General features: G+C 40.8%; 1 protein-coding gene across 1 annotated transcript; it reads left to right on the plus strand.

Annotated features, from left to right (window-relative positions):
* The first annotated feature begins 23,819 nt into the window (after positions 1-23,819).
* On the plus strand, positions 23,820-99,832 carry LOC150088521 (vitamin D 25-hydroxylase-like). Its single transcript, XM_090370212.1, has 6 exons — positions 23,820-23,858; positions 24,291-24,592; positions 46,683-46,789; positions 51,593-51,848; positions 72,429-72,616; positions 99,648-99,832. Exons 1-6 carry the CDS (start codon positions 23,820-23,822, stop codon positions 99,830-99,832), a joined length of 1,077 nt encoding a protein of 358 aa, XP_090226338.1.
* Positions 99,833-144,179: the final 44,347 nt, after the last annotated feature.

Raw genomic sequence — 144,179 nt, forward strand, 5'->3', positions numbered from 1 at the left:
TTTTTTTTTTTTTTTTTTTTTCCATGCAGACCCCAAACCCGAGAGGTACTAGAACCGATAATACTTAGTACTATGCTTGGGTTGGATCTTGGGGAAGACGAAAGAAGGTATTTGTTGACATTGGACTTGGAACTTCTGTAAATTGTAATTTTCAGGAAATACGTATGAAGCAAGGTTGTTCCAGAAAACGGCAGTTGAATGAACAAACGAGAAAGATGAAAAGTTGGTTCTGTGAATTTTTAGTTGCACGGTTAATGGATGTTGGCTGGTGGCTCCATGTTTTCGGACTGTTTTGAAAGAGAGAGCGGGAATTATAGAAGCCAATTCAGAAGAACAGTATCCATGGAAGTATCTGTAGAAAAGGCATGCAGCAGAAACAGAACGTCTATGAGACAGCGAGTGGAGAGAAGAATCAAGAAGCCTGAGAAAGGTTTTGGGGGTACCACCCCAGTCGTGGGAACAATATTCCATGATAGGGCAGCAAAGAGTGAACAGCTGTTTGGAAGAAAGGTAACGCCGAGAGTAAAAGAGCAAACCAAGTTTTTTAGATGCAGAGGAAGCAATATTTGTAATGTTGCTTCCTCTGCAATATTTGGGGATTACCCAGACTTCTAATCTCTCTTGGCAAGAGAGATTGCCAAGAGAGATTAGAAGTCTGGGTAATCCCCAAAAGAGATATATCATTTTGCCTAGAAATCGGAGTGTCACCAAAGATAAGAATAGGAGCAGAAGAATTCTTTTTGCGAGATATAAGACAAGACTGAGTTTTAGAAGGGTTGAAATCAACTAAGTTGCCTTTGCCCCACTGGAGAAGTTGAAGCTTATTGAGCTGGGCAAGGTTTCGCAAAATGGAATGTAGAATGCAATGTGCTATCATCTACAAAACTATGGATAGGATTTCCAGTCAATGGAAAAAGGTCATTAACATACAAGAGGAAAAGTGTGCGGGAAAGAACTGAACCTTGGGGGTCATCGACAATAGTGGAGAAGTTAGAAGACAGAGAGCCATTTACCATCACCCTCAGTGAGCCATCAGAGAGAAAACTGGATAACCAATTACAAAAAACAGTTGGCAAACCATAAGTTCGGAACTTCTTTAGAAGACCACGCAAACCACGATCGAAAGCCTTTGAGATGTCTAGAGCAACTAATTGTATTTCACAGAACCTTTCCATTGAATAAGTCCATAAATGAATAACATAAGCAGAGTATCACCAGTAGATCGACACTGACGGAATCCATACTGCCATCGTTGATCAAACGGAGGTTTTCTAGCTAGTTTAAGAATTGGCATTTAATTGATTTCTCCATTACTTTAGAAAGAGTAGAGGTAATTGCAATGGGGCGATAATTGGATGGGAGGAATTTGTCACCCTTTTTAGGAACTGGCTGGATATGGGCAAATTTCCAAGCAGAAGGAAAAACACCTTTGAAATAAGAAAGGGAAAAAGTTCAGGAGCACAGGTTTTGAGAACAAGTGAAGAAATACCATTGGGGCCTGGAGCTTTCTTAGCATCAAGATTCGTCAAACATCCTTCTGGAATCCTTTTAACGAAAGACCACAGGACGCATTGAATGGAGCGTGTTGTGAATGGTGGGAGGTGTTTTACCAAGCTCATTAATACATGAGTTGGAAGAAAAATGGGATGCTAGCAGGTCAGCTTTATCCTGGGCAGAAGTGACAACAGAACCATCTAGTTTGGGTAGAGGTGGGAATAGAGATCACAAACTTTGCGGCAAATAGCTTTGGCATGAGACCAGAATGCTCGGCTACCATTAGGGCAAGAAGCAAGTTTTCTACTCTTAGCCTGTTCAAACTCTAGTTTGGACTGATTAATAACTGCTTAACAATTGTTGTAGGCAGAAAATGAAACTGATGAATTAGAAATTAGCCAATTAAGATATGCAACGTTCTTCTCTTGAAGAGCATTAGCACATTTATTGGAAAACCAAGGTTTAGACAAAGGACGAGATTTTAAAGTGGAGTGTGGGATAAAGGATTCCATTCCTGCAAGAATAATTTCGCTGACACTATCTGAGCAAACGTTGACATCAGAAGTTTTGAATCAGTAATCCGACCAAGGAAAAGAAGAAAATAAAACTCGCACGTCATCCAATTTTGCTTTCTTGTAATGCCAAGCAACACCCAGTTGGGAATAGACATGATATAAAGGCTCCATTGGAGAAGAAACAATCACCAAGTTGTGATCTGAGGTGCTTAAAGGACCTACCACTGCGACCATGTACTTAGAAGGGTTGTTTGTGAGAAAAAGTTCAAGCGTGTCGGCTGTATGGTTAGGATTGCCCGGTATTGTTGTAGTTAAATGAACAATCTGTTCAAGGTCATTAGTAATTGCAAAAGCCTCAGCATCTCGAACAGCTGGGTTGGTGTGACTAGAAAATGGAAGCCAGCTGGAGTTGGGAACATTAAAATCATTAAGGAAATTTGCCTCACTGTTAGGAAAGTTGGACTGGAGAAAGTCAAAGAGATCCAAGTAATTAGTGGAGTTGGGAGAATGGTAGAGACAACAGATGAATTTTACACAATGAAGTAGAGAGATGTTAAGCCAATGAAGATTGAAAAGAGGAGATTCCAAATTACCAAGTCTTTGACAGGGAATATCAGAATGGACATATGCACAGATACCACCAATGAGGCGAAAGAATCATACAGCGAATAATTTAGGCAACTGAGATGAGCAGGAGGTGAATCGACCGATAACTGAAATTCTGTTAGAAAAAGTACGCGGGGTTTGGCAGACTGCAATTGGAAATGGACATAGTTGAGATTAGAATTGAGACCACGTATATTTGTGAAATGAATTAGGAAGTGTTCAGGAGGTTTAGATCTTTTCACAAATAAGCTTGCTCTATTAGTTTGATAATTCATGGTGTATTCAATAGTAAGAAAAAATGAGGGTGGGACTTACTGTATGAAATAATGAAATTTTTGGATATGGCGTACACATGGTAAGAATAAGAATATACCCAGATCCTTGACATAACGTGGCCTCGACAATGCTACCCGCATACACAGTACTCGGACTCCCTCCAGTGACTATCTGGAAGAGTACAGGTAGCAAGATTATACACCAACTGATCCGGAACCTCCTAGAGAGTTGTCAATAGGTTTGGTCCGGTGTACTAACTAGCGACCGGCCTGCAAACACCGTTTTAGACCTGTACCCTTGAAATGTAAGGAAGATTGGATATCGCTATGATCAAAAGTCATCAATCATACTGCATGATGGAAGAGATTAGGGAAGGGTTGACCGGTACTTAGCTCTGGAGACTAAACATGGGTTCCACCACTTCAAGCCTCCAATAAGCAAAGTGGTGGTGTTGCACCTGTTGATGAAAGTGATCTTCCACCTAGTACTGCCGGGTAACACAGAGGGGCAGCATTCCTCCATGTGGTGTGGGCGCCACACCTCGACCTCTGCTTACGTTGGTTCACACCTGGGTGGTCACCCACCATATACTTCTGCGTGGAGGTTATACCCAGGATTACTAAGAGTCCCTCCATCGTGAAGGTGCACGCAGAGGATTAGTCTGTCACAGACCGTCCGGACTTCGCCGAAATTGGGTCCACTTGGCTTGAATGTCACTCGAAATCAGTTCCATACGCGTTTTAGACCCTTGTCTGGTATATCTGAGAATGTCTGTGACAAATGCAGCTTGTCTGGTATATCTGAGAATGTGGAACAACCTCAACGACCAAATTATAGTTATTTATGATCTTCAATTTTCAACAGCAAATTCCTGATATGGTTTAAAATTGGGTGATCCTTTGAGAAGGGTTCTGCATTGCTCTAATTGAGCTGAGAATGTCGGTATAAACTAAATATTTTGCTGATGGGTGTAGAGTTAAATTTTCTAGGGCTAATTGTATTGCATACAGTTCCACTGAAAATTTTCTGTACTCAGCTGAAAGAGAAGCTGATATGATAAAAGCAGAGGGAAACGCTGCTGCTGCACCAACAGTTGCATAAGATTTGGAACCATAGCTTGGAGTATGGCTATCTTGCAGTTGTTGTACATTCAGTCTGTATACAGTTCTTTCCCCATTGGAGAAAATAAGTATCACAGGTCATTTGAGGAAAGGGAGTCCATGGTGGTTGAAAATAATTCTTCATCTGCTGCTTATTGTGGATAGGAACATTCCAATTCTGTAATATTTCAAGGAGCTGTAGGCCTGCTAGTCGTATTTTACTTGGTTTATTTAAATAGAGATTGTGAAATGGTGGATTAAAACGATACCGCTGAATGGAATGCGGAGAACAACTTTGTATTTTGGCTGCATATTTAAGTAGTAACATTCTTCTGCGGAGATACAGAGGGGGGCTCATAAGCTACAATGTATAGACTATGAGTTGGTGATGTGCTATATGCACCAAAAGCAATCTGCAGCACGTTGCGTTGTACAGGGTCGAGCCAGCGTGATACACTCTTTCGGGCAGAATCATAAACTGGGGCACCATAATCCAAACAGGATCTAATCATTGCTCTATATAAGAGCAGCAAAGTTATATGATCTTCTCCCCAAGACTGGGAAGATAGGGCATGTTCAGCTTTTTCAGGCAGGTATTAGTATTACTTTAATGCACTCAATCCTAAGAATCAAATATTGTTCGCAATCAGGATGGTGGAATTTGATATCCGAAGTTCAGTGTCTATATGCAATTTATGTTGATTGCAAAAGTGAATTGTAACTGTTTTCTGATGGGAAAGATGATATCCATTGAACTCAGCACACTTTTATACTTTATTGAGGGACATCTGCAATTGCCGCTCAAACGATCTCATGTTCTGAGAATGGCAAGAAACAGAGAGATCATCAGCATAAAGATAGGCTTTTACAGGATTGGGAAGTTCTTTTGTAAAGGAATCAATTCTAAGGGCAAATAGGGTTGCGCTCAATACCAACACCTGTGCACTCCTTCCTGCGAGAATATAGAAGAAAAGGAGTTTTGATACAAAACCTGGAAAGAGCGGCTCTGAAGAAAGTTCCTGATAAATATAGGCAGGTTGCCTCGTAGACCAAAATTAAGTAGGTCACTGAGAATGCCATACTGCCAAGTAGTATCAAACGCCTTCTCTATATCGATGGACACCATGGAGGTTTTCGTTTTCACAAAGATATTGCGAATTTCAGATTCAGCCTTGATCATCAGATCAAAGGAGGACCTGTTTTTGCGAAGGCCATGTTGACAATTATTCAGTATATTATTCAGTAGATTCAGACAGAAACACCGTGCTGGTGTTTCTGTGCCCACAGGAGGCATGATCTCGTGTTCTTCATTGATACAAGTGTACGTGTCCATCGGCTGTTGTAGCCCATTGGCGGCAAAGTGCGACTAGTGGTCTGTTGCGATATTTTGTTCTGCCCACCAAAGTTGTATTCTGACGTAATGTGCGACATTGTAGCCCATCTGTTTGATTGCACAATTCTAGCTATCCTCCTCTGCCCACTCTCATGAACAAGCGATTTTCTTCCAAAGGAGTGCTATTCAGATGTTTTCTGTTCATTGCACCTTTCTCAATACACCCTTGAGACTGTAAAGTTCAGGAGAACTGCCGTTTCAGAGATGCTTTGTCCAGCACGTCTTGCACCTACTACCATGCCACGTCCGTTAGATCAAGATTACTCCTTTTCCCTATTCTTCCTACGGTTTTTACGCTTAAGTAATACTAGAAAGGTTGTTCTGCTGCATTTATTCCCCAAATGTGATCATGTGACTTGCAACGTTGTGGCGCAAACCATTTGTGTGTAGAGCAGGGGTGTACCTAATTAAGTGGCAGCACAGTGTAATGTATTATTTTAATTTAGAAGAAGCTGTACCTGACGTGGTTGTTTAATGGCGTTCTCGCTTTGGTTTGTCTCTTTTTGGAAAGGTAGGGCGACCTGTGTCCATACCTTCTTCTTTTTCTTCAAATATTTCCAGAATCGGATCTTCCTGTTTGGATGAGTACTCTGCATCCATCGATGTGTTCTGATAATCTAGATTTTTTTTTTTTTTTTTAAGTGGAACAAGTATTATTTGAAGTAGTAGCAATCGCTGATGGGGGAGGATATTTTCCTGGAATCGTAAGAAACGTATTACTTGCTTGGTCTGAATGTTTCAGGGCATTGAACTGTTGCTGAGAGAGGACAGCTCGAGCCCAGTCAGCGATTGATGTGTTAGATGGAACGGTAACATCACTTTGCGTGGCTATTGTTTGATATATATATATATATTTTTTTTTTTTATTACTGGAATAGATACAGTTAGGTATATTGGGTGCAATTCATTTTCTTACTTCCAGATAACTAACTTTGTTTTCAACTTCATATTTTAAAATATTTTCCTCAATTTTACACCTCTCACGTGTCTTAGAGTATGCACGATGGTTACCTTTGTAGTTGGGACAGATCATTTCTTTCGCTGAACAATCATTTTGCCTGTGATCGGATGATCCACAGTTGGATCCACAAGCTGGGTTCACTGTGCATGCCGTTTGAGAGTGGCCATACTTTTGGCATTTATAGCATTTCAACGGATTAGGAATATAAGGAGGAATGCGACAAAGTAGATATCCTGCTTTTACTGATGAATGTAGATTTGGACTGTAAAAGGGAAGAATGATATTTCCGGTGGGTGAGAGTATATTGTCCCTTTTGGTCATAATTCTTTTGACAGCAATTACGTTTTGTTCCTGAAGCTCTTCTTTAATTTCTTCCTCTGTCACGTTCAAAAGGTCCCAACTAGATATAACACCCTTAGATTTATTTAGGGTTGCATGGGGAGTTAGCAAATCTTAGCAAAGTTTGTCATTTGTAAGAGTTTTTCAGAATGCCTGCGGGTGACAGTTTCTACAAGTAAGTCCCCTGATTCCAGTCTCCTAACCGTCTTCGAAGACCATGCAATACTTTCCAAGTGTCTTTGGATTAGAAAGGGGAATAGCTTACTAAGAGGCTGTTATGAAAATGAGTGCATTATTAAGAATGCAGGAAACTCGGTCGCAGAGGAAATGGTTTTAACATCTTTGACAGAAAATGAGTCATGCTCATTTTCTGTCTCTCCCCGACAACTTGTGGGTTCTAAAGAGGGAAACATATTGAGTTCCAAATTGGCTCCTTTTAGCCCTTGATAGACAAACTTTTCTGCCAAGGTTACCTGCCCTGCCATGGGAAGGTAGGAGCAGTGCCTAGTGTGAACAAGCGAAATCAGGAGTTAGTCTATTAAATAAGAAAAATAAAGAAAGGTTACTTTCCTTCCTTGCTCTCTACCAGTACTTTTGACACAAAGGCTACTATAAAATAAAAGTATTTCTTAAAGAGAGGAAAATAAAAGAGAACTAGAATTCACCTATCAGAAAGTCGCAGTAAAAGCACTCAGTCACAATCGCTTAGCACCCGAGGCCTTATTTTTTTGTATCCAGTTCCTTTTGACTATAGTAGTTAATCAGAATGGTCAGACTTTCCTTAACAAATCCATGAGGCGGTTTCGTTATAACTCCATTCCTCGAAATATGTTCCTGCAATAATTAATAAGTACTAATTCCATTATTTTCTTTGGAAGAGAGGTGAAGCTTTATACTTACTCACTTCACCCTTTGATTTGTAAATGGGAGAGAGATAATTGCACATCTCCAGTCTACGGGAACCTCCCTTGAGTCCAATGAATCTCTAATAATTATGAATAAAAATTTACTTAACTATTTTGCTGCTTCTATTAATATAACTGGATAGGTCCCATCAGGCTCAAGTATTTTCAACAATTTGTCTTCCACTTTCTTTTCTGTTAGGCTCCTTGCACACAAAGGACTTTTCTTCGCTCGACTCTTTAGTTATACAGAAGAAATACATTGCATTCTATGGTGATGCGCTGACATATTCCATAGTCGTGAGACAGGGCGGCCGACCGGGCTAGCCGAGTGGGTAAAGTACCTGCCCGGCAACCCAAAGGTCGCGGGTTCGATTCTCGCCTCGGGCTTGGATCAAATTACTGCAAAAACCTTGGGAGGTGCAATATGGCCACAGAAGCCGATGCGCCAACAACTACCAAATCAAAAAAAAAAAAAAAAAGAGACAGGGCAAAAATGCTGCAACCAGTCCCAAATTCCAGACGACTGAACAGTCATAAGACAACAGTTAGGTACCGAGTTTCCAATGACAGTTTGCTCACAGACAACAGAATTATCGTTGGATTAACCCCCTCTGATTCCTCTTTATTCGCCTTAACACAATGCTGTTAGTGTTATATCGTGTTATTTAGTTCGAATATCATGTGTATACAGAAGCAGACATGAGTTTGTCCGCGCATTAAGCATAAAAACTGCCCCTCTATTTACCGACACAAAAGTTCTTATTGAATTATACTGTAAAAATTCGGTTGTTGTTGTTGAGTTTAACGACGCATAGGTTGCTGGGGCCATATTGTGCCTTTCTAATAGTGAATATGAAATAATAACTATATTTTATGATATATTCCTATACGATTTAGGCAAGTAAACAATTCTCTTTTATGAGGATCATCTTTAAGAATCTGCAATAAATTTATTGATGGCTGTGTATTAGCAATTGATTTAAAGGTGTTTAACCGGATATTTTGAAAGTGGGGACAATCCACTAACAAATGGCGAAAGGTCAGTTGTACGTGACATGATGTAAATTGGGGTGCACTGTCATTCGTGCCGACCGGGCTAACCGGGTGGGTAAAGTGCCTACCTGGCAACTCAAAGGTCGCGGGTTCGAATCCCGCCTCGGGCTTGGATCAAAGTACTGCAAAAACCTTGGGAGGTTCATTATGGCCACAGAAGCTCATGCGCCAACAACTACCAAAAAAAAAAAAAAAAAAAAAAAACTGTCACTCGTTAATAGATACAAGTGAGTGAAATGCAAATACGCAATTCTATGCCTTCCTAAAATGGTTTCTTCTCGTCTATTGTACCGAACGCTGGAGAGCCACATCTTTAGTTCTGATTTTATTTTGTATAGTTTGTTTCCTGGATAACCCCTCCAGCTATTGTTTGTTTGTTTGTTATTTGGTTTTTAGGAGCATTAGCAACTAAGGCCATATTGCTCCGGGGATATGCAGTGGTCATTCCCTGATCTTTCTGCATCCTCCGTATTTGGTGGTCACAGGCTCGAACCTCGGTCTAATCAAGAAGCGTGTGCTACGCACTGCTGCTCCTGTTCACCTGGCTACGGAGGCACCCCAGCTATTGTAACATGCTTTACAGATAACATGTTTATAATTGGTATATGGAGTTTGAAAAGTCTGCAAAAGAGGTTGACTGCAAGATCTGCTCTGTCATTTCTTGATATTCCACAATGTCCTGGAATCCAGCAGAATATCAGTTTGGTTTGAATCATTACGAGCAAGTAATTTAGAGTGTATTTGTTTTATTACAGGGTGAGATGTGTTCGTATTACTATTTATAGCAGCGACAGCACTGAGTGAGTCACTGTATATCAAGACTGACGAAATTAGTAGTTCAGTAATATGAACTAGAACCAAATTTATAGTATAAAGCTAAGCAGTGAAGATACTGCATTCGGCTGGTAATGAGACAGAAGTGGTGAATGACGGGAAGACTGCCGCAGCATCCTACTTGGGTATCAGTTTTTGATCCATCTGTACAGACGTCACATGCCTTTGAGTTAAAAAGAGAGTAACTTACATGTAACTGTGCGTTATTGGAAGGAGATAAGGTCTTCCTTACTCATTGTTGAAAATAATCATTATAAATTGAAGAGATATTTCTCCAAGGTGGATGTGATTGTGTCATGTCCTGAAATATATTACCAACTTCTATATTCCATGATTCAGCTAGTTCTTTAAGTTTAAGGGGAGTAGGTCTGTTTTCATTTGGTTTGCTATTGTAAAATGACTCCCATTCGGTATTGGCGTCTTCAATTAGGGCAAGAAGGAAGACTGCGAATTTTGCAGCATACAGGAGAAATAATGTTTTCCTGGAGAGATGTAATGGAGGTTCGTGGGCTTCGATGTAAAGACTCTGAACTGGGGAGGTTCTGAAAGCCCCTAGAGAAATTCATAGAACACTATGCTGGATGTTGTTTAACCACTCTAAAGTACTTTTCCTCACAGAGTCACACTTCACAGCCATAATCGAGGCGAGACCTGATAAAGATGGGTCAAGGTATGTCGATCAGCGGCCCATGACATGGATGACACAAACTGGAGAATATTCAACTCCTTAAAACAGTTGGTTCAAAAGATAGGCCACATGTGCTTGAAAGTTCAATTTTCTATCTAGTACCAGGTCGAGAAAACGGATAGTGTGAGCAAGGGGAATTGAAACATTGGTCATCTTTAGCTCAGGATCAGGATGAAGTGACCATAATTTGCAGAAGTGGTTAGTGGTAGATTTATGCTCAGCAAGACAATATCCATTACGTAAGGACTAATATTCTATTCTGGATATGGATAGAGCAATTTGTAGCCGTCTTTCCACAGTATTCCTATTTTATGAGTGACAAGATATGGTAAGGTCATCCGCAAACATGTATGTTTGAACGATTTTTGGAAGATCTTCCAATATGTTGTTTACCAGATTCGCCAATAGGGTAGCACTCAATATGGAACCCTCTGGGAAACCCTCTTCTTGAATGTGAGATGCTGACAACATGTTTCGCTATCGGACCTGAAAGATGCGTAATCTTAAAAAGTTCTGAATGATTTGAGGAAGATAGCCTCTCAGCCCCAACCGATGCATATCTTTAATAATACCATGACGCCATGTGGTATCAAATGCTTTCTGAATATTTAGGTTCATCATCACTAAATGTTGCCTCATGACGAAGGCATTACGAATGTTCGATTCAATTTTGATAAGTAAATCTAGGGTACATCTGTTTTTACATATTGGTGATCAGAAAGAAGGTTTCGGGAGTCCAGAAACCAGGTGAGTCTCTTATGCACCATCCTTTCACAGATTTTGTCCAAACAGCTTGTCAATGATATTGGTCTGTAATTCTGAAATAGAGAAATCTTTGATTGGTTTTGGGATAACGCAAATATAGGAATAACGCCATGACAGAAGACATGTATTTTCTGGGAAGATCTGATTATAAAAGAGTAATGGTATGTAGAGATCGGCTTCACATAGATGTGTTAGCATACTATAGTGAATGCCATCTGGTCCGCCTGCACTGTTTGAGGATTTGCTTAAGGAGTCTCTGAGTTCAGATAAACTAAAGGACTGGTTATATAGCAGGACTGGAAAGACAAGGCATAGATACCCCACATATTATGATTTTGAAGAAAATATATGAGAATGCTACTATCTTTATTAGACTAGACAAAGACAGTAGCAAATTTAAAATCGAGAAAGGAGTTCGACAAGGGGAAACAATATCTCCGAAGCTGCTGCCCTTGAGGAAGCTTTCAGAAGATTAGACTGGTCGCAGAAAGGAGTCAATGTGAATAGAGTGTACCTAAGCCATTTACGATTTGCAGATGACATTGTGGTCATAAGCCACGATCCCAAAGAATTAGAGGAAAATCGTAATCAGTTATGCACAGTTAGTAAGGATTTTGGACTAAAGATGAATATGGCTAAAACAAAAGTAATGATGAACAAGTATGCCACAGAAAGGGAAATAATGATTGAAAGAGCAGTAATTAAAAATGTGGAGTCATATACTTATCTGGGACAAGTTATTAGCTGTAATAATGATAAATGGCTGGAAGTCAAGAGAAGAATAAATTTTGGATGGATAGCATTCAGAAAATAGGGACATACTGAAGAGCAATATCCCAGTTTGCCTGAAACGTAAAATAATGAACCAATGTATACTCCCCACCATTATTTATGGAAATATAGTCACATATTGAAGAGCAATATCCCAGTTAGTTTGAAACGTAAAATAATGAACCAATGTATACTCCCTACCATGATTTATGGAAGTGAAACTTAGGCACTCACCAAAAGAATGAAAGAGAAGCTGAGAACTACACAGCGTAGAATGGAATGAATTATATTGGGAATCAGACTAATAGATAAGAAGAGAAAGACATGGATCAGGCAGCAAACTCAAGTAAAGGACATTCTTATCAAAACTAAACAACTAAAATGGTCTTGGGCAGGACACACAGCTCGAAGACATGATGAGAGATGGACTAAGAAAATAACAGAATGGTATCCAAGAGGAGCTAGAAGAAAACCTGGAAGACAAAGGCGGAGATGGATAGATGAAATTCATCAGTTTGTGGATAGTAAATGGATGGACAGTGCTCAAAACAGAAGGAGCTGGAGAGAACTTCATCCTGCAGTGGATTGAAAATGGCTGATGATGATATGGAAGTGAGAGTCTAGTTGAAAATTCAATTTATGGCGTTGTTAATCAGTTTTAATGCGTTGAAAGGAGGTCACATAAGAGGAGGAGGCAGAAATGTTATGAAAGGATTCTGCTAAAGCATTTGCAATATCCGTTGGGGAGGAACAAATCATGCCCATTCCATTGTATTATCGGAGACTCTAGCGGTAGAAATTTCCCATTGAGAGCTTGTATTTTTTCCCTGATAATTCGAGTATCAGTATTTTTGTTGATAGTTGAAGCGAAGTTAATCCAGGAGTGAGTCACGTTTTGCATTCATCCTAATTTGTCTTGCTATTGTTCTGAGTTATCTGTAAACAATTGGGTTAGTGGTAGTTGGGAATTTGCGAAACTGGTTCCAAGCACAGTTTTTTTCTTGTTTTTCTTTGGAGCATTCTTCATTCCACCAAGGATTTTGGTGTACACGATGCGCAAGTCAGATTTTGGAATGTAAGTTTCTGCTGCAGATAATATATGGCTGGTAATGTGATCAATTACGTCATCGATATGCTGTTTTCTGTACATAGAGTTTTTCAAGTAGGACACAAGTGGAATAGTTTTTCCAGTCTGCTTTATGAAATTCCAAGATGTACGGCATTTAGAACATGACATGACCTGTGTTTGAATTTAACTGATGATTGGAAAATGATCACTGTGAATTGGATCACTCAGCACTGACCATTCCATGCTTGGATAAAGAGATGCTGAACAGATGGATATGTCTATGGCTGATGTAGCACCTATAAGTAGTTGAATTTGGGTTGGAGAGCCAGAATTTAACAGAGTCAGGTTATGGTTATCCAGGAATGTTTCAATTAATTGGCCGCTCGTATCCATGCTGGAAGATCCCCACAATGGGTAGTGACAGTTGAAATCACAGAGTAAACAGAGGTGCTGGTTGTGTGATAAGATTATCAAGTTCAGTCTGTGAAAGGATAATTCGGTGGGATATAAATGGATGTAAGGGTTAACGATATTCCCATTGTCATCCGAACTGTCATAACTTCTATGGGGGTTTGTAGTTGGAGATGTCTTGATGGTATGACATTTTTGACAAGGATAGCTACCCCATCACAAGCAGGAGCGCCAGAATTACTGTCTCGCCTAAACATAGTATAGTTTTTGAGAGAAACTTTTATTGATAAAAGTTTTTCCTGTAAGCATGCACCTACTGCATTAGTTTTGTATGAGTAAATCATTCAGGTCATCTCCATTACTACGACATCCTCTGCAATTCCATTGTAGGGATTTGTTCATTGATTGGGCTTGTTTGAGGAAGATTGTTCTGACTGTTTTTTTTTTTTTTTTTTCTGAGACGGTTTCTGTCTGTTTACTTTTGATTTTTCATTTCTGGGAAAAATTGGGCATCCTGTATCCATGGTATCATTAGCATATAACTCTAGTACTGTGTCCTCATCTTCTGATTGAACCTACATTTCCGTGTTAATATTTCGTGGTTTCACTTTTTTATGATTTTCAACTACAGCTGATTTTGTTGTTTCTGGTTGATATAGCATCAGTTGAGATACTGATTGGCGTGTTACTGGTTTCATTGACTGTATCTTTCTTATTGCATGTTAGTATAGTTTTGGCCCAGATGGCAAAAAATATATTCTGTTCTATGGAGACATCTGTTTGAGTTGCAGCTGAGCGGCTGTTTTGGTGACCGAATCTTATGATCGGCTAGGCACGGTTGCATTATTTGCTTTCTTGCTTCAAGGAATGTGACTTTATACTTCTGGATTTCGATTTTTTTCCTGTTTTCCAAAGGTCACAAACTTTATAAAATGCAGAATGGCTTCCTTTACAGTTTGGGCAAATGGGAGTGGATGCTGTACAGTCTCCTTGGAGCCACAAATAGGACACAGCATCGCCTCGTCACGTCGTCTGAGAATGCCCGAAATAACCGAAATTCCCGAAATGTCTGAAATAACCTGTCTTAACAGAAGATTGAAGTGTCGGAGTATTGAACGTTAAAATGATGGACCTGGTTGGTAGTATGTTCCCATCCCGCGTAGTCATTATTTTCCGTGCATGTGTTACCTTTTGATCGCTAAGCTCTTGTACTAAGCTCTTGACGTTGGCATTCGAGGTGAGCGGACGCGCTTAGACAGGGCTCCTCAGTTAAGTGGTTTACTTTTGGATAGTGCTTTTAAATATTTGATTTATTTAGATATTGTTGGATTATTTTGTTATAGGTTTTCCTGTAACTGTTTGATTTTAATAATATTATAGATATAATTTTTTAAAGTTACTTTCATTGATATTTATTTAATTTTATAATGGTAGTTACGAGATCTGCCTTAAACACGTCACAGGGTATCGTGACTCACACGGAAATAGCAGATGGCGATTTACGGGTGAGTCATGATTTAATCCGTTGTGGAACCTGTGGAATGTTTTCCAAGATCGACCTGGTGACTAATCCTACCTCACCTGGGGATTCTTTTCTTTGTGATCGATGTAAGGAGTGCACCGATCTTAAATTACAATTTGGTGCACTGATGGAACAATTTGAGTCCCTGAAAAAACGAGTGCTTGCCCTCGAAAATAATGCTTCTGGGAGCTCGTCAGGTACTCAAAACTCCAGCAATCTACCAAGTGATGCACACCCGATTCGAGCCTCAAAACAGAAAAACCAAGTGCAAACTACTCTGGTTAAAAAGGACATTGTTTTATTAGGAGACTCCATTGTCAGGGAAACGGGAATATTTTTTGTAATAAAGATAGGTGGAGAAGAACCAGGGTATGTCTGCCGGGAGCAACTATTGATGATGTCACCAACAGACTGTCAGATTTTAAAGGGGGTAAAGAAAATATTATTATTCATGTGGGGACAAACGATATTAAACGTACACGATCTGACGATTTGTTGGAAAAATACAGGACCATGCTGAGGAAATGTCGCGAACTAGGCCATAATGTCTATGTGTCTGCAATTCTGCCCAGACACGATAGGAGGGATTATATGTTAAGAGCCTTGTGGATTAACTCAAGACTTGAAGGAATCTGCAAGGCTTTAGGGGGTAAATTTTTATCAGCATGGCCCACACTTGTAGGTAGAAGGAATTTGTTTTGTAGAGACGGGATACACTTAAACAAAGGTGGTGCAAAAGTTTTGCCAGTATTATTGAGGATACCTTAAAGGCTCAGGGAAACTGCTAGTTAGAGGGGATGTGGGTAATACTGACACGCGTTTATCTGATAATATTGGTCAATGTAACTCTTGCACATACCTTAAGAGTTCTTATCTGTTACCCCAACTGGACGTATTATCTAGATGTTCTGGGGCCAAAGACGTTTCACGTGAGCGGGTAGCTAATATCAGGGAAGAGAGCCTAAAAAACTTCAAGGGTTGTGTTAGGGTTGTTAAATATACAAGAACAGTAAATCTTAATTGTTTATACAGTAACGTTAGAAGTGTCGTCAATAAAATGAGCGAATTTGAACTGCTGGTTAAAACAAGTAACGCGGACATAATAGGGCTTACAGAGACGTGGTGCCACCCGGAAATTGGGGATGATGAGTTTCAGTACGGCTTGTATAAGGTATTTAGGAAGGATAGAGTAGATAGAAGGGGTGGTGGGGTAATGCTTCTTATCAGAAGCACCCTGAGTGCGACGATAGCTTTCCCGGATTCAGACGTTTCACATGCTAGTATAGAGTCTGTATGGTGTGAGATAGTTGGAAACAAAGGTACAATGCGAGTAGGAGTAATCTACAGACAAGGTGATTGTGAAGACTATGACAAAAGCCTCTACATGCAAATGGAATGGGTAAGTAAGCGTCAATGCCTTATTATGGGTGATTTCAATTTGCCTCTAATTGATTGGAGTAAATGGGAAGGAAACTCGACATGGGGAACAAAATTTTTAAATCAACTAGATGACTGTTATTTGTATCAACATGTCAGGAAAAGTACTAGAGAAAAGAATATCCTAGACCTCATCATCACACATGAATCAGATGACATAACAGGGCTGACAGTAGAGGAACCAGTAGCAGGAAGTGATCACGGAGTTCTACGGTGGATGATGACGAGAGAGGTAGCAGAAGTAAAAGGCAAAGGAATGGGTTTTAATTTCAGAAAAGGAAATTACGATGCCTTAAGGTACTACATGGCCTCTATTAACTGGGTAGATATCGCGCAGAGAATGAATACAATTGAACTGTGGTACGCTTTTAAAACATTAATCACAGATGCCTTGAATGCGTATATACCATTAAAAAAATACTCCAGGAGAAGGGTTCCAAGTTGGATGAATAGTGAAGTTGCCACATTACTTGAGCAGAAAAAGGTGGCATGGAAAGGTTACAGAGCAATAAAAAGTACTGAAGCTTATAACAGCTACAAGGTGATGTGTAATAGAGCCACAGAAAAGGTTCGACAGGCAAAGGCAGTTTATGAGAAATCACTAGCAAACAGAGCAAAGATGGGGGATAAAGAATTCTTCACATATATAAATGCCAAGAAGAGCAGGACAAACCAGATCGGACCTTTACGTAAGGGAAAGGGGATAGTAATAAATACACCAGCTGCCGTTGCAGATGAACTCAACAGTTATTTTGCATCGATATTTACAAATGAAAAGCCTTTTGTGGCAATGGGAAATTGTGGAAGCGAAGTTAAAAAATATGTAATTAATGATATTGAAATTTCGCAAGATTATTTAATGAAAAAACTTTCAAGCCTACAGACCAGTAAGGCTCCTGGAGTTGATGGAATATACCCTATAATCTTAAGAGAGGCGGCAAGCGAGTGCATTGAACCACTGAGGCTAATTATGCGAGCATCACTAGACTCTGGGGAGATTCCCTTGGATTGGAAAATTGCAAATGTATCTCCCATACATAAGGGTGGCTCTAAAAGTGAAGTGGGAAATTATCGACCTGTCAGTCTGACTTCAGTAGTAGGGAAAATCATGGAGGCAATGATCAAGGGTGGAATTCAGGATCATTTGGATCGAATTGAAATTCTCAAGGATACTCAGCATGGTTTTGTAAAGGGAAAATCATGTTTAACAAACCTGGTTCGCTATTTCGAAAGGGTCACTCACGAGCTGGATTTAGGGAATAATTTCGACATTGTTTATTTAGATTTCAGCAAAGCTTTTGACTCAGTCCCACATGAGCGGTTGCTTTATAAGCTGGAACAGGTTGGAATCACTGGGAAAATCCTTAGATGGATAGAAGGATGGCTTCAGGGCAGGAGGCAGACGGTTGTGATAAATGGCTGTTCCTCAGATTGGGTTGATGTAAGAAGTGGGGTTCCCCAAGGATCAGTATTAGGACCACTGTTGTTTTTAATTTTCATAAACGACATTGATGGAGGGATAGAGGGTGTGATGTCTAAATTTGCAGATGATGTTAAAATTGGTAGAGTAGTTAATGATCACTGTCAAGCTGAGCTTCTTCAGAGAGACCTAGATAGACTTCAAGAATGGTCAGAAAAATGGCAGCTGTGCTTTAATCCAACAAAGTGTAAGGTATTACACCTGGGAAACAGTAATCCCAAAATAACTTATTCACTTGGTGGAGTTCAACTAAACCCAGTACTGGAGGAAAGGGACTTGGGTGTTACGATACGGTCAGACATGAAATTCTCTGAGCATTGTAAACAGGTTGCAAGAAAGGCCCATGGTGTCCTATCGATGATTTATCGAACTTTTGCAAGTAGAGATAGGGACGTGATAATCCCATTATATAAGGCTTATGTTAGACCACACTTGGAATACTGTGTTCAAGTATGGAGACCGCACCAAAAGAAAGACATCGAGCTTCTTGAAAGGGTGCAAAGAAGAGTAACTCGCCTGGTGAGATCGGCAAAAGGGCGTCCTTATGAAGAAAGACTTCGAATATGTGGGTTGCAGAGTTTGGAAACTAGACACCTTAGAGGAGATTTGATTGAGGTGTTTAAGGCTCTGAGAGGCATCAGTAAAATGAATGAGGACAAAATTTTCAAGATTATAAATGATGCTAGAACTAGGGGACATAAATTCAAGTTACGGGGGGAAATGTTTAGATTGGACTGCAGGAAGTTTTATTTTAGCCAGCAAGTTATAAATTACTGGAATAGGTTGCCTTCATGGGTGGTAGAGGCCGACAGTTTGGGGAAATTCAAAGGTCATCTGGATAGTACTTTCGGGTAAGGGAAGCGCATAGGATGATAGGATTAATTTCCTTTTTGTTTTTTTTTTTTATTTCATTTTATTATTTTTATTTATTTATTAATTATTATTATTTATTTAATTTTTGTTTTTATCATTGTTTTGTTCGGATTTTTTTTTTTTTTTTTTTTGGCTGGTGCAGCATAAGCTTTCTTGCACCATACGGCCGTTACTAATACTAATACTAGTTATTCATCAGAAAGAGTTAGTAAGTTCCATTAGCTGATAACACCTCTAGAGGTGTCCAGTATGTTATGGGCCATAACTGACACTGCAATATTGTTAAAGGCCGTACATTTTAACAATTTTTCTGAATGGGATGTATTTGTTTCGATTAGGTCTCCAGACTGGAGACCCTTAACCATTTTAGGGGATCCAACAACCGATTCTAAACATTTTTGTATTAGAAAAGGCGATAGCTTGCCGATAGGTTGTGTGGACAGTGAGTGCATTAAAAGGAAATGCTGGCGTATCTGAATTCTGTTTATCCGTCCGTAGTCTCTTCGGACGATTCGACTCATAGTCTCAGACAGAGTTAATAGCTTTGCTAACTGTGGGCTCCAGTGATGGATAATTCATTACAATTCATCGTTGCTCCTTTTAGACCTAGGAGAGGGAATTCCTTCTCCCAGGTTAACTGCCCCGCCACATGGAGGCAGGAGTGGTGCCAACCAGTGACTAAGTGATTAGAAAAGTAGGAGAGCAGTACACTGCTAGCGATAGAAGTAACATTGGAAGCGGGGCTAGCAGTAACGTTGCTAGCGTTTAAGCAGTGACGTTTCTCAGCGAGGGGAGCAGTGGAAGGTTTATGAAAGTACTAGTTCTCGCCTTAGGAAAAACGCAAGACAAATGCACTACAAAGATCGCTTGGAAACTATAGTTTGGCACTCGGGGCCAAAAATTCTGTCTCATCAATCATCCGATGTGGAAATATCTTCACAAGCCAGTGTGGGAAACTATATAGTCACAAACTAGCAGGTATATGTTTGAAAAACCTGCTTCTGCAGGGAAAATTAATCTCTGAAAGAGTTGTCTTTTAAAAGACAATTTTTGTCAATAACACTATTTGCAACTTCAAAAAGTTCTCTTCCTCTTTTAAAATGTTCACAAGAGAGGCAAAAGTTTGTTAGGTAAGCAGCAAATTGCAGGTTATTGTCACATCTATGGCAATGACACCAAATGAAATTCGCCGTTTGGCATGGTTGTTATTCATGTATATGCCGTTATTTATTTTGCAATCTAGTGTGTATATCGAAGAATTGATTGCAAATCGAAAAGCATTAAAATGGATCGTTCAGCACTCCTCCTTGAAAAGCATTATCATATCTTCACACCTCGCAGCATCACTGATCTACTACAACGAACCTGCTTTACACGCTGTTTCAGATTCAGAATACCATCAGTAACAGCTCTCAAATAGACAATCTTCTTTGACATAAAATCAGCTTTCGACAATTCCAATTCAATTGAAAAACTGCTCCATATATTAAAGAATTATTTTAAGGCAACCGACACAGTAATCTATCCTTCGCAACCTACTTAACGAAAGGATACTGATAATGTCCCATACTCATTACCAGACTATGGAAACTATAAGAAGAGAAGTACCACAAGATGGCATATTATCTACCACGCTATTTGCGCTTATCTTATAATCAACAAATTTCTAGCGAAGTTTACAAACTTCAGATCTTAACGCTGATGATTTGAATTTGTTCGTCATCACGGATGACATAAGAAATAAATCCAAATACTGCAGCGCAAATTAACCAAAATGTTGACTACTGAGGCTCCAACTAAATCAGAAAAAGTTCTCCCAAATATCTATCACTGAGAAGCAAAAAAAAAAAAATTAATACTCAAGCTCTAATAAATGGCAATAAAGTCACAAAGGTTTCTTCCCGCACGAATCCTGATCTCACCTGGAACAAAACCCTTGCATTCCAGGACCATTTCATATATGCACAAAAGAAAACATATGCAACCTATGGGCCGTCCGACAGGAGCTTGTTGACTGCCAAAATACATCCCTGATATATAAATATATTCAAAGGTCCCTCACACCCATCGCATTATACACGTCGGAGCTATGGAGCTCAGCCCCATCAAGTATTGTAAAGAAATTCCTCGCAATTGAATACTGGGTTCTGAGGTGGTTCAACAGGATCCATGGAAACCCGCTCACCATCTACATTCTACATGCAAACATGAACATGACATCATGGAAATCAAAATAATTCGAAAAGAACCGCATTAATTTTGCCAGACTATTAATTAATAGAATTGATTCTCCCAATATGCAACGTATCATCTTACCCTCAAGTACTCATTAAAAACAGTGCCATAAACAATGTTACAGGTTGACACTTACCAACCTCGTCAGCCTTACATATACACTGTGCTGCCACTTTATTAGGTACGCCCTGCTGTGCACACAAATGGTTGTCCCACAATGTTGCAAGTCACATAACCACAGTTGTGGATATAAATGCAGCAGAACAACCTTTCTAGTATCAGTTAAGCGTACAAACCGTAGCAAGAATGGGGGAAAGGAATGATCTAACGGATTACGAACGTGGCATGGTAGTGGGTGCAAGACGAGTTGGACAAAGCATCTGTGAAACGGCAGTTCTCCTGAACTTTTCACGCACCACAGTTCAATGATGTATCGAGAATGGTGTAACGAACATAAAACATCATCTCAACGGCACTCCTGTGGAAGAAAATCGCTTGTCGGTGAGAGAGGTCACAGGAGGATGGCTAGAATTGTGCAAGCAAACAGACGGGCCACAATGTCATACATCACGTCAGAATACAACCTTTGTGCGCAGAACAATATATCGCACTTCGCAGCGAATGGCTACAACAGCCAGCTGCCACATCGCGTACTTTTGTTATCAATGAAGAACAAGAGAGCAGGGCTCCTGTGGGCACAGCAACACCTGCACTGGGTTATCGAGGATTGGAAAACAGTTGCTGGTCTGCCAAGTCGAAGTTCCCGGTGCATCGTTTTGATGGAAGGCTCAGAATGTGGCGAAAATAACATGAATCAATGGACCCATCATGTCTGAGGGCTACTATGCAAGGTGGTGGGGGCAGTCTTATGGTGTGGGGAATGTTTTCTTGGCACACGTTGGATCCATTGATACCCACAGATTCATGTCTGAATGCCACATTCTTGCTGACCAAGAGCATCCGTTTATGTTGACAGTTTATCCTCAATCAGATGGTTACTTCCAGCAGGATAATGCGCCGTGCACAAAGTCGAAATCACTATGGAATGGTTCCAGGAACATGCAACGACCTTTCTTTGTTGCAGTGGCCAGCTCAGTCCACGGATCTCAATCCTATTAAATATCTTTGGGATAAGCTTGAAAGGGCTGTTCACTGCAGCCGAACAACCCATTGAAGCTCATCCCAAACCTCCATAGAATCTCAAAGAACTGTGTGACACACTCATGTCTGCATGGTACTCCATTCCTGCACAACGTTTTCAGCATCTTATTCAATCCATGCCTAGACGAATTCAGGCTGTTTTGAAGGCTAAAGTTCAACATGCTGCTAGGTAGGTGTACTTAATAAAGTGTCAGCACAGTGTATGTTTCCAGCAAACATTATGGAAAATTAACAATCTGCAAATTTACCCCAACAACCTACTGGATGATAAGAAATAGAGGAAGAATATCCTGGAAGACTTGCATCGAAGCACCGACCTGCAGTGAGTCGTGACTAACGAGCAATCACTGCATCTATCAGTCGATCACATGCCATCGATAGATGCATAAAGTTCTCTGTATTTCAAGGCTGGCTTTTTGTTAGATTCTAAAACTGAATTTATATTGTACACTTCATTCTCTTGTGTATGCATGTTTTATCCATCAAGGTTATTATTAGACAAATGTATTGTCAAACATTATCTATTCTCATTTTAATGTATCTATTTTTCACTTCTATGTACACCCTTGTAGCTGACCAGTTATACATAGGGTGAAATCAAGCTTAATAATAAATACTGTAGTTTTCGACTAAGTGCAATCTAGGTAATCCAGCAACGGATAATTTTAACCATCTGCAAATCAATCAAATTCATATCTCGTAAGTTTATCTTAGGAGAAAGAAATTGACAGAATAGCTACGTGGATACCTGGGCTTGCACAAATTTTAAACAATGAAAGAGTAAACATGGATAATATATCAGGGCCCTTGTAGTGATTATATAACCCTGTCATTGAAAAAGCCTGGCGAGAAAGATCGTCACATATCTGGAAATATCGACAGGTAATTTAAATATTACAAATGACACTGACAGAAGAATCCTGGAAATCAAGTTTCAAGGAGGACAAAATTTTCTATTAGATACACAAACACACATGGATATTTACTTAAAAAAGAAGATCCGTCAAGTTCACCTCACGACCCAGTAATCTGCTATCGGGTTGTCCACTGAACAAAACTTAATACAACTATCTTCTATAATACCCAACTTACTGCTGGATATTCTCGTAGACGATGCAAATCCTTATAAACTCTTTACTTTCTTAAAAGCTGATAAATTTCAATCATCAAACATATACTGTATAGCATTTGAAGTTTAAAAATCAAAAAATAAACATTCGGAAGCATTCGGGAGGTATGGCCAACCAAGCTGCTGTAATGCGATAAGTAATGCAGGTATGGAGGTGATTGGTGCATCCAGACGCCTTATATGCCTTTGCATAGTGTCCCACAAGTGCTCTATGGGATTGAAATCAGAGGATGCTCGGGGGTCAGTTGATATTCTGGAAGTCTGGATGTTTGAAGAACTGTGTTCTTCAAACCATTCCTGCACAAGTGCCAATGGCTCTGTGCATTGTCATCTTGGTAGACACCATCGCCATTCGGGAAACGTGTATGGTAGTATAGTGGAGTGTATACAGTCAGCAAGCAGTTGACGATAGAGGAGACCACTAATAATAACTTGTTCTATATGCACGAAGGGTCCAAGTTCCCGCCAGTGAAACATGCCCCACACCATAAAACCACCTTCACCAGCCTGCACTTTTGATACCATGGATGATGGATCAAGAGCTTCATGTTGTTGACGCCAAATCCATACACGCCATCTACAGTGTGTTTAGTAAATAACGTGAATAATCCGACCGGCACGCCTTCTTGTCTTCTAACGTCCAACTTGCATGCTCTTTGCAGCAGACAAGTCTTTTATGCCGATGAACGTTAGGAGAGGATGCTGTACGGGTCGTCTGCCGGTATAGCCCATACTTGCGAGCCTGCGACGCATGGTCATGCCAGATATTGTTCCGGGTTGGCCAAAGTTGTACACTTTAACTATGGCGGCTATCGAATACCCCACAAGTTCAGCCATTTGGGTAAATCGAGGCACCAGCTCGTTGAGCACCCACAATCTGTTCTTTTTCAAAGTCCGATAAATCCTTCCTTTTACCCATCACGCTCGGAATTTTACTACCTACTGAACCACTGACACCTTATCAATGCTATGCAGGTCGACTACCTCCGCACTCTCGTACCTCACGTGGTAAACGGGTCGCATTCGGTTTTCATAGGGGTGCTTATAATTCAGTGATCACTCAGTGTCTATTGCTAATGACGTGCTCATCGTTTTTTCTCTTACTTTCTCGGGTGAGGTTTTCCCCCTCCTCAATGTAATGTTTGAAGGACAGCTATTTTCATTAAGTGTATTTAGTTTCCGAAAGTAGCCTTCCTGTTTTGAAAGGTTCATTGTTCTTTATATTTGAATCTTCCAGATATAGTTATCTGAGTTAATCCAATTTTTTTTGCAGGAGGAAATACAACTATTCCTGAAGCCAATCGATGATACTAATGGTAAGCCAATTGATTTTGAGGAATCTCTTCATAAAGCCATAGTTAATATTGTTTGGTATGCAATCTGTGCAGAAAGATGGAGTTATACTGATCCCAAAAGGATACTACTAGATGAGACTCTTACTGCATTTAGTAAACTGGCTTTTCAGGGAGGCGCCTATGTTCTTATACCAGGCATATTCAAGCTTTCAAAGTTGTTCAAATTCGGAATATTTCACAAATATAGTCCCATTGTGGAACAATTCAATGAAAAACTTAGGTAAGTAAATAAGTTTATTTATATCACTTTTGCCACTAAAGTTTTCATACCTAAACATCCACATCAACAGAAATGTACATTATTTAATTTTCTTCTCTACATTGTGATACTCAATCTTCTGTCCTTGCCTGAAGGGCACAGTGTAACTCAATGAGAATTCTCAGCATGGAATTTCTTCCAAACATCCTCTACCTTCCTGTTGTGCTAGAATGCTTGCTAATCAGGAGAGAATTACCTGCAGATGACGCCTCCACCATCATCTTGGGATTTACAATCGACAAAGCTTGGTGTCTTACCAACGCCATGCTTTCCCAGAGTTGGATTATTGTCTCCACTGTGGCGTTTTTTCTTAACAGAGACTGCTCTACCTTCTGCTGGCTTGGCTGCTTTGCAGACGGGGTCTTCCTATTTTCCTCAGCTGTTATGATCCTTAGAGATGCTTCCCTATTTTGTTTACTCATTTTTCACCGAATCCTCCTAATTCAGAATCTGGTTTGCCACTTCAAAAGATCTTTCACGTTGACTAACTTGACCATTTGCTTGACAAAATGTTCCCTGTAAATTTATCTCTCTCATTCCCATCTTCCTTTAAGTTTCCTCCTAATTTTAGGATTCCTGTATTCTAGCACACCATGCGGATATCTCTCCTAATATCTCTCTTTGCCTTCACTTTTCTTTCACTCCTCTGGTGTCTATCTTCGCCTCCACACGGGCCGCCTATAGTCTTCCTGTGCAAGAGCATCAATGACCCGAAAATAGATCTTACCACTGATCCTTCCTTCTCTGGGATCCTTTGCCATGAACGAATGTTGGGCCTGGTGATCATGTCTCCCAGAAACTAAGAAATAAGTTGAACAACATAACAATTCTGTCACCGTATAGCTCACAGTGTGCACATAGATTTCAACATCACATGACTACTCTCTGCGGATTTGTAGGAAACAACTAGAAACAAAATAGAGATATACATGTCTACCTGCAACTCAATTCAACACACCGAGCTAAACATTGACTTTTACCAGTTTTCTCAGATGGCTTGAAGTCGGACTAAAGTGAAGTCAGAATCATGTATACGATCTACTTCAATATCTTTCAAGACGCTATTACTCCCTACAACCGTTAGCCTTCCTGGCAACCTCGAAAATAGTTCAACCCTGTTTTTGGGGCAGTTTTTGTACCCAACGATCTAATTCATCCCACAGATTCTCTGTAGGATGATTGAAGTTAGAATTCTAGGCGGGCCAGTCAAACTTTTCGATATTCATATCCTCAAATCTAGATAAAAAATTATTGCCCAGGGCTTCTAGACAGACCTCGCCATTCATAGTTTTGTACAAAACAATTAATGGTCCATGAAAAGAACCAATACTATCATGCTACTCCACCAAATTCCATTGTGGCGATCTGCCACACCCAGTCACGACTGTAGGAGTTGCAGATCATGTACGTGACTTAAATTACTGAAACTCGAAAACACAGTTTTCGATTGTTCCGACGACGGCGAGCCTTATGCCATGCTAGACGGCGTCTTCCATTAGTCGAATGACTAATGGAAGACGCCGATTATTGACTCGTAGACGGTTGCTTGATCATCCGAAACAATGGCATACAAAGACATTGTGCAGTTTGCTTCTGAAACATCATTAGGCGATCTGAACTTGGAACTCAGTTCACTTTCTTTCCCTTCCCTTGGCAGAGGATGGTTACTCTGTACCCACCCCCCCTGCAATCCCCTATCTTCACCTGGTGAGGCATGGGCCTGCTGCACCGACTTTTGGGGTATCTTCAGTATTGACCATATATTTCTGTCTTTCACCCTCCAGTCTTCAGTCTCCCTTCCCTCTCTAGCCAACTTGCGACTAGCGTTTCCCCCTTGCCAAAACTAAACAAGCCTCACACTAAAATAAAAATAAATAAATAAATAAATAAAATAAAGAAATGAACTCAACCCGCATAACTTATATCACTTTCGGCCTGACCCAATTTCTAGCGTTTCTTTCCTCCCCTCCACTTTTTTTTTTTTTAGGTCCCAGCCACTGAAACCTCAGGAAATTAGGTGGCAGGACCTGCCAGAGTAAATAATAAATTTCTAAAATACTGGTGTACCTGGTCTGCCTCCACGGGGTATAGTATGGGCAACGGTGGGTCTCATTTGAGACCCAAAGGCTAAAAGACCAGAAGAACAACGGTACAAAACATTACACACCACAATATCCACACACTTTTAAACCTCTGGCCTCTACAGTGTTCTGTATCACACCACAATGTATATTACGTGGAGATGGGGGAAACCCCTGGTGCCGTTATACCCTAAAAACACTATACACTATACTATACGAACTTGTCCTACTGGTGTGTATAGACACTAGAGCGTTCTTGGAAACTATTGCAAATGGAGCGCTAGTGAAACTCCAGAACTTTGCAGCCTTTCAAAACCTTACCCATCTCGGGGGAAAAAACAAAATCCATTATCCTCAAATGCAAACTACAAATTATAAGACCATTTACAATGAAATTAAACTTCACTCCCATCCGACTGTACACAGAGGTTAAGTACTTAGGTATTTACATTGACTTGAGTCTTACTTTCCATAACCACCTGAAATATCTAGCCACCAAAATCCAGCAGTATGCCGCCATGATCAGGAGGGTGAGCAGAGCCGACTGGGGCCTGAAGTACAAAGCTCTAACCCTCATATACAAAGCAGTCTATGTGTGTGTACCTCCACCTGATACGGACAAGCTACACTAGCAAGAAACAAATGGAAACTGAATACAATTCAGAAGTTCATGCTACTATCAATTAGCAGGGCGTGCCGCACTGTTAGCACGGCCCCTTTGAATGTCTTACCGAATGTCAGCCACTATCTAGAAGTAGTCAGGCGAGGCCTATTCTACCACCTTAGGAAAGGAACACCAGCCGAAACAGTAAATCTCCAGTTGGATCTTGCAAATGACCACAAGACAGGTTGGTGGTGTAGATGTTTATCGGCATAAGGGCAACTTGGGCCAAAATGTGCCTATTCTAGTATTTGGATAGATGCTGGAGAATTATTTATTTTATATTAGAAATATTCATATAGTCTGGTTTGTTTAATATAAGCAAAGAGCTCGTCCAGATTATGCGTATTAAGGCTGGGACCCTCAACCACCAGTATACCACTTTCCGAGTTTCCACAGTTTGCAGCACATGAGTGCACACGACGGATTCCAACGATGTAACCCTGGTACCAAGGTATGGCCGTTATATCCCAGTGATGCTAATCTGGAAGGCCAGCAGCATCACTGGGAGGTCCCTTCACCACGTACCGGTGCCCACGTAGAGGTGACTCTGACAGAAACCAGACATTACACTTTTTCTGGCTTTTACAGAGATTCTGTACTTCTTCACAAAGTACCATGGGGCAAATGTGGGAAAGCGCAGGTGGCGCCTTTCACAAAACACTATGCCACAATGCAGCATCCTGCTCACTCTACTGGTGCTGATGTTGTTGTTGTTATTTGGTTTTTAGGAGCATTAGCAACTAAGGCTATATTGCACCGGGGATATGCGGTGGTCATTCCCTGACCTTTCCGCATCCTCCGTATTTGGTGGTGACGGGCTCGAACCCCGGTCTAATCAAGAAGCGTACGCACTGCTGCTCCTTCCCACCTGGCTACGGAGGCGCCACTGGTGCTGATATCTATCTTAATCCTCTCACAGAAGGCGTGTCTGTTCTGCGACTATATTAACCTGTGTTCCAAGCTGGCGACATTTTACAGGGCTCTCCTCTCATGTTCCATCAGCTTCGGAGGTTTTCTGAGTAGTTTCTTAACGATTTCACCATAGGTCCACTTTCATTGGAAGATGAAAGTGGACCTAGTGGAAAAAAGGACCTACATCCTAACGGGTCACGGGGCTTTCAATGGAAAGCTTACAGCATTAGGAATAGTGGAGGATCCGCGTTGTACTTGCGGGGAACAAGAAAGCTGGGTGCACATTATGTTTGAGTGTGCCCAATACGAAGACCTTAGATGCAGACTAATAACTAGAGTTCACTGTCTACCGAGGGATCTTGAGTCACATCTACTAGATGCACAAGAGGAATATTTTGCCTTAACTGATTTTTCCCAGGGATTATTTACCAGGCGCCAAACACTAACCGCCATATACAGAAGACCTTAAAGAAATGAGACAAAACAAACCTGCAAATAGCAGCGAGATGAAACAGAGGAGCCGACTATACAGACCTTGGACTGAGTACAAAATGAACTGGGAAAAGACAAGTGACAATATATTGTCTAACCACAAGAGTCATGATTACCGCCAATGAAAGCGAAAAAAAAAAAAAAAAAAAAAAACACCTTTAAATAGTTGTGACATCAGAACAAAGGGACACTGCCCCCAGACCTTGCAGCATAGACCCACTATATATTGACAAAAGGTAGTGTGAGGACTATCAAACATCACGGAAGGGATAAAACCCCATAATGACAGCCAGTAGACTTGATTATGACCCCAAGATAATGCCAGAAAATAGGACCCAGACCACATGCAGTCTGGAAGGATGACATCCCAGATTTAACCCCCTATTGGTGTCCCACCTAGGTGAGACTCAACGGCCAGCTTTTTAGGGCCTGCAAACTGATGGAGACGACATACGGTGGCACCCTCCCGCCGGAACAGCCTATTGGCGACCCAAATCCGCACTCTCTTGAGCGGATCTTTCTTTCCAAACTGCTGGGGAGGAGAGGCTTGCCTCCCCAATTTTCTCACTCTGGTGGGGCACGGGCATGCCTCACTACCTGCAGGGGCTATCTACTCTGTCGGCCCCTTATTTCCAACTTCTTCCCCCCAGTCTTCATCCTTCCCCCAAACTTTTGTCTTGCGCAGCGTTTAGCCCTACATTTCAAAATCAAAAGAGAACATCAAAATTCTTGCCCGAACCTATTTGGTTTTTAAAACTCACTCACCGGACAGCCCCACGTCGCGCACTTATTAATACTAACTTGCTAAATATCACTAATATCAACCTCGATTTATTTATTTATTATAATTATTATTATTTATTTATTATTATTTTTTTTTATCCTAGCCACTGAAATCCCAGGCAAGTAAGTAGCAACACTAGCCAGAGTACAAATATTGGTAACACCCGGCCGGCCTCCCTGTGGCGGGTATTGGTAACGTCGGGTCTCACTAGGGGCCCGGCGGCTAACAGGCCGGATGAACAATGGGCACAACAAACTACACAGTACATCTCCCACACACTTTTAAATTTCTGGCTTGTCCGATACAGAGAACATACGCGGAGATGGGAGAAATCCCAGGTGCCGTCAGACCCCGAACATACCTAATACCTAATAATTTCATTGGAAGATGCACGAATATGTGGTTACAGTGCCTACTAGTTTATGAAAAATGTACTCATTAGAAGAACTACTACAGCGGATCTTAGGGTGAGAAAAATTTGCTTATTTACTGGGAACTTTTTTTTTGCAGGTTATTTACGTTTTCTATCTAACGGTATATTCTTTTTTGCCAGACCGTACTAGTCACCACGTGGCTGATAGCAGGGCTATAAAGAGGCGCCCATTATACTGTGCCAACTACCAAAAAGTCACAAGATCTGTACACAGGGGCTGCCCACAGGTGTTACTCCTTTGCAACATGGTGCCTCGACGAGCTCCTAAACCTGGACCTGGGGGCTGATCGGAGCCCAGGCCTTTGTGGACGACCTTATTCTTACCATTGAGGCTCACTCAAGAGCCCAACTGGAAACCACCACAAACCAAGCTCTACAGAAACTACAACACTGGGCTACAAGAAACCAGTTAAAAATTTCATTGACGAAAACCACATCCATTCTACTAAAAGGAACAATGCAAATACGGCGTCCAACCCAAATTAAAATCGAAGGTGTAACCATTAAACTTGCCAAATAAATGGAATATTTAGCAGTTATCCTAGACAAAAACTTATCCTTTCTACATCACCTAACAATATATAAGGACGAAGATAAAACGTTACTCGGCGAGGGTTAGGAGGAAAGACTGGGGATTAAAAAACCAACATTAATGTTGTATTATAAGGCAACCTTCTTCCCTGTGATAACTTATGTTGCGGCAGCGTGGTATAGAAAAACGACGCTTGCAGTCAATATGAGAACTCTGGATATGATACAAAGCACCATTTTATTAACAACCACATGAGCATGCAGAACAGTAAGCACAATGGGCTTGCAGGTGCTTGCTTGAGCGCTCCCTCTCGATTTTGAGGATATAAAAGTTGGCTTGATCTTCCTGCACGCCAGTAGGGTCGCTGCCACCTTCCAGGATTTCGTGACTCACCCAGCGAGTAGTACAAAAACAGAAAAGGTCCGATTACAGGCCTACCTTCTCCGAGAGTGGCAACAAAGATAAGACGGACCGATACCATAGCCGCTAGGGGGATGATTGTGTCCGGCTGTCTGTATGATATGCTCCGTAAACTTTTCTTGTTTTGTGTGTTTTTTATTTAAAGTATTAAGTTCCTATTAGTGCCACCACATAAGGATAGGCCCTTGGATTGCCAGGTGCAAGTACTTTATTATTTGAACGGACAACAGATAAGTATTAAATGAATTTCTGCATGTTCATTCCGCTACTCCATACAAGCGCTTTCAGCCATTATCTTGTAGTTCAACTTATAGATGTGTCCAACAGACACTTGACCTTGACCAGGCATTAGAGTTTTGCCTAGCCGCTCTGTTCTTCCCTCCCTACTTAGTCCCCTGCTCCCTGTGGATTTCAATGCAGGGCAACTAAGGCGACCGGCTGGTCACAGTGCCTATTGCTTGCTAAACCACAACTGTGGTGATATTAAATTATCTAGTAAAACTACAGTAACTGAATTCAATATGACAAATACTACCTCCTGTCAAAATTCTAACGTCTGCACCATCTGTGGGACCAGCTCTGACCCCATTGTCCAATGTATTGAGTGCAAACAATTAATATGCAATGACTGTACCCATTCTGACCTGAAAAAATTAAATAAAAGTCGGCGGAAATCATTCTGTTGTGATAGATGTCGACTCAGAAATTCTCAGAAAAGCCCTATAACTGTTGCAACGCCAAACAGCACGGAACCTGAGTCACTTTCCTCCTCTTCGGCTAACAAAGTTGAAATGCCGTACTCTAGTACATTTGAGACAAATATCATGCCAATAACTAGAAATACCGACTCTGAATCGTACATGGATGAAGCCTCTAATCCTTCTTTGTTGTCGCATCAAATCTCAGATGCATCAACTCAAACACATATATCTGTGCTGTCAGAAGATCTCAGCGCTAACTCCTTCCCTACGGAAACTCTGAATCCAACCTTTGGTATTCTGCAATCAACTGAATTCCAGGAACTACTCTTTAACACTATGCAGAAAATCCTCATTCAAACTCATCTAATCAGCGCACCTCATACTGCAAACTCTGAAATTCTCCTGGATTCTAATACACTCAATGAAGGAAACAGCGAGCTATACACGGAGATTTGTGGTATAAAAACAATATTAGCTAATCAACAGGCTGAAATTTCTGACATTAACGCCCAAATTAAAAATCTCACATCAGTTATGTCTTGCCACTTAAGGGAAGCTAGGAAGAATTCTGAACCTACTCTCGACACCAATGGGCTCAAAGTGAATACGAATTCTTCATTAACTGACGATGCCCTCAGTACTGAGACCAGATCTTCACCTTCCACCGGCCTCAATAGTTATACTGCTGCAAATATTAATTTGCCCAAGCCTGCTAACATTCATGATTCAAGTCATTCAACTGAGCAATTTATTGCCAAACAGACTCTGTTAGATGATTCTTCTGATGTAAACAGAACCACTCCTCCCACCTACTCTCCTCTGCGGAACAGTTCTGTCTGTACTTCTATTTCACAAGCTCAGAGTCACCAAGCGGAATCCTCTTCAACATCAGTTAAGGCAACATATGCAAAAATAACTGCTGCCACATCTAATGAGGTCTGCAAACCTGTCTGTAGATCTGCCGCCACAGTGAGTAAACCTGTTTCTGATTGCCAGTCTCAAATATCGCACCAAAAATCAAAACAGAACAAACCGTCAGAAAATATTAAAGCATCTATATCTCAAGGTACTTTCTCCAAGCTTCCAGCCATAACTCATCAAACACAGAATGTAACTACTGCAGAAAAATCTCAGTTACTCAAACACAAGTATAATATCACAATTATTCCCACAAAAGACCGAATTTTTCTTTCTAGACTTGGACCCTCCACTAAATCTGAAGATCTTATCAACCTAATTAAAGAAGAATATGGTTTCGGAGTAGATGTCCGTTCTCTGAAGACACGATGTCCCGCCTACTCATCTTTTATAATAACATGCCATCCATCACAAACAGAAAAAGTGTTGAATCTAAGATCCCTTTTATCAGGGGCTCTAGTAAAACGCTTCACGGACAGACCATCAAGGGAGTCCAAAATCTCCTCTCCACCGGCACAGCAATCAGATACCCTGCTATCTACACATACTACGTTCTCCTCTCGTCATAGAATCCCCAGATCCCAACTGTTCAGTGTTTACCTTCAGAATTGCAGGAGTATAATTAGCAACCTAAACCACTTCAGAGCAATCCAAGGCTCACATATTTACGACATTTACCTGCTCACTGAAACCTGGCTCTCCATTGATATTGATGATCAGGAGATTATAGATGGACAATATACAATCCATAAAAAGGACAGAGGATCTCGTGGAGGCGGAGTAGCTATTATACATTCTAACCATGTACTCTGTGAAACTGCATCAAATTTCACAAATATTGAATCAGTATACTACCTTCTTCATCTTGGCAAGTTAAAGGTTTTAATAGTATTGCTTTATTTTCCACCTCCCTTAACTAATATAGACCTCCAGTACTTAGAAAGCTCGCTGGAATCAATCTTCCCACTAATTCAATCTGCCGACATAGCAATGGTTTTGGGTGACTTTAACTGTCAAATGGCCAATTTAGAATCTTCTTCTCCATCACTGCAGACTAGGGCTCTCTTTAATATGCTTCACAGCTATGGTCTGGAACAAATTTGCAACTTTCCAACCAGAGAAAATGCCTACCTCGACCTAATATTTTCCTCTACTCATATAGATGTTCACACCGACAACCCCATATTTCACTCGGATCATTCACCAATTACTTTTGACATCACAGTGACTTCTCATAACTTCAAATGCAACTCCCGTACTCCTCGATTCAATTTCAGAAAGGCTGACTGGCCTCTGCTCAACCTAGCTCTAAGAAACGTAGACAAGCAGCTCGCTGACGCTATGGATGACATCGATGTGCTCACCAACAACCTGATTAACTGTGTCCATTCAGTTATATCTGACATTGTTCCTCAATCCCATCTTACCGCACGCTCTACCTACCCGCACTGGTATAATAGTGAACTAATACGTAAAATTAAATCCAAAGAATTCTACAGAAACAAATATAAGCAAACAGGTGACAGTCAATACTATGAAATATTCAGTCAACTCCGCAAAGAAGTGAAAACTCTCATATTAAACTCCTACAACATGTATACAGAGTCAGTTCAGGATAGTCTGCTTACTCACAGAGATATCAAACCATTCTGGAATTTCATGAAGCATAAGAACATAACCAGTAGAAAGTTACAACTCCGAAACGCAGATGGAATTCTCTTATCTGACGAATTCAGTATTGCTCAAGAGTTTGCCAAACACTTTTCTAGAATTCAAACAAATGATACATTGAGACCTGCCTCATTTCCTGACTTCACACCTGTTAAAGATGATATCCTCATTAATCTCTTTATCACTGATGAAGATTTAAACTCGGCATTAAAAAGCATGAAAAATGACTATACTAGAGGCCCAGATGACATTCCAGGCCTATTTTGGAAAAGGACTGTCACTACATTGAAACCCCTCATACTGCGGATCTTCAACCTGTCTCTCAGGCTGGGGAAGTATCCTAAGCACTTTAAGCAGGTCAATATAGTTCCTATTTTCAAAAAAGGTGATAAAAATGACGTATGCGATTACAGACCCATAACCTTGCAAAACAGCCTGGCTAAACTCTTCGACACAGCAGTGCACAAACATCTCTTCGAATTCTTCAAGCCTTTTATCGATCAGAATCAACATGGTTTCTGCAGTGGCAAGTCAGTAGTCACAAATTTACTTCCTTTCTGGCAATACACCTCTGAAGCTCTTGATAACCACCTACAAGTTGATGCAGTCTGCACAGACATATCTAAGGCATTTGATAAAGTCCCGCACGAACAACTTCTGGAAAAACTTAAGCTATATGGCATCCGTGACCCTTTGCTCTCATGGCTACGCAGCTATATTACGCATCGTTCCTTGAGCGTTATCATCGATCAAGTGAACTCAGACTGTTTTATACCACTAAGCGGAGTACCACAAGGCTCTCCCTTAGGTCCTCTTCTCTTCATTGTTTTCGTAAATGATCTTCCTTCTTTCATCTACACCTCCAATGTTCAAGTTGCTCTCTATGCAGATGATCTTAAGATCTACTCAGCAGTGAAGGAGACTACCGATTCTCAACAACTTCAATGTGCTCTCAATAAATTCTCTCTGTTGCTATCTCTGAATGGCTTGTCTGCTAACCCCTCGAAGTGCAAAGTTATCTCTTTCTCATCTTGCAGATCTCCACAACTAATGAATACGGAGTATAGTATTAACTCTGTGATCATCGAAAGGTGTGACCAAGTTAACGACTTAGGGATTCTCTTTTCCAGCAGTGCTAAATTCGATGCCCATGTCCTTAAAATCACCAGCAAAGCATTCAAAACACTGGGATTCATCAAACGGAACACATACAAGTTCAAAAACTACAGATATGCGGTTATCCTTTATAAAACTATTGTTCTGCCAATCCTTGAATTCAGTTCACCCATCTGGAATCCTCACACAAAGACTTTAACTAACAAAATTGAAGCAGTCCAAAAAAACTTTATCCGTTACCTTACGTACCGCAATCCTCTATTCTATCACTCAGTGTATTATGAATCGCTGTGTGATTACTTTCATCTGAGGCCTCTGTGCACTAGAAGAGTTACTGCTGACATCGCCCTCCTAGCCAAAGTAATCACTGGAATTTATGAAGCATCTGATATCCTGAGTAAAATAAACTTCAATGCTCCCTGTAGACAAGTCAGGAACCTTACACCGTTTCGCCTTGACTCTGCCAACACGGACTTAATGAAGTTCAGTCCACTGAACAGAATCAGCAAATCAGCAAATGACTCTCGCATTGACTTCTTTGACAACTCCCAATCACTGATGAACTCCATCCACAAGTTTGCCTCTTCACTTAAACTGCAAAGTGACTAGCTCACATCTAATTATTGTAGCTTTTTATTTGTTATATTATTTTTCTATTCTCTAACGGATTAATTATTACTTGTTTTACCGGTAACTTAACTTAATACAATCCACTTTTGTACATATGCTTTTATTGTTTGAATCTATATCAATGTTTATCGTCCTGTAGGATTTCACATTATTGTTATTATGTTTATTGATCTGATCTCAGATACACTGTTAATGGTTACCTGTTGTGTATCTTTTTATTAATAAAATAAAAAATAAAAATAAAAAATAAAATACAACAAAAGTAGAAATCACACCAAAATTCCTCCCCGATGTCAACAAAATATACCCCAAGCAACCGGCCTGGTACTTTCCGGGGAAGCACTTTTCGCTACTTACTCGTCAGGCCCCTTTAAGGAGAAGCTGCTCGGGTTCGGCTTTGTTTAGGACCCCAACTGCACGTGTGAGGAAGTCGAGAACTGGAACCACTTGGTCATCGAGTGCCAGAATACGAAGATCTCAGAGGCATCCTGATCACAAAGATACCCTACCTTCCGAAAGGACTAGAACCCTCCTTCATTGACATAGAAGAGTTATACAGAGCACTTTCTCAATATGCACAGGACCTCTTCGAGAGGAGAAGACTGATAATTACTATAAATCGTGTCTGATGAAAGACCACCACAAGTTAAACTGTACAAGACTATAAAATACCATCCTATGGAGTTACTACAGGAAAAACCCTTAGACCAGAAATCAAAAAACACAAGGATGGAGCTTACCCCATGAGCGACTGTAGTGAAATCGACTCGACACTGAAGAAAAGAGATTTAACGCAGCGCAGCTGCGAAACGCTATTTGGCGACTTGAAGATTTCATTTCATTTCAATTATTTACACGCACAAAGTTTATGTACAATTCCAAGCTAAATATACAATTAATTAGGTCTCGCGCTAGGTGGCGGTGAACAGTGAGTTATTGAATTCAGTGCTCCGTTAAAATATTCAAATATCAAAGTAAACCTAAAAGGATTATACACGAATTACATATTGACAGAGAGCTTATGATGATCTGAATCTGGATATAGAGTCCGCTAAAGGAATCCTGGACAGGTAATATGTTAATATTTAATTTTTAGGCATATGTGCTTCGGTGTTTTGTTGTAATGAGCAGTCAGTCTATAGTTGACTCAGCAGCGGAATGCAGCAATAGTCGCTTAAGACAATACGGTGCTTACAAGGTCAAGGACTACGTCACGTGGCGACAAAGTTAGGGATTAAACCCTCCCCACCCCGACTGAACTTTTCTTCTATTATTCTCACAGGCAATAAGTTGCTTTGCTGTGAGATATTTTAGGAATCTGTGGCCTTTTGTGTGCCTTAAGGGACAAACTTTAGCTGGAAGACATCTGAAGCGGATATAATTAAACTGCATTTAGTTCGTGTGTTTTCTTTAACCCGCTTAAACCTACACATGGATGACAAACAACTTCCTAATACTGAGGAGTTTCTTCCGCCAGTATCTACGGCTGAAAGTTCTGGGTTATTAAATCCACAAGTTGCCCTCGAGGGAGCGGATGATTCTGAGTCTTCGCAAGATGAAACTTTTCGTCGGAAATCTCTTTCCACTGAGCAGATGGAATTGGATGGCTCATTGCAGGACTCTGCAACACAAAAAACACTGGCTAAAAATATACAGTCAGAGTTGGATAGTGATATCGCAAAGGGGGAGCCAACGAATGACAAGTTGGATACAGGCTCCGAAGATGAATTGAACTTACAAACAAAGCTAAATGAAATGGACGCACCTGTCATTCTGGGTACCATATCGAAACTGCATAATGATTTTTCTGGGTTTTTCTCCCAAGAGGGAAACAAGATTACTAAAACAGCTGGTAACATCCTAAGAGAAAAGTGGCATAATTTGGAAACCGTGACAATGTCACTTCTCATTGAAAACGAAAAACTAAAGGCGCTTAATCAGGAGGTACAAAACAGAACAGATCTCCTTGATAGAATTATAAATACCTGCCCGGCATTCGTGATGAATTCAGATACGGCCAGACAAGAGAAATCAAAGGATCTGATGGGATCCGAGGTTATCGATTCTCAGCGGATAAGGGAGCCACACCTATCATGTCCAGAACCTAATCATTCTGAGTTACTACCTGCTTCTCCTGTTCCTAGATCATATGCAGACACTGTTCGAATATCGGTACAAAAGACTGGACAACCGAAAGTTAAAACTGATAATGTTATTATTCTTCGAGCTTCAGACACCAGTGGGTGCAAAACAAGTGGCGATGTTAAAAATCTCATTACTAAGACCCTCAAGTCTGATCTTAAGACTGTTAAAATTAAGTCCCTACGCATGATACGAAATAAAGGAGTTATTGTAGAAACTGCTACCAAGACAGACTTAGAAAATTTATCTGCCTCTGTGTCTCTTACTTCGGCTGGCACCTCTCTCGGTCGCCCTCGCATGGGATGTGTCTCTTACTTCGGCTGGCACCTCTCTCGGTCGCCCTCGCATGGAAAACCCCTCTTTGCTTCTTTACGACATTCCAAAAGATTTAACTAAAGAAGAAATAATCGAAAATCTTCATGTGAAAAACTTGGCTAACTATGGATTTTCCTTAGAGGAATGTAAACAGGAAATTGCTCTCAGATTTAATACACGTGCAAGATCGGCGTCACTTGTGAATTGGGTAATAAGCTTCCCGCCAAGAATGTACAAACGCCTTCTGTCCCAAGAAAGGATTTTCTTATCTTGGAGTTCTCACAAATTCCGTCGGTTTACAATTGTAACCAAGTGTTACCTCTGCTTAGGATATGGGCACACTACACAGTTTTGTTCCCACGAATCCCCTTCGTGCGGTCACTGTGCCCGCAGTGGTCATGTTTTCTCTGAGTGCCCTCATAAGGAAGAGGCGGCTTGCTGCGTAAACTGCAAGCGACGTAAACGGGAGTACAGCCATTCTGTAAAGGACAGTGAATGTCCTGAATATAAAAGAGCATTAGAAACCGCAAGAATAAGGACCGCTTATGAGTAATTTGACTCATTACTCTGTACATAATGTAAACAACACTACCTCTCTAAACGGTTCTACACCAGTTTCGTCTGTGAGGGAGAAAGACCGTCTGAGGATTATGCAGATAAATGGGCAGCGATCTCGGGCAGTAGCTGACGAGATCAGGCTTTCTGCCGAGACAAATTGTATCGACATTGTCGTTATACAAGAGCCTTATTTTGCACGCGTCCAGTCTGGACCACAGTCTAAAATCCTGGGTTACTCGTTAAAAATGAGAATAATACAACCCGTTGACCAGAATCCCAAATCTTGTATATTAATTCTTAATAACTCTTTAGACATCACGGTTCTTCATGGATTTTGCACTCAGTTCTCTACCTGCGTTCTTGTCACACACTCCGAAATGAATTTTTACTTAATTTCTCTCTACTGCCCTCCATCGGAGGACTTTAATCACTCTCTTGCTTACCTAGAGACTGTCATAAATACTTTGGGACCGAACAGCAATATATTGATCACATCGGACGTCAACGCAAAATCAAACTTTTGGCACAGCTCTTCTACAGATGCACGTGGCCTTCTCTTGGAGGAGTTGATAATTAATCATTGTGTTTCAATTCACAACAAGCCTAATCACCCTCATACTTTCTCAAGTTATGCAGGAGAATCTAATATAGATATAACGATGAAAAACTCTCACTTCGATTTGCGGCTTACTGACTGGACCGTGTATACGAACTGGTGCACCAGTGACCATAGAGTCATCTATTATATGCTTTCCCCTGATTCTACCGTTCAATCTTCACACACTTTCTCACAGCCAGAATTAATAAGATTTTCCATCAAAAGCATTGACTGGAATGCTTTTGACTCTTCCATTCTTCTGGACCTTGACGAACAGAAACTTGCTTCTTTTGAAACCTCACCTATTTCTCATCAAGTGAACTATATTCAAAATGCTATAATAAAAGCGTCATATAAATCTTCTAGAAAAAAGAGGGTTAACCAGAAGACGTGCTCATGGTGGACGCAGGAGTTATCGCAGTTAAGAAGGGAAGTTCATCGAGCCCGTAGGTACTACCAAAGGCATAGAGACTGGCCCCAAGCCGACGTTAATCGTTTTTACCAGCAGTATTCTTCTTTGAGGAAAAGCTACGTGAAGGCCATTGCCTCTCGAAAGCCTGAAACGTGATGAATTTCGTTCACACCTCTGGAAATGCTAACCCTTGGGGTCTTCTATACAAGATTGTAAGAGGAAAAACCTCTAGTTCTAACATATTTGGCTCAATTGTGGCAGACTCCGTGGAAACACTGAACTGGCATGATTCTACAAATGCAATCTTAGATGCTCTTTTTCCGTTGGATGATCCTACCTCAGACTTACCTATTCATTCTAAAATCCGATCAGACAATGAATTTTGTGTGTCCTCAACAACCACCGAACCTTTTACGTTGGATGAATTGCAGGCTGTCTCCCATAAAGTTAATGTTCAGAAGTGCCCAGGACTAGATCTTATAGAAAACATTTTTATCATCAGAGTCTTGAAATTAAAACCTTACGTTCTTCTAAACTTATTCAACAGATGCCTTCAGGAAGAAACTTTTCGGGAAATTTGGAAGGTCGCTCTAGTTAAGTTGATCAGAAAGCCGGATAAGCCTCCTGGAGCGGCTAGATCGTACAGGCCGATCGCTCTGCTGGCTAACTTGGGTAAATTGCTAGAGCGACTAATGGCCATTAGATTGAATGCCCTACGGGTAGAACAGGATCTGCTTTCAAGAAGTCAATATGGGTCCTGTCCAGGACGTTCCTACGAGGATGCTCTTGTGGACTTTGTCTCTTCAGTTCAAACCTCGGTACATAAATATACCCTGGCCGTTTTCATCGACTTCGAGGGTGCCTTCGACTCCCTTTGGTGGGAGAACGTCCTGGAGCGTCTGCGATCGGCTAGGTGCTCCAACCACCTTTACCTTTTAATCCGCAATTACTTTGCCAATAGAACCATAATAGTCAAGGCTAAACATAGCCAAGTATCTAGAGGGTGCCCACAAGGCTCTATATTGGGTCCTTTTACATGGAACATGGTGCTGCAGCAGTGGCTCTCCCGATCTTTCGGTAACGTCAAAATAATAGCGTATGCAGACGATCTCACCACCTTGGTAAATGGTAACTTTAGGGCCGATCTTGAAAATACCGCAAATTTTGTTCCCCGGGATCTCTACGATTGGACTGTGGCCAATAAGCTTAAAATCAGCTTGTCAAAAACAAAGATGATGATTCTTGGATCAAAGTTGGATATCACTCGCCCTCCGTTGGTGAAGATCAACAACATTCGTCTCCCCATAGTTAAAAAGTACAAGGTTCTAGAAGTGGTAATTGATTCCAGTCTCAATTTTATTCCTCATTTGACAAACTTATCATCTAAAATACGTAGATTTACTGGTGCAATTGTTAGGGTGTCCCGTGTTGAATGGGGGCTCTCCAGAAAAACTTTAAGGATTTATTACAATGCAGTTTTCCTCCCTCTAATCACGTATGCTGCCGGTGCATGGTTTCACAGGGCACGGCTCAAACACTTCATTACAAAACTCGCCTCATTGCAGAGAACCATTTTGCGGTGTTTAGTTAAGGCATGCAGGACAGTCTCGACGCAAGCTCTGCAAGTACTAGCCGGAACATTACCTTTAGACTTGCAAGTTACTTATAGAGGCTTTTTATACAGACTGAAAAGGCAGATTGAGACCGAATTTCTTGGAATAACCATCAACCTTCAAGATGATGCTAAAAGAGAAAGAAGGAGACTGTGGAACGAGTTAGTAAACATTTGGCAGTCTCGATGGGATACAGCTCCCGTTGGTGCAACAACGAGAAAATTTATATCACAAGTTTAATTTCTCCTTGATAAACGTGTTCGATTGTGGTTCTGCATGGACATATTCACATCGTACCTGTTGACAGGACATGGATCGATGAACCAGAGTCTTCTTAGGTTCAATTTATCACAAACAGACCTCTGTTCGTGTGGATCACCAGAGAGTTGGGATCACATCTTGTTTCACTGCTCCCTGTATGACGATCTCAGACTTCCTCTTCATGCACTTACTAATTTTCAATCAGGACAGGAGTCGTCTCTGCTTCAAAGCTCGGAGTCATTTCAGATTCTTCAGGCTTTCGCTCAAGGCGTATTTCTTCGAAGGCGTTCAGTGTCGACAGATCTCAACAGGATGCAGCACAACGGTCCTGCTGATGCATAGCTGGTTAGATCTCCTTTAATAATACATAAACTCAAATCCTGAAGAAATGAAATTTTCCTCGGCCTGCAGACAAAATTAAGTGCTTTCTTCCTTTTTTTTTTTTTTTAATTTTATTTATTTATTTTTATTATTTTTTTTTATTTTTGTATTTATATTATTATTTATTTACATAAATGCTTTATTTTAATAATTTTGGTTCCAAATCCAGCACCACGGGTGATCATTTTTTTTTTCCCTCTGGAATTGGCCCTAGGATCCTGGCCTACCTTCTGACAGCATTAGGTGGGTCAGAGTCTCTCTTAAGACAGTACGTGCTTTACATGGACTGGCCCACCTTCCCGTGGTGTGGACGAGTACCCAGAATCATCTGTCCAGGTGGCTGATGCTTCTGGGTAGCCAAGCGGCCAGAACAGAACAACAAAACGCACACATAATACACACAAACCGACGTCACACACATATCTGGCCCATTTGTAGTACTACTGTTCTTCACAGAGATACGAGGCGGAGTCGAACAAACGTTCTAGGAGCCGCCCTTTACATATACACATGTCCACATACAATTAATTCTCAATATATCCATCCTAAGGTATACGTACGTACGTACGTGTGTGTGTGTGTATTCCGCTATCGTGGTGGTTCCTAGGCGGATGCCCATCTCCACCTTGTCCTCTGTGATTGTACTGAAACTCTGTATAGTGAGCATGAAAAAGTGTTGGTATTTGGTGTTAGGAGTAGGGAGTTTTGTTGTTATCATCTGTATGTGCTTTTTTTGCACAGATCCTGCACCCACCTGAGGTAGTCCAATACCGATGGGTGCCAGGAATACTACTCCCAGGTTTTGCATATCTCGGAGCCAGCAGAAAGTAAAAAAATAATAATAAATAATATTAAAAAAAAAATGAATCATATGGGATAGTTTATTCTTTTCCTTCCCCCACTTTTTTTTTCAAGTTTCCTGAGCAGCTAAGGCCCTCAGTTGAAGCCGCTTTTTAAAAACATTAGCAGGGAAGTCTTACAAGGCTCTGAAATTGCCAGCATTATCCATAAGAACACTGACGTTCTCCTCTGATAATTCTGGAACCAGACTCAATAGTGTGTGCCTGAATTGTACATACTCTGGCTAATGCAGGAGAACATGTTCCCATGTCTGAATACCGCGACAAATACAAAACGTGTCCAACTCTAAACCACGCTCAAAAAGCTTAGCCTTCAAAGAGCCATGACCCCTTAACAAACAGGAGGTATACATTTTAGGCGTGAACCATAAATTTATACCTGAAGAAGCTAAGTAATCAGCTTGCTGAATGTATTGCTTTGTTGTTGGGCCGTATTAACTCTCATCTCATCTTTGTTGCCATATTCCTGTTAGCTCTCCAAATTCTAACCCCTTCGTGTTTTATATTATTTGCAGGATCAGATGTTATGCTACGCACAGCAATTGAAAGGCTTCTCTTTAATTTGTACAGCATTCCACGATATGTAATGTATAGATCTAAGGGCATCATTCCTCCTAAGACTTGTAGGAAATTGTTTGAAGTGGTTCTAGGAATAGTAAGTATCATCAGTAATACGGATCTCTGCAAAGAAATTAACTTAGTTTTCATCTTTACTTCGATAACGTTTTGGTACCAGACGCTAGCTGCATAGGATACCACAGGCAGGGAAATTGTTTTGCAGTATAATAATAAAAAGTTTTCTTAGTCAGGCCCGAATCATTCCTGGAAATCCTGACCACCGATGCAGTAAAATTCCGAATTTTGTTTTTTTTAAATTTGAGACTTGTGGCTGGAAACTCATCTTAGCATCTAATAGAACACCTAGATATTTGGTCTGAGGTACATAAGGTATCTGTCTATTACTGAGTAGGATCCTAGGAGGTCTGTTATAATTAAACGTTTTGCCGAAAGTCAATGTTTTTCTTGCGTTGAGAAATTTTCAGTTTGTTAGTATTGGCCCAGGATATCGAATCATCGATAATAAGTTGCATCTTCTTTTCAAGGATTTTTCTTGACCTTCCTTCGACAGCCACTACCAGGTGATCAGCATAAGCAATTTTGAGTACATTGTGATGCGTTCTCAAGAGCGATTGTTCCAGGACTGCATTCCAGAGGAGAGGCCCCCAACACCGCCCCTGGGGGCATCCTCTGGAAACCTGAGAATTATAAGTAAGATGCTTAGCACTAAACTTGACTGGACGTTCACAAAAATAAGACTGTAAGACTTTGTAGACATAATCGTCGCAATTTGCAGACCTCAAGGACCTGAGGGCACTCTCCCATCACAACGAGTCGAAAGCACCCTCGAAGTCCACAAACACTGCCAGGACATATTTGGATACAGAGTTTTGAGCAAAAGAAGTCACAGTTGTTTTTGCTTCCTCAGCTGATTTTCCCTTTTTAAAACCAAACTGAAATTTAGAACAGAGTTGTTTTTCTTCTAGCATTTTTGAAGTCTTGGGGCTAAAAGCCTCTCAAATAGTTTTCCTAAGTTTGCCAGCAGGGAGATAGGTCTATAAGCACGAGGATCCGATGTTGGTTTCCCTGGCTTATGAAGGATCTTTAACAGAGACACTTTCCATTGCCTAGGAAAAAGTTCCTCTAGGAGGCATTTATTCATAAGATTTAATAAGATCTGTGGGTAAAGATCAAATATTTTGACTATAATAAGGTTCTCAATCAGATCTGTGCTGGGACATTTCTTACTATTTAGTTTACCAATAGCAGCTCCAAGATCCAAAAGAGTGAATGGCTCTATGTCCGTAGGACCATGATATATTTCATTATTTTGCCTTATCGCCTATTGTTCCGGTGTGTCAAGTTCAGGGATACCTTTAGGAAAAATATTAGAGACAATAGATTCAATTGTCGTCTCCCAGTCTTAAGTTTCCTAACCTTGTACCACGACAGTCTTATACACATCTCCAGTAATCATTTTGTTTCTTGTTAAACGGTATATTAAACCCCACAGTTCCGTGTTTCCTATTTCTTTCACCAAGTTCTGCCAACAATTTCATTTAGAGTTGGTAATTTCCTTGTGATATCTTTTCCTAAAATTACTATATATTTCTTTATAGTTCTGTACATCCTCATTTGATATGTGTTTGTTCCTTTGATAGTTCCTTCTCGCTTGGAAAACTTGGGTCCTCAAACAGGTCAGCTTGGTGGTTTTAGTCTGCCTAAAGAAAACAACCCTAAAACTTTTTTGGATTGTTTTCTTTTGGCAGACTGTTGCATTGAAAGGTAAAGATGAGTCTATAAAATTAACATATTCAAGTGCCGTCATAGAATTTAAGCTATTTTTAACTTCCTGTGTTAAAATGGTATTAAGGTACTCCTTGAATTTTTCCCACTTTATTGTCTTCATAGCAAAACGTTTAAGATCGTTTGGTTGTTCTTCAATACGATGCTCTTTAGGTAATACACCAAAAATAAGGTAATACACCAAAAATAAGGTAATACACCAAAATAATAGCTTGATGATCGCTATTTATTAGGCCCGGAATGACATCCCATTCCGTGATCATTTCATCCATTTTAGCAGATGTTAAAGTTACATCTATGTTAGATTCTCCGTTCGATGTGGAGAAACTGAAAGGTTTACCAGAAATATTTTCAATGCAGAGATTGAATGATAATATAAAATCTTCTAAGGCCAAACTTGTTGGAGCAAAAATCCAATTGTGCAAAAAGACGACTTGAAGAGGGCGCCCTAGCCTCCATCTTTAATATCCCTTTCCCGGTAGGTGGGAGCAGACAGTCTTACTGTCTCCTTCCCTTCCTCGCCGTTCCCACTTTCCCTTCTGGTGGAGCATGGACATACCCCACTGTGACTTGAGGTCGCCTCCTCTCTAAATGTAGCGTAATACCCACGGTGCCTTCGTGTGTCCTCTGTCCTCCTCCACACTCGGTAGACATGGCCTGAGTGTGAATCACATCAGTAACAAGAGAGGTTTTCTGAGCTATTTTTATCAATACCATCTTAGGTAACCCTAATATAATATTTTGCCTTTTTAATGACAACAGTTCTGGCCGACCGGGCTAGCCGAGTGGGTAAAAGTACCTGCCCGGCAACCCAAAGATCGCGGGTTCGATTCTCTCCTTGGGCTTGGATCAAAGTACTGCAAAAACCTTGGGAGTTGCAATATGTCCACAGAAACCGATGCGCCAACAATTACCAAAAAAAAAAAAAAAAAAAAAGACAACAGTTCTGCTTGCGCTGGTGTACTAGGAAAGCAGTTTTGTAAGAATCACCTATGATTACTAAAAATCAGATATCTCAACCTAATTTTTTGATCGAAAATTTAAAATCAACCAATATTTAGCTCTGCTCCAGTACGATTTCTGTTTTGTTTTGAAAAAAGGATTTATTAAGTCCACAAATAACTTCACATCAATAATAGAAGAAAGTCTTATTAAATACTAAAGTGGCATGCTTTCTCTTATTATTCTTTTAGAGAAAAAATTGAGTTTTTCAAGAGAAATTCAGATGCTGGAAGAGAAAAATTTCTTAATAACGTCTTGCAAGAGTTACAAAAGAGAGATCTAAACGACAGAAATACAGGTGAGCCGTTAAATTAAGTCCTTGTGCAAAATTTTAATTTTTCTTGGCTTTCCATCATAATTGATATCGATCAGATGTATAAATATTTATTATTTGTCATTGGGAGCTGCAATACCCCGAGAACGTTTATTTAAGTAGAATGAATAAAACACTGCAAATTTTGTTTATCTTCTATCCTCTTTTCAAATCTTTGCTAATAATTTTGGTTTTTAAAAATTCAATTTTAATAAGCAAAATCTTCTAGCGTTGCCATTTATCATTTACCGTTTGTTCAATGAGTTGACCTCATCTTTATTATGTTCTCTCACAGCGGTAGCTCTGATAGATCAATATAAAGATACATTAGAAATATGATCAAACATTTCGCCATAACGCAATTATTTTCACTGAATAAGATCAGTGTATCAGTCAGGTGGGCGATGCACAATATCCTTTATCTCGATTTATTTCTCTTCCTTGTTTCTTCGTTTGTTTTTGTAGTTATATATACTGTATTGCTTTGGATATATAGTGGACAAAGTGTTATTGTAATGTGCTTCCCCACAAATCTGCATTAAATATTCTGATGCTGCAAAACAAAACCAGTAGATGTGGGTAGTTTGTGTTGTTTGGCTGGTCCCTTTGTTACTGGGAGGCGCGATCACTTGGAAGCAGTCTCCCAGCATCCGTCCACTGGCGCGAGGTGATGGGCCAGGGAGTATAAATACATCAAATGGGCCGTCCACACTCTTTCAGGAGTGATGGTGAGGAGGACCAAAGAAAGAGCAGAGAAGAAACAGGGAAAGACAGCGGGGGATGGCAGAATATAAGCATCCTCAAGCGAAAAGGAGCAAGAAGAGTGCTGAATGCACTTGGGGGAGTCCTGGAGAAGGTGGTCTTGGCGCATTATAGCCTGAGTAGCTAATGCGCCAATAAAATCAAAACCAAACCTGGAGAAGGACTGTGTGTAGGGAGAAGAGTACAACTAATTTTCAAATTAAAGCGTCAAAGATTGCCACAATGGCATACCATGGAGCGGCGTCGGTAGGCCATTTAGTTGGGTGACGCAAAGGATCATTCCACCGAAGTGTTAACCCTGGGCCAGCAGTAACAATGGGTTAGGAGCGAACTTTACAGATTCGTGACTGGTAGTTCCCGGTGCTGGGTATCAGTAATGTGTGGAGGAGATTCTTCAGGAGTAGTGTTAGGAGGTTGCAGGTGATGCCAGCGACGTCGAAAAACCTGGTAGCAAAACTGGTCAGTGCACAGAAGGTATCGTTAGACTCCAATAACTTGGTTTCAGGCCGAAGTGATGTATTGAGTGCATTACCTGGTTCCAGTCTTCTGGTTCTCGGCAGGTATAAATGGCATCTTCCACTACTTCGAACTCTAGAAAGCTCATCTTGAAGGATCGGTGCCAGTTAACAGGATGAAAACATAGGCTATAAGGAAGAACTAAGTGGAACGTTGTTTGTTGATATAGGTTACCTCATGGAGGAAAAGTTTAGTAGTTGCACAAATTATGCAGTTATTCCAGCGGATTTGCCATAAGTTTATCAGTTCTAGCAACACATGTTTGCGTTCCTGTTGGATAGTGGAACGGGTTTGAATACAGCGAGGGAATTCTGCTTCCTTATTCTACTTAATGGCATGCGAGCGTTCGATAAAAACTACTCGAGGAGCGAAGGGGAAGCAGCTTGTTAGTACTTGTAGGGCGTCTGCGCAAGTAGCACAATGGTTTCGTCACCATCCTCGCCACACCGTGAGGACAAGGCCCGGGTTCAAATCCTGTCGATGAAGCGAGGAGTTTTTCACTATGTGGCTGAGTTAGTCGGTCTCAAGCGTAGATAGCAAGGCTTACCTCGAAAAAAACTGGGGGTTTTCTTCCAGCAAAGTTGGGAAATCATCCAGAGAACATGCAGAATTTACAGACGCAATACATATGGATAGTTTAATTGACATTCCACGTGACCCTAATATAATACTTTAAGTAGCTGTAGGATGGGAGTGCGTGTTGTTCTACATTCTCTGCTCAATTGTAGTGGCATACTCTGGCTGACACTTTATTAGGTACACCCACCTAGCAGCGTGTTAAGCCTCCTTTAGCCTTCAAAACCCTGAATTCGTCTAGGCATGGATTGAACAAGATGCTAAAAACGTTCTGCAGGAATGGACTAATATGCAGACATCAGCGTGTCACCGGAGGTGTAGGCCTGCAGCAAACAGCCCTTTTTAGCTCGTCCCAAAGTTCAATAGGATTGAGATTCGCGGACTGAGCTGGCCACTGCAACAAAGAAAATTCATTGTCATGTTACTGAAACCATTCCGTACTGATTCGGGCTTTGTGCACTGGCGCATTATCCTGCTGGAAGTAACCATCTGACTGAGGATAAACTGTCAACATGAACGGTTGCACTTGGTCAGCAACGATGTTTAGGTACGATGTGGCATTCAAATGTCAATCTATGGGTATGAATGGACCAAACGTGTGCCAAGAAAACATTCTCCACCCCATAACACTGCCCCCACCACCTTACACAATAGGCGTCAGACATGACGGGTCCTGGATTCATGTTGTTTTCACCAAATTCTGAGCCTTCCATCAACATGATGCATCAGAAACTGTTGAACCATCGTGTCGAATGGGCATTCAAAACTGCTGCTATAATGATATCAGTGTCCTTCAGAAAGTCATGGGCGTTTTCCAGTCCAGCTGTGTGTGGGAGGAAGTCAGTACCAAAATTGTAAGAATGTTGTTAAGACCGCAATATGGCCAAAACTGCCTTCTCTTGTAGCACTGGCAAGGTGGGGATTGCAAAGTAATTATATTTGTGTTACTACTAAGTCTGGACTGCGGACGATAATTGCAGCGAGACACATTTGGTTTGTGGTGTGGGTTTTCCTGAAAGTCAGAGGCCCTTCCACGCAGTAAGGTTCCTGAAGGAGAAGAATTTCTAGATTTAAATCGTCCATTAGATGATGAAGCTATGTTGCGATGCATTTTTGGCCATTGTTCTGGGTTATACAAAGTCTGGGAGATGGTGGGTTAAACATCATATTTTCCATAGTTAGTCTTATTGTGTACTATACCTGTTACTGTACTATATACATGGAAAGATTCATCCCGAAGAGGGTGATCGTATGGTTTGTTAATTGCTTTGAAATTTGAGCATTTAGGAAGTGAGACTTTGTTGTGGCAATGCTTGGAGAGATGCCCTGTCTCTGCACAATGCCTACATATTGGTTGTTTTTGATCCAAGACATTTGAAGCATCAATTTTTATCCAAGACAATATCTAAGACATTTGGTGCATTACAGGACTTGTACAAAATCCCTGAATCTGTGGGATGACCTTATCAGAAAAATTCTATCCTCTCAGGGTATGAATTTCCTGATCCCGGAGATCACTTCTATAACCCAATTATGTAGACCACTGATCCGCATATTGGAGGAAAATTTAATTTTCATTTCCTCGAGGGCGTCTTCGTTGTTCATGGATTCAAAGAGATTTCTGCTATACTCCTTCTCCAGCAGGTTATCTTTTTGGATTAAACAGTCTACATCACACTTAAAATTGGTCCCATGAGTTCAGGGCTTTCAATGGTGAAATTTTTGTCTTCAGTTGATAATTTCAAGACTTGATAATAATCTTAACTTGAGTGGCTGCTTCCAATATTATACCTTTGTCGCGAATTCTGCCAATACTTTTGATTTGAAAATCGTCTGGTTTTAGTTTACTTCTTTATGACGGTATTCCTTTACTCCATCTCTGCCTGGCATTTCGCACCCTTCTCTAGCCTTTATGATCAGCATGTTCTATGTGGTTAATCTGAGGTAGTTTCAGCGAGGCAGCATAAGATAACTAGTGCTGGGTTTTTTTTATCAGAACCTTACGTGGAGGGTCCCACGATATTCAGAGCTGCTATATTTGGATTCTTGGTTACTTCGGATGGGGTTTTATCAGTTTTTTCGAGTTGAGCATTGGCGGCCTTCAGCTGTTCACTTTCTATAATGACCTGAGCTCAAATAACTTCTTCACTATAGAGCCCTAGCAATTCAAAATTCCATTCGTAATGATGCATCCCTTGTGTCGTTCTTGATTTTTGCTACGGAAGCAGAATTCCATTTTGCTCCTCAATTTCTGAATAATTTTAAGGTTGGGAATATCTTTTCTGAAGAAATTCGGCATTTCGCCCAATTCCTCTTCATCTTTCCATTGTTTAGGGGGAGTGTGAACCAGATGCGTCGGTTCCTTTTAGAGCCTTTTTCTTGAGGGGAAGTTTCTTCGTGGATGCTGGGGGGAGCACAATCGCTTTCCCCCCATTGCAATCGGCTCGTTGCCACCCGGAGAGTTGTCTGTAGCAGGTATGTCATGTTCACTTGTAGTGGAAAACTGCTGTTTTGGTCCAAATTCTATTTGTGTGGGGGAGTTTTCAGATAGAGGAGTGGGGAAGGAATCCCCCTCCGAGTTTTCTCTCCCCGAAGATTAGTGAAGTTGTACGTAGGAGCGAAACGAAACTCTACGATGTGCATTCTTCAGCCATTAAACAGCGCTATAACAGCAGATGCCAAATTATTGCTTTCTATTCGTTACTTGTTTGACCTGATATACGACTGGCATATGTTTGTTTCTTGATTTCAGGTAATGAGAACTTGAATTACTGCACGCTATTATTTCGTACGCACTGTCAGTATGAAATGCGATACGGACAAAACGATATGAAGTAGCATCTCCCCGTGTTGTTTTGAACAGGACAACCCTTGTTTATAGCTATTTTGCATTGCAGTGGACATCATCAAATAATAACGTTATTTTTATTTCAGAACTGTCTGCTGCCCGAAGTGCACGAGCTTTCTTATTAGGAGCAACAGAAACTACCACAACTTCGCTTTCTTGGATTATTCTTCTTCTATCAGCTTTTCCTGACGTACAAAATCGAATAGCAGAAGAAATAAGAAATCTGGCAGGTACGAATACGACAGTTACTTTGGCAGATCGTAGGCATCTACCCTACACACAAGCATTCCTGATGGAAGCGCAGAGATTCATAACTATAGCACCAACTGGCGTTTTCAGATAGTAAGTATAATTTCTATTATTTTAAACTAATCAAGCGGTTTTATTGTGCAGTCCCTATAAGAACACCATCACGAATCCTATATTACAGGGTCGGCCGACTTAATTTGTGATGTGATCTTTTTTCCTTCAAAATGTGCCGCAATCTACCATCTCAAAAATTTCATTGCACAAGGTTAAAAAAGTTAATCAACACATATTGCAAAATGTAGTTTATAAATTTTAAAATTCAATACAATTCAGAATTCTTATTTTAAATTCATACGTATTTAAAATTTTAATTTATGTGAAGTTTGTGTGTTATGTCATCTGCTAAGCTTTCATCTGGACTCCTCTTTACCGCCATGAGGATCCCGTTCTGCAAAGGTAGGGATTTTTTGGATTTTTTTGGCGCACTAGCAGGCAAAGGTAGGGATGATGTATGCACTTATGCAGACGACATTAAGATCCTAACACCCATCCAACCGTCCATGGACAATAGAGCATTGTGTGAGCAGATTAATTATAAGCTTCAGAAATTATTCGTGTACTTAGACAAATTTGACTTGGCCCTAAATCCGCAGAAGACTGTAATCATGGTGTACTCGCTCAAAAAATCGCCTACGCTCGTACACCCGAAACTTAACGGCAAACCTATCCCAGTTGTTGAGACGCATAGAGGTGTGGGAGTAACATTTGATCCGAAACTTACGTTTAAGTCTCATATTGACCTGATTGTAAAGAAAATGAACTACTTACGTTTGGCAACAAAACAGCACCTCTTGCACGTGAGACAGACCACAACAACCGCACGATATTTAAGAACCACTGTGTATTTGGCCATTTTGTATGGCGCCGAGTTGTGGGCGTCAGCCACCCCTACCCACATTAGGAGAATATATGCAAGTGAATTCTTGCTGCTGAAGTGGGCAAACCATAAGTATCATCTCCCTCAACAATTTAGAACCACGCAGCTCTCTGAGCAGCTTAAAGTGCAGCGTTTACCAGACATCATTGCCAGGAAACGATTAATAACCAAAATCAAAATGATTAGTGGCACGATAAAGGCCTGACGTAGCCGAGTGGTCAGGGGCGAGAGTGCATAGCACGCGTTCCTTGAGTGGACCGGGGTTCAAGCCGGTGACTACTACATACGATAAATATTTTTATTGACGAATTACTGTAAACTCTACTGACTTGGTTGTCGTGCTGGTGTATAAACAGAAAATTTAATTTCATTCGATTGAAACGTCAAACTCACTATGACATGCGATCACATTTAAAGAAAGGAAGCAGAATATATAATAAGAAAAGGCGTACGGACATAATGCCCGAGCACATCTTCTCAGAATGGACTCAAGCCACCTTTGGAACTCCTCTGGCATAAAATCAAGCTGACACTGAAGCCAAAGCAGAGAAAATCCGTGAAGCAATCAGCAAACTGAAGAGAGAGGTCTATGCTGATCTGTCTCAAATCAACATCGCTATAGATGACATTAAAGCCGCTGTGAATAGCCTCAGGAATAAAGCCACAATTGGGCCTGATAAATTCCCGCTCTTCATGATTAAAATCAGCAGAGTATACATCATAGATCTGCTCCTTCACATTTTCCATAAATTTTAAGTGAAAACCACTTTTCGAAGATATGGAATACCTACTTCGTTAAACCTGTTCCCAAAAATAACAATCCTAAATCCCCCAAAGACTACAGGCCTATTGCAATTGGATGTTCGTTTCAAAAAATATTTGAGAAATCCATTTTAAATACCATTACTGCTTCAGGCATAGACCGCAGTACCTTCATTCATTGATCCCACAAAGATCTACTACCACCAATCTCATGGAGACTCTATTTCGATTCCAACACGCCCTTAACTTCAGACAGCAATTAGATATTGTCTTCTTAGATGTAGCATCCGCTTTCGACAGTATATCCATCTCGGCTATTACTTGTGGGACTCCCATGTTGACTTGGAAGGTCTCTTTGGAAATTTCTTTCCTCCATTTCTTTGGAAATGGAGGAATATTTCCCTATAACTGGGAACGTCTTAGCTATACGATAACGAGTTATTTGACGGAAAGACACATCATTGCCATAAAAGGAATTTTCAAAGAGACCTTCCAAGTCAACATGGGAGTCCCACAATGTGGTGACCTCTCTGCTACACTCTATGCAACAGCACTGCATCCCTTCCTGACCCAAAATCAAAAACAATTTGTCGTATATGCAGACGACGTGAAATTTTTCATCACTTCAAATGACCAAAACACATCTTAACAACGAAGCAAACTCCAAACTCGCCGAGTTTTTTTTTTTTTTTTTTTTAATATGAAACCCAAACACGAGAGGTATTAGAACCTATAGTACTTAGTGCCGTTCTTGGGTTGGAGGTTGAGAAGACGAAAGAAGATATTTGTTGACAATGGACTTGAACTTCTGTAGATTGTAATTTTCAGGAAATATGTATGAAGGAAGGTTGTTCCAGAAAAGGGCAGTTGAATGAATAAATGAGGAAGATGAAAAGTTGGTTTTGTGGATTTGAAGTTGGACAGTAAATGGATGTTGGCTGGTCGCGACACATGTTCGGACTGTTTTGAAAGAGAGAGCGGGAATTATAGAAGCCAATTCAGAAGAACAGGGCCCATGGAAATATCTGTAGAAGAGGCATGCAGCAGAAACAGTGCATCTATGAGACAGCGAGTGGAGAGACTCTGTTAGAGATGAATCATTAATTAACCTAACTGCCCTCTTCTGAATGGAATCAAGAAGCCTGAAGGAGGTTTTGGGGACACAACCCCAGATGTAGGAACAATATTCCATGGCAAGGCGAATTTGCGATTTATACAGATTGAGCAGATGTTTGGAAAAAAAGTAACGCCGAGAGTGAAAGAGAAAAGTTTTTTAGATGCAGAGGAAGCAATATTTGTAATGTGATTGTGCCAAGAGAGATTAGAAATCAGGGTAATCCCCAAAAGAAATATATCATTTTGCCTAGAAATCGAAGTGTCACTAAATATAAGCATAGGAGCAGAAGAATCCTTTTTGCGAGATATAAGACAAGACTGAGTTTTAGAAGGGCTAAAATCAACTAAGTTGTCTTTGCCCCACTGGAGAATTACCTGAATATCGACATTTAAGGAATTGGTAGCAGATTTTCGAGAAGTTGAGCACAAGGTTTCTCAAAATGGAAAGTGGAATCTGCAAAACTATGGATAGGATTTCCAGTCAATGGAAGAAGGTCATTAACATACAAGAGGAAAGGAGTGGGGGAAAGAACTGAACCATGGAGGACACCGGCATTAGTGGAGAAGTTACAACACAGAGAGCCTTCTACCATCACCCTCAGTGAGCGATCAGAGAGAAAACTGGATAACCAATTACTAAAAACAGTTGGAAAACCACAAGATGGAAGCTTGTTTAGAAGACCTTTATGCTAAACAGGATCAAAAGCCTTTGAGATGTCAAGAGCAACTACTTGCGTTTCATCGAACGTTTCCGTTGAATTAGTCCAAAAATGAGTAACGTAAGCCAGAATATCACCAGTGGATCGACACTGACGGAATCCACACTGGCGATCGTCGATCAGACGGAAGGTTTCTAGGTAGTTTAAGAGTTGGCGGTTAATTGATTTCTCCATTACTTTAGAAAGAGTAGAAGTAATCGCAATGGGACGATAATTGGATGGGAGGGATTTGTCACCCTTTTTAGGAACTGGTTGGATATGAGCAAATTTCCAAGCAGAAGGAAAAACACCTTTGGAATAAAAAGTGAAAAAAGGCGGCAAAGAATAGGAGTAAGTTCAGGAGCACAGGTTTCGAGAACAAGTGAAGAAATACCATCAGGACCTGGAGCTTTCTTACCATCAAGATTCATCAAAATCCTTCTGATATCCTTTTGACGGAAGACCACAGGAGGCATTGAATGGAGCGTGTTGGGAATGGTGGGAGCTGTTTTACCAAGATCATTAATACATGAGCTGGAAGAGAAATGGGATGCTAGCAGGTCAGCTTTATCCTTGGCTGAAGTGACAACAGAACCATCTGGTTTGGACAGAGCTGGAAGCAGAGATGGGCAAAAGTTGCGGCCAATAGCTTTGGCAAAAGACCAGAATGTTCGAATACCATTAGGGCAAGAAGCAAGTTTTCTACTCTTAGCCTGTTCAAACTCTAGTTTGGACTGATTAATAACTGCTTTACAATTGTTGCGAGCTTTGGTGTAGGCAGAAAATGAAACTGAAGAATTAGAAACAAGCCAATTACGATATGAATAATTGAACAGCCTTAAACAGCTCTTGAACAGCCTTAGCACGTTTATTGGAAAACCAAGGTTTAGGTAAAGGACGAGATTTTAAAGTGGAGTGTGGGATAAAGGATTCCTTTCCTGCAAGAATGATTTCACTGACACGATCTGAGCAAACCTTGACATCAGAAGTTTTGAAACAGTAATCCGACCAAGGAAAAGAAGAAAAGAAGTCTCGCAGGTCAACCCATTTTGCTTTCTTATAATGCCAAACAACACGAGGTTGGGAATAGCCATGAGACAAAGGTTCCATTGGAGAAGAGACGATCACCAAGTTGTGATCTCAAGTGCCTAAAGGACCTCTCACTTCGACCGTGTACTTAGAAGGGTTGTTTGTGAGAAAAAGATAAAGAGTATTGGCTGTATGATTAGGATTGTCCGGTATTGTACTAGGTAAATGAACAATCTCTGCTAGGTCATTAGTAATTGCAAAAGCCTCAGCATCTCGATCTGCTGGATCGGTGTGACTAGAAAACGGAAGCCAGCTGGAGTTGTGAACATTAAAATCGCCAAGAAAAATTCAGTTGCAAGAATTGCAAGAATATCTTAATTGCATGGGGCTCCGACTAAATGAACACAAGACAGCACAAATGGTTTTCACCAACAGGGTATTAAAAAACCACGTATCAATACGCGTAAATGGCAGCGTGGTCACAAAATTCAGGACACATATTGATCTTGGTCTGAAATGGGACGAAAACCCAAAATTTCACACCCCATTTTGAGCATGTAAAGAAGAAAACTTACGCAGCGCTATGGACCTCCATACAAGAACTAGTAGGTATCAGGAACTTTGACCTTGTTATACAATATATTTCAAGGTGCGTCATCCCCATTCCTCCCTATGCATCTTAGATTTGGTCTTCTGCCCCAGATGCTACCATCAAGGCTTTCCTGGGCTTAGAGTACTGGATGCTGAGATGGTTAAACAGGATCACTACGCAGCCATTTACAATCTCAAGAGCCATCTTATATGCCAACTTGGATGTCAACGCCTTGGTGTCTCATAATTATCACCAAGAACATTCTCACACTTGCAAAGCTGCTGACCGGGAGACTCTACTCGCTGAAAACTGACTACCTGCTGACTCGGCCCCGCATGACGCAAAGGTGGGCGAATAGATCACCATCCCCTCCAATCAGTAGCGCGCTCACGCAGCTGGAAAGCCTTCGGCGATTTTTTCCTTTTAACACCATTAAGATCTACAACGATCTTCAAGCAGACCCAGAAAAGCTTTGCACAGAGAAGAGGTACAGGACTGAAATGTTTCAGAATGCATTACTCCGCCTATAAATGTTGAGTGATGCCCACAGGTGAAAACAAAAGAGAATGTAGGAAATGAAGAATGAACTGGTCGGGTCTGTTTTTGCTCTGCACTGGTGCTCCTGTTATGTTTATATTGGACGTTTTGTCTGTCTGTTATCTCTAAATAGTGATGTAGATGTGAACACTCTAATTCCTTGTAAAATTGCAAATTATGCTTGTGCTCTCTTTCTATCTGCCTGTCATGTAAAATAAGGCAATGATATATATAATATGATTAATTAGACAATGTATAATTTAGAAAATGTATAATTTGTATAATTTATAAAGACGATGATTTGTATAAATTATAAATAGATAATTACGTATATAACTTATTTGTGTATATGAATGTGCACCCCCTGGTAATAGCTGTAAGCGGGTATCTCTTAGGAGAAAATAAAGATAATAATAATACAATAAATATCATCACCATGCTTATGGCAGCTTTGTAAGTGGCACATTCCGCCATCTCCACTAAGAGGCACAAAATCCTTAACAATGAAGATAAACAAACTGAAGATGGCCGACAGGTTTATAACCGCCAGTGCGATAAAATCAATTCAGTGTCTAACACGTATAGGAATTGACCTACTAAGCCTCATGGAAGATCTGAAATATAGGAAACAAACCGCAGTGTGGTTCGCTGAGGCTACTGTTGCCTAGTAGTTGTGTAAATTTCTGTCAAGAACTGCGTGTACGCAATTGAATAATGTATATCTCGCACAAGTTGATCAGTGGATGTGATGTTAAGTTGACATTATATTACAATTGCCAGGACTCTAGACAGAAATGTAGTAATGAGTAATGTAGTTTATATTTCATCTTTTCGTGTATATTTAACTTTTTTCTTGTATATTTTAGACATTCTTTTATTCACATTTTATGGTAATCCCCTGGCATTTTCTGCCGTGAAGGAAATTTGTCACTTACCAATGTATACCTATATTTTAAATTTGGTAGGACAAATCAAGATTCATTTACTTTCAAAATCAGGAATATACGGTGATAAGGCCAACCGTAAAAAATCCTCTGTATGCAAGTCCGTAAGAGCACAGCGAGTCTTCGTCTTTGTTTTTTTTAAATACGAAAAGGCCGATATACAAAGATATGTGGAACCAAAACAGCAATTTAAAAGTTCACTGCATTTTTTTTTACATTTGGGTACATTTCGCGGCAAAAATATTTCCAAAACTCTTTTTCTGATGATCTGGCTTTTAGGAAGATATTGTTTCGCAATGTAATAATTTCATTTTCAAGTAATATTTTCTTCATGTGAAAAATCTCTCAGATTTATTTCTGCAATTTGTTTCTTATCTAAGTCGACATTAAATGAATAAGAAATATATTGAACAATGTCTTCAATTGTTTTAAAATCACCGAATCTGGTTTCAAAATCGTCCACAACATTCTCAATTTCAGAAACATATTTCTCACTATTAAATTCAAAAACAGGATATTTTTGCAAATGATCTTACATATTTACAAAATGATCGAATTTTTTTTATTTGAGATCCTTAGCCATTGCCAAAAATTGATACTTATATGCAGAAATACTACTAATCATGTCACCCACATTTTTTTCTTGTAATTCCAAATTCAGATCACTTAATTTACTGGTAAAATCTGCCAAAAAAGCCAGACCACACAACTACTCTGTATCTTGTAGCTGCTGATAATCATCTCCCCTTTGATCAACAATTTTTTTTTTTAATTTCATTCAGCAAAATTTCGAAATCTCTGTAGAAAGTTACTCCGACTCAGCCACCTCACATCTCTGTGTAATATTATATCTAGTTCTTTTTCATCGAGTTGCATTTTGAAGTCTCCTTTGAAGAGATTGTCCTTTGATGGAATTCACGATTTCGAAAGCGATGTCCATAACACTTTTAGTATTTAGTCTTTTGCTAACACTTGTTGGTGGATGGTACAGTAGTATCTCAAAAAAATCTGGAAATTCGTCATTTTTGGCACAATGCGATGAATCCGTTAAGGTGCCTGTCATTGTTTTAACTCCATCTGTTGTCACTAATACGAGCTTAAATAGTGGTAATTTTAGTTTTTTCAATAAAATGTTTGAATGAGTTAAAGATATCAAGACCTCTAGTTCTTTCTTTTAACGAAATGATACCCAGCAGTTCTTCTCTAGTGGCAGAATCATCGAAAACCATACGAATAAAAACGAGCAATTGAGCTGAATCACTGACGTCTGTAGATCCATCCAGTTGTAAAGAAAAGGTCACACAATTAGGAATATGAGCACGCAATTATTCGCTCACATTTTTTCTATTTTTTCGATGCGTCGCATCACAGTATTTCGAGATAATTTCAGATCTTGAAGGGCACTTTTAATTTCTTTTTTGTTCTTAAAATTTTCAAAAAGAGAAGCTGTTATTTCTAAAAATACGTCTTTGATGAATTCACCATCAGAAAATGACTCATTTTAAATGATGCTACATTTACTGCTTTAGATTGTAAGTTAGGTGTCACGAAAAAATTTTGTTGCGCGAATAATCTGGATTTAATTTCTTCTAATTTATTTTTTCTAAGGTTTCGGCTGAAAATCCGGCTGAAAATCCGATTGCTATTTACCATAGAGTGCGTTGAAGTGCCTTTCTAAATTTCCTTTTTTTTGGGTATAGCCACGGAAGCATTGCAAATCAAACAGCCACAATTTTCTTTTACCATTACAAAAAAGTATTCTTGTTCCCACTCTTAATGAAAATGTTTTACTCTTTTTCGTAATATTCATTTTAAATCAAAAGGTATTAAATTAACATATAAATACTATCCAGTTATTAAATCAGCAAAATAAATGCTTACCGATTAAAACACTTTAAGTTGCGCGAACCGGAAAAATATTCTGTCTGAACAGCTAACGTAGATGAAGAGGATTCCCGAATGAGGAAGTTGTTTCCAAAATAACCGGATAAACACATTACCGTTTATTGCTCTCTTTGGTTATATCCAGTAGCGTAACTACCCTATTTCGGGCCAAGAGGCAAAGAACATGTTCGGTCCCCTACTTAATTAATGAATATTGCAAAACCAGGAGACAGTCAAAGACGTCGGGCCCCTAAATGGCCCGGAGGCAATTGCCTTGCCTGCCTACATGGCAGCTACGCCACTGGTTATACTGTATTCTTATAAGAATCAGTTTTAAATGCCTTTGTGATATTTCTCTAAAGCTATTTCTGGAGATCACGACCATAAAACAATAAAAACAATTTGCACTTTCTGGTTTACTGAACTTTTCTTTTAGTGCAATCTAATTGCATTTGCAATAATACTGACAACTGGAATTCTGTTGGATTTTACTTTATTATACTGAAATGTGTTTCTCCTTCTATGAAATCTTCAATCACGCAAAAAAAAAAAAATAAATAAAACTTCAAAATTGCTCTTCATTCCTATTTTTGAAGCTTCGTAAAAAAAAAATAATAAATATATAAATAAAATAACGCGCATGTAGTGAAACCCGCTGCGCAATATAAAATTTTGGCAGTATACCTGACCGCACAAATCGAGGGATGACTGTATATTTAAAATTCGTCGTGATCGACCAAAATTAAAGCCACGATCGACTCGTTGGCCACCCCTGCTATATTAGAAGATTCCTAGTATGAGGAACCCATTGCCGGCAATAAATTCTAACCCAATCTCACATTAATTTTTCATTTTCATTTTTCTGTCTCATAATGCAGATAATCAGAGAAGCCGTATCATTGTACACTGAAAGGACAGAATTTATGAGATACCTGGTTCCTGAGCAAAGCGACGCTCTCACCAGTGCACGAACCCACTGCTTGGCAGGTATATTAGATACACTGCATCCACGTAGGTGGTAATTCGATGTCAGTATGGATAAACGTCGTGAGTTAACCGACTTGGAAAGAGGGATAATAGTGGGTGCCCGACGCATGGGTTACTCTATGCGGAGGTAATACAGAAATTGCACTATCTCCGTGCTACAGTATCAAGAGTGTATCGGAATACGACATTTCCAGAATAACATCTCATCATGGACAGATGCTGTGTGAAAGAGGTAGTGGATGATCTTTATTTTTTTTTTTTTTTTTTTTTGGCTGATGCTGTATAAGCTTGCTTTCTTGCATCATATGCCTCTACTAATGCTAATGAACGTAGCCGTCTTATGTCTGTCTCGCATTGTTTTAACCAACCGGAGAGTGACAGTGGCACAATTCACTGCTGACTTCAGGTGGACACAGTTTGTCTAGAATAAGGTTGGCAGAATCATGCCAACACTTAGTTTCCTGAGCGTCTACTGAAACAGTTTTTGAATATTTTCGGGGAGAAGGTTTTCTCTCTCAAGATCTTATATACCAGCCCATGGATTTGTACGGTTGGTTTCTTTTTACGAAATTTGCCCAAGTTTCTCTCTTTCTGACTGCAATTGCCTTGGTATACTCATTCTTTTTGGCGACATAATCCCTATGAAGGCGTTCGACATCAGGAGCTGGCCAATCACGGTGTGCAGTGTGCACTGACTTGCGAAGGATGGTAAGTTTTCGGTTCCACCACGGGCAGATTTCTGGGTGGAACACCTTCCTTGAGGACCTATATGAGGCTCTCAGTATGGAGTTCTGGATAAAGGTAGTCAAGTCCTCTGCATTTAGCGAATCGATCTGTGATGGGTCTGTAGTTGGAAAGTCCAGTTCTATGGAGCTGTCTTATGCTTCCCAGGTGACGTTTCTCGAAGAGAATCTGATGAAGTCAGTTGCCCTTGCTCCGTTGTTGTTTCTCGGTGGAACAGTATGGCTCTATATGGTTGCTAGCAGTCATATCCGCAGTTACCTCCCAGCAGCTATCTGACTGACGTAGGTCCTTAGTAGAAAGGATTAAGTCAATATTAGATTCACCAGTGAAGCTAGAGTATGTAGTGAACTGGCTAGGCTGGTTATGGATAATAAGATTTTGGCTGATGACGAAGTCCTCAAGAAGCTAGCCACGGCCATCGGCAACTACAGTGTGCCAGAAGGGGGATTTTGCATTCAAGTCAGATGCAACCAGGAGTTGTTCGGAACCAATAAAATTCAGGGTGAATTCCAAAACGTTTAGTGTGTCATTGATGTTCCCTAAGGGAGGGCTGTAGAGTAACATCAGATAGAATGATTGATCTGTATATGTAATCTGGATAGAGGTGGAGAACTGATTGCAGAGGCCCTGGACAACCAAGACATCAAGATCTTTATTTATGACTGCTATACATGTTTTATGGTCCACTGGAACAGGTGAATGACTCGAGTGTGTATGGAAGAGCCAGTAATTTTAGAGGTTGGATGGGGTTGTATTCTTGCAGCATACAGCTCTTGAATCAGAACAATATCAATTGAATGCTCCTCAGTGGCCTGGCGTATTTCATCCGAAACTGTGCGGGACCTTTGCCAATTTATTTGCATCATTCGCAGGTATTTAGGTAAAGATACAGGGGCTCTTCTTTGGCTTCCAGGAAGAGTGGGCAGGACTGGAGCAAGGACACAACCGGCATTTCTTGTTGGTTTAAGCATCAGCGGTCCTTAATCTTACGAGTTCCAGAGCCCTTTGGGATTATGGGCATAAAACATCGCGGAGAGAATGGTTATGTGTTCGCCGGTTCTTTTTACAATTCACACCCGAGGATTCTTCATCAAGGTGGGGGCATTCTGCTTGGACATGCCCACTCTTGGCACAATGCTTGCTGGATGGGGATTTGTGGGAGCAGCGTTGGGAGGTATGCCCATAGCCCACACATAGGAAACATCTTGTGACAATTGTAAACTGACGAAACCTCTGTGTGCTGCAACCAAAATATAATCTTTCTGTTGAGAGGACGGTTCTATAAATCCGTGGGGAGAAGCTAATTACTTTGTGGTCTGTAGAGTTGGATTTTGATTTTGTTGCAAACCTAAAAGTGGTCTCAGCCTTAACTTCCTCCCAGGAGAATTCACGGTCCAGTAGGTTTCTGTGGAACAGATCCTCAAGTAATTCAGCGTTTGAACTGTGCTTTGGAACATCGTACACTACGATTAACGGATTTGACTTTTTAAGAGGAGCTATGACGACTCCTGCATTTCTGAGAGTGCCACACGTGGCAATACTTGTTAGCTCTCCCTTTGTTGCTGTATGCAGTAGGATTCCTTTGTTCGTAATGGGTCTCAGGGATTTCACTTTTAGATTCTTATATTCAGCCCTTATAGTGTTTTGCACCAGATCTTTGACGTCATTGCTAGTCTTCAGCTCCGAGGTATCACTTGTTCTCAACAGTAGTAGATGCTGTGGCTTCTTCTCTAGGTGGTGCACATGGAGAATTTGTATCATGCCATGGGCAAGGGACTCCGGTCCCGGCTTCACAGCAGCAGCAGCATGGGAAGTAACACCCGCAGCAGGCCTTGGAGGGCACGGAGTTTCAATATAATCAGGATCAGCGTTAGTACAATTTGGGGCCTGCCAAGAGCATCAATGACCTTTTCGAGGACTACAGTTTTGGACCGAAGTTCTTCATTCACAGCTTTGAGCCTCTCTTGTCAATGAGGAGCTCAGTTGTAATTGACTCAAGGGTACCCCACAACTCCTACACACGGTTACCTGCACTTCTCGTGAAGCGACTGGAGTCGTGGTTTAGGAATGCGATCAACTGCCTACGAAGTCGAGAGATTGTTTGGTGAAGGGTAGCTGGCTCTTAAGTGAGTTCACCTTCCGGGACACTAGGTGGAGGAGATATCCCCAGTCTAGGGGAGGATTTTAACCCAGCTGCGATAGCGTTGTCAAGGGCTGTCGGTGTGATAGTTGGGAGACGCTTTTAACGTCTGTATGGGTGGAGGCCATTGCCCTAGAAGTAGGAGCAGCATCAGTGGGTGCAGCAAAAGGGCTTTTTGTCAGGGGCCAATACCAGTGGTTGTCCCTCATCTTGGGTCACTAACTCCAAGCAGAGGAGAGCAACCCATGCCTCTATGGTCTCCTTAGTTTTCTTGTTGGCCGCCTTTTTTTCTTTTCTTTTTTCATCGAGAGATATCCACTCTTGAGCTGGGTCTTTGGCGGGGTACTAGTTGGAGGGGGATTCTCCGGAACTGTTTCAGGCTCCTCTTCACTAGCAGAACTGGAACTTTCCCTTCCGCTCATGTCAGGTGGAGGGAGTATAGGACGAAAAACAAAGCACAAGTGTAGCGATGAAATGCAGCAATGACAAAAACCCAGCAGCTTATTGGGTTGTCTGAGGAGATAAATGTTTAATTTGCACTTGAGGAGCAAGTTCGCAGCACACATGCTAGGGGGCGCTGCGAATAGCACGCTGTTACAATCTGAAGGTTTTGATCAACTTTCCAAGGCACTAATTGACAATACTGATTGTGGAGACAATTAAATTAATTTCACTCATTACATAACACATTATGTAATAAGGGGATTATAAATTTAAGCAAGTAAGCAACAGCATAATTATAATATAGGTTCACGGCATTTCTAAAATCCAGGAATTTCAGCAATCAATCACAGGAGAAAGCACTGTTCACGTGACTTGTTTGCGAAAGAAGCAATGGCCGAGTATTTGCTACTTAATTTAACGCTAACATGTGGCAACAATACTAAGAACCTCATCGTCTTCTTGGTAGTGAGTAGAAATTATATAGAAATAATAACAATTTCCCCAGTGTTCCAAAAGTACTGTTAATCAAACTAACAAGCAGCAGAAACAGTATTAACTGATATTATAAAAAAATCAATACAAGACAAGTGTATCACTAGTACCACAGGCAGAACTACAGTGGAAGCAGCCATTACATACAAAAAACAAGGTAACATGTGTGTACAAAGCAAATTTAGAAAAACATTAATAACTTCTCACTCCCTTAAAATTTAGTCACAGAAATACATGCACCGACTCATCAACTAATATGGACTTGACGACACTACTTTAAAATTCCTAATTCCAAAAGTAATCCAGAATTTGAACGAACATTCGTGAAGCTTTTACAAACACAACATAATTATTCCTCCACCTAGGAATGCGACCGAATTATGCAGCGGCGCAGCAAGCATGGTTGGAAATACCTGTGGAACGTTTTCGTGAACTGGTGGACTCAATGCCTCGCCATGTGACTGCCCTTATCCGGGTGAAAGGTGGGCCTACCCGTTACTAGGTAGATATACCTAGTAACGGGTTTCTGCCACTGAGTGTATCACTACTACGTAAAACCCTACACTCTAAAGCTAAAGGGCGATTCGCCCCGCACTTAACGTCACCATCAATTCACCGTCAAATCATATGTCAAATATTTTCCACAGTGAACGCAAGCGTTTGTTCGCATTATAAGTAATCTTCATGGCAAGGAACCACCAGTTGATTGCAGGTTTCTTCGAAAGAATATCTGACGTGTCCTTGCAGATATGCTGACGGTGCTTGACTGCTGTTATGAATGCTATTTCTAGACTCACTCTCGAAATATTTCTGCAAATGGACGAAGGACTAATTGGATTATTAAGAAAAAACGAAGAGTATATAACAATTATACTGCAGTGTGCACGGTACAGTGATAATAAATTTAAAAGAAATTTGAAAAAATATTGAATTTAAACTAAATAACAATGGTATGTACTAATTTTAATACTATTCATTCATACTATTAATTCATTTTAATACTATTAATACTATGAACCCAAAAAAGAATGCTTTCTTTTGACGAATTCATTTCCGATTATTGATTGATGATTTATTTAAGAATTCTTAGCGCAGGAACTACTGCGGCTAAAATGCGCCTAGAAGGTTTTATACAACAGTTTTGCTATTATTCGTATTTTGCTGCTAATAGTTTCCAAGAGTCACAGGGTGACTATAGCTTGCTACAGAGATAATATTTAGTTTCATATTTAGCAGAGGCATATGATGCAAGAAAGCAAGCTTATGCAGCATCAGCCAAAAAAAAAAACAAAAAAACTTCCATTTCAACCTTCCGTTCGTTCGAATTACCTGTCCAGCTGAGCCTTAAATGTATTTAGGCTAACAACTTCCATAACAAGGGAAGGAAGTCTGTTCCACCAACCAACTACCCGCTGGCTAAATGCAAATTTCCGCACGTCTATCCTACATCTGTCTTTCCTCAATTTGAATTTTGCACTCTCAGATGATTATTCTGAGCAAAAGGAAGAATCCCATCAGCATTGAGCATGCTCAAACCATTCAAAGCCTTATACACCTCTATAAGATCACCTCGCCGGTGCCTAGTCTCCAGACTCTGTAATTTGCAAAACTTAAGCCTTTCTTCGTAAGAGCAACCCTTTGTTCCATTCACTAATCTTATTGCCCTTCTCTGTACCCGTTCCAGCAGCTCTACATCCTTCTTGAAATGAGGCCTCCAGACCTGTATACAGTACTCAAGGTGTGGCATGACCATTGCCCTATACAAGGGAATAATCACCTCCTTATCCGTGCTAGAAAAATTCCTGTATATCATTTACAAGACACCATGAGCTACTCTTGCAGCCCGTCTGCACTGCTCAGAGAACTTCATATCTGCCTGCACAATTACACCCCAGGTGTCTTTTCATTCTCTACCACTCTCACTGTACCACTCTCTACCACTCCCACAGAGTTGAGACGTTGCTATTTCCCATAAGTACTACTTTACATTTGTCAATGTTAAACTTCATTTGCCACCTCTCAGCCCATCTGCTCTATACTTCCAGATCCTGTTGCAGCATCGTAGGGCGCCTCCGTAGCCAGGTGGGAAGGAGCGGCAGTGCGTAGAACACGCTTCTTGATTAGACCGGGGTTCGAGCCCGTCACCACCAAATACGGAGGATGCGGAAAGGTCAGGGAATGACCACCGCATATCCCGGAGCAATATGGCCTTAGTTGCTAATGCTCCTAAAAACCAAATAACAAACAACAACAACAGCAGCATCGTAGCGTCAGTAGTGTCCTTAACAACCCTGCCAACCTTTGTATCATCTGCAAACTTCGACATTAAGCTTGATATACCATCATCAATATTATTTATAAATACAAAAACAATAATGGACCCAACTCCGAACCCTGAGGTACTCCAATAATAACATAAGTCAACGATGAGCAGTGTCCATTGATTACCACTCTGTCTTCTCCCCCTCAACCACCCCATTATCCATAGTAGCAATTTGTCTCCAATGCCACACTGCTCTAATTTGTGCAGCAGTCTTCCATGTGCAACAGTATCAAAGGCCTTTCTAAGATCCAAGTACATAATATCAAGGTTATTCCCTGCATCCAGCTCTTTTGTGACTACATCATAGTATCCAATCGAATTGGTCAGTCCCACTCCGAAATGACACCTCTCGATGAATTGAGTGTTCTGTGTGGTGTCAATGTTATAGGTATTCCTCCGATTGATGTTGTTCGGAGTAGATGTTCAGATCGCCTGTCATTTTTAGTTTCAGTTAAGAGGTCTCCAGAACGGAGCCTCTTAACTGATTTGGGAGAACCTGCTAACCCATCTAACCCTTTTTGAATAAAAAAGGGCGACATTTTACCAATCGGTTTTTCACCGGTGGAGTGCATAATTAGGAACCTTGGAACAGGCCCTGATGGTACTTCAGTTCGCTGCCTCTTTGTAGCAATAATGCTATCTGACTCTCCGTCATTATTTTCAGATAGGGACCGGGTTGGGGCTCCTGAAGGAATATGTTTATCAGGATTCATGAAGTTTTGAAGTGGTTCAGTGCCCGGGCTCCCCACCCACCACGGAGCCCAAAGGGACGCCCACTACCCGGCATGCAATAAATGCGCTCGGGAGTGGAACGCCAGGGCTACCCAGACACTATATCCGCACCGCCGCCAGCCTGAATCCTGTCCCTCGGACCATGAGGGTAGGGACATGGCATTGACACGGTTGACCCTCGCAGCGAGCCTACTAGCCGATTGATCCTAGCCGGGCCTTCCAGGACCACCCGTCTTGTCGAAGCAGGGGCCAAAGTGGTGTATTGAAGCTGGGCCCCTCAACCACCAGGATCCCCTTTCCGAAATTACACGGGTCGCAGCGCACGACAAACACGCCGGATTCCATTGATGTAAGCCTGGAACCTGGGCTGTGGGCGTTGGATCCCAGTGATGCTAGTCTGGAAGTCCAGCAGCGTCACTGGGAGGTCCCCTCACCACGTACAGGTGCCCACGTCGAGGGGATGTAGATGCGTGGGAAAAGGGGTAAAGTGACAGTAAACAAAGGCAGCGGCCTGTACTAGAGAAGCAGTGGTCATTAGTGAACGAGCGGAAAAGGGTTACTGGAAACAGAACAATGGATCGGTGAAATGCGTGTGATTAATAAGCTTTTGATCTATGCAGCATCTGGACCTAAGTCCCGATGGCCTAGCGTTTGGGTCAGAAAAAGACCAGGTCACAGTTGCGTCTTTTTGGTAAGTGACAACATTTTGCAAATAAAGAAAATGGATATATTTGGAGACGACCGCAGATATGAAAGGTTTGTGCTGCCCTGAGAACTAGACAAACAAATTAGAGGAAAAAGGCTTTGGTTTGCACACGGGGGCAAAAGGGTTATCGAATTTTTTTTAATGAATAGAAAAGAGGAGACGATTAGGAGAATTATTGGGATTAGTGGAGTGTCCTCTGAGAGGAGGTTCAAATGACGGAGAAAAAGTTGCAGGTGGTCAGTTTGAAGAATAAAGAAAATGTGGCTAAAAGACTTGCCTTTGATAAACAGCAAAATCTGTGATCACCGTGGGCGTAAACTGCAATACTTTATCCTTACAACCGACACATCTCTGTCAAAATTTCTATCAACTAACCTGGCAGGATTCCACCTCCTCAAGAAACAACTAAACAACACCTAAAATTGACATCCTTCATAAACTCCATAAAACAAGATTTCCATGAAAACATGATTGACTCTAATCAATGTCTAATCAATGGCAGTTCCACTGCCTATGGAAAAAAGCCCTTGTAAAACTACTAAAGAAGCCCGACAAACTACTATCAGATCCAAAAGCTTTTCGACCCACATCCCTTCTTCCCAACTTGGGAACACATTTTGAAAGATCGTTAGAAGTCAGAATTACGGACCTCTTCCAAAATCAGGACCTACTCTCATCGCAGCAGTTTGGTTTCGTCAAGGGCAAATCATGTGAGGATGCTCTTCTTACACTGAGAAATCATGTCCAAGATTCTAAAGCTAAATATGAACTAGCTATTTTATAGACTTCGAGGGCGCCTTTGACTCCCTCTGTTGGGAGACTGTTCTTGATAGTCTCCGCTCGGCCATCTGTTCATCCCAGCTATACCAAGTAGTTTGTGACTACTTCAGACATAAGATATATTCAGGTCCTAACAAAGAACCCCGGCATCACCCAATGCACCTCAAGAGGGTACCCCCAAGGCTCTGCACTGGGGTCCCTTTTCTGGAAAATCGTACTGAACTCCTGGCTGTCCAAACATTTTGAGTATACATATCCTATAGCATATGCGGATGATTTGGTCCTCATATTTTCTGGGAACTCCAGATCCCAGTTGGAAATAAGAGCTTCTTCAGTACTTGGAAACCTTATAGAATGGGCAATCAACAATAAGTTAAAAATATCAACTGCCAAAACGCAAATGATGACCTTTAAGGGGCAAATCAATCTACAGCGTCCCCCACTCCTGAAAATTTACGGAAAACAAATTCCCTATATCAGGAACAATGAATACCTAGGTCTAATGTTAGAAGACAAGATAAACTTCATATTTCACCTAACAAAGAAAATTAAAAAGTTCAACATGGCCATCAATAAAATTATAACATCTGACTGGGGACTAGGGCGAAAACCCATATATTCTACTGTAATGCAGGCTTTATTCCCACAGCAACTTACGCTGCCTCAATGTGATACGACAGAACCAAAAATACTAAATTCAATCTAAACTCCTCTCTCTTCAACAATTTATGATCCTAACCATGCTTAGATACTGCAGAACTGTCTCAGTACAGGCCATAGCAGGCATCATACCTTTACATCTTCATTTTCATCTAGCATTCTATGCTTTTTGCTATTCTATCAAGCATGCCAAGCCCATGACTTACAGATGAATAACAATTAACACTCTTGTAGATATAAAATCTGAGAAGATCCGAGTGTGGACAGAATTGATGAAACAATTTCATGGCAACGGTCTTCCCCACTGGAGGTGCCGTCTTCGCAGCAAGATAATGCGCCATGCCACACCACCCGGATTGTTCGCGATCGTTTCGCTGAACATTGGGAAGATTTCCAGGCATTGCCCTGGCCTCCAAATTCCCCAGATCTCAGACCCATCGAGCATCTGTGGTTTGTGTTGGAACAGCAACTGCAATCTGCGGCGTCTCTAATTACGGACCTTACAGGAGTTAAAGGATCAGCTGGTTACGTGTTGGTACCAACACGTAAGCAGCAGATCCGTGTTGGTACCAGATACCACAAGACACATTTAGAAATCTTGTAGCGTCCATGCCTCGTCGGTTACAAGCTGATTTGGCAACACGTGGAGAACCAACGTCATATTAAGTAGGTGGTCAATGTTTTGGCTCATCGATGTATTAACAAAAGAAAAAAATCATAGATAAAACCATTCAAATCACAAATACGGTAAACTTTCGCGCAAGAATCGATAATATAAACAAGAAGTAATAAAATTTCAAATCTAAAAGGATATCTGGTAATAATTAAGAGGAAAAAAAATTAAATAATAATCACAAATAAGGTATTACTGCTGGCCAATACTATAAATATAACGAACCACTTTTTTTTCGGTCTTTGCCTATGCCAATAAGTCAGTTATATCATAAGTTATCAAGTTCATTGATTCTGTTTTTATAAATACTATGTATCAGGAGTTGAAAAGTTAGGACTTGTATCCATTCTGGGTTCTACATCTTCTTGAAACTCCTTTTCCGATCTTGAATCAGATTCAGATCCATAAGTATGTTGGAATACCCTATTTCATGCTTGGATTTCCCAGAAAAATTAGAAAGATTGGTCATGCAAAAATAACAATCGTTTATGTTAGAATGAAATGTGGTCTCGAGGTTCTTGCCATATCACCAGAATAGCAAACGGCATCCATTTATGACTATCTCTAAGCCAGCCTTTTAATGTCCTTGAACATGAGTTACAAGAAATCTTTGGAGCCCACACTTAATGTTAATGTCCGACTTCACATCCAAAATAGAGGCACTTTTCTCAAAAGTTGTGACAGTGCCTTCCGCTGCGATTTTAGTACTACTTCTCCCCAATTCTAGCAAAAGCTATCAGCCTTATTTGGGCAAGAACGCAACATATTTCATGTACAGTTCAGGTACGCACAAATAAGAACGCAATTATGAAATTATAGATATTTATTTAAAAATTAAACACAGTTCACGATTTAAACTTATGTACACAGCACTTTTTTACAAACACTAGTTCACTAAAACACTTGTTCACCACTCGCTCTCACAAATACGTACACTTTTTGAAATACGAAAATTCTTGCTTGGAACCAACTCATCTATATACAAAATTTGTACCGCAAGAGAAGATTATAGAAGTCTCACAAAGTTTCTCGAGAACTCAGGCTAAAGTTCTGGAACCTTTTGGAAGCATCGCGATCTTTCTTCATCGCGAAGAAAAAATATTCTAGAACATTCTCGAATATTTTAAAAAAGAAAAAAATAAATAAAAATAAAATAAAACGACAAAATAAACGTAAAAGAAGATTAAACCCACTTCAGATCTTAGCTCTTAGTTTTCTGTCATTAACTTACGATATTTTAAACTGAGTGGGATGATAACTTTCTAAGCATATATCTGAGTTTTTGAACATATTTCCTACGAAAATCTGTCAAAATTATTTCAGGGAGGATATTGTTGCTAATCGGTGTAATATGTAACTTACATGTTATTTTAATTAATTTATTTTCAAATGAAATTACTTTGTAAACATTCTCTATGGATTATCTGTATTTAGACCATCAGCCATATAATACTTCAGGAATATCTCAATCCCTTCTTTTATTATTTTTTCAGCACAGCAAGCGATGTCACTGTTGGGGGGTTTGACATTCCAAAAGGCTCAACTGTAATAATGAATATATGGCAAATACATCATGACCCCAAATACTGGGAGAGACCAGACAAATTTTTACCAGAGAGATTTCTTACTGAAGATGGAAAAGGAACAATAACACCTCCGGCGTATATGCCCTTTATTATAGGTAAGCTATAATTCCATTATTTTAGCTCTGTGGTTCCAATTATCCAACTGTGGTTTCAATTTTGTGAAATTAACAAGGAAGGGAGTTTTGCAAGATGGAAGACATGGGGACGTTTGGGAGGTTTGCAAGATGGAAGAGATGGGGAAGGGTTGATTGGAACTTAGCTGTGGAGACTAAACATAGGTTCCACCACTTCAAGCCTCCAATAAGCAAAGTGGTGGATTGCACCGGTTGATGAGAGAGTCATCTACCACTTAGATATCACCTAGTTGTCACACAGGGAACCTCAATCATGAAGAGAATATCTCTTGAGGATTTAAGACATTCTCTTGGTGAATGATGTAAGATCGTGCATTGTACAAATCCATCAATGATTGAAACATTACTGATGTTACTCCTACAAGATACATAGTGTATATAATGTTTGGAGTGAGATGCCATTGGTGGGTTCTTACACCTGCATTTTACTACTGTTCTAGGCAAAACAGTACTCTGTAAATCCCAGAAGTGTGAGTACGTGTGGGTTTTTCAGATTTGTGGAGTGTTCTGTTGTTCTTCTAGCTACTTGGCCGCACAGCCTCTGGTGGGACAACACGTTGCCCATGCACACCAGTAGAAGGTGAGCCAGGCAGTAAAGATTGCTTTTCTGACTGGTCTCCGCAAGGGACGAATGAGCTTCCTAGAAGGAAACCAGGTTAAAAAGAAGAAAAGTTAGAAGAGTGAGGGACAATGCAAGAAAGGGTGGGTAAGAGGAAGAGTAATTGGAGGATGCAGAGAAAGACTTCCCCCAATAAACAGTGCAGACGCAACCGGTCCACCAGGCAGATAGGGAGAAATCCCCAAGGATGGGAATGAAAGTTACACAGCACGTTTGCAGTGAGCGGATCACCAATGGCAACACAATTCTTACCTTCCTGCCAGGTCAGCAGGAGATGACAGGTACGACAACGTACAGAGATGAATGCAGGGGTAAGAGTACATGGAGGTAAGTTGAACAGGTTTGCCAAATCCAGGTTTTGTCTTGTTTAAGAGATGAGTGTAGTCCGATTACAGTGGAAAAGTATGAGGGTACTAATTACTTGAAGAGGTATTTAATTTTAATTAAGTGGCTCCCTTTGTTCTTTTATGGGGAAGATTTAGAGTTTTTGTGATCTTGGGTCTGCAGACGTTTACTTTTAGCGAATAGGTTCTGGGCAAACTGAGAGGAACGATACTACTGCTTATCATTAACTAAGAGGTGTTTATAACCTTGCAATATTTGCTGGATTCTGGTAAAGAAGATTGATCTCATGTCTTCATAGAGCGTACGGTAATAGAAGATGTGGTCCCAAGTTTCACTGAGCCTGCAAAAGCAGCGGGAATCTGTAATATACCCATTGAGGCGAGTTTGTCTTAATGGAACCTTGACCCATAATAAGGAATGAAGTATAAGAACCCGGGCCTACATCATGGACGAGGCTTGGGATACAGCTAGCCAGCATTTGGTAAGATGTTTTTGGTAATGGGGCCTTTAGTTATCTCTGTCCAAGTATTTTTCAATATTTGCATTAGTTGGTTTACTATTCTTTCTCGTTCCTGTTTGACATTTTTGCTGGGTCAACGGTTATGTCAAGGATAGATACAGGGAGTACTCTAGAGAGTCGGTAAGGTAAACCCTGTCTAAAGAGAACAAGATATATCCACAAAGATTCTCATTCCAGCACCATATAAAGAAATAAGTTACTGTCTACCACGATCCAGACACCGCGCAACAGTTTGCAAAATGTTCGCCGACTTGCATTCATTGGTACTCCGTGTTAACCATGACGCACATCGTCATAGATTGTCGGCACTACAAATCTGACAGGTCCTGGCGAGTAGAACAGTGTTTATAATCACCTTTGCCCTAAACACAACAGTATAGAAAAAATCTCGGGTGGAATCCCGATAATCATGTAAGGAATTTCTGTAGGCCTTTTTCGTACCTTGGATGAACTATTCGTTCTCAAACGTGGACATCAAGATTCCGGCCCAAGAAAATCAGACTTGTTGTTGTTGTTGTTGTTGTAGGGATTAACCACACAAGGGCTACTGAGGCCAAATTGTGTCTGTTCACAGTTTATTTACAGGCAACATATTGTTAGAGATGTTAAATTATATGCTTCTGTACAGGCCAATATGTTTTAAATACATGAAAAGTTCTTGTATATCGGCTTCATTTCCTAATATATGAGACAAATTAGATGAGCTGTTCAAGGTTAAGAGTGACCGGAAAGTTTTTGATCGAATGGTTGAATATAAGGGACACTCAACCAGAAAATGCCCAACCGTAAGTTGGGTCTGACAGGATGAGCACTGAGGTGGGTTTTCTCCCACTAGCAGGAAGAGATGGGTATGGTGTGTGTGTCCAATTCTGAGCTTTCCCAATACCACTTCTTCTCGTCTGTTTCGTCGGAAGCTAGAGAGCCACCGCTTTGGATCTTCTTTTATCTATTAAAGTTTATTGTTAATGTTACCTTTCCAGATTTGTGACCATTTATCGTAGCACGCTTTACGAATGACAGACTTATAGTCGCTGTAAGGAACCTGAGGGTCGTGTGAGAAAGTGGGTTGAGGATGTTTAGCGGAAAAGTCGGCACTTTCATTTCCAGGAATGCCAGAATGGCCAGGGATTCAGCAGAAACTGATCGCTGGATTGGACACATTGCAACAGAATAGCTGGGAATGAATCTGTTTCAAGATAGGATGAGAATATGAGAACTTCCTTATGGCAGAGACAGCACTGAGGGGGTCAGTGTAAATTATGGCAGGTGAGATGGAAAGCTGAATAATCTTACTAAGCGCTAACTTAATGGCATATAATTCAGCTGTGCAGACGTTGCAAGCTAGCGGTAGTGTGGCTGAAACCGTACATGAAGGAAAAACTGCAGCAGCACCTACCATTTTGTCAGTTTTGGAACCATCCGTATAAATTTTATAGGCATAGTTGTTCATAGTAGCATGAACCGAGTGTAACTGTCTGATATTGCAGGGTGGTATAATATTTTTCCCCTACTGGAGAAAGTGCACATCGTGAGAGACAGACACATAAGTCCAAGGTGGAACAGGTGCAATTGTGTCCTGGAAAATTTCGTTTAAATTGACATTCCAACTCCTGAAAGTCTCTTTAATCCTGAGTGAAGCACGTCAATTTTCATTTGGGTTGCTCTCATAGAACGATTCCCACTAAGTATTATAGAAATACCCTCAACTGGGGTACGATGGGAGATTCTGGATCTTAACAGCATATTGGAGCAGTACCTGGAATTTCTACCACTGCCTCAAAAGCTACTTCTCTAACCGCAAGGTCAGCATCAAAACAAAATATCACTGCATCACCCGACATTTTATTATTTATTATTATCATCAGTTTATTTCTCTTAGGAGAACACCCGGTTACAGCCACTGGCTAGAGGGTGATCATACATATACAACTATGTTACAAAATATACATCATTGGTACAATTATAAAATACATGAAATACATAATATGTGATTTATAAGTACACTTTATCTGGAATATAGAATATTTGAGTTATTAATTACTCGCAAAGGCTTTTACTACTGTAAACTGGTAAGAACATAATACCATGACAGTTGAAGCATACCTTCTGCTTAAACACACACAAGTGGGAGTTTCACCATATTTACATAAACACAAATATTTACAGCCAAACAACGTACAGCATATAAAACAACAGGAATGACCGCGATACAGTAAAATAAAAAATTTGAAAGTTCAAATTTCCAGCAGTCGTCTTCTTCTGTGGGGATTAGAGTTGTGTAGGTAGGACAATCCTGACACCTATTTCTTGATGAGTTCGGGTTTCCTAAAGCCCAGTGGCTTGTGCCTGGCCGAACAAGGTGCTGAAACTGTATCCTTACATCTGTATTTGCAAGTAAGAGTTTCTGAGAACTTCCTTTCTGTAGAATTTGCAATTGCAGAGCTTTTCAGGATTGATATTAAGGTTTTGAATAGCTGGACGGTGTTTGCTGGAAAGAATCCTCCGAGGCTATCCAACTGCGTAAATGCCGCTTTCAGTTGTGATTCCTTATCTGCAACTCGTCTTGGTTTTTCGCCGGGTATTATTATCCACTCTCGGGCTTTCGGTGCGTCCAGTCGTCCCGTTAAAAGCTGAGCGAGGGTCATTATGTTTCTTGACATGATTATTTGTCTCCAGGGTGTGACCTCTAAATTGGAGTATAGTATAGCTCTTGAGAAGGTAAAAGGCTTAGCTGAAATTCTGTTCAGCCATCTCAAGAGCCAGTATTCGAGTCCTAGAAAGGCTTTGATACTGCTTTCGGGAGCTGAAGACCAGATTTGTGCCGCGTATAGGGGAATAGGAGTAACACATCTGTTGATGTATTGCTTCATCAGACCGGGGTCTCTAATACCGGTGAGCTCCTGCCTGGTTGCCCAAAGCGCCGCGTATGTTTTGTTACGGATGCATGCGAAGTGCGGGCGGAAGGTCAGGCCTTCGTCCCACTTGAGACCAAGATCAACGCGTGACTGTGCCTTTTGGACGAGGATGCCATTCACAAATATTTCCATTTTATTTGGCTTTATTTTATTTGTGAAAGTCATTTGTGCCGTCTTTTTTTCATTCAACTGCAGCCCGATACAATCTAGATACTCTTGAAGTTCTTTTATTTTAGTATTAGCCACTTGGTTGTGGTAGTCAGCTGATTTCTAATCTCCTGATGTAATAAAAAATTTTATATCATCGGCATATGTGATGAAGTGCTTCTTGTTCTGGGATAAGAAGGGTTCGAGGGCAATGGCAAAAAGTGTGGCACACAAGACTCTGCCTTGCGGGACACCTTTATCAACCTCATACGGTGCGCACATGTTTTCGTTTGTCACCGCAATTTGTCTGCGCCGAAGAGTGCTCTTTAATAAATGGAGGGCATTTCCTGTAATGTGAAAGTAGTCCCGCAGAATGACTATGAGAGCTGGGATGGATATGTTATCATACGCGGCTGCCACATCTAAAAAGACTACGTCCACCTGCTGCTTGCTGGATCCTTAGCAGTGTCCCCATGAGGTTGGTGATGGTCGATCTCTGTGGAAGTACTGAGTGCAGGTATTCTGGCCTGTGCTTAAAGCAATGCTCGATAATGGTGTGCAGGACTGTTTTTTCAAAGATTTTTTTGCAAAGAGCATCCGATAGCGATTGGTCTGAAGTCTTTTACAGATTTTGGGTTTTTTATTTTGGGGATAGGTTTTACAAAATAGCTTTTCCACAGCTTCGGGAAGTTCGCCTCCATCAAAATTCTCTGGAATATGTGTAGTAGTACATCAATGATGTAACAGCTACAGATTTTGATCATAAATAGTGGGAAATTATCTAGCCCAATGGTCGCTTTATTTGAGAGGCTGTTGATTGCACTTTTTAAGTTGTCTCTGCTAATACTGATTTCCTTTAGATGTTCATTGTTAGTGACAATCAGATTACTATTGATAGATTCCTTAAACCCCTTGATTACATCTTGTATCCTGTTACTGTTTGCTTCGCTGTCAATTTGGTTTTCCTTGAGGGGTGTTCCGAAAGTGGCTTCGGTCCATTCCTTAAAGGATGTCTCAGTCATTTTATGCGCGAGGCTTTTTTTGCTGACAATTCTTTTGCCTTTTTTTAGTTTTGCTTTATCCATATCTATGTGTGCTCGTTTCTTCCCCTTCATGAAACGTGCTCGTCCATGTTTGTACAGGGTGTGGTCCTCCGGATGCCCAGTTCTTTTCCATTTCCTGAACAATTTTTGTTTATTTTTTGAAGATTACTTTCAACTGTGAGTTGAACCAGGGCTTTGCCCTGTCTGATAATTTTATTTCCTTAGATGTTCCTTCTTCAGCCATATGCATGAGTGATTGAGAGAGCACTGATAAGGCATCATCAGTGGCCAAAAGGTATAGGGTTTGCCAATTATATGCCATTAGATGTTTCAGAATGATGTCACTTTTAATATAGTTTGATGAGAAAATTATCTTTGTATTACTTTTTGGATGCCGTTCAGTTTGACGGATGTCCCGGTTTCTTCTTAAAGTGGCTTCGCACGTGAGTGGTTGGGGACATCTAACCCGAGGTTGTCCCCAGGGCTCCATCCTGTGACCAGCTGTCTGGAATATGATACTCGACGACTGGCTCCTGAGGGACTACCCACACACACACTACTCAGCTTTCTTACGCCGACGACATGGTTATCATTATCGAGGGCCCCACCCGCGCCACCATAGAAATCCAGGCTACGGAAAATAAACTCTCAGTCTCCACTGAGAAGAGCAAAACCCTCCTATTAAAAGCCAAACTGGACTTCTCCAGACCTCCTACCATACGTTTTAATAGCTGCCCACTGAAAAACTACCGATCCATGAAGTACCTAGGAGTAATTTTGGACGACAGGAGAACTTTCATCCCCCCATATCCAAGCTATCAAAAAAGATAAAAAATTACATCACTATGTTAGCACGCTTTACCCGCAAAGGACTGGGGTCAAGGACTTAAAGGACCAACTCAACGCCTTTTATACTCAGCAGTATTTATACCAATTGTCACATATGGAGCTGCAGTATGGTACCACCGAATGACTTTAGTGAATGCTAAACGTAAAATTCAGCAAATTCAACGACTTATGCTACTACAAATGACCCGCGCATGTAGAAAGATCGCCCTACAGCTACTAACAGGCTGCCTCCCCTTGGACCTCAACGTCGCTTTTATCGGACTCTCTCATGCCATTAAGAAGAATAAGGAAGCTGAATTCCTCACTATTGAAACCCGTACCGATACCGACGTCAAACAGAAACATAAACGTGTATGGCTAGAATTGATAAACTTATGGCAAACCCGCAAATAACTCCACAACTGGTGTAACTAGTAAACTTTTCCTGCCTGAGGTAACCTACATCAACAAACAACGTTCCACTTGGTTCTTCCCTAACGTCTATGCTTCCTTCCTATTAACTGGCCACGGGTCCTTCAAGAGACGCCTTCTAGAGTTCAGCCTACTCGAGGATGCCCTCTGCACCTGCGGAGAACCTGAAGACTGGGATCACGTGATGCACTCATGCAACGTATACTTAGATCTAAGAATCCAACTACTCCTAGACCTCCACACTACATCACTTCGGCCAGAAACCAAGTTATTGGAATCTAATGATGCCTTCCGTGCACTGACCAGTTATGCAAACGAGGTATTTCGTCGTCGCTGGCATCACCTGCAACTCCCGAATACTACTCCTGGATAAACTCCTCTAGACAGCAACTGATACCCAGCACCGGAAACTTCCAGACATGAAACTGCAAATTGCAGCCAGCCCTGTCAACGCCGCTCCGTGATTCTCCATTGTGACGATCCTGGACTCTTTAATTTGAACTTTACCTATTCTCTTCTTCCTACCCACAGTCCTTCTCCAGGACTCCCACAACTGCACCTAGCACTCTTCCTGCTCCTTTTCGCCTTTGAAGGATGCCTACGCTCTGTCACCCTCGCTATCTTGCCAGTCTTCCACTTTCCTGTCTCTTCTCTGCTCTTTCCTTGGCCCTCCCCACTCTCGCTCCTGCAGGAGTCTGGATGACCCGGCAGATGTCTTTTACTCCCTGGTCCGGCTCCTCGTGCTAGTGGACGGATGCTGGGAGGCTCCTATCTGGTGATCGCGCCTCCCAGTAACGAAGAGACCAGTCAAACAACACACTACTCACACATAACCCACACTGACTGGCTTTGCTATGTTAACAGAGTATTTAACGCGGATTTGTAGGAAACCACGGGAACCTCATAACAATAACACTATGTCCACTATTGGAGCAGTAGTGTTTTTCTACGCAGGAGTAATAGTGATGTGGATCATGCGCTTCAATATAAAGACTTTGGATCGGAGAAGTCCTGAAAGCTCCTAGGGCTGTCCTCAAAACACCGTGCTGTATCAAGTTCAGGCGTTCTAATGTGCTTACCCTAGAAGAGTCATATACTAAAGAATCGTAATCCAGGCGTGAACGGATTCGCGATTTGTACAAGTGTAGTAAGGTATACCGATCAGCTCCCCATTACATGGACGAGACTGATCGAAGTATATTCATATACTTTAGACAAGTAGTTCTTAAATGAGTGACGTGAGCTTGGAAGTTTAGCTTGCTGTCCAATATCAGTCCAAGAAATCTAACGGTATTAGCAAGTGGGATTGGAGTTTTGTTTATTTCTAGTTCAGGGTCAGGATGGAGAGCCCGAAACTTGCGGAAGTGAGTGGCAGTGCATTTATTTTCTGACAGTCGATAACCATTCCGTGAAGTCCAGGATTCTATTTTGTTTATGGCTAGTTGGAGCTGCCATTAGCTGACGTTTATGGTGTTCATAGTTTTGGACTGACAGGAAATGGTAAGATCGTCTGCACACATGTAAGTTTCAACGGTTTTTGGGATGTTCTGTGTCATATTGCAATCTCGAATTGCGAATAGTGTTGGACTAAGCATCGAACCCTGTGGTACGCCTTCCTCTTGAATGTGAGATGTAGAGAGTGCGTTTTTATATCGGACCTGAAAATACCAAAGTCGCAATAAATTTTGAATTAATTCAGGCAACTGTCCCCCTAGACGGTAAAGATCCATTATAATACTATGACGCCAAGTCGTGTCGAATGCCTTTTCAAGATTATGCAAAAGCATAATCTTTAGCATAAGCATATTTTCAAGATTATGCTTTAGCATAATCTTGAAAATAATGTTGACCATGACTAGATGTTGTCTCATGACAAAGGAATTGCGAATATGAGATTCAGCTTTAATAAGCACGTCTAGCGTTGATTTGTTCTTCCGAAATCCATTCGGATGGACTGGAAGGAGATGTGTGACTTCAAGATGTAAGTGAGTCTTGTATGAATCATCCTTTCGACAATTTTTCCTACGCAGCTGGAAAGAGATTTTGGCCTATAATTTTGAACCAGGGTAGGATCTTTGCCTGGTTGTGTTATAGCAATAATGAACGAATGGCGCCAGGTCGAAGGACAGACATTTTCAGAGAAGATCCGATTGTAGAATATCAACAGGGTACACAAGTCCTCTTCCTGTAAATGCTTTAGCATAATGTAATGAACACCATCTGACCCTGAAGCACTGTTGTGAGATCTATTTAATGAAAAGGGTTGGTTGTACGGAAAGAAGCGGCGCTTTGAGAAGTTAATTTTAAACAGTTCTGCATGATCTTTAATGCTCTGGAAGAAGCTTGGCTTGCATAGGAAACAGAAGCAGAGCTGGTGGCAAAAGATTCTGCTAATGCATTGGCAACTTCTTCGGGTAGACATGTCTTTTCCTTTCCAGTGAAGTATGGGTTTGAGTTTGAGTTTGATTTGGGTTTTATTGGCGCATTAGCAACTTAGGCTATAATGCGCCAAGACCAGGTCATGTATAAAAGAGTAAACTTTCAGTGACCTAATTAATTAGGTCACTATGTCAAAAAATTTAGCAAATGTATAAAAGGTAAATCAACAAAAATTCACAATAAAATGTAAATTTTATATATAAGCGAAAACGTTTATTGATTTTAAAAAGCTAAAAACAGCAGCCACGTGGTCATTGTCGGATAAAATCTGGCTGAGTGTATAAGGCTCAGCCAGATGACTAAAAGCGGTAAAATAAAAATCACGTTCAGGGGTAAAACGTGGACACACGGTTAAAATGTGATAAATAGTTAAAATGGTGCCACAGTTCTCGCACATAGGACAGTCATCTGCCCTCAGCAGAAAAGCATGTGTAAGATGACTGTGTCCTATGCGGAGGCGAGCTAAAACAACTTCCTCTCTGCGGTTCCTGCGCAGACTAGACTGCCAATGTCCGATTACAGGCTTTATCTGATAGAGCTTGTTTGTGACTTGCTCATGCCAAGATTGTTGCCATTGGGAATTAATCTTTTGGTGTATTATTTGCCTGTAGTCTGTATAGGGGACTAACAGGCAATACGTGTTTTGGGGTTCTGGTGATCTGGCCGCAGCATCAGCCAGTTCATTTCCCCTGATCCCAATGTGGCTTGGGATCCAGCAGAAACGGATATCGAGTGAACTCTCAAACAAAGAATGTAAAGTCTGCTGAACCCGGGTCAATATTGGATGAGGATTATATCTCATCCCCGATAAAGCCTGCAGTGTACTTGAAGAGTCAGTGTACACCATACATCTTTGATGCTTCCGGGTTTTAATGTGGTCCAAGGCTAGCTCTATAGCATACAACTCAGCTGTATATATGCTGCATTCGAGGGGAATCTTCCCAGATATAGTACAATCTGGAAAGACAGCAGCAGATCCTACAGACAACTCTGACTTCGAGCCATCAGTGAACACAGGCAAGAAATCAGAGTAATCGGATCGATGGGCAGCATAGAGTTGTTGGTAGACAGAGGACGGAGTTATGGCTTTACCCCAACTTTTTATGGAGAAGTCACATGATGGTAAGCGAGCATGCCAGGGTGGAAGTAGATGCCTTGGTGACTTTGCAACATTGTCTACCGTAATGTTGAGCTCTCTGAGCAGATCTTGGACACGGATGCCAAAGGATCGGTTAGCAGTCTGACGGGTTTTATAAAGCGTTTCCCATCGTGGCTCAAAAACACAAGCCCACGTTGGGTTGTCTGGCAGGGATTTTAGTTTGAAGGTATAGTTTAGCGACAATTGCTTTCGTCGGAGCAATAGTGGTGGTTCACCTGCTTCGACGTATAAACTCTGGACGGGAGATGTTCTGAATGCTCCAGTTGCAGTACGGATGGCTTGGTGGTGCAGTGGGTCTAGCCACCGTAGTACGCTATTTCTAGCCGATGCGTACACTTGGGACCCATAGTCTAATTTTGAACGAACAAGTGTACGATAAAGACGCAGTAAAGTGCATCGGTCTGCCCCCCATTTATTTGAGGAGATGGCACGAAGGAGATTCAATCCCCTCGTGCACCTTGTTCGCAGTTGACGGATATGTGGTAAAAATGTCAACTTCTTATCGAATGTGAGACCTAAGAATTTTGTCTCAGGTACTACTGGAATGATGTGTTGTCCAAGTTTGAGTTCTGGTTCAGGGTGAAGGTTCCGTTTGCGACAAAAATGTACGCAGACGGTCTTCTGTGGTGATAGCCTGAAACCATTAGCCATTGCCCAAGTTTTTACATGGTCAATGGCATGCTGCAATTGTCGTTCAATAACCCTCATGTTGCATGACTGACAGAAGATGGTAAAGTCATCAACAAAGAGGGCGCTGTTTACGGTTCGAGGAAGTTGTTCAGTAATAGAATTAACTTTGATAGCGAAAAGCGTAACACTTAAAACTGACCCTTGGGGGACTCCTTCTTCTTGACAAAAAGATTGAGAATAAACAGAGCCGACACGAACTTGGAATGACCGGTTCAATAAGAAATTTTTAATGAAGAAGGCTAGATGGCCCCTCAGACCCAGATCATGGATATCCTTTAAGATTCCAAATCTCCAGGCCGTGTCATACGCTTTTTCGATATCAAAGAAAATTGACACCAGGTGTTCACGTTTAAGGAAAGCATCTCGGATAGATGTTTCCAGTCTTATAAGATGGTCAAGTGTTGACCTGTTCCTTCGGAAACCACATTGAACTTTGGAAAGGAGGTCATTCCCTTCTAAATACCACATGAGACGGGCATTCACCATCCTTTCCAGGATCTTGCACAAGCAGCTTGTCAAAGCAATGGGACGGTAATTACTCGGAGATTTTGGATCTTTTCCTGGTTTTGGAAACGCAAGCACGATTGCCTTATGCCAGGAGTCCGAAAACTCATCTTCAAGATAAACTCTGTTGTACAAACAGAGCAACTGATCCAGAGATTGAGACGAAAGATGTTTTATCATCTCATAATGGATGTCATCCGGCCCTACGGCACTCGCCTGGGATAGTGATAGTGCCGCTTTCATTTCCCATTCAGTGAAGGGTTGATTGTATTCTTCACAGTTCTTTGACGACAATTTCAAAGGTTGCCTTTCAACATTTTGTTTGAGGGCCAGAAACTCAGGGTGGTAAGATGTTTTGGCAGACACTTTAGCAAATACCTCCCCAAGAGTATTTGCAATTGCAGTTTGGTCTGCAATTGCAGATCCATTATACTCCAGAATCGAAGAAGGGTGGGATATATATTTCCCCTTCATTTTTCGGACTTTATCCCACACAAGCTTAGATGATGAAGCCTGATTGATAGAAGATGTGAATTTGATCCAAGATTCCTTCTGACTCTGACGTCTTACGTAACGTGCTTTCGCACGTGCACGTTTGAATGTTATTAAGTTATCTGCGGTGGGGTACCGGCGAAAAATACCCCACGCCTTGTTTTGAGACTTTCTTGCTGCAGTGCAATTGGAGTTCCACCAGGGTTTTGGAAATGGTGGAAACCGAGACGAAGTCTTTGGTATTGCAATTGCCGCTGCTAGGACAACAGCGTCTGTAATGTACTTTACCGCGTCATTAATCGGTTCCTTGCTGACTGTGTTGATATCAAATATTGCTAGATTTTTGAAGGCATTCCAGTCAGCGTGACCGATCTTCCACCGTGGCATCCTGGACGGGTGGCATGGTCTCCCTTTACAAAGGGTGGATATCACGGGGAAGTGGTCACTGCCATAAATATTGTCTTCAACCTCCCATGTACACATGGGAAGGAGAGAGGGCGAGCATATAGAGAGATCGATCGCGGTAAATGTACGGGTAGGCATGTGGCAAAAGGTGTTAAGTCCAACATTTAGAAGGGCCAGGTGATTGTTTTCAAGCATGTGCTCTATAGTCCGACCCCTTCCATTAATGTCTACACTACCCCACAGAGTATTGTGTCCATTAAAATCCCCTAGTAACAGAAAAGGTGGCGGCAATTGTCTAATGAGATCATCAAGGTCTGCCTGGGGGATGTCATTCCCAGGTGGCAAATAGATGGAACAAACAGTTAAAAGAAACCCTACAGTAACTTGAACTGCTACAGCCTCTAAGTTGGTGGTAAGTGGTGTAGCTTGAAATGGGATGTGGTTACCCACAAGGATTGCGACGCCTCCATGGGCAGGTCCATCCGCATCTCTGTCTTTTCGTATAACGAAAACGTTACGCAAGTATGGGTCCTCATTTGCCTTTAAATACGTCTCCTGTAAGCAAAAGCAAGTAGGCTCATGCTTACTCAGGAGCGCCTTGATGTCGTCACTATTTCGACGGAATCCACGACAATTCCATTGTAGAAATTTAAACTTTCCCATTATTTGGATTTGTTGGGTCCATCAGGTGGTTTCCGAAGGGCTGAGGGCTTCATTTTCTCAGTCCTGGCTTTATCTTTCTTTGGTAACACAGGTCTTTGGCCTGTGTCCATATCTTCTTCTGCAAAGATTTCCAGAACTGGGTCATCCGATACCTCCTTATCCTCGACATCCATTGTTTCTCGTATTGCAGGTGACCCTTCCGATGTTTGCACCTTTACTTTACCACTTGGTTTTGGTAGTGGTGGAGCATTAGGAGGTATGGAAATAGGAGTGGCAGCTGACTGTGTTTTTTGGGTGGGCTTTTGTGAATGCAATAAATAGCGTGCAATCGGAGTAAATGACTCTTTTGGTGGTATAGTCATCTCCGTTTGTGTACCGATGGTGCACTTTGCAGAAACCTTCTGGGCGTATGAAGGTTTCCCGCTATTTATTGGTTGAATGCGTTTTCTGGCCTCCTGATAGGATATGTTCAGTTCTGTTTTTATTTTTTGAATTTCTTTCTCGTCCTTCCACTTCTGGCATGCTCTAGAATAGGCAGGGTGTTCTCCTTGGCAATTTATACAAATTGGTTTGGAAGCTGAACACTCTTTGCTCTCGTGGTCTTTCGTACCACATCGAGCGCAGGCAGGATTACCACGACAAGCTGTTTGTGAATGGCCGTATTTCTGACATCTAAAACACCTCAGTGGGTTCGGAATGTAAAGCCGCACTGGGCAGTTTAAGTAGCCTGCCTTGATGGAACTTGGAGGCCGTGGTGTGTTAAATGTTATGATGAGAACTCGGGTAGGGACGAGATTCCCATCCTTCCGCATTGATATTCTCTTGACAGCCGTCACTCCTTGGTCTTTTAATTCAGAGCAGATCTCTTCTTCAGAAACGTGAAGAAGATCCCACTCTGAAATGACACCTCGTGAAGAGTTCAATGTTTTGTGGGGTGTTACGCTAATCGGTATTCCCCCTATGGATGTCGCGTTGAGGATTTTTTCTGCTTGCTTCGTGCTTGAAGCTTCGACTAAAAGATCGCCAGAACGCAGCCGTTTTACGGTTTTCGGTGATCCAGCCAACCCTTCTAATCCTTTCTGGATGAAGAAGGGTGACATCTTCCCAATTGACTGCTCTCCGATAGAATGGAGAATGAGGAATAGCGGTGTTATAGATGGTGTTTTATCCTCAGTTCTGGCTCTTTTGGCATTGTTGGTGTCAGTATTATCGTCTCGGTTAGGTAGGGGCCTTGTTGGGGCCCCAGAAGAAGAATTTAAATTACTCATATGAGTAAAGAAAATATGTCTGATGCCTAAGTACCTCACCCACCACGGAGCCCTACGAGGGGACGCCCACTCGTGAACTAGCAGGTACTGCGTACACGAATGGGACGCCGAGTTCGCTTAGAGCACCATACCCACGTTACCAATAAGTCTTTATCCCGTCCCAGGACCAAAGGGAGGGAGACTTATTGGAACGCAGTTGACCCTAGCAGTATAAAACCACCCGCCGATTGATCCCAGTCGAGCCGGTCCGGGACCACCCGTCTCGTCGAAGCAGGGGCCAAAGTGGTGTATTAAGGCTGGGCCCCTCAACCACCAGGATCCCCCTTTCCGCTTCCACGGGTCGCGGCGCACGGCTGCACACGCCTGATTCCAATGGTGTAACCCTGGAACCAAGGTATGGGCGTTGGATCCCAGTGATGCTAATCTGGAAAACCAGCAGCATCACTGGGAGGTCCCCTCACCACGTACAGGTGCCCACGTTGAGGGGGGTGAAGTATGGGAGAGGATAGCCGAACAAATTTGCAATTTAGTGCCTGTATCCTTCTCCAGCTGATCCGTGTGTCAATGTCTTTTGTGATGGTTCATGCAAAAGCAATCCACGAATCGCGTTGTGCTTTCCTTCTAATTTGCCCTGTTCTTGCTTGAAGCATTTTATAAGCAATTAAGTTAGTGGCAGTAGGACACTTCCGAAAATCGTTCCATACACTGTTTTTATCTTGCTTGGCAATAGAGCACTCTGCATTCCACCAGTGATTTCAGTCAGCACGAAATGTCTTGGATTTCGGAACGAAAGCATTTGCTGCAGTCAGAATCTAACTGGTAATATAAGTAGTTATATCATCAACATGTTTCTGTTGGACATAAATTCTGTCTAAGAGCATTTGGGCAGAATAGCCATCCCAATTCGTCTTAATAAACTTCCAATTGGATCGTTGGTTAGGATTTTGAGTTACCGCTGTTTATATTGAGCAAATAATTCGAAAGTGGTCACTATTAAATGAATCGGAGAAAACCGACCCTGTCAGGATTGGAAAGATGAGTGGAGAGCAAATTGACAAGTCAACTGCAGATGTACATCCTGTAGGTAGGTGGATATAAGTAGGAGATCCAGTGTTTATTAAATTAAGATCGCTATTATTCATAAATTCTTCAATTAATTTGCCCCGCTTATGTCCATGGTAGCGGACCCACACAATGGATGGTGTCCATTAAAGTCACCGAAAACACAAATTGGAGTTGGTAATTGTGTAATACGATTGTCAATTTCTGAATGGGGAAGAGGTAGAGATGGTGGAATATAAACGGTAATAAGAGTTACTGATGTACCAACTGCAATACGAGTAGCCGCAGCTTCTAGATTTGTTATTAGCTGGATCGACTTGGATGGCACTTTAGAATTAACCAGAATGGCTACTCCTCCACGTTCACGAGACGCTGAGTTTCTATCTCATCTATACATCATATAATTGGAGAATTTTGGCGAAACTTGAGGTAACAAGAATGTTTCCTATAGTCATACAGCTATGGGGTTGAATTGAGCTATTAAATCTTTTAAGTCGTCAGAATGGCTGCTTAGTCCTCTGCACTTCCACTGTATGATGTGATGCATTATTTATGTTTATTTGAGGAGGTTGATTCAATTGGCTGTTTTTTGGATGCGGAACATTTTTTCAGGTCTTTTTCTGGGAATGTGGGGCGACAGTATCCATAGTGTCATTAGCATGCAATTCTAGAATGAGTTCCTCATAATCCGGGCATACATTCACTTCCATACTGTTTTTTGAAGTTCGACTTTCTTACAATCTTTAGTAGTTTTCATTCTTTCGGTGTCCTGTGAGATTATTTTAGTATCAATTGGGATACTAATTGGGGTGTTGTGGCTTCACTGGTTTTAGGTTTTTGGAGTATCTTTTCTGGAGACTGATAAGGTTTCTTTAACGAAATTTGCCAAAGAGGTGTTTGGTGGTATTGACACGTCTATTTGAGCTGGAGTTGAAATATAGCTTCAGGTGTGAGACGCATAAGATTGACTGGGCATGGTCGACATGATTTGTCTTCGTTATTCAGGATATGTTACTTTATGTTCTATTTTGTATCTCTCAATTTGCTTTCCAGTTTTCCGCATATCGCAATGATTTAGAAAACGCAGGATGACTTCCTTTGCAGTTGGGACATACGGGGGTTGAGGCTGAGCAATCTGCTTGTGTATGGTAGAGCCACATATAGGACAGATGGCATCACCTCTGCATGCCTGCTCAGAATGGCCACATTTCTGGCATTTAAAACAGCGAAGAGGATTCGGGATGTACGGTCGAATCCAGCAGTTTAAATAGCCAGCTTTTACAGTGGATGGCAAATGAGGAGTGTTGAAGGTTAAAATGATGGATTGAGTTGGTACGAGATTTCCATCTTTTTTAATCATTATGCGCTTCGCACTGATTACCTTCTGATTACAAAGTTCGTGGACTTATTCCTCCTCAGATACAGAAAGCAGGTCCCACTCTGTGATGACGCCTTTCGATGAATTTAATGTATTGTGAGGAGAACCAGATACTGGCAACCCACCAAATGTTTTTGTCTTTAACAGCCACTCAGATTGTTTGGCAGTGGCTGTTTCAACCAGGAGGGCTCCTGATTGTAGTCCCTTCACCATTTTTGGTGATCCTGCAATTGACTTTAAATATTTTTGAATCATAGATGGTGATAGCCTACCCACCGGCTGAGCAGACAGAGAGTGTATATCACCAAAATGTTAGGGAGGTTATGACACTACTTCTATTTGAAGTCTTTTAGGTTGGTTTGAGTCATTTTCATTGGACATTTCTGACCTTGAGCTTGATGACTCTAAAGGAGGAAAATTATTTAAATCCATCTTTGCTCCTTTTAGCCCCGGGAGAGTAACTTTCTTCTCCCAGGTTACCGGCCCCGCCACATGGAGGCAGGAGCTGTGCCACCGTTACCAAGCGTTTGAGGAAGTTAGTTGGGTTAGTATGAATTAAATAAATATATAGGTTGATTCACTACCAGTGCGACAAACTAGCAGGAGGTGTAGGGGGCACAAAGACGAATCGAAATAACATAGCATTGCAGGGTCCGAAATGCCTTCGTCATGCGGTAGAGGACGATGAATGGAAGGTCGCGTGAACAGCGATCCCATTGGAAGTCAGCATTTGCGAACCGTTTCTGTTGAAGACACCAAGTAGCAAAAGTCCTCCGTAGTGGATAATCCGCAGGCTCCAATGATTGGACGCGTTGCAGATGGTATGAACTCATTTGGTTTGTTGACAGTATCCTCCATACAGTGGATTGGAAAATACCTAATCGTTAGCCTATCGCTCGAGTACTCGTACTCGGTTTGCCTTCTGCAAGACGTAGGACATTCTCCTCATTGTCTGGCGTCCTCGTCGTTCGCTCTCCATTCATGGTACCTCTCGTGAAACAACCAGTCTAACGGAACCTTCTGTGCACCCTGCGAAAATCGTATGATGAGGAGCACGCCTGTGCGGGAAACGTTCCTGGTACAAGCGCAGAGCGGCGCGCCCGTTACAGTCCGCAGCTCCATACGCGAGGTGCATGTCGGCCAGTTCAACGTTTGAATACCCGTCAATCCTTCTGCTTCGGGAACCGGTTCGCAAATGCTGACTTCCATCGGGATCGCTGTTCACGCGACCTCCCGTTCAACGTCCTCTACCGCATGACGAAGGCATTTCGGACCCTGCAATGCTATGATTCCGATTCGTCTTTGTGCCCCCTACACCTCCTGAAAGTTGGTCGCACTGGTAGTGAATCACCCTGTATATGTATAAGGAAAGAATGATTAATTTACTTTCTGGATTCTTACTTGAAAGCTTTTAAGTAAAGAATCACTTGAGTAAAGCAGGAAGAGAAGAGACACTAAAATAAATATAACTTATTCACTGTGTAAGAGCACTCTCTACATATGGCACAAAAAATCATTATCGCTTGCCACTCGGGGCCGAAAATCAGGCAAACCGATCAGAGAACGCCTGCAATTTGCGGACATAATTCCCATGAGTGCATGAGTTTGTTCTTGAATAACTCTAAATGAAATGTTTATTTAAAAATAAATTACCAAACCGACAAGACACAGGACTGCACCATTTGGCTATTTATCAAATTCATCTCGGCCACCAACAGTACACCATATCAAAGAAAATAAAAACAGCAAATTGGCCGAATTATTCATTTACTCTGAAATGAACTCAAACATATGATAGTCTAAATAATATTTATACCTTTGTTCTTGCACCAATAAACCTCAATCAAACAATGGTAAAAACCAATTTGGAACCACAAAAAGGCTCTTCCATTTGATAAATACAGAGTACAGTATATCAAGATATAGGCAGCAGTTGATCTTGATTCAAGGGTTAATTTCTGATCCTTGAGTATGCGCTTTTCAGCACTGACCACACCAAATTATATTGGCTTTCTCAGAAAAACCATTAAGAAGACAAATCGTAAGAGATGAACAAACAGCCAAGAATTTCACACGGATGAAGAACCCAGTTTACCAGAGATTTTCAATCTGTTTAGCGAAATAAAACCGATCCAAATATACAGTATGTGAGCTAATAGAGTCTGCCATCTCTTTAAAGTTAAAAAATAAGGAAGTCATTTTACCTTAACATAATCGACAGTTTCGATTTGTTTATAAAAGAATTCCCTGCAATCATTTATCCTGGAAATTACATGATATCTTCTTTACCCCTTTATTTAATGGAATGGTGATATACACTTCCGCCCTAACGGTTTGGCATCAGGTTTCATTTTCAAATTTTTAATTAAAATAGGACTAACTTGTTTAACACTTTTTTATTAAGATATTTTCTATTATATATAAAAATCAAAAATACTGAATAATGTTAAAGGAATAATTAAGAAATTTCTAGACTGTTCCGGGAAAGGTGATGAAGATTTCTGAATGTTATACAACATTGCAGAAGATTGTAGAATATTATAGATAGTGGGATTGTTGTTTCAATATTACAGAAGATTATAGATGGTTCTAAAGTATTTTGCAATAATATAAATTTATGGGTAAGAGCCGTAATTTATACAATCGAACACCCGTCATCCAGAAAGAGTGTTTTGTGTAAGTTTTGTAAGTTTTGTGATAAGCATGGCAAGAAATAACGACCTGGATGTTTAAAAAGAAGTGCTATTATAACTCTATAAAAAACTAGGTGTTCCATTTAAAGGAGTACAAACTACCATTCGACGATTCAAGGATACCTGCAGTTTAAAGGACAAATCACAATCAAGACTACCACGTATGACAACAGAAGCACAAGCTACGACCATAACACTGATTTCTAAAAGCAATGAACAAGTTACTGCACCTGAAATCCGAGCTGAGTTCAATAGGAACAGAGAAGCTCCTTTGTCTACATACATTATAAAACTTCGCTTTAAACAAGCAGGACCACATGGTAGTGTAGCGATCCGAAAATCCTTATTAAAACCAGAAAATCGAAAGAAAAAAAAAAGTTTAATTTGGGCTAAGAACCATCAACATTGGAAAAAAGGAATGTGGACAGATAAATCCAAATTTGCAATTTTTTATCCAAACATAGAGTTCGTGTGAGATGATCAACTGAAGAAATTGGTGTCACATTGTTTAGTGCAAACAGTCAAGCACGGTGGTTCTATCATGATATGGGATTGCTTCTGTTTATTTGGATTGGCTGACATCACCAGAATTGAAAACATTTTAAGAAAGGAAGGCTATAAAACCATTCTAGATCTTAAAACAATATCCATGTGCACGAGGTCCTTGAGCTCCGACTCTAAGATGAGCTACTGTCTCTTTCAATAGCTGAAGAACCACTGCGGTCAGATTTTTTGCCAATTCTTTGAGTGCCACAGTACAATTCACATCTAGGTATAAAGTCTAAAGTCTTGTTGATGCCTAGTGGCACCAGGGGTTTTCCCATCTCCGCATTGCTTACATTGTGGATGTGCCAGTTTGCTGGGAAAGCTAGAGATTTAAAAGTGTGTGGGTATTGGATTTTTGTTATGTCGTGTACCTTTTTTCATCTGGTCGTTTAGCCGCTGGACCCGAAATCAGGCCCAACGTTGCCCCACGTACGCCCCATGGAGGATTACCAGGAATCAGTACACCAATTATACTCTAGCAGGTCCTGCCGCCTAATTTCCAGAGATTTCAGCTGCTAGGACCTACAAAAAAAAAAGGTATTATATATAAGTACAGTACATATGTGTATCTTCAATTGCGTGGAATAATATGGCACGAAGGTAAATTATTCTTTTTTACGATAACATGGGCAGCCACAACATTCCTTTTCTTGCAACTGCAGCAAACTGCTTGCTTACTACACTCCTGGCAATCCTTAAAAGAGTGACCTTCTTTCGAAAAATCCACGCAGTATCTTCATCTTACAGAACTTCGCAACATGTCCGTACATTAGACGTTTATAACACTGTAACTGGGAAGACTTCCTTAAACTTACAAGCAGTCCATCATATAAAATATCTTATTTTATCACTAACAATTTGTAATAATTTCGGTGACAACTGTAGCAAAAAATTACGCATTTGAGTGGATTTATCCCTATTCTAAGACAGTACCTCAATAGCATCCAAGAACTTTTTCTCACTAATTGAAAAATCCTTAAAATTCTTTTCCCACATCTGCTTAAGCAAATCCTCCTCCTCCTCTATATCCTGTTCAATATCAAAGAGTACTAATTTAAATTACAGTTATAGGTATGGTGTATTTCAGAACTATATTTTGTATCGTAGAACAAGCCTTCAACTTGGAAATGTCGTTGTCAGTCTCCCCGCCTCTACAATGACACCTCTATCTCTTATGGGTCTTATATATCTTACTTTTACAGTAGAAAGCATTGGCCTTATTTCTTTTAAAATATCAGCTTTCACTTCTTCAGTAATACAATGTTTGAAGAAACAGCTTTCAGTATCATCACTTTTCCGGGTTTTTATATTCTTCTTAGCTCTTGGAACTATGGTTTTTATCTTTTCTTTGCATTCTGTCCTTTAATAAAATGTTTTCTATATGAACATCGTGTTTTTTTTCTCCAATTGGTCCCACAATTCTTGTTCTATTTTTATCGCAGCCATTGGTTCTTTACTATTAACATCCACCAGAATCAATTTAACCTCTTCCGCAACTCCTCTGTATTTTGAAAGCCTTCATATTCTCTTTTCTCAACATCATTGTCTTCTTTTCACTTCCTCTTTCTGTTCCTTTCACTTTACACATTCGAGTCTGAATTTACTTCAACATCTATTCCCTTTGATCTTGCTTTCTTTTTCTTTGGACCTTTCTACTGTGTCTCTTGCAGAGCGACAGCAACCTGCCTTTAACAAGTGTTCTAGGGATAATTTTACACGAAAACACCTCTAAAATATAGGCTTATCTATCTACTCACAGTCGTTTTCAGTGACTCAATAGTAGACAGCAGCTCTTCTTCATTTATTCCTACCTCACTAGAGAAGATATTGTTAGTTAAATATAACATAAAAATCAAATATTTACAACTAAAAACCAAAATGTGAAACACGACAAGTGGTGAACTATTTACAAAATATACAACACAATATGGGGGAACAAGGTGCCTTCGACTGCTTCAAATCTTAACTTTAATCGAATCTTAAAACTCCAAAAATAAAATAGCCAACAAAATCTATCACTGATTAATAAAAACATCTTCCACCCAAGTTAAACGGGCTGGCGGTCCCATGGGCTAAAACCGCGAAGGCACAAAATTACTAGGATTAGCAATTAATCTCAGCTCGACGTTGGGCCCGTTTAGCCGAGCAGTGGTTCCCTGATCGCCCGCCCTAGCCAGCGTGGAAGTAGGACCGGCTATTTACGAGCAATATTAGTATTAGTAACGGCCGTATGGTGCAAGAAAGCCTATGGCTTATGCTGCACCAGCCAAAAAAAAAAAAATCCGAACAAAACAATGATAAAAACAAAAATTAAATAAATAAATAAATAAATAATAATAATTAATAAATAAATAAAAATAATAAAATGAAATAAAAAATAAATAAAAAGGAAATTAATCCTATCATCCTATGCGCTTCCCTTACCCGAAAGTACTATCCAGATGACCTTTGAATTTCCCCAAACTGTCGGCCTCTACCACCCATGAAGGCAACTTATTCCAGTAATTTATAACTCGCTGGCTAAAATAAAACTTCCTGCAGTCCAATCTAAACATTTCCCCCCGTAACTTGAATTTATGTCCCCTACTTCTAGCATCATTTATAATCTTGAAAATTTTGTCCTCATTCATTTTACTGATGCCTCTCAGAGCCTTAAACACCTCAATCAAATCTCCTCTAAGGTGTCTAGTTTCCAAACTCTGCAACCCACATATTCGAAGTCTTTCTTCATAAGGACGCCCTTTTGCCGATCTCACCAGGCGAGTTACCCTTCTTTGCACCCTTTCAAGAAGCTCGATGTCTTTCTTTAGGTGCGGTCTCCATACTTGAACACAGTATTCCAAGTGTGGTCTAACATAGGCCTTATATAATGGGATTATCACGTCCCTATCTCTACTTGCAAAAGTTCGATAGATCATCGATAGGACACCATGGGCCTTCCTTGCAACCTGTTTACAATGCTCAGAGAATTTCATGTCTGACCGTATCGTAACACCCAAGTCCCTTTCCTCCAGTACTGGGTTTAGTTGAACTCCACCAAGTGAATAAGTTATTTTGGGATTACTGTTTCCCAGGTGTAATACCTTACACTTTGTTGGATTAAAGCACAGCTGCCATTTTTCTGACCATTCTTGAAGTCTATCTAGGTCTCTCTGAAGAAGCTCAGCTTGACAGTGATCATTAACTACTCTACCAATTTTAACATCATCTGCAAATTTAGACATCACGCCCTCTATCCCTTCATCAATGTCGTTTATGAAAATTAAAAACAACAGTGGTCCTAATACTGATCCTTGGGGAACCCCACTTCTTACATCAACCCAATCTGAGGAATAGCCATTTATCACCACCCTCTGCCTCCTGCCCTGAAGCCATCCTTCTAAGGATTTTCCCAGTGATTCCAACCTGTTCCAGCTTATAAAGCAACCGCTCATGTGGGACTGAGTCAAAAGCTTTGCTGAAATCTAAATAAACAATGTCGTATTATTCCCTAAATCCAGCTCGTGAGTGACCCTTTCGAAATAGCGAACCAGATTTGTTAAATATGATTTTCCCTTTACAAAACCATGCTGAGTATCCTTGAGAATTTCAATTCGATCCAAATGATCCTGAATTCCACCCTTGATCATTGCCTCCATGATTTTCCCTACTACTGAAGTCAGACTGACAGGTCGATAATTTCCCACTTCACTTTTAGAGCCACCCTTATGTATGGGAGATACATTTGCACTTTTCCAATCCAAGGGAATCTCCCCAGAGTCTAGTGATGCTCGCATAATTAGCCTCAGTGGTTCAATGCACTCGCTTGCCGCCTCTCTTAAGATTATAGGGTATATTCCATCAACTCCAGGAGCCTTACTGGTCTGTAGGCTTGAAAGTTTTTTCATTAAATAATCTTTCATTAATATAACTCAGTACCATAAGAAATATATAAATAATAGTCTAGCTGAGCTCACTGACCACGTCGGACCACAGAGCGATATCATTTTCTCTGGTTCGCTCTGTGGAACGGACCCCTCCGATCCCACGAGATGTGATACGGTACAATTCAAAAAAGACAGACTGGCAACGTTTTCGGACTGAGCTAACAAGAAGATTCTCTGAAGACACTCCGCTCCCTGAAGCACTCCCTTCAGACGATTGCGTACAGATTATTACCACTGCCATAAGATCTGCTTGTGATCTCTCCATCCCACGCAGAAGGCCCTACCGGTATGCAGTTCCCTGGTGGAATCCCCAACTACAGGATCTCAGAAGAAGAGTCCACCATGCAAGAAAAATGTTCCAGCTGGCTCGATCAAGGCTACCTCCCCATGAGGTAGATGCCGCCAGAGAGGCTTACCGCATTGTCAGAAATGAATACACAAAGCTAATTCGTAAAAGTAAAAAGCAAACGTGGCAAACCCGGGTATCCACTTCTGGGAATAAGGACCCCTGGGGCATCGTTTTCAAGATAGTAACAAACAAGCTGCCGCGAAGGGAGGTACTCGATACGACACTAAAGATGGATGGCTCCTCTACTTACACCTGGAAGGATAGCATTAACAATATTCTAGACACCATTTATCCCATTGAAGCTGCAGCTATGACTCAACAACAACAAGAAATAGTAGATTAAAATCACAACTATCATCCTGCCTCTGTGGAATCCCCCTTCACTAACATTGAGATGGACTTGGCAATAAACAAAATGAAAGTAGGAAAAACACCTGGTGCTGATCTGCTGGAAGTGGATGTGGTTAAAAAATTTGCAGAATGCTATCCTGTTACTCTCTGCAATCTTAGGCTATTCTGCAATCTTAGGCGAGCTAAGATTGCAGAACTCAGAGCCCAAGAACTAAACCGGACCGGCGTGGGATAACTCTCCATTCCCCCGGAAAAATGCAGACATAATCATGCAAACCCAAATAGGGTAGGATCTATTGCAGGCACCATCCAAGGTGCGGGATGCTGGCACTCCTTGGAGTGCGGGATTTAAGTCATCGCAAACCCGAAATGGGTAGAATATACTGCTGGCACCGATCTAGGTGCGGGATTGCTGGCACTGACCTCAGTGCGGGATCTACAGGCACTATGCCATTGACAATTACACAGGGGCACCTGTCCCCTGTGACTTTTTAAACCCACACTCTTTCCTATACTTCGCCCAATTAGGGCGGATTTATTCTCCACTGTCAACCCACCCAAATTCATTCCCCCTCAAATCCTCTATTCTTCTATGCCCCTCTCTCTCTCTCTCCCTTTTTTTTTTTAATCTATTACTTTTTTACTTATTCTTATTAATTTATTTTTATTTTATATATATATATTTTTTTTATTATTATATATATATTTTTTTTTTTTTTGGTCTCAGTCAATAAGCTCAGGCAACCCTGGCGGAGGCCAGCCAGAGTATAATGGGCAGCCTGGCTCACCTCCCAGTGGTGGTGGCGGGCAACGTGGGGTTCCCTTAGGGGCCTTGCGGCTAAGCAGCCAGAGACAGAACAACAGACCACAGCACAACTCTGTCACAAACCAGACACCACACTTTTTCTGGCTTTTACAGAGATTCTGTAAATTCTTCACAGAGTACTATGGTGCAGATGTGGGAAACCACCGGTGGCGCCTTCCACAAAACACTATGCCACTATGTACACACGGAAATTCCCTAAGATAGTCTCTAGGGCAGCATCTAGATATAACTGAATGGCACAGTACAATACACCAATAGCCTATATTGCGATTGTCACGAGTACCTTTGCTCACTGAAAGATACAAGAAATTGCACCTTGCATGAGCACGTCGGAACCAACACTGAACCACCGACAAGTGGAAATCTGTCCCCTGGTTTGATAACTCTCGTTTCTGACTCTATTATTCTGATAGGAGTGTCCGCATTTGAAGAAAGCAATATCAGGCCATGCCACATGGATGGGCTGTTGGTGTTCCATAGGCTGGAATTGGAGGCGTTAAGTTTCGGGGAATGTTTCTTGTGGCATGGCCTTGCCCTCTCATCATTGTTCATTAGCGGCTAGATGGGAGCGCAGACCTTTCTATCGTCGCTGACCAAATACCCCGGTTTATGACATTGTATCCGAACATATCCGACGAGTATTAGCGAGAAAAGGCACGATGTTACAAGGCCTGACAGGTTGCTAACTGATTTCAGGAACATGACAATGAATTCTCCATCTTCCCATGGCCGTCTAACTCAGCTAATATCAACCCAATTGAGCATGTTTGGGACCTGCTGGAAAAGGGCATTCGATGCTACGACCAATAAGACGATGTGCGGGCATTACTGGAAATACTGCAACGCGAAGACGCCCACACAAGGTATTATCTCACTTTGTTAATGCAAACCCAACTCAGTGTAATTTTTAAAAGCCTAAAAACCAAAAGAGCCTCACAACTCGAGAATTTCACGAAATCAAATATCTGACCATTAGATTAATAGATGTGGGCCACTTACATGGCTTGCACGCACTGTCCATCCAATTTCACAGAATTAAACGTGAGAACTATCAAAAATGCCATGTATTCAATAAATTATCTTCTAAGCGTTCAACCCGACATCAAAATATAGGAGAGGAATATATATAAGAGCGTTCATTTATTAGATACCTAAGAAGCGAGATGATTATTGTTTATGATAATGAATCATTAATAATAAATCTCTATATGCCCAATTATATCTGTAATATGAAGGTAAAGATGGCACGAAATAGAGACACAAATAAATTTTGAATTTATTTCTTCATATTTTTAAGAAATAAATTAGCCACCTCCCGATTAGTAGTAATGGAATATTTCATTGATACCCAATTTTAAAATGCATTTTCATTAAACAATTTTCATATTTCAGGTAGACGGAAATGCCCTGGGGAAATTTTTGCTAAAGCAATTCTATTTTGTTTCCTGACCTCCCTCGTACAGAAGTATGAAATGAGACTGCCTGAGAACGTTACTGGAAATTTTACTGATGCTGTAATGGAGCTCGTTTATAAACCAAAACCATGCAAAGTTTGTTTTAACCCGAGAAAATGGTAAATTTATTAACCTAATGGAAGACCAATTTGAATTCCTTATAACAGTGTTTCAAAACTGTAGGACCTGCAATGATCTTTAATAATCCTCTTCTAATCAAATTCTGTAACTACAGAAAAGGAATGACTAGATTTGAAATGTTGACAAAACATGACATAATAGCATTTAAATTTCAGGAACTGAGAGCTTTGTATTCGGATAAAAGAAGTAAGAGTAACTATCTCTTGTAAGTGTATATATATATATATTAAATTAAATAAAATAAAACATAAGCCAGTAGTATGGTAAAAACTGTAGAGCGAACTGTTTGCCATACTACTGGCTTATGTTTTATTTTATTTAATTTAAGATATTGGATGTATTTCAGCTTCATATGGAGGAATTGCCTGTCGCTGTCTCAAATGAATGCTTAATTATATAATTATTTATCTTCACTTTATTTTAATATAATCCAATGATAGTATATATATATATATATATATATATATATATATATACAGGGTGATTCACTACCAGTGCGACAAACTTGCAGGAGGTGTAGGGGGCACAAAGACGAATCGGAATCACGTAGCATTGCAGGGTCCGAAATGCCTTCGTCATGCGGTAGAGGATGTTGAACGAGAGGTCGCGTGAACAGCGATCCCGCTGGAAGTCAGCATTTGCGAACCGTTTCTGTTGAAGAAACGAAGTAGCAAAAGTCCTCCGGAGTGGATAATCCGCAGGCTCCAATGATTGGACGCGTTGCAGATGGTATGAACTGATTTGGTTTGTTGACAGTATCCTCATACAGTGGATTGGGAAATAACCAGTCGTTGGCCTATCGCTCGAGTACTCGTACTCGGATTGCCTTCTGCAAGACGTAGGACATTCTCCTCATTGTCTGGCGTCCTCGTCGTTCGCTCTCGATTCATGGTACCTCTCGTGAATCAACCAGTCTCACGTAACCTTCTGTGCACCCTGCGAAAATCGTATGATGAGGAGCACGCCTGTGCGGGAAACGTTCCTGATACAAGTGCAGAGAGGCGCGCCCGTTACAGTCCGCAGCTCCATACGCGAGGTGCATGCCGGCCAGTTCAACGTTTGAATACTCGTCCATCCTACTGCTTCGGGAACCGGTTCGCAAATGCTGACCGGTTCGCAATGCTATGTGATTCCGATTCGTCTTTGTGCCTCCTACATCTCCTGCAAGTTTGTCGCACTGGTAGTGAATCACCCTGTGTATATATATATATATATATATATTTTTTTTTTTTTTTTTTTTTTTGTAACTGTACAAGTTCATATCATAGCACTTTTAATATTTTAGCTTCGTATATAACCGACTATTGTGTTACTCAATATAAACAACAGCAATGGTTCATACAGTTTGAAATAATAATGCAAAAATAAAGCTTTAAAGTCACTTTCGTTTGCATATTGTGGAAACAACTGTTGTATCAATCCTTGTATTTTTAGTCGCATCAGCAACTTAGGCTATATTGCGGTGTATATAATAGTCTTTAAATTGCCCGTGTTCTGTGGTCGATTTTCTCTTTGCTGAATCAAAAACCCCAATTTACAGAAGAAAAACCATGCAATCCTCGCCTGAGACCGACTAACTCAGCCACACTGTGAAAAAGGCCCATTAAAATTCTTCCCTTCATCGACGGGACTGGAGCTCAGACCTTTCCCACCCGGTGTTGGGAAAACAGTGATCATACCAAGTGAGCTATCCAAGAGGATATCAATCCCTGAAAGAATCAGTGGAATCTTTTAAATTCCTGGAAGCGGGAAAGTTGAAGGTAGTAAACTAGAAGAATTTGGCATGGTTTCTCATTGTCCCCACTGAAGTCTAAAGAAACAGCAGGCCTGCAATAGCATGGGAAAACAACATCAGTAGGGTTTCATTCCAAATTGTATATATATTACGTTAAAATCCCTACAGGGAAATTAAACAGCTGTCTGTTTGGTTACTACAAGAAACTATCATCACCGCTATCATATCTGCTGCTTTTAATGATGTATAACGCCTCCGTTCTGTCCAAAATTTGTTTAAAATTAGTTAATGAATAAAAATAGTTAACGACTGCAATCGTGTTCACCTGTGAAGAACCTCTCAGATATTTTTAGTTGTTAGTTCCAGTTTAAGCAAGTTCTCACAATCGGAAAATACCTACTTTGAATCCTTACAGTCCATCGTGGGAGAATGATAAATTCCAATTCTTTTAACAAATCAGACGCCTCAGACTATAAGGCATCTGTATATTTTATGACTGTGGCTGCGTATATTCTTCGGTCAATATGTTGTATGCTCCACAAAAACCCTTAGTTTTCGGGAATATGAATTCATGCAATTCGACTGGGACTGACTAGCTCACCAACTTTGTATAAAAGGCCATAAAAAGTTTCAGCGTCAATGGCAGGATTCGAACTCAGACCTTTGCTACCCGAGTTGATATACCCACAAGAGTTTCTAATTTGATATACCCTTCTAATCCTTTGGCAAATTTATACCAAACTCAAAACAAGTGAAGTATACAGATTGGGGTTCGCTACATACGCTCACTACGCCTCTGCTTTTGGGTATCTAATCTGTTCATTGCAATAAGTCATGAATTGGGTATGTTGCTTAATTTTCGGTCACTGATTAAAGTAAACAAAGCGTTGGATTTGTTAGGAATACGCGCTGGGTGTATATTGATGTTCTCCGTGAATTGTGGTGTGGAAACAATGTCCGTAGTGGATTATTTGTCTTTTTTTTCCTGGATCTCATTAAGCCAAAGACGAAAGTAGCAACAGAAGCCGTCATAAAAAAAGTATAAGCTATAAGAGGCATAGGCTCCAGAGTACCCATCAGAAAATGATAATTTTGTGCTATATTTCTTTTAAATATACAAACGTAGAACTACTAAAATGATACAGCAAGCAAGAAATCCGCTATTCCACGAGAAACGCCCAGCATCTTGTTATTTTTATAAATATATAATTAAATACAACACATTCCCGTGTGATAAAATCGAAGTTTACTCAAAAAGTAAACTTCGATTTTAAACAGTAAAAAAAAAAAAAATAAATAAAAATAACAATCCTGATCCCGTACAGGGAATAGAGAAATAATAAAAAAACCTGATCCCGTATACATTCTCAACCAGAGTGCCGCAAAATTTAGCAGATTCAGTGCTACGATTGAATTTGGTTGACGTGTTTCCTTTTATCTTAGCCCACAAACTATAAACTCCAACACCACTTGGAATATAATTTTAATCAATTGTGAAGATTTATAGATGGCTCTTATTAAACTGGGGGCACCTCCGTAGCCAGGTGCTGTTTATTAACCTAAAAACACCTCAGGAGCAGCAGTGCGTAGCACACTCTTCTTGATTAGACCGGGGTTCAAGCCCGTGACCACCAAATACGGAGGATGTGGAAAGGTCTGGGAATGACCACCGCATATCCCCGGAGCAATATGGCCTTAGTTGCTAATGCTCCTAAAAACCAAATAACTTACTGTTAAATTGGGTTTAAGTTCATTCTTGGATGGTTTTGTTTTATCTTTGTAATGTTGATGTTGCAAATAAAAAGGCATAAATTTAGTTTAATTGTGAGACTGTGCCAACAGTAGGATGGGAACATTATTGTTTTGTTTTCTAATTTGTATTTAGAATTGGGAAGTCTATATGAGACAAATATTTGAAACGAAATTTCATGATTTTTCTATCTGCATTTTGGCTATCCGTGGAAGAAGAAGAAGAATATCCTGCAAGATCATGGAGAACTTTAGATATGGATAATTTGTAGCTTTTTTTCAACTTTCTACGAATACAGACTGTGTTTTCAGCCAGCCAAATGGCTTTGATTTGTGTTTTGACTTGTGGTATCTTTGATTTGTTTTCTGCACAAAAGTAATCTAATGTTTGGTTTATTAAAGGTTTTTCTTTTGGTATTTAAATGCTCAAGTAATTTTAAGTATTAATGGTTATATAAGTAGACGCCTGAACACATCTCCATTCTAGATACAAGAAATGAAAAGGTAACTCTTTTTGCCCCTTTAAGATACCTACCATATTTTCATACTAGAACCTAAGGCGATTTCAAAAGACCAAGAGTGCGCGTGTCAATTACGAGTTACAGTACTGAGTGGAGTAATTCCCCTACTCAGATACGCACACTGACCAAAAAATACGAAGTTCATTTCAGTATCGAATCAGGCCATCTTTGTTTCATATAAGATGGTGCATTGCGTTTGATCTAATTGTAACCATTCTTCCAGCGAAATATCGCAAAGGAAGGGGATTTCGTTGCCGAATAGCTCTCTCCAGAATATTTCTCCGTTCATTCTCAACTGGACTGAGATCAACTGAATGTGGGGGAAGGGAGGCAGGTAAGATGGTGAAAATCCGTATCACATTCTCAGAATTTCTTGTACGATTTCGGCACGATGCCCTATTGCATTGTCATCCGTAAAGTGGTATCGCCTTCGGGATAAAAGTATGACATTGCAGGGTGCAGTAGATCTCATACAAAATTCAGGTCTTCCTGGATGACATTCGACCTTCTGTCGGTATAAACGCACCCAGTTCATGCCAACAAAACATTCTCCATACCATGATACCCTGCAGATGGTTGAGTTAATTAACAAGGCAAGCAGGGCGTATCGCTTCGTGAGGTTCTCGTCACATTCTCTGCCTACCATTCGTGAAAAGCAAAATGTATCTTGATTCGTCTGACCAGTTGATTTTCTTCCATTTTAGTTCTGTCGAATCCATTGCAAGCGGATTTTTCTGATTTTCAGACACATGTGGCTTCCAAAAATTTGGTATTGGCAGAATTAAACAAATTGGGTATTGCCAATAAATGATTTCTTTAACTCCCTGTGCATGGTACGGGGTGAAATTGGGCTGTTCTGGGCGAGTTTGAATTCAGATGTTATTTGCAGAAAACTGGATGTGCTATTTTTCTGTACAGTCCACATTAGCATTAGAGTACGCTGGCTTCGCTCTTTATATATTGTTTTCTGCAACATTAACGCCTTTGAGATGTGGAAAAACCGCTTGCCTTCCAGTCATTAAAATCCTTTGAGATGTGGAAAAACCGCTTGCCTTCCAGTCATTAAAATCCTTTGAGATGGATGCTTTTCAGAAACCAGTTATGTTGTCCGTTCGCTGAATAGGGGCTCTTGCTAAACGTGCACCCACGATAAGACCTTTTTCAAAGTCTGATAGATCACGCGTTTTTCCCATTCTGGCTTCAGATTCCTAGAGTCGAGCAGCCTGTGCAGTCTTCATACTTAACGAGACAACGCTTCATCAAGCTCACGTAAACATTTTCTTTGTCTATCACTGTCTTAATAGAAAGTTTCGCATTTTTTGGGCAGTGTGTATATAACCACCTGAAGCAAGTAGTTTAGCCAAAGATAATAGGATCAACTATACTGATATACACCGGGAGTATTGTTTTTCCAAGGTTAAAGAAATAGTCTTATTATTGCAACTTGACTTAACAAAAACCTGTAACAAAGTGAAATATATCCAACTAGAATTTAGACGTAAGTTCAGGATATAGCTTAAATAATGTAATAGTAATTATTTAATAATAAGAAGAAAATAATTAATAACAATAATAATAAGAATTCTTATAATAAGAATAAGAAAACTGGTATAATTTTAAGTGTTCTTCACGCAGTTAAAAATTTTGAACACTCTGTATGGGTCCATCAGCTAAAAAATGGAATAAAGACAAATTGCTCAAATAGTCTTGAGAGAGATTGTTTCCATAACAGCGCGAGAAATAATGCGAAACCAGATGTGAAAATTGAGGAACTTATATCTAAGGGGAACCGGACAGTCCAGCTATTCAGATAAAACGGGAAAGTGGCGGAATTACTTTTATAGCCAAAAATAGAATTGGAGCCTTAATTTCAATGCTTGATCCAAATTAAATAATACCTACACTTATTCAGGAGAGAACTTTAATATCATCCAGCACTATATTGTATAAATAACATGTTTCTCAGCTTAGAACAGACAATGTTTAAGTATTAACTAATGCAACCGGTAAGGTGAGAATGTCTACTATCAGCATTATCTTGGAGAAATGGTGCAAAATTGTTAACATATTAAACGAAATTATAATATGTAACTAGGGGGGGGGGACTTCACCCTCTGCCCGTTATGCTCGCCCACCCCTTCCCACGCGTTTCTACGTAAAATGTAGAGGTATACGGATAAGTCAAATCTTTTTTCCATAAAACACACCTATCCAAACGCACTGGTTTTCATTTAAATCTAATCTAATCAGGAATGACCTATGTAATTATTTACCTGTGCATCTGTAGTGCGCGTCATTCTCAAGGTGTAATAAATACCACGGTTAAACTCCAGAATGCTGTACACCCTCCAACATGGCAGCAAGCAAAACGGTGGAAAAGCAGTGTTTGGCAGATGCCACTGCTTTCCCCACCCACTGTCCTAGGTTGATATACCCAGGGTGTTTTTCCCCAAATTTTCCGCTGTTTTTAAATCGGGAACTCGTTTTCTCATTTTAAAACAGCGGGATGAAAAGATAAATACCCCTCCTCAACGACACAAAACAATCAGAAGAGGGAGGTGCCTTCACCTGTCAATTATCGCAGACTTCCTCGAAGTAATGTACCTACCAGTGTTTACCTCCTAGACTTCAGCCAATATCACTATGTAATTATTTCCCTTCGCGTTTACATATGTCACTTAGAAAAAGGCCTTTTGCTTTGGTTTCCAAAATGCATCAGGAATACTGTTGCATCCGAAAGAGCAAGACTAAAACATTTAACTAAAATATTTACAAATTATACAAATATTTAAAATATTTACAAAATACTAACCCACACTATTTAAAAATATATAATATCATTAATACACAAAAAAAAACGTTACAATGAAACATAAAATGCTAGACCGTGAATCACGTGCACGAGGTTGTTGAACGTTATGTAGGCCGTTGTCAATAACTAATTGCATTTGTAGTGATGCAATTGCCTCGCCTTCTTCTCCCATTGGCTACAATAAATGTCACTAGGAGGAAATTGTTTTTTAATGTATAGATAGATAAGAAATGTATAGATAAGATAAAAATAAAGACAGAAAAAACAGTAAGAATCAACGTATATACTCTTAGAATAGACCAGGTTTCAAGTCCCTGACTGCTAAATATGGTCGATCTGCCAATCCATACTGAACCAGCGTGGCAGATTATGATCCATTCCCTCAACATGAATTGTTGAGGAGGCTTCCATCCTGTAGTGAGTTGATAATGGCTGCAGCTTACTTTACTTACTCTTTACTTTCAAAAGTTTCCACACATTCTTTAGGGAAACAGGAGCTTGAAGATCATAGTTGGGTCTTGTCCTGAGGTGTCACAGATCTCAGAACAGGTGCCATCAGGGAAAATTTGTGGAAGGACTAAATCAGGCAGGTCCTGGGAGAGACCTGCGCCTTCCGAAGAGGTCTTGGGCGAATTTGGAAAATGCAGCATAGGTTTCCTCTGATTCCAGGATATTTTGTTCCTGGAGTCCCAAGATGAATTGGATTTTTGATATCAGAAGGCACCGAAGATCCTCATATAATGAGAACTGGTACATCGGACGCTTCCATCATTCGAGTTTGCCACAGGAACAGAATGGGTTGTCGGTGAGGCCCAAGGTGATAAGTTTTTCCTTGATGGCAGCATGTCCATTCAGCAGATAGGTCATCAGGAGTCCTGATGAGAATCAGGTTGATGAATTCGGCTTGGTTGTCCGGAATGGATTTTTTGGTTATGGTCCTTATATCTGTCGCTATCCATTGTTGCCAGTTCTGTTGAAGAAAGGTAGCAAACCGTTGCTATCCAGATCGATAGTGAAGCTTAGGAAGGCGACAGATTTGTCTTTTGCGACATGGCAGAGCATGGAGCACAGGACGACCTCCAGGTCCAGGGGCACGGTTCCCATCAAGATCTAGAGACCGTGCTTACAGTAGAGCACGCCCGATATACGGTGGGCAGGACTGAGCGGTGTATGGTGTCAAGTTTTCTTCGGTTGATTGCTGTAGTGGCACTTGTGTACCAAACGTGAGCGTCGTTTGTGATTACAGGTAAGTATACTGCCTTGTAGAAGAGGCTAAGATTTCTTTCTTGAATCGCCAGTCCTTACAAGTGACACTTGCAATTAGGGCACAGTATCCCCTTTATCTTCTGTCTGAGGTAGGCTAAATGGGATTGGAATGATAAGCTCCTGTCGAGATACAATCCCAGATACTTTAGTTGTGCTACTAGTTTTATTATTCTACCCTGGATTTGTTGGGATCGGATCAATTGAAGGTTACCCTTCAGCAGTAAAGAGCAGGCTTTAGACATGTAGATTGTGGTGATTAACACAATTTTGCAGAGTTTCCAGTGCCCCGTTGCCAGTTGGGCTCTATTATCAGCGGCCAACATCAGGACCTCGTCATCGGCATAAATTTAGGCTTGAGCGCTGACGTTACAAAGATCTTGGTTGAGGAAGTCATCGAGAACGAGGTTCCATAGCAAGAGGTTGAGAATGGAGCCTTGTGGGCAGTGTCTAATTACTTGCCTGGTGACATAGCAGTAGGATGCTCTAAGAGTGATGCTCCTTTGGGAGAGGTACTGATTTGTTACCTTATATAGGTTGGTGAGCAATTTGCAATCCCAAGTCTGCCCAAGACGCTGGGCCATCATAAGGTGTCAAACGCCCTGCGAAGTCAATTGAGATTACAACGAAATATTTCTGGGTGCAGGGGTGAGCTGCAGTGATGATACTACCTAGGGTGTCGATGGCGGACCTACCCTTGTTATGTATAGTCATCCCTCTTCAGAGTCACTGAATATACTGAAAAACGAAAGAACGTGCATACTCCTTGTTGGACACAGGAACTTTCCGATCTCAGAAAACAAACGCATGTGGCACGGAGGGCCTTTGAACTATGCATGTACTGGCCTGATACTGAAGTTAATGCTCTCAAGCAAGATTACAAGGAGAAGCGAAAAACCTACCTTAAAGCCGTCGCAGAGAACAAATTAAGGTCTTGAACACAATCGGTTTCCCAGCAGGGAACACTGACCCCTGGGGACTCATATACAAGATCTGCAGGAACAAAATTATCTGCTCAAATATATACAACACAGTGCAATATCAAAACAGCAAAACATGACTTACACTTAACAATTGAGAAAATAATTGAACACATCTTTCCCGAAGATGATCCAAATCTTGATAACATACACCAAATTCAGATTCGAGCAGACAATGCCACTTACGAAGGTACCCTGGACGTTGATCTTTACACTGCTGTTGAACTTGGTGCTGCGGTAGTTAAGTTAAATCCTAAAAGGTGTCCAGATTTTTACCTGGTAGAAAATGCAGTCATCACCAGATTTCATGAGCTCAACCCTAATATTTTGTTAAATCTTTACAACAAGTGCCTCTTGAAAAGCATATTCCTCAATTTCTCAAATCAGGCACTGCCTAAAATTATTCAAAAACCGGGAAAACCTAATACCGACCCAAGAGCGTACCCCCCCCCCCCAATCTCTCTGGTAGCCAACCTTGGAAAGCTGTTTAAAAGAATGATTGTTATCAGAAACCAAACTATCCTAACTCACAAAACCTTTCATCCAAATCGCAGTATGGCCCCTCAGCGGAAGCTTCCATTGCAGCCATTGTAAAACACTACACATACCACAGCAGTCTATGCGATGGCCATCTTTGTGGCCATCGCATACACTATTGTGGAATTTGTAGGATGCCTTTGATACCCTTTAGTGGGAGAGTTCCCTCAGACTGACAAATTGCAATCAATATCTTTGCAATTAATACCAGATTTCATGAGATCAACCCTAATATTTTGTTAAATCTTTACAACAAGTGCTTCTTGAAAAGCATATTCCTCAATTTCTCAAAGCAGGCACTGCCTAAAATTATTCAAAAACCTGGAAAACCTAATACCGACCCAAGAGCGTACCCCCCAATCTCTCTGGTAACCAACCTTGGAAAGCTGTTTGAAAGAATGATTGTTACCAGAATCCAAACTATTCTAACTCACAAAGTCATAAGATCCTACTTCAGTAATAGATCAGTATTCAGATCACTGGCCAACACCTGTCATATTCAAAATTTATAAACAGAGGTTGCCCACAGGGGTCAGTGCTAGAATCATTCTTTTCGAACTTCGTACTTGACCAGTGGCTCACCAGAATCTTTGACAACTGCGTCAACTTCGCCTGTGCCGACGACTTAGTTATTTGCATAGCAGGAAGATACAGCAGAACCCTTGAGGACCGAGCAAAGATTGTCCTGGAGGACCTGGTAAGCTGGACCCTCACAAATAAATTAAAAATATCAAACACAAAAACAAAGCTAATGATCTTCAAAAGCAGGTTGGATTACTGCATACCCCCTAAAGTGCATATTCACGGAGTAGGTATTTGCATTGCAGGAATATACAGCAGAACTCTTGAGGACCGAGCAAAGTTTGTTCTGGAGGACCTGGTAAGCTGGACCCTCACAAATAAATTAAAAATATGAAACACAAAAACAAAGCTAATGATCTTCAAAAACAGGTTGGATTACTGCATACCCCCTAAAGTGCATATTCACGGGAAGCAAATTCCATATGTGGCACAAACTAAACACCATGCCATAATATTGGACGACAGGCTCAGTTTCCAACCATGCATGAACAGTTTAGCAAACAAATCCAAAGCCTTCACTGCAGTTGTCATAAGGATCTCCCGTTCGGACTGGGTACTCACCAAAATAACCCTATCTCTCTACTATACAGCTGCCGTCTTGCCAACTGCCTCCTATGCTGCTGGGGTCTCGTTCCATAGGGTGACTAACAGTAAAATCCTGGCCAAACTCCTCTCCATGCAAAGAACCATGCTTCTTGCGACACACCGAGTACCAAGAACAACCTCAACTAATGCACTGCAGATTCTATCAGGGGCCCTTCCCCTGGACCTACATATAGCTTATAGGGGCTGCATCTACAAACACAAAAAAGGCCTACCAACCTCACTCCTTGGAATAGACTGCAATAATGTTGCAAATGTCAAACAGGAAAAAATAAACCTATGGAATAAATTCCTCCCCCTTTGGCAGGTTAGATGGGATGAAATGGAAACATCACCAGACTTTTTATCCTGGATGTCGCCTTTGCCATGAATAACCCGCATTGTAGTTGGTTCTACCCATCTATAAGCACGTCCTACATCCTAACAGGACACACAGCTCTTAAAGCGAAACTATTCCAATTCGGACTGGCGATAAGTCGTAATTGCCCCTGTGGGGAAGGGGAATCCTGGAACCACATGCTATTGTCCTGTCCCAACTACGAAGGAAAACGGACAACACTAAAAAATAAGGTCCAGAACATCAGAGAAGTCACCTTAAATCCTTAAATTGAAAATGAGACTAACTTTCCAGCCCTTCAAATCTTCACCAACGACATCTTCAGCAGAAGATTGCAGATGCTTCACACTGGATAATTCAACAAGCTCTTGCTGAGCTGTTCCCTGTGTGAGTTACCAGTCATCCTGGACTTGACTTCTTTTGATCTCTGAGGTTGTTCAATTATTATTTTTACTATTTTTTTTTTTTTCTTTCTACTGGTACTCAGGACTGGGCATCCTGAGTACGGGATTGCTGGTATTGCACTACCTCCAGTGGGTGCAGGATTTTAGCGCACTACTGAGGCGCAGATAATAGATTACATCCGGCTTCACGTGCCTTGTGACGGGCATCAGGCAACAGTTGCTCAGGTGTTGGTTTGCTCACATTTCAAGCCTTGTTTACACAGATTCTGTAGTCAAGACAGACAATTTGCAGAGATGGTCCCAGATCCTGGAGCCTCTAAATACAGACCACATACATAAATGCCATTGAGTGTGCATACATGCATGTTTATAAATTGAGAGTTTTGCTGTGTTTTGCAATTTCCTAAGAGGAGCTCCATTTCTGCTGGAGTTTCTTACACAGGTTCGAATGATTGTAAATAGAGTGTTTCTGTTTATGTATTTATGTAAATACAAAAAAAAAAAAAAAAACCACCCTGCCTGAAGCCGATTTGCTTGTTAAAGGAGAGACCAGTTCTATTATAGTGGTGCTCGATCCTTTGGTGTAGAAGTTGTTCAAATGTCGGTCTGCGTGGGTAGCACGGCGATATCGTCACCGTCCTCCCCACACAGGGTAGAAAAGGCTCGGATTGGAATCCCGTCGGTGACGCGAGGAACTTTTATCGTTTTTTTTTTTTTTTTTTTCGATTAAAGTTCCTCGACCAGAGTACACATGCAATTTACAGACAAAATAAATATATCTGTATATATTAGAAATAATGTGTGGCTAATATAATAGTTCGAGATTTTTTTTTGTTTTTTTTTTTGTGTGTGTTTGTTCAAATGTCTTGCTAATTACTGAGAGAAGGGTACGTGACGGTATGATTCCGGGAGGGCTTTTTGTTTAGTTAGATTCTTCATTATCAAGCGAAAACATGCCATCCTCTAGGCAGTCGGAAACCATCTGGTGCAGAGGCAGTGGTTAAATAATTGAAGGAGTAGGTTAGAGGCATACTCAACGACCTTCTTAATGATCTCTGGCTCCAGGAGGTCCAGGCCAGGTGATTGTCTATTCCTGATTTCCTAAGCTGCAAGGCTCAGTTCCATGAAGGATCCCCTCAATTCGGTCTGTCTGGTATTTTTCATTATGGGCACACAGTTTGAGTTGTCCTTGCGTGAAGCGTCTCACGCTTGAAGACGGTATCCAGGATGTTGTTTATGGAGACTTGCCATGATGTGGTCATTTGATTTTGCAGGGTTTTGGTGGATGAGGTTACCTTGCTCCTTGAGAGTTTGTTGATGGTGATTCGGTAGTTCACCCCCAGGGTTCATTGCTACCGACAGTGGAAACAAGGTCCTCCTAGGAGAGTTTCTTCCTCTACCTGATCATTTGTTTCACAGTACATCTGTTTTTTGTCTCCTTGTAACTTTGTTTCAGGACTTTGACCTGAGATTATGGCCATGACCTGCGGGCACGTTGGAATGCACGTCTCTTACACTTAATGCCGGAGGGCTTGAACTCATGAAACCACCGTGGAACGGCGCCAGGTGTTAGGTTTCCCTTGGTGGCTGAATCTGCTGCACAAGTGATTGCTACTATCACTGTAGTTGGTGAAAATCAGAGTAGCTGTTCTGTAGGTTTTGGGCTTGGAGTATCGGCATGTGGGTGAGAAGTGCTTCCAGAAGAGGTTCCAATTAGCTTTTCTCTATGGCATACCTATATAGCCACATTATTCTTTTCACGTTGGACATTAAAGATAAAACTGTGCTCAACCAACAAAAATTAGAAAATATGTTTAGGCTTCAGCAGCCAACCACAAAAGAGGGGGAGAGGGTGGGAATTTTTCTACAACGAACGCAAGTAAATTCCTAACCTAGTCTTCTTGTGTCTCTTCGAAAATTAAACCTTAAGGTTTTTATGTAGCAAACCTTGCCACTGTTTTGCACACTCCGAAAAAAGAAAGTAAGTCACCGCCCCAAGCATTCGTTCGTCGAAGTCGAGGTTCACAATGTCGAAAGAAAGCAGTCATCGAGCAGCATGGCGACAAGGCACTGGTCAGCTGTGGTAGCGATGCAGAAATTAAGATTAAAAATAATTATTTTAGAAACAAGATTCAGGATAAAACAGCAGCCAGGCATCAAGAACAGCGACCCTCCATCAGGTACAGCATATCTAGTTAACATACGAATTCCGAAAAAAAAAAAACTTAGTATAACAAATAAACAAGAGCGCGAAAAGAACTTGACGTAGGCCACCTGGCATGCGTGTGTTCTCTGGTCGATTTGCCTGTTTTTCTGGACGAAAAAACCCCAGTTTATGGGGGGGAAACCTTGCTAACTACACCTGAAACCGCCTAAATCAGCCACGGAGTGAAAAAAGCCCATTAAAGTTATTCGTGTCATCGACTGGATTCAAAATAGGAAAGATGAATTTTTGTCGATGACTACTCCTCGTTATTTTATTTGGGCTTGCAGTTTTATGGGTTTCATGGATCTTTATCTGCGGCGGTCTGGTTGGTGCTAGCGTGCGCCTTAGTAAAACAGAGCAGGTCTTAGCAGGAGAGATGTGCAGTTGGTTGTGAGTAGCCCATTTTTATAGCACTTTCAGCGCACGGTTCGCATAGGTCTCTAGGAGAGTCCTGGAGTCTACCTCTAGCATCACGATCAGGTCATCCGCTTACGCTTGTGATTGGACTTCTCGACGGTGGACGTTCAAATCATTCAGAACATAGTTCCAGAGCAAGGACCCTAGAATGGAATCCTGCGGCAGCCTCGGTATATATATCTAGAAACGTGACTATACGAGGTCTTAGCCATGAGGTTTCTATCTGAAATATAGCTACCAAAGTAATTATATAGGTTCTCAGTGATCTTGGCTCGTCTCAGTCGACCCAGGACACTCGGAGACGATAAGGCGTCGAATGCCCCAGAAAAGTCCACGGATATAGCCAAGAAGTATTTATTTTTGCAGTTTGTGGCTGTGGTTATAATATTTCCCCGTGCATCAACGGTTGATTTATCTGGCTTGAAACAGGTTGGTTCGGATCAACCCACCCTGCAGTTTCGTAGTGGGTTTCTAATCTCTGGCGAAGGAGTTGCTCCAACACTTTGTTCAGGACGGACAACAGATAGGCCTATAGAAGTCTGGTAGTTCTGGTGGTTTGGACGGATTCACGAGTACAGTATTAGGCAATTAATATGGGTTTTCCAATCTGGGGGGAACTCCTCACAATTCAGGCAGTGATTATAGAGGTTTGGGACGAGATCAGGTTCATACTCAATTACTTTTATGGCAATTTCTGGCTCCATTAGGTCTTTTCCAGATTTCGTACTCCTGATCTTGCAGGCTGCAGCAGTGAGCTCCTGTATAGTGAAGGGTGATTCTACCAGTGTAGTGTGATACTGGGCATTTTCCCTCTCCAGTTGAGGTTGTTCGGGGTGCGAATCGGGTATAGTTGCCTAAAGGTGACATCCAAATATTATGGATCGAGTCCTGCCACGTCGTTTTCATCTATCCTTGAGGTGCCTTTGTGGAGGGAATGACCTCTGCCCTGGAGGGCTTTCTAGTTATTACCCTATAAACAATTCCCCATGGGTCGGAGTTGCCCACAGTGGAGACAATGTGCTCCCAGGACAGTTTTTCCTCTGCCTGATCATTGCGATATAGAAATTCGTTGCCTGCAGGGCAGGACGGCCTAGCTCTCTGGAAGATGCACCTCTTTTGGTTGACCTCTTTTCTAAGGGTCTGCAGTTCCAGAGACCGCTATAGCACAGTACCCAGTACGAGAATTTTCCGATTAATGGCGACATTGGCCGCATTAACTATCAGCTGTGTATCACTTATCTTCCTCTGGTTGGAGTCCAAGTCGAAAATCATTAGAGTGATAGTTTGGAAAGCTTAATCATACAAGAAAGAGAGAAGGTTGCTTTCCTTCTTAATCTAGTAAAATTGATTATCTCGACTATAGATTATTTAATTGTGTGTTACTAAATACTTTAAATAAGGAAACGATTTCTACTTCAAGAAAGGCGCTAATTCAGAGCAAAGTCACTTGATCACAGAATCGCTTGGCACCAGGGGCCACTTCCTGTTAAAAAAATAAAGAAATAAAAGTGGACCCAACACTAATCTCATACGGAGGGATCTATTTTCTACACTGTTACACCATGAGGTATGTCCATTTAAGACCCCTAATCTTTCCTCCTTATCTTTTAACCAACCCTTGATCCAACGAAGGATCTTGCCAATAATCCCAATATTAGTCCCAGTTTATATACAGCCTTTCGTAGGGAGCTAATGTAAAATTTGTTGCTTGCATCAAAATGTTTTATAACTTCATCATAACAGGTAATTTGATTGGTCAGGCAGAACTAATTTAGTCACTTTCCCTTCAGGAACCCATACTGTGATCTATTAAGTATACCATTGTTATCGGAATTCTTAGTTAGTTCTTAGTTGATTAGAAGAACCTGCTCAGTTCACTGTCGTAATAGCAAACCGACTTCGATAAGTATATAAATTGGCTATGACTGATTTTCTTTTAAAATACGTGAAATTGTAAATAACAATTATGACAAGTCCATGGTGTACTTAGAATTATCAACCATTTACAAACTAGAGTTCATATACAGCACCTAAATCAATTCACTAAAAATTCTACTGAACAATTTAGTGAAATTATCGGAAAATGCTTATTGAACCATTTAACTCTACACGTGAATCAACATTAGAAAACTTTGAACCACGTTTGCTATTCGCAAACTAAAATATTTTGACATATTATTATTATTATTTATTCATTTTATTACATATGCTTCACCCCTGAACAGCCTTCAGCTAGGAGGGTGCCTATATACATTTATACATTATAAGTTAGAGAGCAAACATAGAAATCGTACATCTAAAGTGAGCAAATAAAGCAGATATAAATATAAACAATGACACAAGCAAAAGATAGAGACATATAAAAACATACGCGTCGTAATATATGCATTTACAGCTAATACATATACATACAAAACACTATAATGATTTAAAACAAATTAATTCATCAGTAAAGTAGAGTTCACGGGAGATTCCATCCTGAAGGAGATAATCAGGAAACTTCTACAGTTGTATGTGATGGTACATATCCTGTATCTTCTCAGATCTGTACGCTTTCTCATCACAGAACTTGTGGGGATCAATCTTCAGGGTGTTGTACGTTTCGAGGATGTTTGACGGAAAACATCGTCTAAGCATAGTTAAATTCTGTAATGAGCTTCTTAGGGGATTCCAAGCACTATTGCAAAGGGCGCGGGAAAGCCTAGGGCCTGCAACAAGATTATGGACATTTGGAGCATCAAAGCGATCGGTGAGGAGTTGGCAGAGATTACACAGATTTCCTGTGATGAGCAACTGATTCCAAGGGGTGCAACCAAGGTTAGCATACATGACTGATCTCGAGATGGTGAAAGGGTGGCCATTAACGCGGTTCAACCACCTTAAAATCCAGTATTCGATACCCATGAATTTTTTGATGTTAGTGAGGGAAGCAGAGGACCAGATCGTCGAGGCATACATGGGAATCGGAACAAGACATGTTTGTATGTAGTGAGTGGCAAGTTTTTGGTTGTTTACTCCAGTAAGTTCCTGTCTTATCGCCCACATTGCTGACAGAGTTTTTGCTTTAGTGTTGGCGAAGTGCTGTTGGAAGGTCAGGCCTCCATCCCAGGTGAGCCCTAGATCAGTGTGATGAGAAACCTTTTGGACTCTAATACCATTGATGTAGATGTCTATGTTCATCTTCTTCTTCAAGTTGGTGAAAAACATTTGTGCTGACTTGGTCGGATTTATGGACAGGCCAATATTCTCAAGATAATGGTCAAGTTCTTCTGTTAGGGCAGTGGCATGGGCGGTGATTGCTTCAGATTTGTCACCTTGTTTTGACGAGATGAAGAGTTTTATATCATCTGCGTAAGAGCTGCAGTCAGGATGCGTAGAGAGGAAGGGGTCCAAAGCGGACATGTTGTTGTGTTTTAGGTGCGTTAGCAACATAGGCCCTATTGCGTCGTATATATCTGAAAATAGCGCGTGTTCTGTAATCGATTTGCTATTTGCTGGACGAAAAACACGTTTTCTGGAGATAAAACCAGGCTATTCTCGGCTGAGACTAACTCAGCCACGTTGTGAGGAGGACCCATAAAAATACCGCCCGTTACCAACGGTACTCGAACTCAGGTCTTTTCCACCTGGTTTTTTTTTTTTTTTTGTGGGAGGGGGGGTGCGATCCTACCAACTGTGCTACCCACGAGAGCATTTGAACTTGAATCTTTTCCACTCGGTGTGGGAGAACGGTGATTAAACCAACTATACTATCGAAGAGGGCCTGCTTCCTAGTAGCTGTGCCGAGAACAACATGTTCCTTATGGAAATAAACAGATAATAATAATAATAATAATAATGCACACACATAAGTACCGAAATCTCAGAAACCGTGCGGAAAAAGGCTCGGGTCGAATTCCATTAATAACGCCGGGAATTATGGGTTTTTAGGACAAAATTGGTGAATTCGTCTGTCTCGGGTGAGAGAGAAATGGACCAGAGAACCATGTTTTTACAGATATAATATATACTGCGCTACTTTTAATAATAGGACACCCCTTCGTGGATGGGAAAACAGGTCCTAAGCATGCAATGCGTCACAGAACCTGCCCTAAATATGCACACTGGGCTTCGAACAGACAATTTCAAGACGACACATTAAACAGAATTACCCCCAAAGTTCAACAGAATTGATCACCTCAACAAATGCTACACGCCGATTAACATGGTGAAAGGAGCGCGAATTCTGGACTGTAGAGCAGTGGAAAACAGTCCTATGGACAGACAAGTCTAGGATCGCACTTTACCAGTCTGATGGCCGTTCCTGGGTGTGGCGAATGCCAGCGCCAGGGAAACAGTTCCTTCCTGATTGTATCCTCTCAACAATTAAGTTTGGTGGAGACTGTGTCATGGTATAGGGGTTGTTGTTGTTGGTAATGATTTTTGAAATGATAAGGTTTATGGTTAGTATTGATTTATTGAATGGATATAGTTAATATAAGAATTAGATATCAAGATAAAGAAGTGAAATGCAAAACTTCTTCAATTTAGAAAAAGAGCTGTTAAAAGTAATTGCAAATTGAAATTTTACCATAGTTTCTGGACTTACGAACCAGCTGGCGAGCCAGAAAAATATTTTAAAGTGTGTCTAATAGTGAAAATTTGTAAAAGAAGACAGAATACCTGTGGGAAATAGAAGGGACGAAAACAGGGGCAATTTTCTCTTTAAGGGTAGACTAGACTATTTTCTCTTTAAGGGTAGAGCGTTTAAAGGGAAAAAACAAGAGAATGTGGAGATATTTTTAAATAAATTAGCCCAGACGCGGAATTTAAATTGGAAGATACGGCGCTAATTAAATATCAACAGGAAACGTTGTATGAGAAGGTAAATTCGCTAACAGACTTTAGTAGAAACTATAAAAAAATTATTTGCAAAGAAAATCATTTCTCACGGCGGTAGGTACACTACGGGGGTATACGCAGAAAGGGGGGACTCGGTCGCTGAATTCCTACAGAGGTTAAAAGCTGTTAGAATGAACACAAAGATTGACGCCACGGAAAAAAGGGCTTTCGAAAAATTATTAACAGGGCAATTTATAAAAGGGTTAAATGACAAATTCAGCTTGGAAGTTATGTTAAAAAAGCCAGAGACCTTGAAACAAGCATTTTTATATGCCGAAGAAGAAGGTTTAGAATTGAATTTTAAAACCGACACAAAACGAGAAATATACATGATAAATGTAAGTATGGGAAATGAAAAGAGGGGAAGGAAAACACAAAAGGGAAGAACAAAGCAATGAAAAAGAACCCCAGATGACAAACTGGAAAACAAAATAGACTGGCTAATAAAACAATTTAGTGAGAAGAAACAGGGGAGAACCCAAGTGGCTGAAGGGGGAAGGTGAGGGTGCAGCACCCTACGAGAAATGGAAAAAGGGGAGGAGGGAACAGGGGTTGTTACATATGCAATAGCCCTAACCATTGGGCCAGATTCTGTTCTAGGAACAGATGGGGAAAACCGAAAGAGAGAGAGAGGAGATATGACGACAGGGGCCCAACTATAGGCAAAGGGTGCCCACAACACTCGTAGACAGAAACGCAACCATTCCGAAGGGGGAAGAGAACAATGAAATTAATAAACTAGAAAGGGCCCCCCCCCCAGGAAGCCAGGATGGGAGGAACCACCAAACTTTCAGACAGGGCTGCATTAGCAATACCAACATTAAGTTAGTAACCCTAAATAAGGTAGTGGTAAACGCAGACATAATGTACGTGAGAGGAAAGATAGGCAATTTGCAGCGAAAATATTTAGTAGACACCGAGGCCATGAAGTCAGTCTTAACCTGGGAATATTTTGTAGAATTTATGAGTAAGGAAACTTCGGGAATAAAGCCCTGTGGCAGCTACATTTTACAAGGAATAGGGGGAACAGAAATAGTGTCCGATTATGAGGTCACTGCTCCAGTGACACTGGAAATGGACGAAGCCCCCATACTACAAAATTTCTTGGTATCCAAGGGGATAAAGAGGAAGAGATATGACGCCATACTAGGATTAGATTTTTGGCGAGAAGCAGGTTTCTGCATTGATTGCGGCCACGGCACAGTATGGGAAAAAACGCAGGTAGACGACAGGCAAAAAGAAGGGTTAACAGAAGGAGGAATAAAATTAGTGGGTAGCAATAATCTAGAAAATAAAACTTACTCAAGGAATACAAGGGTTATTGGAGCAGTATAACCACATTTTCTCCGAGAAAATAACAGAAGTAGGCGTGACTAAGGTAATGGAACATACCGTGCACCTCACCCAACAGCACCCGATTTATACCATGCAATACTGCAAGCGCAGTTAGAAAGACTATGGCAGGAACTGAAAGACACGGAAGTTAATGGGATAATAGTGTGGTCAACCTCATACTGGAATAGCCCCGTATTAGTCGTAAATAAACCGGAAGGTGGGGTAAGAATAGTGTTAGACCTCTGAAAAATAAATAAGATCACTAGGCCAATTGATTTTCCGCTACCGCACATAGCAGAGATAATGAACAGCCTCCAAGGGGCTAAGGTATTTTCTAAAATAGATTTAAATGTGGGGCATTACCAAATTCCCCTAAAACCGGAGTAAAGGGAAATATTTGCATTCAGCACTCCATTCGGAAAGTTTAACCTGAGCAGAATGCCTCAGGGGGTGAAAAATTCGGCAGCATCATTCCAGAGCATGAAGAGTAATATACTGTCAGAAGTTACTGGGTAAAGGTGTAATTTGTTTCCTTGACGATATCTTAATTTACTCTGAATCTGGAGAAAGGCACCTAAAACTACTAAAAATTGTGTTCCAGAAAATGGAGGAAGCGAATTTCAAACAAAAGAGATCGAAATGTAAATTCTTAGTGGACGAAGTAGAATGCTTGGGACATGCTATTTCAGGGGAAGGTAAATAAATAAATTTTCTGTTTATACTCCGGGGCGACCAAACGTTCAGAGAAGTTTCCGCCCTAGCAACAGAAACAGAGACGATCTCTAGATTAAAGCCCCCCAGAAGCGTAAGAGGTTAGACGAGTCTTAGGAACGGTAAACTTTTATAAAAGATACATATATAACAGCGCTGAACTGCTGAAACCGCTAATCGTACTGACAGAGAAAGGGGTGACATTTTGTTTGACTGAAGAAGCCATGGAGGCCTTTACTAAAGTAAAGGAACTACTAACTAGTCTGCCTATATTAATCCACACCAACCCCCAACAACCTATTTTATCTGACTTGTGATGCCTCATTGACCAGGATAGCTGGAGTGCTTAAGAAGGAGGGAGAGGAAACCTATCGGATACTGCGGACAACCCTTAAATAAGCATGAGAGAAATTACGCGACGTGTGAGTTGGAAGCTTTAGCGATAGTTTTCGCTCTGGGAAGTTCAGATACTTAGTATATGGAAGGATGGTGAGAGTGTTATCCGACCATCAGCCGCTCCGAATACTGGATCAGATAAAGGATAAAAATGCGAGGTTGATTCGTTGGAGTTAGCAAATACAAGAATACGACTTACAAGTAACCTACATCCCTGGCAGACAGAACTTAGTGGCCGATTACGAAAACGTTGAAGAGAGCTCCAACGCAAACATAACAGAAGTGGCGACTCTGAGAGAAAAGGAAGACGATATGCTGATAATTAGAAACGCCGATTGGGATGTAGAGGCAATATGGAAGGCCCAACAAGAGGATACTAAATTAAGAGAACTAAGAGGAGTAGGAAATAAAAAAAACTCAAGAGAAAAGGAATGAGTTACCAGGTAAACCACCAGGGTCTATTAGTACAGGTAGGGGCAACGGACGAACGGAGAGAGCAAAAAGTTACGTTAGTAGTACCAAACAAAATGAAGCAGTGGATATTAGAGAGACATGACGAAAGCAAGGTCATGGGACATTACGGAACGGATAAGACTCTAATGAGAATACGGGAAAATTATACATGGGAGGGTTTAAATGCAGGCGTCAAGCAATTTTGTAAAACTTGCCATATGCGTCAGGTCAGAGAACCCTTCAAGGGCCAAGTCCCACTGCAACGACACATTCAACCCACTCAAGCATTTGAAGCAGAAGCATTAGATATCATGGGACCATTAACAACTACAGAGCGAGGGAACAGGTATATTCTCACTACAGTATATATGTTCACCCGCTACCCTGAAGCGATTGCTTTAAGGAACCAAAGTGCAGAGACAGTAGCTAAGGCATTTGTAGAAAATATCGTGTGCAGATACGGATGCTGCAAGAGCATACTTACCGACAGAGGAACTAATTTTCAGTCCGAACTGGTAATTCAATTATGTCAGATGCTACAAATAAGAAAGTTGAGCACAACCCGATACAGGCCACAAAGTAATGGGCTCTGCGAACGGTACTATTAAGAAGATCCTGAGAGCCCTAACAAATAGATCTGGAAACGATTGGGACTTAACAGCTGCCTTTTTGCTACTAGAAACATTGTATATATGAGCGTAAAGGAGAAACCAAGTTATTTACAAATGGGATTTGATCCTTGGCTGTCCCTTGAGTTAGCGGTACAGGGAAATCGAACGGAATATAGGGACGTAAATGAATTTAAGGGAGAAATCGCGGCTAGGTTTGAAAGGGCCAGAGAGCTGGCAAAAACACAACGTGAGGTAAGTAGCCAAAAACAGAGGGAGAGACTAAACATGGGGAGAGAACAGGAGGCATTTGCAGTTGGGGATTGGGTATTGATTAAGGAAAGTAACAGAAGGAAAGAGGGCTGGAAGAGAGGGGCCAAGGGGCCGTATAGAATAATAAAAAGGTTATCGGAAGTTACATTTAAGGTAAGAGAACTCGGGCGTAGTGGAGAAACTAGAATAGAGCATATGGATAGGTTAAAGAGATTTTTTACGGGAGGAGGATACTTTCGGGACTTCCTAATTAAGAGGAGGAACCCAGGAGGCCTTAAGAGTCAAGGAACACATCAAAGGGGAAGATGGGGCGAAGGGAACGAACCCCTGGATAGGCTTCGAGAGGTGAGATGGACCGACTACTTTAGATTGAATAGAGGTGATTTCTGTGTCCCCAACTAAAACAAAGATAACAAAGGGGAAGAATTTTAGGGAAGCTATAGAGCTAATAGACATTCTAGAAAATCCCTTAGAAGGAATTTTCTACAGAGAAGGAGGAGGGATTGTAAGCTTAAGCTTATTTAAAAAAATTTTTTTTTTTTACTTAAATAAATTAAGATAATAATAATAAAGTATATGGGCGAAATTAACATGGGAACATTCTGTATAATTAGAAAATTTCAGTGCACAACAATTATACATGCAACGAACAGCTGTAATGGGATTTGGAATAGTCATTAGGAAAATATCTAAGGGCGAGATCATATTTCTCAGAAGTACGGTGAACATTCGACTTACTGAGGGGAGGTAAGGTCAAAATCAGGGAAAATTTAGGTAAAGTTCGGATATACAGGGTGTCTCAAAAATATAGGGAAAAACCTTTAGGGGAGGTAACATCTAAAGGAATGTGAATCGCATAGGAACCCATAACCGGAAACGTCACCATAAGTCGGTACACGGCTCTGTTCATCAATTCGCGAGAGGGAAAATTTCTGGTTTACTCATTCAAGCAGTAGTCGCCGCACAAAGAGCATGCATCGATATACGAACTGTGAGCTGGCAGACATGCACCTGGTGTATGGACTAGTAGAGGGCAATGGACGAGCCGCTCAACGAATTTATGGAGAACGCTTCGCAGACAGACATGTCCCGGACCACCGTTTGTTTGCACACGCACACCGTTTGTTCGCGCGTGGGCATCAAACTTTGTGCGATTATGAGTCATATAGAGGTGACAGGAGTAGTGCGGACAGACCACGTTTGATGCGAACTCCCACCATGGAAGAAAGTGTGTTGAATGCCGTCCAAAATAATCCTACTACCAGCACACGTACCGCTGCCTCTGCCTTAGGAGTGTCTCGTTGCAGTGTACAGCGTGTCTGGCACCACGATTCCTTAAACCCTTTTCATCTCCAAAGGTTTCAGTTACTGCTCCTCAAAGATCATCCTGCACGTGTGACTTTTGCGCAGTGGTTTCTCCAAGAAAGTGTTCAAGACTTGAATTTTCCAGCCTATGTTTTGTTCACAGATAAGGTTTATTTCACTTGGGAACGCTTATTCAATCAACACAATGCTCATGTGTGGGCTCGCGACAACCCACACGGTGTGCGCCCCCATGCGGCACAAAGTGTGGGCAGGTATGGTCGGTGACTGCTTAGTCGGCCCATACCTGTTACCGTCCCGCTGAACTCCGCTAAATATCGGATCTTTCTTGAACAAGTTCTACCAGGGTTACTTGACGATGTTCCAGCAAATGTGAGAGACAACGGTTGTTTCAACTTGACGGGGCACCTGTCCATTATAGAAGGTGTGTTCGTGACCATTTGAACAGGCGTTTTGGCCGTCGATGGATTGGCCGTGGTGGACCCGTTGCCTGCCTCCCACGCTCACCTGATTTATCGAACCTTGATTTCTTTCTGTGGGGAGGCCCTCAAATCAATCGTGTATCAATCGCCTGTGGAGACGGAAATGGATCTCGTGGCGAAACTCGTGTGGGCTGCTGCTGCTGCTGTCAAAGAAACTCCAGATGTGTTCGACCGTGTCCGCCAATCCATGCTGGGTCGGTGTCACGCATGCATCGCGTCTCAGGGTGGAACCTTCGAGCATCTTTTGTAACATCATGAAATGCATCCATCTCGTACTCCATTGTTAATATTATGTCAAATAAATGTTTGTCACTAATTACTGTCTTGTGTCATTTCTGCTTCTTGTGCCTCTGCTACTACTTTCCCGTGACGTTTCCGGTTATGGGTTCCTATGCGATTCACATTCCTTTAGATGTTACCTACCTAAACGTTCGTACCAATATTTTCGAAACACCCTGTATATACAGGAAAAGAAATTAAGAATAATTATGCGCATATTATAACATGATAACACAACATATATGGTACACTGTATGAACTATTGGTTATGTAATTTTATATTCATGTATATCACTTATTTAGCACAAGGATATTAACACTTTCATGAATTGCCATTATAAAAACTTCTCTAATGTATAATCAATTTTTCTTTGGGATCACACTCAATTTCCACATTCAACTTTCTTATACAGTCCTTCCTTCTATAGCAATACTAATCACAAAACTTCCTCAGGCTAAATTACCATGATACAATTGAAACCATCTTTTAAACTAGCGTTTATCTTAATTATCCGGTTCATACCAGCACAAACAAAAAACTTTCTGACTTGGTCACCATAGTACATCTGGGTCATCATACATGATAGAATCCACCTTAATTATCCCCTTTAATTACCCCGTCTAAATTAGCTACTTTACATCCATTTATTCATATGTAATTTGACCATCTCCATATATTCTCGATTCATTACTATGTTCTAACACAACTACTCTACTCATCTACATATCTTAGTATATATTTCCCATATGACCTTCTCCTATAATTTTCTTATTGTTCCCTATAGTCCTTCTAATAAGTTAAAGTGTGCTTATGCTAACTTGGCACTTACTTTAAATTCTGGCGGGATGTCTCTGTTAAGGCCTTCTATTCTATGTTTTCCTCATTCAGGACTGCTATCCTCCGCCATCCAGAGCAATATCTTACGGCTCCAAGGAAATAGCGTACGGCATTCCAGACTGCTACCTTCTGTTCCAGGCCTGCTACTTTGCCATTCAAGACTATTTCTCGGTATCATCGCCATCCTAGGTGGACTTGGTCATCTATGTAAATCTTCTTCTCTCATCCTCACTGTTTAACAAAACCCCTTTAACTACCCCTTACACGTTCATCCCTTTTTTTTCGCACTCCCTTACATTTCGGATAACCTCACTTCGACTTTTTCCGTCGACTATCTCCTCAATAGTTCACTTGACCCTTTCTCTTTTTCTTTCCGATAAAAGAAAAAACCTCCTTTTTTCGCCCGCCCTCTCTTTTTGTTCACCGAACTGTACACTGCCCCTCAAGACTGGCATTCCTCCCCCAAGGATTCCAACCAATTCTCTCCCTTTGAACGAAATGGGACGTTCTTCGACCACCAAGAGTTAAAATAGACAATACACAAATACCTCTAATAACGGAAATTAAACTTTTGGGAATAACTATTGACAGCAAGTTAAATTTTCTCCCTCATTTATCCAAACTGCGAATTAAGATAAGAAATTTCACCGGCGCGCTTGTCAAAGTTTCTAGAACTGAGGGGGGTCATTCTAGAAGATGTTTAAGAATCTACTATAACTTTGTGTTTCTCCCTATGGTTGCCTATGCTGCTGGCGCTTGGTTCCATAGGGTGCGGACTGTACAATTTCAATCAAAATTGATGTCAATCCAGCGTACAATGTTACTTTGTATTTTGAAGATTTGTCGAACAGCTTCAACACCTGCTTTGCAGGTTTTAGCTGGGACGTTACCACTCGATCTCTATAATTTCCAGAGGCTTATGTTATCGCTTGAAACGTCAGATTCCAACTCAGATCCTTGGAATTTCTATTAACACTCAAGTCGGTGTTAAAGCTGAACGACAAAGAATTTGGCAAGAGTTGATCAATTTGTGGCAGAGTAGGTGGAATGACACAACACTGGGCAATGTAACACGTAAATTTTTTCTTGAAGTTAACTCTTTTATGGATAAAAAATCTACAGTCTGATTTAGCCTTGACTTGTTTACCTCCTATTTGATATCAGGACATGGATCATTAAATAAGAAACTGTTTAAATTTCTCTTGTCTTGTCTCCTACGGAACTCTGTCATTGTGGCGGTGTAGAAGATTGGCAGCACGTGCTGTACTCTTGTCCCTCATACAATGCATTTCGAGTAATTCTTCAGAATGCAATTCCCAACTTTTAACAACGCCCCCCTACTTTTGCGGAGGCGTTGCGGAATGGCACTAAAGTAGCATCCCATAAACCAGATGGACCCCAAACCAAAACACTAACAAGAAAGAAAGAATCACATATAATCCTGATTAAGCCGACAGAAGACGCACAGCTTGACACAAGTGACGCTGTAAAGGAGACCTTAACCAAAAATCTAAAAGACCAAATGAAGACAATTCAGATCAAAAGTACGCGGAAGACTAGACACCCAGGTGAGGTAATTGAAACCAACTCCAGAGAAGAGCCACAAACAATTTTAAGTAATGAAAACATGACGAAGTACGGTTTAAAGGCAGAGGCTCCTAAGAAAAAAGGACCCTCAATTGTCTTATTTGACATACAGCAAGGTGTAACCCCAGAAGAGCTCAAAGAGGAAATTTACCACAAAAATCTAAGTCTGCACCTACCTGAGGACACTGTGGAAGAAGACGTTAGCCCAAAATACAGTACTAAATCTAAAACGCATTCAAATGTCAGTTGGGTAATCCAGCTCTCCACGCGAGCATGGCAAATCTTAGTAAAACAGAGTCGCATTTTCAGAGGCTGGGGAAGCCATAGGTTTAAGGAGCATATTTCAGTTACGAAGTGTTACAAGTGCCTTCGGTTTGGCCACACATCACACACACATGCAACCAGCGTGATTCAACATGTGGCCACTGTGCCCAGAAAGGGCACAAGTACAGAGACTTCCCAGCAAAAGACCAGCTCCCAGTCTGTGCAAACTGCAAAGCAGTGAAAGCTCCTCATCAACACTCAATCAGGGATGGGAACTGTATGGTATACCTGAAATCCAAAAGTCAATACCAAATGAGAATCAACTATGGATAGAGGCGCCTCTACAAACTGCCACCATGAAATAAAAATAGTTCAACTAAACGCACAAAGAGCGAGGCTGGTAGCTGACCAACTAAAAGTGAAAATAGAAGAAAACCAAATTGATGTGGCCTTATTACAGGAACCGTATGTTCGCTCAGGTGTGGTCACAGGTTACCCTGCATCCTATAAAATAGTCTACTGTAAAACCGAAACCCCATGGGCAGCAATAATCATCAGAAACCCAGAAATCAGCACAACAAAGATTACACCACACTCTGCACTGCAAACAGTGCCTGTGCACAAATCATAACTCAGGTAGGGTCTTTGTTCCTGTTAACAATATATACTCACCCCTGCGATCTCAACCATTCAGACGGCTCTTGAGACTCTCCCGGGGGGACGACTATAAATAGCCATGGATGCAAACTGCAGATCTCTGCTCTGGCACAGTCACACCCCTGACAGATCTGCACAAAGAAATGGTGCAAAACTAGAATTCTTCCTAGCCACAGGCCTCCAAGTAATAAACCGACCAGATCAACTTCCAACTTACAGCGGCCCCCTTTGGGAGAGCACCATAAATGTTACAGCAGCTACCCCAGACATTGCCAACAAACTAGCCAAATGGACTGTACAAGAAGCCTGGACCACGTCGGACCACAGAGCGATATCATTTTCTCTGGTTCGCTCTGTGGAACGGACCCCCCCCCCCCCGATCCCACGAGATGTGATACGGTACAATTCAAAAAATGCAGACTGGCAACGTTTTCGGACTGAGCTAACAAGAAGACTCCCTGAAGCACTCCCTTCAGACGATTGCATGCAGATTATTACCACTGCCATAAGATCTGCATGTGATCTCTCCATCCCACGCAGAAGGCCCTACCGGTATGCAGTTCCCTGGTGGAATCCCGAACTACAGGATCTCAGAAGAAGAGTCCACCATGCAAGAAAAATGTTCCAGCCGGCTCGATCAAGGCTACCTCCCCATGAGGTAGATGCCGCCAGGGAGGCTTACAGCATTGTCAGAAATGAATACACAAAGCTAATTCGTAAAAGTAAAAAGCAAACGTGACAAACCCTGGTATCCACTTCTGGGAATAAGGACCCCTGGGGCATCGTTTTCAAGATCGTAACAAACAAGCTGCCGCGAGCAGAGGTACTCGATACGATAGTAAAGATGGATGGCTCCTCTACTTACATCCGGAAGGATGGCATTAACAATATTCTAGACACCATTTATCCCATTGAAACTGCAGCTATGACTCAACAACAACAAGAAATAGTAGATGAAAATCACAACTATCATCCTGCCTCTGTGGAATCCCCCTTCACTAACATTGAGATGGACTTGGCAATAAACAAAATAAAAGTAGAAAAAACACCTGGTACTGACCTGCTGGAAGTGGATGTGGTTAAAAAATTTGCAGAATGCTATCCTGTTACTCTCCTAAGCCTTCTAAATAGGTGCCTGACAGAAAGCATCTTTCCAACATCCTGGAAAACGGCAACCCTGAAATTCATATTGAAAAATCCCGACAAGCCACTACAAATTCCAACCTCCTACCGCCCGATTGCCTTGCTCTCTGTAATGGCCAAGCTACAAGAACGCATGCTCCTATTTCGATTAACCGCCAGATATGAAGAACAAAAGCTTCCAAGTGACAAGCAATTTGGATTCAAAGCAGGTAGCAGCACAGAAGATGCCATTAACAGATTAATCACTCAAGCAACTCACACAGCCTTTACGTACTCTCTTGCAATCATGGTAGACTTCGCTGGGGCCTTTGATCGACTATGGTGGCCCAGTGTTCTTCGGAGGCTTCGGCAATCAAATGTTTCCAACAACCTATACAACAGTTTAAGGTCATATTTAACTGGTAGAAAAGTCCAAGTTACCAACAGATTCCAGACAGTGACTAGGTTACATCGATCGAGGCTGTCCGCAGGGCTCTGGTCTATTGTCCTGGATGAGTTCCTGGGCATGGACCTGGGAAGTGTTGAGTCCTTGGCCTTCGCGGATGATCTTGTCCTTTTGGTATGTGCTAACACCAGGGTGAACCTGGATAAAATGGCAAATGGAGCACTGGTAAAACTTCAGAACTGGGCAGCCCTGCACAACCTTACCATTTCAGGAGAGAAAACAAAATCCATACTCCTTAAAGGCCGGCTACAAATCACAAGACCACCTACAATAAAATTAAACTTTATGCCCATACGGCTGCACACTGAAGTCAAGCTCCTAGGTATCCACCACCTAAAGTATCTAGCCAACAAAATTCAAAGGTACAGTGCTATGATAAGGCGGGTCAGCAGGGCAGACAGGGGGCTGAAGCACAAAGCTCTTACTCTGATATACCGAGCGGCATACGTGCCAATTGTGTGTTATGGTGCCTCCATCTGGTACCGAAAAGCCATCCTAGCAAGAAGTAAACGTAAGCTGGATTCAATCCAGAGATTCATGCTCCTTTCAATTTGCAGGGCGTGTCGCACCGTCAGCAACCCTGCTCTGCAGGTATTAACTGGATGTCAGCCACTATACTTATAAGTAGTTAAAAGAGGGCTTTTTTATCACTTAAGGAAGGGAGTTCCAACCCAACTGCTAAATTTTCAACTTGACACCACAAACGGTACCAGGCAGGAAAGACAACGGATAACCCAACATCTACAAGAGATATGGCAACATGATTTGGACACTACAACAAAAGGGGCCATCACAAAACGATTCCTTCCATCCAAAAATTCAACTCACCCAGAACCTCCACCCTGGTTTTCGCCTGGCCTCCATGTGACCTTTATCATCACCGGCCATGGATCCTTCCAACAAAAACTGACCGCCATGGGAATCGAGAATGATCCACGTTGCCACTGCGGCGAAGAGGAGTCCTGGGGGCATCTCATGTATGAGTGCCCCAGCTACGACAACATTAGGCTTAAATTCCTCACCACAATACAGAGACACCATCGCAATTAAGAATCCACTCTGCTACTCGAGGAAGATACCTATAAGGCATTAACCACCTATGCGCAAGAAACATTTTCACTAAGGCGAGCTCAGATTGCAGAACTCAGAGCCCAAGAACTAAACCGGACCGGCTTGGGATAACTCTCCATTCCCCCGGAAAAACGCAGACATAATCATGCAAACCCTAATAGGGTAGGTTCTATTGCAGGCACCATCCAAGGTGCCGGATGCTGGCACTCCTTGGAGTGCGGGATTTAAGTCATCGCAAACCCGAAATGGGTAGGATATACTGCTGGCACCGATCTAGGTGCGGGATTGCTGGCACTGACCCCAGTGCGGGATCTACAGGCACTATGCCATTAGCAATTACACAGGGGCACCTGTCCCCTGTGACTTTTAAACCCACACTCTTTCCTATACTTCGCCTAAATTAGGGTGGATTTATTCTCCCCTGTTCACCCAAATTCATTCCCCCTCAAATCCTCTCTCTTCTATGCCCCCCTCTCTCTCTCTCTCTCTCTCTCTCTCTTTTTTAATCTATTTACTTTTTTGCTTATTTTATTTTTTAATTATTTTTACTTATTTATTTTTTTAATTACTTTTATTTATTTATTTTTATTATTATTATCTTTTTATTTATTTATTTATTTATATATATATTTTTTATTGTTAGTTTTTTTTTAATCTGTTACTTTATTTTTTATTTTATTTTATTTTATATATATATTTTTTTGGTCTCCGTCAGGAAGCTCAGACAACCCTGGCGGAGGCCAGCCAGAGTATAATGGGCAGCCTGGCTCACCTCCCAGTGGTGGTGGCGGACAACATGTTGTTGTTGTTGTTGTTGTGGGATTTATTGGCGCAAGGGCTACTATGGCCAAATTGCGCCTGTTACTTTCGAAAAATTCATCAATCCATTATAGATGGGTCTAGAAGTGGTTGTATATATTGATCATTTTCAGATAAATAAACAATTCTGATAAATTGGCATCATCTAATAGTATATGTTTTAGTTGCAGTGGGTTTTGTGAATTCAGTAGAGATCTGAAACATGCAATTCTGGCTGAATGGTAACGTGGACACTCAATGATAATATGCTTCACGGTTAGTGTGGTACTACAAAGCGAGCAAAGTGGAGGATCTTCACCTAGTAGTAAAAATAAGTGTGTTAGATATGTATGGCCAATTCGTGCTCTAGCAAGCACAACCTCTTCTTGCCTGTTTAATCGGGAACTGGATCTCCAAAGCTGTGGAGTCTGTTTTATTTGAAGGAGCTTGTTATCTGTTTGGTGATGCCACATTTCAGACCATATCTCAGTGCATATCTGTCGTATGATTGGTTTGTAGTCGGAATATGGAACTGGGATGTAATTGAAACAAGTAGGGTGTTTTGCTGCTTCATCTGCACGCTCGTTTCCTCGAATACCAACATGGCTGGGTATCCAACAAAACGTTACAGTTTGCTTATTTTCACTGAGGTGATATAACTGAGATCTAATTTGTGGGATAAATGGATGGAAATTTCGCGATTTATTCTGTAGGGCATTGACACCACTTAAAGAGTCAGTGTATATTATGATCTGGGTGTCTAGATGGTCGTTCAGGACATTTAAAGCCATTTTTATCGCATACAGTTCAGCAGTATAAACACTACATTCAAGTGGTAACTGGACAGAAACAGTGGTTGTAGGACTGATTACTCCAGCTCCTACGGATATATCAGTTTTGGAGCCATCTGTATATATTTGGAGACTGCGAGCATTGACCAATGCATGAGACGCATGTAACTGTCTAATGTTGTTGTTCGATAGGGAGTGTTTTACCCACTGAAGAAAATAGTTATCGCAAGGAGATGTATACATTGCCCATGGTGCTTGTACTGCATCTGCAGCTTGAGATATATTTCCAAGATAGATGCCCCAGTCTTCTGTTACCTCTTGTAGCCGGATACCTGCAGGTTTATTTTCATTTGGTTTGTTTCTGTATAAGTTTACCCACTGAGGTTCAAAGAGATATGTCCAGATGGGGTGAGAAGGGAGGCTACGTAATTTGGCTGCATAGCTAAGAAGCAATACTTTCCTCCTGAGATTTAGTGGAGGCTCATTGGCATCTATATACAAACTTTGTACTGGGGACGTCTTAAAAGCTCCGGAGGCAATCCTCAGAGCACTATGTTGAATTGGATTGAGCCAAGCCAAAGCTGTCTTACGTGCAGAATCATATACTGGAGCTCCATAGTCCAGACGAGATCTTATTAAGGTTCGATATAGATGCAGAAGCGTGAAGCGATCGGCTCCCCATGCCATGGAAGAGATAACTTTGAGGATATTCAACTTTTTCATGCACTGCGTCCGTAATTACCTTATATGTGCCTGAAAAGTAAGTTTAGTGTCAAGTACTAGTCCCAAGAACCGGATATTGTTGCTGAGTGGTATTTGTTGGATTCCTAACCTTAGTTCAGGATCTGGATGCAGCTGACGCTTTTTGCAAAAGTGGATAGCAGTTGTTTTTGTTGCAGAGAGGCGATAGCCATTATGAGATGCCCATGATTGTATTTTGTTTATTGAGAGCTGTAATTGACGCTCGATTGAGCGCATATTTTGTGAGTGGCAGGATATTGTAAGGTCGTCTGCATATAGATAGGTGTCAACATTAACTGGAACATTCTCTGTTACATTGTTTAAATTAACTGCAAAGAGCGTCGCACTAAGAACTGAACCTTGTGGGACCCCTTTTTCTTGGACAAATGTGCGGGATAGAGAATTACAGTAACGCACTTGAAAGGTTCTATTTTGTAGAAAGCTCTGTATGATTGGTGGTAGCTGACCTCGGAGTCCTGTGGCATACAGATTTTGAAGAATGCCATAGCGCCAGGTGGTATCAAAGGCTTTCTCTATATCCAGACAGACCATGACAAGATGTTCTTTAAGGATAAAAGCATTCCGTATGTTGGATTCTGCCTTGATCATAAGATCTAGAGTTGACCGATTTTTTCTAAAGCCATACTGGTTCCTGTTTATTATCAAATGAGATTCTAGGTACCATATTAATCGGGCGTGAATCATTCTTTCTAATGTTTTACCAAGGCAACTACTAAGAGATATTGGCCGATAGTTTTGTGGATTTGATTGATCCTTTCCAGGTTTGACAAAAGCTAGGACTATTGAATGGCGCCAAGAAAGAGGGTAGTAGCCTTCAGAGAATATCCGGTTGAAATATATCAGTAAGGAGTTCATAGCTTTCTTCTTTAGGTGTTTGAGCATGATATAGTGTATCCCATCAGATCCTGGTGCACTATTAGCTGACCTATTTAAGGAGCTCTCTAGTTCAAGTAGTGTAAAAGGTCGATTATATGGAAGAGATGCCGTTGTTTTAATGGTAAGCTTATGCTTTTCTGCGTTGGCTTTTATCTGTTTAAAGGCTGACTCATATGCGGATGTGGCAGAGATTTCAGAAAAGGATTCGGCTAGGGCGTTTGCAATTTCTATTGCAGAGGAGTAATCTTTACTCTTCCAACTTATAATAGGTGTTGATTCCGGGTGCGATTTACCATTCAGCTTTTTAATTTTGTTCCAGATTTTTCTGCTCTGTGTATTTTTATTAATGGTGGAAACAAACCGGATCCAAGAATCTTTTTTCGCTTTTTTCTGCACATAGCGTGCCTTAGCTTTACGTTTCTTAACATTTATGAGGTTGTCAGTTGTTGGGTTTTTACGAAATAGATTCCATGCTTTATTCTGTTCTTTTTTGGCATCACGGCATGCATCATTCCACCAGACATTGGCATGTCTATGAGGACCAACTCTGGTTTTGGGTATAGAACAAGTTGCAGCTGTTTTTATCTGTGCAGTAATGTGGTCAGTAACAACATCTATAGGCTGGCTTTTGATGACTTGATCATCAAAGAAAATTGCATTGGTGAACTTGTTCCAATCTGCCTTGTTAAATTTCCATTTTCTGTGGCTGGTTATATGTGAGGTTCTATTTGTTTGCAATTTGCAAATGATCGGATAATGATCACTATTCAGTGGGTTACTTAAAACTAACCACTGAATAAGTGGGAATAGTTTTGGAGAACATATTGATAGATCTATGGCAGTAGATACTCCAGTGGAAAAGTGGAAATAAGTGTTAGCACCAGTATTTAATAATGTGAGATTCTGATTGTCCAGAACTGTTTCGATGAGTTTTCCTCGTTTGTCTATCTTGGGAGATCCCCACATAGGATGGTGCCCATTGAAATCCCCTAGCAGAATGAAAGGAGATGGAAGCTGCTTTATAAAATCCTCCAGCTCTTTTACAGTAAATTCTTTGTTTGGGGAGAGATACACAGAGACTACGGTTAGCATAAAACTGAAAACAGTACGTACTGCTACAGCCTCTAAAGTGGTCTGTAGAGGGATTTGTTTGGTAGGAACCTTGTTGTCAATAAGTATGGCTACGCTTCTTCTTGAGTTAGTGCTGCTTCTGTCTTGTTGGTAGATAGTATAGTTTTTGATCACTGGAGTCATCTGTGGAGTTACATTAGTTTCTTGCAGGCAGATGATAACTGGATTATGCTGTTTGATGAGATCATAAATGTCAAAAATATTGCTTCGTAGACCTCTACAGTTCCATTGTATAATGTTCTGCATTATTTAGTTTTAGAGGTTGTAAAAGGTTCAGTCTGTTTTTTGTATCCAGCCTGTTTGGATCGATCTAGTTTCATCCTTTCTTTTTTTCCGGAAGGCAGGACGCCCAGTGTCCATGTCGTCTTCTGCGTGTAAATCTAAAATGGTCTCTTCTTGCAGAGTACCAGAATCTATATCTATATTTCCTGAGCATGGTTGGTCAGCATTGTTTGACGCTGATGCTTTCAATTTTGTAGTTTCTGGCAAAGTATCATTTGCAGTTGGTGGTACTGTTAGCGGAGTATTGCTAGCGCAAGTTATTTTCCATTGTTCTGTAGATGGTTGTTGTGGGGACGAAAGCACTGATCGAGCCCAATCGGCAATTGAAATAGATGGGGATACTGTGACTGCTGTTTGTGTACCAGTTGATTGATATTTTTTGGTTACTGCAGCATAGCTAACTTTTGGCATATTGAGCATAACTTGCTTCCTAGCTTCTTGGTAGGTGACCTTTTTTTCAACTTTGTATTTTTGGATGTTTTTGCCTAACCTCCAGAGTTCACATGCTTTTGAATACGCAGGGTGCTGGCCTTTACAATTTGGACATTGTGGCGTTTCTGCAGTGCAGTCAGTTTGTAAATGGGCTTTAGAGCCACAGTTCGGGCAGGTAGGGTCCCCTCGACATACTGTTTGTGAGTGTCCAAATTTTTGACATTTGAAACATCTGATTGGATTGGGAATGTAGGGACGTACTCGGCAGTTAAGGTATCCGGCTTTCACACATGATGGTAGGGTTGGTGTACTGAACGTTAGAATAATGTTCCTAGTGGGAACAAGTTCACCATCTTTTTTTAACATTATTCGTTTGGCTTGAACGACTTTTTGTTCTTGCAATTCTTCTACTATCTCATCTTCGGTGACATTCATCAGATCCCACTCTGCTATTACTCCTTTGGAGCTATTTAATGTGGCATGAGGGGTGACCTGTACAGGTATTCCGCCAAAAGTTGACAATTTCAGTAGAGCCTGGGAATGCTGATGTTTAGTTGTTTCAACTAGTAAGTCTCCAGAACGTAATCTTTTGACCATTTTCGGTGAACCAGCCACACTTTCTAAACATTTCTGAATTAGAAATGGTGAAAGGGCACTCATAGGTTTGGATGAAAGAGAATGCAATATGAGGAATGTTGGATATTCCTGTTGATTCTCATTTTTGCGTAATCTCTTAGATTGGGATGCGTCACGTTCGGTTTCATTAATGTCATAACATGAGCGTCTGAGCTCAAGTGCTGGGTAGTTGTCGCAATCCATGGTTGCTCCTTTTTGCCCCAGAGGATAACTTTTTCCCCCAGGTTACCGGCCCCGCCACGTGGAGGCAGGAGCGGTGCCACCAGTGACCAAGCGAGAAGAGATTAGTGGTTAGTGTGTTATGTACGTTAGTTCTATATACAGGAAGAAGAAAGGTACCTTTCCTTTCTTTTGAAAAGCTTACTTCTTTATTGAGAAGAGCAGAAAAGAAATAACTTAGTAAACAAAAGCTTGAAAATTCTCTGAAAACAGCTAATTCTAGAGAAGGCGCTTTGAGATTCGCTTTTAGACTCGCTTTGATCACTCGCTTGGCACTCGGGGCCGGCGGACAACATGGGGTTCCCTTAGGGGCCTTGCGGCTAAGCAGCCAGAGACAGAACAACAGACCACAGCACTACTCTGTCACAAACCAGACACCACACGTTTTCTGGCTTTTACAGAGATTCTGTAAATTCTTCACAAAGTACCATGGTGCAGATGTGAGAAACCACCGGTGGCGCCTTCCACAAAACACTATGCCACTATTTTCGTTACGATTGGAACCTAATTTTGTATCAAATGCCACGAGTAACCGCACCCTTCAGGATTTTGCTAAAGCAACCTTCAATAAAAGGCTTGCAATCATTTCTGCAATGACTGCACTTGCGAAGGTTTCAAATTCAGCTCAAGACTCTTCACTGCAATTACGACCATTTTCTCAACGAGATCTACAATTCTGCTCTGTGTGTTGTGTTTCCTACAACTCAATTAGGCGATGAAAATTCCTGTGCGCCTTTGCTGGGATGGCGGTTAACTGACTGTGACTTTGTTATTGGTGATTGATTGCGATTTTTCTACTAATGACCGCAGGACTTACTGGATTTAACCTCAACTGTTTATAAGGTTCATGCCTGCTTCTGGGCTAAAATGCTTGTGTAAAGTTTTTTCGAATGGTACTGTTATCCTTACTTATTTTCTTTGACCTTGTTTTTTTTTTCTTTATGGTAATATGCAAAAGATTACTTGCATTGTTTACTTTTAAACCTCTAAGTATCACTTGTGTTTACCTCAATCTGTTGAGGTTATCTTGTGTACAGTATTTAATTTTTGTATAGTTGTATGAGTTCCTGTTTGTTTTTTACGATTTTTGGCTCGTACTTTCTTGGGCTCTTGGCGTCCCTCTCTTCTGATGCCACTAGTTGGTTGCCCCTGGTCTACCTTCCCGTGGTGATGGTGGCGCGTTTTCAACCTGCTGATTCTAGGTAGCCAAACAGCCAGTTCACTTCTGGCCATTTCTGCAGAAACCTCTAATTTAAAAGTGAAACGAGGCGGAGATGAACTAACGTTCCAGGTGCCGCCCAAGACAAATACATACATACTGTTTAAATTTATGTTCCGTTTCATTCGCTACCACCTTTCTCCCAAGCTGTCTCCCTAGTGCGCAAACCAACCCCTTCTTCGAACCCTCTATTTTATTTTATTTTTTTTTTTTTTCCACAGGCAGCATGACCCTTTGATGTCCGCCGGCCACCTCCACAAACACTCATTTTCGTTTCGTACCTTTCTTTCTAAAAGTATCAGAAAACTCAAATATCAGTCAGCCTAACGTGCACCCAAAACAGGAAGTGGGAACACTGGACGTGCACCCACTTCCTGTTTTGGTCTGACGTTGTTATAGATCAAAGGAGGAGCTTCATGTAATCCCGTCTCCAGTCCTATTGTTTGTTCTCAAGCACCCCTTTTCACACCCATTCTCAAATGGTACCCCTTTACCTAGTCCAGCTGTCCCTGTTTGCTCTTTTGTATTATGGGAATTGATAGTTTACCCCTTTGCTACCATTCCTAATTCTCACGCTTAAACTATCCCATCACTAAATGTGATGTTCTTCTATTTTAATCTTACTTTGAGAAAAAAAAACAAATATCTTTATTTTAATTAATTTGATAGATTTTACATCTTACATAGTATCTTGTTTGAAACGATCTAGTCTGCAGAAAGTTTTGAATAAATATGGGAAGGTTGCCCCGTAGAACAAGAGAATAAAGATCACTAAGCATGCCATGCCACCAGGTGGTGACAAAAGCCTTCTCTATATCTATAGAAACCATTACTAGATTACTAGATGTTCATGTTTAACAATGGCATTGCGAATGGCAAATTCAGCCTTGATCATGAGATTCAAGCATGACCTGTTTTGTCGAAAGCCATGTTGACAATTGCTCATTAGTTGTGACTCAATGATCCAGACGAGTCTACTGTGGATAACTTTTCAAGGATTTTGCCGAAGCAGCTTGAAAGAGATAATTTTCTATAGCTATGGGGGTTGGATGGATCTTTTCCAGGCTTCAGGAAGGCCAAGACAATAGAGTGGTGCCAAGAAGATGGATAAACGTTTTCTAAAAAAATACGGTTGTAAAAGACTAGGAGGAGGCGCAAAGCTTTGTCATCAAGATGTTGCAGCATCACATAATAGATCCCATCTGGTCCAGCGGCACCATTATGAGCTGTTTTAATGGCATGCAAAAGTTCAGAATATTGTAGAGGTGTGTTATACGGTAGAATGAGGGCAGTTTGGAAGTTAATAGAATACTATTCTGTACTCTGTTTAATTCGCTGGAAAGGTGCAGTATAAGCTGATGTTCCTGAGATTTCAGCAAACGTATTGCCTAAAGCATTAGCTATATCCGAGGGGCAAGATAAATCTCGACCATTCCAGGAGAGGACTGGAGAAGATACGGATGGAAACTTATCAGAAAGCTGTCTAATTTTTTTTTAAATGAATTTGCTGTCAGTGTTTCTGTTAATGCAAAACGGGTCCAGGATTCTTTTTTTGCTTGCCTCTGTATGAAACGTGCTTTTGCCCTTAATTTATTATAATTTATCAGATTGGCTGTGATTGGATATTGCCGAAACAAATTCCAGGCTTTGTTTTTTGCTTTTGTTCATTCCACCAATAATTAAGTTTTCGGCCCGGGTGATTTGATAATGGTATTGTATCTTTGGCCACATTTAGGAGATGCGACGTGATGTAATCTGTCACATCATCAATTGGCTGTTGTCGGATTTTTTTCTCATAGAAAAAGACAGATGACTGAAATTTTTCCCAGTTTGCTCGGGCAAATTTCCATTTCCTGCAGGGTTTAGTTAAAGGAGCCTGTGCTATCAATACCTTGCATACGATTGGGAAGTGATCACTGAACATAGGGTCGTTTATAACATACCACTCTATGGTCGGGACCAGCATTGGAGAACAAATGGAGAGATCTATTGCTGAAGTATGTCCAGTTGGAAGCTGAATGTGAGTGTGCGCGCCAGTATTCAGTATGGCGAGGTTTATTGCCTCTAAAAGGCTTTCAATGAGTCGACCCCGTCTATCTAATTTAGTAGCACCCTATAAGGGGTAGAGCCCATTTAAGTCCTCTAATATACAGAAAGGAGGAGGTATTTGTATGAAGAGGTCTTCAAGTTCTTTTAAACAGTAAGTATGGTTTGGATGAAAGTAGACTGACACAAGTGTTATTGAAATATGGAGCGTTATACGAACAGCAACAGTTTCTATTTCAGTTTAAAGACGAATATGTTTAGCTTTGAATCTATCTTTGGGATCTTTGAATTTATTAGGATTGCAACACCACCATGGGCAGCATTAGCTGTATTTCTCCTTCGATAAAGAGCTATTGCCTTTATCGAAGAGATCGAAATACAGCTAATGCTGTATTTCGATATCATCTGTATTGCAACGAAAACCTCTGATGTTTCATTGCAAAATACAAGACATTATTTGTGTTTAATTGACGGAGCTGTATCTGACTACTTTTTGAGTGGCCATACTTTTAGCATTTCTAGCATCTTAAAGGATTGGGAATGTACGGGCGGATGCGGCAAAGTAAATAACCTGCTTTTACAGAGGCTGGTAACTTGGGTGTATTGAACGTGAGAATAATATTTCTTGTTGGTATAAGTTGATTATCTTTTTTAGTCATTATACGTTTTGCTTGAATTACATTTTGTCCCTGCTGCTCTTGGGTAATTTCTTCCTCTGTGACATTTAGAAGGTCCCATTCGGATAACACTTCCTTAGATGAATTTAGGGTTGCGTGGAGAGATATTTTTACTGGAATGCCAGCAAAGTTTGTGAAATTGTGAATGAGCTAATTTTGGCGTACAGAGAGTTGGGATGCAACATCTCGTTAAAGCTTCATTTCCTACATTCCTGTTTAGACTTTTTTCCTAAAAGGTTGGGAGCGCTCTTCGACGAACACATTGAAAGACCTTTTTCACATGATATTACTCAATATCTTGGTAGCAAATTACTGTTGAACTCTCGTAAGAGAAACACAAATGGAAAATTATAAAAGGAAACAAATAACGAAATAAGTGTTTGTTATCAGATAAACATTTTTATATATAGAATAAGGCTAATAGACCCATTCTTCAATATTCAGTGTACTGTATGTAACATTTTCTTAAAATATATGAAATATTTTTACTAGAAACTTTTTAACTTTAATCCCTTCTCCCTTTAATTTGTTGATATTAAAGAAATATATTGTTGCCATTTTTAAATTCAGCAACATCAAAACTGCAAGAATCATCCTGAATGATTCTTGTAGTTTCTAAAGAGGGAGCGAAAAAAATTTTTTATTTTATTTTATTTATTTATTTTTATTGTTTGCAAACTAGTGTAATCAATGCTGAACAATAACTTAGCTAAAATATAAAATAATTACTCCTGTAAATATTTAGCTTTTATTATCTATATTTATTTTTGTACACCATTCTAACCGGTTGGTTGCACAAGAGTGAAACAAATCCTTGGTTGATATAAACAGAAACAAAAATATAAATAGGTATTGCGACTAATAATTATCGCAGTGAATCAGATACTTATTATCATCAACGTCAACACACTCGTGACCTTTAATATACCCTTGAGCAACATCAACGTAGAGCCAGTCTAAATCCAATCGTAAATGTCACACAGAAGAAAGCACTTGATTTAGAATGTATCTAATTCCGAGCACATGGATACTAGTTACTGGATGTCTGATGGTTTTTATTTTATTTATTGTAGAGTTTTTAAAACTTAAAAGATATAAAAATCTTCCCCCCGGACCAACAGGTCTACCTATAGTGGGTTACTTCCCTTTCCTCAGTGATTTCCAACATCGTGATTTTCAGGAGATTACCAAGCGATATGGAAAAGTGTTTTCGTAAGTTGTCTCTTTTATTATTAGTAGTAGTATTATTATTATTAGTCATAGGGTGCAAGGAAGTCTGAGGCTAATGCTGCACCAGACAAAACAAATTCCTGATTTATCCTGAGAGAGAGAGAGATAGAGAGCGCAAGAGTCAGAAGTAGAAAGAAATCACCAAGAAAGAGAAGAATGATGATATTCAGCTCAGGACCCTGGGTGTGCGAAACCCATACTCACCACATATGAGCCCCTTAGGATAAGAAACTATTCAGTAAAATTCATTTGCTGGATTTACTAATAGAAATCGTACTCATAAAGAAACAAATGGAAGCTCTGAAGATAAAAGTTGATGATATCAAGAAATGGATTTCATTTGTCTCAGATTCCTTTGACAAAATGTAAAAAAAAAGCATAAGTAAATTACAAGACGGAAATACTGCAATCAGTAAAAGAATTGTGGAACTGGAAGCATTATTCAAGCAAAATCAGGGGAATTCCAATTTAGCTAACATAAAAATTGAGTCACCTGAAGAACATTTTTTAGCTGATAACGTAGAAATTGTAGAATTAACTGAATTAGCAGGACAAGATCTAGAACATATTATACAACAGCTAGGGTTCGCATTACAGCAACAGTACAATGAAGATGTAGTTCATTATTATGCACCTAACAGTAAGAAAAAAATGCTAAGCCTACACTAATTGTGAAATTTGCAAATCGGGTGGTGGTTAACGAAAAATGGATTAAAAAGGCAAAAGAGATCCGATTGACTGCAAATGATGTCTATCAGTACAATAGCAATATTCCAATCTTTATAAATGACCACTTAACAAATCGCCTAAGCAGTTGTTTTAGGGAACTAAATAATCAGGTAAAACACACAGAGATAAATTTTAAATGGTTAAAACATGGAAGGATTTATGTAAAGAAGAATGAATCATCGAGAGTGAATCACCATCGCAATAAGAATTTTGAATTCGACAGATCTGCAGAAAATAAAATAGACTCTTTTGTTCTGCATAATTGAATTATTTTAAAACTTAAAAAGTTCAGGTAAAACTAAGACATCAAGTATGCTTTTTGAGGAATCCAGAATTTTAATTCACCTTTACATTTTTTGAATAATCCAAATATTAAAGCTCTTATAGCTGATAAAAATAAGTTCTTTCTGTTAACTTTCAATATCAGGTCATTAAGAAAAAACTGGTTTAACTTCTTGCAATATATAAATGCAATGAGAGAATATTCATCTATAGTTTTAACAGAGGTTAACATTAAAAAAAAATAATAATTTATCGTTATGACAAGTTGTATATGTTGAGAGAGTTTAGGAGAGGTGGAGGAATTATAATTTATTCTAGAACATGCTTTAAGGCAGTAAAGGTACAATACTTAAATCAGTCTTGCGAAAATTTTGCTTGAAATTTTTAGAAGATTCTGAAAACACAAAGTAATGATTTGTGTTTTTTATAGGCCACCATCGGAATCTGTAAACAACTTCCTAATAGAATTAGAAAACACAATTTTAAATGGGATGACATACAGGCTTATAAGTCTGTACTTGTAGGAAATTTTAATATTAATATACTTACTTATGAATCAGATAATGTGATACTCAAATACTCGATTTTAAACAATTATGGATTTGAACACACCCTATTTGGAATAACTAGGCATCAAAAGATGGACGGTGATAGAATTGCAAGCTCATGTTTAGATCACTTTAGAAAAAATATAAAGTTCAAGTATGCTAATTCTTACATACCATTAAATCCATTATCAGATCACAGAACTTAGGTCGCCGTAGCCGAGTGGTCAGTCGCCCGGGTGCTTAAGTACAGGTGCCTTGAATGACCCGGGTTTAAGCCCGTGACTGCTGAATACGGTGCTGTTTCTTGTACTCTCTCTATCTTGTGAACTCCTCTGTCCATGTGGGCGTCCCTTAGTATAAACAGAAAATTTATTTATTTACGTATACTAATAGTGGATATGTATTCAAAGCATATTCATGCGAAGATATAAGATTAACTAATGTTAGGAAGAAAATTATTTATCATCTGGTAAACTGAAACAAAACATAGAAAATATGTTAATACAAGAGCAAACAACTTACCCAACAAGTGTCAACGTCTTTTCAGATAAGATAATACAAATGATAAACAATTCAAGGTTAAATAAACAGAAACATGAAAATGAATTAGCTTGCAACTTAAATTCTAGGAGTATGAGAAACACGTTTAAAAAACCGTGGATGACTAAGGAAACAGAAGAATTAATGGTACAAAGGGATAGATATTTTAGGAAGTATAGGAATTGTCCATCAAAGATAGAACATTATTACAATTATAAAACACTTAGAAATAAACTGAC

Source organism: Mastigoproctus giganteus, chromosome 3, assembly GCF_048544385.1.
Source record: "Mastigoproctus giganteus isolate SK-2022 chromosome 3, ASM4854438v1, whole genome shotgun sequence".
NCBI lineage: Eukaryota > Metazoa > Arthropoda > Arachnida > Uropygi > Thelyphonidae > Mastigoproctus > Mastigoproctus giganteus.

Bases quoted from the DNA above. Each gene is read 5' to 3' on its own strand.
- LOC150088521 (XM_090370212.1), top strand. From the start codon at position 23,820: ATGGCGGCTATCGAATACCCCACAAGTTCAGCCATTTGG. The intron at 46,790-51,592 runs GTGAGCCGTTAA...TTTTTATTTCAG, and splicing joins TCTAAACGACAGAAATACAG to AACTGTCTGCTGCCCGAAGT. The intron at 72,617-99,647 runs GTAAGCTATAAT...TTCATATTTCAG, and splicing joins GTATATGCCCTTTATTATAG to GTAGACGGAAATGCCCTGGG.